Below are 109,426 nucleotides of genomic sequence, written 5' to 3' on the forward strand. Positions count from 1 at the left end.
CCCAATTTGTAGATTCACAACGACCCTGTGAGGGGTTCAAGCTGAGAAAACAGCCACTGCTCCAGAGGCGACCTGCACTGAACTTCATGGCTTAAACTGGGGGTTTAGTTTGCCTTGCATTGAATCAGAGGTGTTGACTGAGGTCAGTGTTGTCCACACTGACTGGCAGCAGCTGTCCAGGGTTTCAAGCGGGGGTCTGGAGATGCAGTCAGGGAATGAACCTAGGACCTTCTGCATGCCAAGCAGGTGCTTGACCTCTAAGCCATGCGCCTCTTCTTGAAAATAAAATAAGTTTGCAGTCCTCATGGTTCTAAATAAATGAAGAACACAGGAACTTGCCTTCTACTGAGTTTCACCTACTTCAGCATTGTCCACACTGGGTGGCAGTCTCTCCCAGCCAACCTAGCGATGCTGCAGACTGAACCTGGCACCTTCTACATGCCAAGCAGGTGCACTAACCCCTCTGTTATGGCCCTTCTGCATTCAAACCCTGGTCATCCAGATCCAAGTTTCACAGTCGTAGGACCCACATTGCACTTGTTCATTATTTTATTCGAAAGCACGTCAAAGTGCAAGTAGATAAATAGGTACCGCTCCGGCGGGAAGGTAAACGGCGTTTCTGTGCTCTGCTCTGGTTTGCCAGAAGCGGCTTAGTCCTGCTGGCCACACAACCCGGAAGCTGTACGCCGGCTCCCTCGGCCAATAAAGCAAGATGAGCGCCACAACCCCAGAGTCGGCCACGACTGGACCTAATGGTCAGGGGTCCCCTTTACCTTTTATAACTTTTTTATCATGCGGCTCTTCGGCCCCCACCCCCAAAAGAGGCACCCAGAACACTTTACAAATCACAGGAGCAACACTCTAAAAAGACACAGCACTAGAGGAAAAGTGATGGGGAGGGAGGAGGAGTTGGAAGCAGTGGTGCCAACTTGAATAAAATATGGGGGGGCAGGTAAGCCCCACCCCACATAACCCATCACAAGACACAGTACAAACACACCATTTGAATGGCAGTGCCCATCAACTGGCACATTTTGGACGTGGCTTGGACTAGATGACCACTGGGGGTCCCTTCCAACTCTCTGATTCTACAACTGTTGGGCTGACGCTGTTGTGCGAAGAGGCTGTTGGGTGGCAGGGGCTGGCCAACCTCTTTCAGGTTTCAAAGCACATCCAGAGAACCAGCTGGGGAGGAAAATATCCCCCACTTCTTGCTGCCCAACCCCAAGAGTGATGCAGGGTGTGGGGAGAGGGAGAAATAAAATAATGGAATGGGGTCAGCGGCCCTATCGCCTTTGTTCAGGCCGTTCAGAGTCTGGCCATTGTTTCCAAACCCCCATGCAGGGGTCTAGAGGCGCTGAGACACCCACACCCACACAAGCCTGCCTTTCTTTAAAGAAAGCTCTCTCCCCTCCTACACAACCGCTAGACAAAGGAGACCTTCATTCGGCCCCCCCTCCCCATCCACAGGGCTTCTGCCTGGGAACAGCTTTCCCCGGGAAAGGACAAAGGGCCTCATTCAGAAATGTTGCATGTGCCGCACAGGACACCGCGGCCTGACAGCGGGGGGAGCTGAAAAAGCTCCCCACCACCTTACACAATGTTCCCCCCCCCCGCTGCAGTGGGGGCCACGGCATTAAGGCAAGCTCTAACCCCTGCACCTCAAACACAGCTTTGAAAGAGCACGAGGAAGGAGGGAGGAAGAGAGAAAGTCCACCACGAGAAGATTTGGTTTGCAACCTCAGCTAGTTTTGCAAAGATTCTCCAGGTGCCTCTTTTCCAGGGACAGTCCTGGATTGACAGAAGCTGCTCCAGTTTCTGATTTGATCCGGGAATCTCCCGCTTTTCCTTAGGACATCCCTATTTTCATCGGAGAAATGTGGGAGGGCCTGGAGTTATGCAACCCCCGAGCCGAGGGGTAACTATACAACCTTTAGAAGACATCTGAAGGCAGCCCTGTAAAGAGAAGTTTTTTAATGTTTAAAATTTTATTATGTTTTCATATATGTTGGAAGCTACCCAGACTGACCACAGCAACTAGTAAAATTATTATTATTATTATGCAATAGGACGTCCATATTTTCATCGGAGAAATGTTGGAGGGTATGGAAGGGCCTGGACATATTATTTCCACAAAGAGCAAGTCTACCTTGTGTGGGACAAGCAAGAGGTTTCAATTTCATGAAAGGCAGTGGAAGGTTCTGGGTTCAAATCCTGAACCACCTCCAATTCTGGTCTCTGTATGGGAGAGCCCCCAAAGGGCTCACCCCAGCAGGGCAAAGGCTTCGCCCTCCCTCCCACTTTGAATAGCAAGTGCAATTTTTGGCAGAAAGGAGCTTCTCAACAGGAAAATGCCCATGCATCTTGGCTGGCTGTACTTCTGCGCAGGAGCTGCCCAAGGCCTCGAGAACATGGTTTGAGTCTTTTGAGCAGCTTACCCTGGGGAAAAAAGGCATCAAGATTTTTGTGAGATCTGATTGAATTGAAGGCCACCTTCCCAACACTACTTATTTCTTTTTCATTTTTCATACTGTTTTATTTATTTTCATGGTACAGCAAATAAATTTTGAGAAAACAACTGTTACAACAGTAAACAACAAGTAACGTCCTTCTAAAACCTTGCTGCATTATGGGCTCCCTAACACTCACAAAATCAAACAAAATCTTGGAACATGCAGAGATGGGAAGATTGATAGCACTGATAAGAGATACAAATTTTGAATATTTCAAAAGAGACTTTTCTGGTCTATATAAAAAGTTGTTTCTCATAAGTGAAAGCCACAGCGGTGTTTGGAGAGCAGGAAAACAGCAGAACATATTAAGAAACATGTTAGGGTGAAATTAGATAAGACAGGACCATAAAATGCCATTGTATGTAAACATCGATGTTGGGCGAGTGGGAAGTCACTAGTTCTGTTGAATTGGAATATAACTGTTGAGTAATAAATGCAACTTTCTATACGGAAAAGGGGTAAAATATTATTATTTAAAAAACCAAACAAAATCTCTAGGCATGTCCCCAATCTTGAAAGGGGTGCCCCATTTTTGCCAGAGCTTCAAGATGACCCCCCCCAAAACACACTTCATTTGGTATCTACTAATAAATAAAAAGTAAAGGAAAACCCAAGAGTCAGGAAATGGTTCTTTTATTCCTAGGTGTGAGGAAACCTTTTCAGGGTGACATGATCCGAATTTCCACCTTGGGGGGGTTGCATGCCAGTGTGCGTAAGGCCCCAGGCAAAAGCAGCAAAGGGCCCCATTGTACAGAGTGAGAGATTTGGGCTACACCAAAAGCCAGAGGTTTTGTTGGTTGTACATCCTCCCAAAGCACGCTTCTCTCTGCCTGGGCAGGAAATAGGGCTCCACTCTGTAATGGGCAGCTGGAAGTACTCAAAAGCAGGGGCTTGGAGTTGAGTCGAGGAGAGGAGCCGCCCTAGGGGGAACCGGCCAGATGAAGTCCTTCTGGTCTGGGGGCCCACAAAACAAACCTCCTGTCAATATCACTGGGCTCCCACGAAGGTGAACTCCAGAGCAGGGAAGTGATTTCAGCTTAGCCCCAGGTTCATCTCCACGTTGACGGTCCTGGGCTGCCCTAGTCCAAAGGCGAATTAAGGTTTTCACAATCAGAAAGAGCCAGGTAGTTAAATCTAGCAGAGGTTTTATTGGGAATGTTTCGAACTACAGTCTGCAGAAATCTCTTTTCTGCATAGCACAGGGCAAAAAATGTTTTGGGGTTTCGATGCTGTCCCAAGGCGGACCCGCGTGGGGAGGACCGGTTTCAGGTTTCAGAAGAAGCGGTGATTCCAGCACACAGAATCCTGCTCTGCAAGACATTGCCATCCGGAGCTTCCTTGCCCCCGGCCAGTTTAGGCGCTTGGTGCATACTGCAAAGCCAGGCGGTCAAAGTCATTCTCCTTCAAGGCAAAGAGACAGACAAAGCAGAAGGAAGAATTACAAGGGGATGAAACCTTGATTGAAACAGACCCAGAATCATAGAAACGTGGACCTGACGAGAGGGTGCCATTTGCGCAGTGATCACGCACGGTGCGCTGGGAGAAGTAAGTTGTTCAAGGCTCCAGAGAACACCCATCCCCCCCCCAAAAAAAGTGCCCATCCACAGAACATTGTGCCTGTTGCGTCTCTGCATGATCTACCCTTCCGGCATTCTCAATCAGTCTCTGCTTGGGGCCAGAATTTTCACCTCCACGTGACTGGAGGTAGCAGAATTGCCTGGCACAAAAGAGGAGGCTGTTGCTCGCCTCTCTGTGTGAACCACACCCAAACCAGAAATCTGCCAGTAGGACGAGAGCACGAGAGCAACTCTCCACTCCTGCAGCTTCCAGCTACGGGGATCCAGGAGCACGGCTGCCTCCCACCGTCGAGGCAGAGCCAGGCCATTGGGGATCGTGGCCATCAATGAATTTGTCTAATTCTCTTTGAAGGCCATCCCGGTTGGTGGCCGTCGCTGCCTCCGCCTTCCACAGTTTATGCCCTGCATGGAATCAAGTCTCCTGAAGCACATCCTTGTGAAAGTGGGGGGGGGGGGGGCTGCCCACCCACTGCTCTCTCTCTCTCTCTCTTTTTTAACTTTATTCCGAAACCAAAAAAGAATTACAAACATGAAATTCAAAATCCATATTCGTTTTGTAACATAAGCCTATTACACAGTTGACTAGATTAAAACATACCTAATTGCTATAGACTTCCCTTTGCTATATATAAATGCAATGCAATTAGAAATATATTAGACATTTTTATAAATTCCCCTATACCCCCCACTCCCCTTCACCCAGGTGTGATCTCAATATTTTTTTAACTTCTTCCATCTTGTTGTGTTGTTGTAGTTTAATAATTATTCAACTGATTCTTTTATTATTTCCTTGCTTACCCCTGCATGTTTTACACATTATGTATTAATATTCCAGTTCCGGAACCATATTTTTTCATGTATTCCTTCACTCCTCCCACTCTTTAATTATTCTCTGATTTGAATGGCCTCTAATGTTCGAAAGCACGTCCGGGTGCAAGTAGATAAATAGGGACCGCTTACCAGCGGGAAGGTAAACGGCGTTTCCGTGTGCGGCTCTGGCTCGCCAGAGCAGCGATGTCACGCTGGCCACGTGACCCGGAAGTGTCTCCGGACAGCGCTGGCCCCTGGCCTCTTAAGTGAGATGGGCGCACAACCCCAGAGTCTGTCAAGACTGGCCCGTATGGGCAGGGGTACCTTTACCTTTAATAGTTGCCGTCAATTTTGCCATTTCCACAAACTCACAGAGTTTGCTTTGCCATTCTGATAATGATGGGATTTTCTCCCCCTTCCAATTCTTTGCGATCAATATTCTGGCTGCTGCTGTTGCGTAAAGGAATACATTTTTCTTATCTCTGGGAATTTTGGAATGAGGTATATGAGGAGCTGAAAAAACTATTTAAGATTTCATTTATCAAAAAGCCAGAGGCTTTTCTGTTAGGCCAAATATCTAATGACATGCCCACCCACTGCTCTCATGGGGGGCAAGTCAACTTCTGGTAGGTCCAAGACAGCATTTCCCCAACTTGGGTCCCCAGCTGTTTCCAGACTACAGTTCCCATCATCCCTGGCCACTAGGTCTGCTAAATAGGGATGGTGGGAGTCGTAGTCCAACAACAGCTGGAGAACCAAGTTGAGGAAACCCTGGGCTGAAAAGCTCTGTCTTTGTTCTTACATCCTTGGATGGCCATCTGTCATGAAGGCTTTAGCTGAGGTTCCTGCACTGCAAGGGGTTGGACTGGATGACCCTTGGGGTCCCTTCCGACTCTGCAGTTCTATGATCCTATGATCCCCAGCCCACCCCGGGCCGGGTGAACAGAAGAGAAGAGACGGTCCTCTTACCTTGGTCTGGTGTTCCTTGATAAAGGGGTGATGTCGGTGGGCATCTTTCAGCTGCGACAGGTAACGGTTGGTGACCTCAAAGGGAGGAAGAAGGAGAGTCAGACAAAAGAAGAGTAAAGCAGTCGCCAGGAGGGGAGAAAATGGCACAGGTGGGGGGCTTTCCATGGGATGGGATTGTGACATTTTGCTCTTTGGGGCTGGCAGAAATTCCTGCTGCTGTTAACAGTTATGGAGCAAATTGTCCCTATGGACCCAAAGGCACAGCTACACATCTCTCCAGAGTTTCACAGCTCAACAAAGCAAGATTTAATCATGCACCTGAGAACAGCTGCAAAGCTAGTCATCGCCAGACAGTCGAGATCTCTCAGCAGAGACCTTTTTTGAAGCTCAGGTCTCACATGCCTGGGGCTTGACGCTCATGGACAAATTAACCACCTTAAAGCATGAACATCGTAGGGGAATGAGGAGCCCCATGGTTGCATTTTATTCAACATGCAGAATCCACGGAGCATGGCTTTCACGCACCAGGAACACCATGGAATGACACTTTCCATAAATGACTTTATTGATGCTCATGAAAATTTAAGAGCTGGACAGAAGCTGCATCCTACTCAGAAGCAAATTCACCCTCTGGAAGGAAAGAGTTTTATTTATTATGTAACTCTGTTTTAAGTTTTTTAATATAAAAATGTGTTCTTTAAAATCTAATGCATGTTTCTGTATGGTAACATTAAAAAATCCGCTGCAGGTCGCTTGGAGAGCTTTGAGTAACAAGCAACTAGAAGTTTTCCATTTTATAAATCACTTTGAGGTTTTTCCACAATCATTTCATGAAATAATAATAAGAATAAATAAGAATAAGAATAAAACAATAATAAGCACCAACATGAAACCAAAGAATACCCTCTGGTCTTTTCCACTAAGTGTAGGAAATCCAGATTAACACAAGCAAATATTTAGGGGAGGGGAATATCCTTAAAAAGGGAGGGAGAAGGAGAGATGGGGGTGGGCACTGATTTTCCTAGATGAAGGGCAGTGGAGAGGGAAGAAGGCAAGGGGTTGGGGACAGAAGCTTCTCACTTTGTATGCTTTTTAATGCAAGGTCTTAAAAAAAAGAAATCCCACTAAGGTCTCAGCTGGGAAGCTTCACTTGGTGCAAATGTCTCCCCCACCCCAGATTGTAGCTGGAAAGAAAAGGAAGCACAGATTTTGGAGCAGGTGGGAAGCACAGAAGGTGCCATGAAGCCAGAAACAGGCAGAGGGAATGCTAGTTTTCAGATATGGAAGGGGAGCATCTGCACCCCTCCTGGTGCGGCTGGACTCCCGACCGCTGCTGGGGATGATGGGAGTTGGAGTCTGGCGGGTTGCAGAGACCCCCCTCCCCCCGCCAGGCCTGAAAAAAGAGGAGGCGGCCCTCACCTCTGGAGGCTTCCCCAAGTGCTGCGAGAGGACGACAAAGTTGATCAGGGTTTCAGGATGGCTGCTGTCCTGTAGAAAAAGAGAAGTCAACGCTAAAGGAGCCGGAGCCGCTTGTCTTCTGCTGCTTCAGAGGGCGGGATCTGAACTGAGAGATTCAAATCACAAGAAAGGAGTTTCCAACTCGGCTTTCTGGGGGTAAGAGCTGCTTGACTCCCTCAGAGGGTGGCAGACTCTGCTTCCTTGGAGGTTTTTAAGCAGAGATTGGCAGGCCACCTGTGGGGGGGGGGGAACCTTTAGCCGAGATTCCTGCATTGCAGAGCTTGGACTGGATGACCCTTGCGGGGGTTTCTTTCCATTCTGCGATTCTAAGAAGGGGGGACACCTCATCACCAGGCCAGCTGATTAATTTGTCTCGCACCTGAGCTGGTGGCACAAAGCCTGCTTGGGCCGCAGAATATGCCAGATGCAATCCACACGGGGCTGAGTCTCCCTGCCTGAATTCAATTGGTAGGGAGTTCCAAATTTTAGGAGCTGCCACCCTGAATGTGGAGCAGGTGTTATGTAGCACCTGTAACAGGAGCAGCTCTGCTGATGGGGTGAGACAACCTCGTAAGTCCCAGTGTTCTAGTCCTCATTGAGCAGAGGACAGGACCAAAACTGGAATGCGTCGGCTCTGCCTCTGGTTGGTCACATCGGCCGTTGGGGCTCCCTGGCTCCCACCCTACCAGTTCCAATGGGGAACAGCCGCTGCTGCACTGACCACCTCCGAGGTGGGGATCTCAGAGGCTCTTGGAGCGCAGGGGGGTCCCTCACCTTGTCCAGAGCCTCCTGGAGAACCCCCTCGGCATCATCCCACTTGCCCTGGCCCATGTAGCAAGCGGCTTGGCCGTTGAGGAGCAAGAGGGTGGGCGACCACTTCTCAGACATCTCCTGGAAGATGTAATAGGCTTCCTGCAACTTCTCGCCGCCCTGCAAAGAAAGAGTCACAAGCGGAGATGCCACCTCAAGCCTTTCTCCAGCCAGAGGGCCTACACATTCCCGCATATGCCCCTTACTCTACTACTCTGTCCAGCAAGGGTTCTGACGACACTTTTCCAGCCAGGCCATTTTTTTCACTATTTCTATTTATTATACTTACAAACTGCCCTTCATCAAAAGATCGCAGGGTAGTTCACAGAATAAAACACAGGTAAATAATTTAACCGAAACAACAAAACAATAACCCTTCATAAATAAAATAAACAAAACCTTCCAAGGATGTTGCAAACCAGGGCCAGCGGAGAGGCCTGGAGGGCTACATGTGGACGATATGATATGATAATCTTTATTTTCATTGTCCCATACAGAACAATGAAATTGAAAAAATCTACACCAGGCATTCAAAAACCAACAAGCCTGCTATCCCAGCCTGGTTAGCCCCCTAAAAACTCTGATATCCCATAATTGAATACAATATACTCCCACAGAGACTTCCTTACACTGTTTAAAACCAAAATTTCATTTGTGTAGAAAGTGTTTCTCAGGTGGCTAGTCCTAGTCTTTATAACCCTGGACCTTCTTCCAGAAGGCAGAAGCTGAAAGAGATCATTTCCGGGGTGCGCACTATCCTGTGCTATCTCTGCAGCTTTCTTATGGCACCTGGAAACTTAGATTTGATCCAAGGTGGGGAGAGTGCACCCAATTATTCTCTCCGCAGTCTTTACAACCCTGGACAGCATTGTTTTTCGCCTAGGCATGATGCTCCCTAGCCATGGTGAAGAACAGGAGAAGGGCCCACCGAGCCCGGCGCCCTGTTCTCACAGCAGCCAACCGGATGCTCCAAATGGGAAACCCGCAAGCCGGACCAGATCACAAGAGCACCGTCCCTCTTTGGGGTTTCCAGCAACTGGTATTCAGGCGCATGACTGCCTCCAGCCATGGGAGCAGAGCAGAGCCACCCTGGCTAGGAGCCATCAGTAGCTTTTTCCTCCATGAATTTCTCCAATTCTCTTTTAAAAGCCATCTAGGTTGGTGGTGATCACCACTTCCTGTGGCAGGGAGTACCACAGGTTAACAATGGTACTTCCTCTTGTCTGTCCTGGATCTTCCAACGTTCAGCTTTGCTGGATGACCACAAGTTCTGGCGTTATGAAAGAGGGAGGAAAACCTTCCACTCTCCACGGTCTTCATGCCGTGTGTAATTTTGTCCCCTTCTGCCATGCCTCTCTTTATCACCTTTTCTCTGAACTAAAAAGTCCAAAACACTGTAAACTTTCTTCCTAAGGGAGTCTCTCCATTCCCTATCTTGAAGCCTTTTTCGGGGGAGGGGGCTGCTAGGCCATGTCCATGTTTTAATAAAAAAATGACAGAATGACTTGGCTTCACCCTTGGCACAGGAATGCACAATATGGTACCCACCAGGGCAAGATTCACCCAAGCCGTCGCCAGCTGGGTCAGAGTCGCATCTTCGTCTTGCTCCTGCATCTTCTTCAGCTCCTTCCTGGAGGGAGAGAGAATGTTACTGGAGATAGAACCTGGGACTTCTGCAGGCAACACAGGTTCTGTAACACTCAGCAGTGTTCTTTCCCATAAAGACATACAAAGATTCTAGTCCTCATGGTCCACAGCAAAAAAAGATAATTTAAACATAGGAAGCTGCCTTATCCTGAACCAGACAATTTAATCCACGTAGCTCAGTACTGCCTACAGCAGGGGTCGGCAAACTAAGGCCCGCGGGCCGGATCAGGCCCAATTGCCTTCAGGATCCGGCCCGCGGACTGTCCGTGGATCAATGTGGGGATTCTGTTCGTTTGGACTGCACCATTTTTCCCCCTGAGCCATTCCATTCCCCACACACACACACACACCGCTGCTGCGCCTCCTCCCTCCCTCCTCCTGGCTTCTCCCTGCCCTGCCTAGAGGAGGAAAGTGGCTGGGCTGAGCTGGCTGAGAGCCATCTTTGCAGCCCCTCTCCGGAGCCAGCCGTTTTGCACCGCTCATCTTCCCTCCGCCCTGGTGCTCCTGTAGGCCAGAGAACGGAGCAGACCAGCTCGCTCTGCCTACCCACAAGAAGCAGCAGCAGCAGTGGTGGCAGCCCCAGGGAAGGTAAACGCAGCAGCTGGGGCTGGGGAAGAGGACTAGTTGCCCCCCTCGGCTCTTCTTCCAGCTCCCCCCTCCGTGCCGCTTCTCTGGCCCATCACAAAGTCTGAGGGAAAGTGGACCTGCCCGCGGCTAAAAATTTTTGCTGACCCTTGGTCTACACTGACCGGCAGAGACTCTCTCCCAGCCCTGCCTGGAGATGCCGGTGGGGGCCTGAAGCTGGGACCTTTGGACCAAGGCTCTGCAGTTGACCTATAGTCCTTCCCCAATGGTTAGGGATGGCCCAGGGCAGATGTCTACCAGCTGCAGCTGGTATGCCGGCTGAGACTCTGCCTGTCTCGCCGGAGTGGTTATCTCCTGCTTGGACTACTGCCATGCGCTCTCCATGGGGCTACCTTTGAAGGTGACTTGGAAACAACAACGAATCCAGAATGCAGCAGCTAGACTGGTGACTGGGACCATATAACCCCGGTCCCAAAGGATCTTCATTGGCTCCCAGTACATTTCTGAGCACAATTCAAAGTGTTGGTGCTGGCATTTAAAGCCCTAAATGGCCTCAGCCCTGTGTACCTGAAGGAGCATCTCCACCCCCATTGTTCAGCCCAGACATGGAGGTCCAGCTCTGAGGGCCTTCTGGCGGTTCCCTCCCTGAGAAAAGTGAGGTTAGATGGAACCAGGCAGGCGTGACTATTGAGAAAGTCTACCAGCTGCAGCTGGTATGCCGGCTGAGACTCTGCCTGTCTCGCCGGAGTGGTTATCTCCTGCTTGGACTACTGCCATGCGCTCTCCATGGGGCTACCTTTGAAGGTGACTTGGAAACAACAACGAATCCAGAATGCAGCAGCTAGACTGGTGACTGGGACCATATAACCCCGGTCCCAAAGGATCTTCATTGGCTCCCAGTACATTTCTGAGGGCAGAGGACTCCAATCATGTGGCTCCAAACTGGACCTCGCTTATGTGTGAGAGAGCCAAGCTTTCTGTGGCTGCTTTTGCACTGTACCACACATGCAGGAGGAGGTGGACGAGGGGATGGACAGACGGACAGACAGAAGCCGGCTGGTGCCAAAAGCAACTCCGGTTCTGGGGAAACTTACCGGGCCAGATCCAGGCGATCCAGTTTCAGAAGGATCTGAATGGTCATTGCCATGCTAGAGGGAACGAGAGAAAGGAGAGTTTTAGGAACTTGCACCTGTGAGTTTGCTGCCTGTGGACCTTTGGTCAGACAAGAGCCAAGTTCTTAACGTCTGAAAGACTCGTGGGCTTAGTGCCCAAAGAATCCTGGGAAATGTTGTTTGATTAGGATGCCAAGAGCTGTTAGGAGACACCCCCAAATCCTCTCCCAGAGCTACAGTTCCCAGGGAAGAAGGATTGGTTGTTAAAACATTCCAATAATTATAACTCTCTTAACTCTCAGCAGCCTTAGAAAACTACAGTTCCTGGTATTATTTGCAGTTTAAAAGATAATGCTTTAAATGTTCAGTGCAAATAGAACCTAACTTAGTTCAATTAATTTCAATGGGCTGTATGTTAGTCCGATTTTGCTATTAGTATCAGTATTAAATTTGTGTACCGCCCTACACCGGCAAGTCTCAGGGTGGTTCTCAATATAAAAACACAAAATACATAGCAAAAATAATCCCCTCTCCCATAACAATAATCCCCCCCCTCCCATGACACATTTTAAAAGGGCGTTGGATGGCAATCAGCCAAAGGCCTGGTTGAAGAAGAAGGTTTTTGCCTGGCACCTAAAGGTGAATAATGAAGGTGCCAGCTGAAGAGGAGCCACTGCAGAAAAAGCCCGTTCTCATGTTACCACCCTCCAGACCTCTTGTGGTTGAGGCACATGAAGAAAGGCCCCAGAAGATAATCTCAGGGTCCAGGTAGGTTCATATGGAAAGAGGTGGTCCTTGAGGAATTGCAGTCCTGAGCAATACCTATTCAAGAGTAGCCCCACTGAAATTAGCAGACCTAACTTAGCCATGTGTACACAGTTCAGCACATCTACTACAAGCAGAGCAAGCATTAGTCAACTCAGTGCAACTCTTTGAATGTGGTTGGCTATCAGTTCCTCAAAATACGGAAGGAGCCACTCTCCAGGAGAAGCCCTGGCCGCAGTTTTGTTTCGACCATTTGTTCTGGCTCTTCAACCAAAAAGGCTCCCACAGAGTGGCTGACATGCATTCAATTGAAACAAGATGCTCTGGGCCCACAGGCTTACAATCTAAAAAGACACACACACAAGGAAAAAGGCACAAGGAAGGATGAGGATGGGGAAATCAAACTCAGGCACCAATTCATCAACAGTTGTTCTCATAAAGGTCAGATAGCACAGTTCGGGGGTACCCCCTGTTTGTGCTATAAGCCAAGAAAAAAAGCCGCCACCACAACAACTCAATTCCACTCACCCCTCTAAGCTGTCCCCCTGGTGCAAGGTCCGCAATGCTGCATCCAGGTTCTGGTCGTGGAAGTAGACTGAGGCCGCCATAAGAAGGAAAGTGTTGTGAGTGACATCAATGCTCTTAGCCATCTTCTTGTCCAGTTCAGCCACAATCGCATCTCTTTTGACACAGGGCCCAGGGTGGGGAGAGAGAGGAATGCCACTAAAGTAAGCATCAGGAAATGGAAGCAGCCCAGACCCCTCCACTCCCAGCTCTCACCTGGGAGTTGCCCCAGGGTGTCTTTGAAGACCACAGTTAATGGCAAAAACCACCATTTGCAAGCACACCTGTGAATGCCTCTCCCCACATGATCCCTGGATCCTGCAGTCCTTTTCACAGGCCCCTTGCTAAACGCCTAGTGTTAGAAATTCCCCAAGCGGCACAAGGCCAGCTGTGACCACGTGGAGTTCTCCATCTGGCTGGCCCCTCCAGCTTTCTTAAGCAAGTAAGCAGAAGAGCTTATTCATTGCATTTATCTCCTACCTTTTTATCCAAGGGGTCCATTGTTCACCAACACCCCTCCTCAGCTAATCCCTACATCAACACAGAGGCTGTGACTGACTCACAAGGTCACCCAGAAAGCTCCATGACTGAGTGGGGATTTGAACCCTGATCTCCCAGGTCCAGGGGCCGGCAAGGTTTACCTCACCTGGGCCGGTTCACTCCCACAGAGATCGCTCCGTGGGCTGGATCACGTCTGCACATGTGCAGACTCAATTTCCAGCGCTGCAGAAGCGAGTCCTGCTCCGTGCTGCACTAGTTTAGTGCAGTGCACAGGGACTCACTGAGCAGGTGCCTTGGTTTGGGGATGGCTCGTGGGCCGTTTAAACGACCCCCGTGGGCCACTTGTCGCCCATGGTCCGCAGGTTGCCGACCCCTGTCCTAGTCTGACACTCTCATCACTACACCCCACCGCCTTCCTAGAATCCTTCTGCTATGGGGCAGCTCTATAAATTAAGTAGGCAAATAAAAATGGGGCAGAATGTCACTTAGAGAAAGATCTGAAATCTTTTCCTTGAAGCTTGAATTTGTTTTATTCTGTACTGTTTTATTTGATATTTTAATGCGCTATAAACCACTTTGAAGGGTTTCCCCCCCAAAATATAAAGAGGTATAGAAATGAAATGATTAATAATAAAAATTTCACTGGGGGGAAAATGACACCTAGACATTTTGTTGTGGCGACCATAACCCAGGTTTAAGGTGCCATTTTGCACTTAACTTATAGACCTGAGTTTCTACCACTGCATGCACCTCATCTGAGGGGACCACACAAGGCAGGGACTTTTCAGTGGTTGCGCCCCTTTTGCAGTAGGCTCTCCCCAGGCTTTTTAAAAAATTGTTTTTATTACTTATCAAATTGCTTATAGAACCACAGAGACAAATAAACCAACAACAATAATCCCATAATATATCCAACAAGAGGCAGGGCCTACAAAAGCTAAGCACATGAATTAACATCAAATCTAAAATCATGGCAACCATAATTCTCTAGATGAAAGAGGGAGAGATATTTGAAACTAAACTACACGAAATAAAATCCCACCACACTGAGTGGAAACGATCAGGATCTTCCTGCCCCTTAGAGACCCATAACTTATATATATTTTTTCTGCAATAACTAAATTCAAAGGATTTTTACGGTATATCAGTGGGAAAGAGCTAGGTTTTTTTAATGATTTCCATTGCTGCGTGATGGAAAGTTCATCAAGTTCATCAAAAAGTTCCTTTTGATGGAAAGTTCATCAAAAGTTCCTTCTATCTACATATGTAACAGGGATAACTGGGGACAGCTTTTACATGCTAAGGGTCAACCTGTCCTCCAGAGTGCGCTGCAATTTTAAAATCTGGATATTATGCTAGAATCCAATCACCATTCCTAGGAATTTGATTTTCCAGGAGAGAGGCTGCTGTGCCTGGGCACCCAGACCCACCTTTGGCTCTCGTTAGAAAGGTATTCTGCAAACATCCGCACAGCTTGGAGTTCCGGAGGTGAGCTGGGCTTGATTTCATCCAACACCACTCCATATTTTCGCTGTACAAAAGGAGAAATGGGAAGTCTCAAAAGTGAATTTGGAAAGATAGAAGGCATGGCTGTTTCTGAGACAGTTGCTTTCAAGGTGTTATAAAAAAACACACATGGAATTTCAAAACTCAACCCACGCATTGGGCAAACCTGGAAGCAGGCAAACTGTCCTTTTTTTCAGAAGCCTCACCTGGGCAATGTAGGCACGATACAGGAAGATATCCCTTTCCATCTCTTTGTCAGGACTGGAGGGCTGAAGAAACAAGAGGGGGGAAGTAGAATCATTTGCAGAGTTGACGGGCAGGAGTGGGAGGAAACATAGAAGAGGAAGCTGTAAAGAAAGTCTAATAGAAATATAAGAAATGTAAAAACCGGTTGGTTCAGGCCAGGGGTGGTTGGGCATCTAGTCCACCATGCTTGGGCCAAGCAGATGTCCCAAAGCTTCAAGCAGGATTTGAGCAGAAATGTCACATTTTGATCACCGTTCCCTTGACAAACAGGCCTTTGGCAGGCTGTTGACATGCCATCCTCTATCTCACTCCTTTTGCCTGTCCTATCTCCCAGGAAGCTTCAAGGATATGTTTGGCGGGACAGTCCCGGATTTACAGAAGTCATCCCGGTTTCTGATTGATCCTGGAATGTCCCACTTTCCCTTAGGATGTCCCTATTGTCATTGGAGGGTCTGGAGTTCTGCAACCCCCGAGTCAAGGAGATACGTAACTGTAAAACCTTTTGAAGACACCTGAAGGGAAGGTTTTTTATGTGTGATGTTTCATTATGTTCCTATATACGTTGGAGGCTGCCCAGAGTGGCTGGGGCAACCCAGGGTATAATGGTTGTTGTTGTTCTGATTATGGACTCAGGCTGATTATGGACCCTTTCCACTGGGGAGGTGCAATCAATCCCCACCGACACCCCCCCCCCACGGCATCTCTGGCTCTTCTCGTATTTATGGTCTGCCCTGCAGAGTACCTTAAGGTTGATGAATAACCATTGTTTAGAGATCCCGGGCCCTAAGGAAGCCAGACTATCCTCCACCAGGGTCTTGTCAGTGATGGCTCCGACCTGGTGGAATGCTCTGCCCCAGGAGACTAGGGCCCTGCAGGATTGAATTTCCTTCTGCCGGGCCTGTAAGACAGAGCTATTCCGCCTGGCTTTCAATTTGAATTCAGCCTGATCTTTTATTCCCCTTCCTTCCCTCCCCCTCTTTTTATGAAGATTCCCCGCTCTGGGATCCCACAGCTAGTTCTCCCCTGGTCTCCTCGCTGGCCCAAATAGGACTAATTTTGCCAGCTAGCCCTGGGGATCATCTAATGTTTATTGGATAGATTTCCCCCCTAAATTGATTTTTGAATTCCGAATTTATTGTTATTCACGTTTTATACTGTATTGTATGCTGTTTTTTTGTTGCATCAATTAAGTGGTTTAAATTTGTTGTTAGCCGCCCTGAGCCTGGTTTTCTGAACCGGGAAGGGCGGGGTATAAATAGAAATTTATTATTATTATTATTATTCTGTGACCTTGACTCGCTGCGCTTCGTTAATGGCCGCCTGCGAGGCGCCGATGTAGAAGTTGTTCCTGACGTCGAAGAGCTCGTCGGCCTCGCCCTGGGTCGCCGCCGCCGCCATCGCTCCGCTTCCCTCGCCTTCGCCTCCGGGACCAGGAGCGGACACGTCTTCGCCTCCGGACTCTCCGCACAGCTCCCTCGCAAGGCACGCCGGGAAGCGCCGATTGGCCGGCCCTCGCCCTTTCGCCGCGCCCACCCGCCCGCCTGACCAATCGGGAAGCCTCGCGGGCGAAATGCTTGCCGGGAAGTGGAGTTTTGGGGCGGGAGAGGCGCTACGTTGCCGGATCTGCTTAGAGATACGAAAAGGGAAGAGGGACCCGCTCACTGCATACGGGCCCCGCCTGCTGGAAAACAAGCAACTAGCTCATATTTTAAGCAAAACAACCGCCTCTTCCTGTCAGAGCTACTGAAACCCATGAACCCCGCATAGGAGCTGTTGTATGCGCGGGGACTAGGGCTTGGTTTATTGGGCCGCAATGCATGCTGGGCGTCGTAGTCCATTGAGGGGAGCGCGGCGTGACGCGAAGCACATGCGCCGGCGCCTGTCGCGGTGCCTTGTGGGATTGCTCCCCTTCCTTTCGCTCCTTCCTCCGGAGCGGCGAGGGGCTCCGGCCATGTCCGGCTTCCGCGCGCTGGGCCTGTCGCCCTGGCTGGTGTCGCAGGCGGAGCAGCTGGGCCTGTCGAGGCCCGCGCCGGTGCAGGAGGCCTGCATCCCGCCCGCCCTCCAAGGTAAGCCTCAGGAAACGGGCACGCAGGCCCCGCCCACTCCTGCCATGCTGAGCTAGGCCCCGCCCACGCCTGGACACCCTTTGGCTATTTAAGCCACGCCCACCGTACCCGCGCTGCTGGAAGCCACGCCTCTTCTGGTCTTCTGGCCACGCCCCTTGGCTTCTCAGCCACGCCCCTTCTTGCAGGCCACGCCCATTAATGGGCAGGCCTGTTGAGCCCCCTCTCCCCATTGCTCCAAAGCAGCTGCCTCAGCCTTTCCTAGGAACGGCTGCCCTGGCTGGGGAAAGAGTGCCTCTGAGCGCATGCAGAGCGCCTCCCCGCTTGCTGCCCTTCCCCTCTGCTTTCCTCCCACAGGCCGTGACTGCATGGGCTGTGCCCAGACTGGCAGCGGCAAGACGGCCGCCTTTGTGTTGCCCATCCTGCAGAAGCTCTCTGAAGATCCGTATGGCATCTTCTGCCTGGTGCTGACGCCCACGAGGTAAGAGCCAGCCGCCTTCTTGCTGAAGAAAAGTCCTTGGTCCTCATCGAGGGCGGCCCCTGCATTGGACCAACGCTCAGATATCATGGTGGTTAATTGAATTACTATTATTATTAAGTCCATATAGGGACCCGGGTGGCGCTGTGATCTAAACCACTGAGCCTAGGGCTTGCTGATCAGAAGGTCGGTGGTTCGAATCCCCATGACGGGGTGAGCTCCCATTGCTCGGTCCCTGCTCCTGCCAACCTAGCAGTTGGAAAGCATGTCAAAGTGCAAGTAGATAAATAGGTACCACTCCGGCAGGAAGGTAAAGGGCGTTTCCGTGCGCTGCTCTGGTTTCGCCAGAAGCGGCTTAGTCATGCTGACCACATGACCCGGAAAAACTCTGCAGACAAATGTCGGCTCCCTCAGCCAGTAAAGCAAGATGAGCGCCACAACCCCAGAGTCATTCACGACTGGACTTAACTGTCAGGGGTCCTTTACCTTTACCTTTAAGTTCAGATAGCGCTTTTTGTCTCAGAGCAGTTCACGACAATATAAAAAACAAGAAATACATCATCTATGGCAGGATAAGGAGAGAGTACATAAAGGATTTGCCAACCATGTCTTTAGAGGAGCGCTACTCGAGGTATGGAATAGAAATAAGAGACTTATAGAAAAGGACACCCCATGGTGGCTGTCACCAATTGATATCATCACAATTAAAAAAACCAACATGGAAGGTCAAAGATGGACCTACGAGGAATTATTGACAAGATCAGATAAAGGGTGGAAGAAATAAAAGACAAATTAACGACTTGGTTGCAATTCTATCAAATTAATGCGTTATGGAATGAGCATAAAAAAACAGGGATGAGTGAGAAAAAGTCCAGATACCAGGTGGAAATAATAGAAGGAAATTCCAAACTCCTATCTAAAATGTATAATCAATTACTAGACTGGGACACCAAGGATGAAGAAGTGAAGGAAGTTATGATCAAATGGGCCATGGACCTTGGATATAACTTAGAATTTGATAGGTGGGCGAAACTCTGGAACAAGGACATGAAATTTACAGCATGTGTTGGACTCCGAGAAAACTTACAGAAAATGAATGTACAGGTGGTATATAACCCCTGTGAAATTAGAAAAAATGTATAAGACCGGGGACAAAATTTGCTGGAAATGCAAATCAAAAGAGGGTGACTTCTTTCACATGTTGTGGGCCTGTGGAGAGGTGAAAAGGTTTTGGGGACTTATTTATGATGAACTAAAAAAAATATTGAAATACACCTTCCCTAAAAAACCTGAAGCTTTTCTCTTAGGAATGGTCGGGGAGGAGATAAGACGAGAAGACCAAACCACGTTCCAATACGCAACGGTTGCGGCCAGGTTACTTTTAGCGCAAAACTGGAAAACCCCCAATATTCCAACTATTAGAGAATGGCAATCCAAGCTATTTGAGTACATAGAGCTAGCAAGGATGACACAGAAGATCAGGCATCAGAAAAATGCTAAATTTATTAATGATTGGAATAAATTCTTTACGTATATAGAAAAAAATATAGGAAATATTAAAATTACAGTAGGTACAATATAAAGCCTGAGAGGTATTGATAGATGGTAAAAAGAAACCGCAGGGAGATAAGGTTAAAATAGAGCTAAAACTGTGATGGAGGGAAGTCCTTAATGTAATGTGATAATTAAACATGTGTATGCGTTTGTGTTTTCTTTTTTGTTTTTGTTGTTGTTTTCTTTGTTTTTTCCTTTTCTCTTGTTTTTGTTGGTTCATGTGTGTATGTTGTCTTGTTCTTAATTTGTGTTGAAAATCAATAAAAATTAAATAAATAAATAAAAAAGAAATACATCATTATTATCATCATCATCATACCCCATTCTTTCTGCCTGAGGAGTGGCACGGTGCGAAACAGCGGCGTTTCTTTTTAATCTCCTTCCATTCCTTCTCCGGCAGGGAACTGGCCCACCAGATCGCCGAGCAGTTCCGGGTCTTGGGGAAGCCGCTGGGCCTAAAGGACTGCATCATCGTTGGTGGGATGGGTACGTAAGTCCTGTTCAGAAAACGGAGAGGTTCTTCCTCCACCCTTCTCCCAAACAAAATTAAGGACATCTTGCTTGAAGAGCCACCGAGCAGCTGAAGATAATTTATTGGCAAATCTGCACACAGCAGGGTGTGAGGGGTGTCACTTTGCGTCCTTGGAGAGGGGCTAAGGTATCCCCTTCTTTTCCCACTTTGCAGATATGGTGGCTCAAGCCCTAGAGCTGTCCCGCAAGCCCCACATTGTCATCGCCACCCCGGGCCGGCTGGCCGACCACCTGCGAAGTTCCAACACCTTCAGCCTTCAAAAGATCAAGTTCTTGGTAAGTCCCAGAGAGTGCACCCTAATTTCCAAGGAAGGCCCCTAGTTCACCAGCCAGGCCTGAACCTGGCCACCTTCAAGCCTCCGCAGGGCTGTGCAATGCCTCTCTCCCCACAGCGGCTTAGAAAGCTTTTGGTTTTTTGCATTTCTGTTTCTGTTTCTCAGCAAGAAAAAGTGCAAATGCAGCAAAAAAAAAGAAACAAAAAAGAAACAAAGGACGTGTCATGTATAATTTAGTTGCAAGTCCTGCATTGCCAGAGGTGGGACCAGCTGGCCCTCAGGCTCCCTTCCAACACTGCAATTCTATGATTATGTGAATAAAAAATATGAACCGTAAGCCTTCACAATCTGGAAGGGCAAAAGGACAAAAATGCAGCACAGCTCCAAAGGGATAGGCAACTATTAGCATAGATTTCCTTTGCAAATAATAAAGATTCATAAAAATGAAAGTATTATCTGCCTCCCAAGTACCATTATTATTGTGAATAACAGTTCTATAGAGTCTTAAGCGAGCCAGACATTCACATATACTGATGGTTTTGCAGGCGCCCATGGGCGATGCCCACTTTATGCAGAACCAAGGAATCGATTTATAAAACCTTTCTGCAGGAAAGCAGCTTAACCATGGCGGAGAGGGTGACTTTACAACTTACAAAGTTGCTCTCTATGCTCTGACAGCCGGGAAGATTAGGGCAAATAAATTAGTTACATTAGCCGTAAATTGTAAAGGGGACGCTGAGATCTAACTTATACAATCTGCATGCAACTCCCCTTTATTTTATCTTGTATATGGATAATGTCATGGCATTCAGCTAGCACAGTAAAAGTTTGATTGATATACTGATGCACTCAGAGCTTCCTCTGCTGGTCTGAACGCTTCATTCAGTATACGGCCTTGGCCCAGTATACCTGAAGGAGCGTCTCTACCCCCTTTGTTCAGCCCAGACACTGAGCTCCAGCTCCGAGGGCCTTCCGGCGGTTCCCTTACTTCAAGAAGTGAAGTCACAGGAAACCAGACAGAGAGCCCTCTCAGTAGTAGCGCCTGCCCTGGGGAATCCCCTCCCATCAGATGTCAAAGAAATAAACAATTATCAGACTTTTAGAAGACAGCTGAAGGTAGCCCTGTATTGGGAAGTTTTTAATGTTTGATGTTGTCTATGTATGTGCTGGGGACGCAGGTGGTGCTGTGGGTTAAAGCCTCAGCGCCTAGGGCTTGCCGATCGAAAGGTCGGCGGTTCGAATCCCTGCGGCGGGGTGCGCTCCCGCTGCTCGGTCCCAGCGCCTGCCAACCTAGCAGTTCGAAAGCACCTCCGGGTGCAAGTAGATAAATAGGGACCGCTTACCAGCGGGAAGGTAAACGGCGTTTCCGTGTGCGGCTCTGGCTCTGGCTCTGGCCAGAGCAGCGATGTCATGCTGGCCACGTGACCCGGAAGTGTCTCCGGACAGCGCTGGCCCCTGGCCTCTTAAGTGAGATGGGCGCACAACCCCAGAGTCTGTCAAGACTGGCCCGTACGGGCAGGGGTACCTTTACCCTTACCCTTACTTTTATGTATGTGCTGGAAGAGTGGCTGGGGAAACCCAGCCAGATGGGTGGGGTATAAATAAATAGTAGTAGTAGTATCTCCCCCTCCGCCTTCCATCAGCCATGAACGTTGGCTGGGGCTGCTGGGAGTCCCTTGCCCTGGGAAGGAGTAGAATGGCCTGCCTGGAGGTCTGACATTCCCATGTGGTTTTATGCTGTATGTAAAGCAGAGAGAGCGGTTAGAACAAAGAGGAAAATTTAAAGGTGGAAAACTATAGAACAGGCATGTACAGTTGCACATGGGTTAGAATAGCAAGGTCCAAGTAAAGAATATCAGCCCTACCCGATTATCAAGTGTCGTTCCAGGTTTGCCAGGCTTGGGACAAAGGTTGCCTTGAAAATAATGGTTCTGCTGTGTGGGTCTTAAAAGACTGCCAGATCATAAAGAAAGTGTCTGGAGGTTCTAGCCCTTGCCCAGATCTCACATTAGGTGTCATTTTCTCCATTATGGCTAAGGGGCAGTGCAAGGGGTGGCAACCTCCCAGTGTCAGATTTGGGGCTGGTTTTCACTGAATTGCATTTACTATTTAGGCTGTCAATATCAGACATAAGACCAATTCTTTTAACAATACATTGGTATAATCAAAAACATTCAGTGGCGTTTATTTTGGAAAACAAACAATATTCTCTTTAGTAATGTTCATCCTTTCTGTCAAAAGCAAATGCCAAAAATCTTGCACCAACTTAAAATTCCACATGCTTTCCAATCCCTGCCTTTCCCTGCGAGGATTTCCCTTTCTGCTCTGTCCTCTTCCATCTCTGGCAGTTCACTGGTGACACACCTGTCCCTGCCCCCTCCATTTTGGCTCAGGTCCTGGATGAAGCTGACCGACTGCTGGAGCAGGGCTGCACCGACTTCACCAAAGACCTGGAAGTCATCTTGGCAGCAGTCCCAGCCAGCAGGCAGACGATGCTCTTCAGTGCCACTCTGACCGACACCTTGAACGAGCTCAAGCAGATCGCCATGAACAAGCCCTTCTTCTGGGAATCCAAATCCGAGTGAGTGACCTCCAGGCTCTGAGTGGTAGACAATGTACATCAAGGTTCCCCAAACTTGGCCCTCCAGCTGTTTTTGGACTACAACTCCCATCATCCCTAGCTAGCAGGACCAAGGGTCAGGGATGATGGGAACTGTAGTCCCAAAACAACTGGAGACCCAAGTTTGGGAAACCCTGGCTTAAGAGATACCTGAATGGATAGATGAGAGGCAGCCAAATGTCCTAAACATGCATTATATTGTCATTGGCGTTGTCATTGTTGTTATATATTGTTTTATTATATGGATGATGATGATGATGATGATGATTCGGAGGCCTCGCAACAACCCTCATGTAGCCGTTCTCAGTCCCAACCTGCCATCTTCTTGCCCTGTTGCAAATGGAGGGGAAGAGACTGTATCTCACACTTTGTATGCTGGGAGGTCCCATGTTTAGTCCCCTCCTTTTGGAGAGTCCGGAAAACCACTACTGGAGACTCCGGGCCACTAAGAGACAGCCTTTTGCTGGGGAGGCACAGAGCCAGGTCTGGTGCAAGGAAGTTCTTAAGCTCTCTGTCACCCCTAACTGGGCCTCCTCTTCCCCATCCTCCCAAGAGTCCGGACAGTGGAGCAGCTGGACCAACGTTACCTGCTGGTGCCTGAGAAGGTGAAGGACGCCTACCTGGTCCACCTGGTCCAGACATTCCAGGATGAGCATGAAGACTGGTCCATCATCATCTTCACCAACACGTGCAAGTGAGTCTGGGGTTGGCCTCCCTCTGTTTCTCTGCCACTCTTCCCTGCTGGCTCAAAAGCTCACCTTCCGTTCTGAATTCCCAAGAGGGGAGAGATCCCCAGGCTCACTGCTGGCTTGGAGGCAACCCTGAACTTCTGCTCCAGGGAGGGGCAGGTGCCAGGTTCAGCCCAGACTCCTCACGCCTGTCCCCAGAGAATTAACTGAGGCTGTCATTGGCTTCTAGCTATGATGGCAGCGCTCTGCCCTCCCCTGTCTGGAGGGAGTAAGCACATCGGGGTAACAGCAGTTGCTGAGCAATCACAAGCAGAGAGAGTTGCTTTGCTCTGATCTTGGGGCAGGTGGTTGACCACAGTGAGGACAGGATTCTGGACTAGATGGTAGGGAACTTCTTATGCCCTCAGGACTTTAATGATAGCAGGCTAGAACCCCATGGAGTTCTGTCTTTGAATTCCCATTGCTGGGGAAGAGCAGGAGAGGGCCCTGGTGCCCTGCTGGTGGGCTTCCCTTAGGGGCTTCCAGTTGGCCCCAAGATGCTGGACTAGATGGAGGACCTCCTTGGGCCTCTTTGGGGGTTCCCCTTGCAGGAGGATGCCTTTGAGGTGGCCGAAGGGCAGTTTGCTTGTGCTCAGAAGCACTCTTCCCTGCCAGCTGGCTTGTGGAAGCTTTTGACCTGTAGAAGAGAAACAGCTTTGCAGATACAAGAATATGCTTGGGCAGGAGAGAAAAAGGGTAAGACAGGATAAGACAGAAACCTTTTTGGCTCTTTCCACTATATTGCATTCCCCTCTAGGCAACTCAGGGTGATATTTGCAAGGTTGGGAAGTCAGTCCTCTGAACAGCCCTGCCAGGTAAAGTACAGCTAGCTAGAGATGATGGGTGTTGTAGTCCAAAAACAGCTGGAGACCCAAGTTTGGTCCTGCATTAGTAATTTGTGGCCACAGAGAAGGGAAGCAACAACCGTAACGGAACACCCTTGGCCCCCTGGATGTGGCAGAGGGTTTCCAAGAGTTCCCCTGAAGTGCCAAGGTTGACCCTCTTCCCCTCCAGAGATCAGGGGCTGAGGAAGGACTTAGATCTCTTGTTCTTGCAGGAACTGCCAAATCCTGAATATGATGCTCAGGAGGTTCAACTTCCCTTCGGTGGCTCTGCACTCCATGATGAAGCAGGTGAGCCAGAGGCTGGCAGAGGCCTTGCAGTAACAGCCGGAGGGGCAACACACAAGAGGGAGGGAGGGAGGGAGGGAGAGCAAGCAGAGCCACATGCTGATGTTTCTTAAAGCAAGACGCAGTTGCCCTGTGGATTCCTTAGTGTGAGAGAATCCGTGGTCCCTCTTGGCCAGGAGCCCCCCCCCGGGGGGGGGGAGTTCTTGCTGGGGTTAGTTCTTCCTCTGCTTTCCCCCAGTGGGTGGACCATACCTTAGTGGGGAGGGCACCTGCTTTGCCTGCAGGTTTCACCCCTGGCACCTCCAGTTTAAAAAGGGTCCGCCAGCAGGCAGGGGTCTCTGCCTCCTCATCCACCTGGACACTTAGCCCAGCCACTTCCTACATTTCCCTGCTCTGACTGCCTTTCCCCCTTCTCTCTCTCCACTCTTTCTAACAGAAGCAGCGCTTTGCAGCCCTGGCCAAGTTCAAATCCAGCGTCTTTAAGATTCTCATCGCTACAGATGTGGCCGCCAGGTGGGTACTGTCTATCATTCTTAACCACCCGCTTCCATCTATATTTAATATCCTAATTATTTTTCGCTTCTACTCGCAGCTCAAGTCCTATTTGTAGGTTTATCTGACTGCTTAACTTCTTCAAATACTCTGCAAAGGGTTCCACTCCTCCCTTAATGATTCCTCCTGATCCCTAATTTTTGTTGTCATTCTCGCCAACTCCACATATTTTATCAGTTTACTTTGACATTCCTCTTTGGTTGGTATTTCTTGGTCTTTCCACCTTTGTGCATAGATTATTCTTGCTGCTGTTGTCACATACAAAGAAAGATTAAGTACCTTCTTGGGAACATCTGAGATCGTTATCCCTCTCTGGTGCTTTTAAATGTATATTTCCCCCCCTTTTTTAATTTTTGGTGGGGACAGTGTTGGGTGGACGGTTCTTCCTGACTTCTAACCCTGCCCCTCTCTTCTTCGTCTCTCTCAATTCAGGGGCCTCGACATCCCCACAGTCCAAGTGGTCATCAACCACAACACGCCGGGGCTCCCCAAAATCTACATCCACCGGGTAGGCCGAACTGCCCGGGCAGGTAAGGACATCTGCTACAACCTGCTGATTAGCCACCATATCAGAGTAGGAACTGGCTCCCACATGGATGGAACATGCGGCACTTCCTTTCGCATTGGGGGTCCCTGGTGGGGAGGAGAATTGTCCTGTGTGCATGAACCCCCTTCTTCTCTCCACCTTTCCCCAGGCCGAAATGGCATCGCCATCACGCTGGTGACGCAGTATGACATCCACCTGGTCCACGCCATCGAGGAGCAGATCAGTGAGTCAAGAAGGGGAGCTTGGGAGTGGCAGCCCATCGCACAGGAACTGCCAAGTTATCGGTTTGGCGGCTCCTCTGGCCACCTGGGAAAGAGGGCGATACAAAGGGCTGGGAAGGGCTGATGTGGCAGAACAACCTCCCTCCAACCTGGCGCCCTCCAGGTGGGAACGGCTCCCATCAGCACCCACCCAGCACAGAGTCGTAATCCGAAAAGTCCGCAGGGCAGCGTGTTGGGGAAGACTGCGGTCAAGCCCTAGTCAGCTTTACTGACATTTATCAGCCTCCCATCCCACTGGCAGACCACTCGTTCTGCAGTTGCTTCCTCTCACCTGGTTCTTCACACCGTTCCTGGTTGCCACCGCTGACCCTGTTTTCATGTACAGTGGTACCTCGGTTTAAGAACAGTCCTGTTTAAGAATGATTTGGTTTACGAACTCCGCAAGACCAGAAGTAGTGTCCTGGTCTGTGAACTTTACCTCAGTCTAAGAAGGGAATCCAAATGGTGGAAGGGCACTGGCGCTGGGAGGCCTCATTAGGGAAAGCGCTCCTCGGTTTAAGAACGGTTTTGATTTAAGAACAGACTTCCAGAATAGATTAAGTTCGTAAACCGAGGTACCACTGTACTTCATTTGTGTTTTAAACTTGTAAGCTCCTTAGAAACCTGCTCTGACCTTAAGCAACATAGACATGTTCAGTAACAATAAAACCGGCCAATAACAGCAGCCAGATAGAAACCAAAAAGCCTGAGGAGGTTCAACAGAGGTGCTAAGAAATGTCTCAAATCCTTGTCCAAGATGCAGCCTCATCACCCTTGCGCCACCAGTTCAATTCCGGAAGCGCTGTATGAGCAGAGGCGGGGGCCCCATTGGCGTCCCCATTGGCACTCATCTAAAAATAATAATTTTATTATTTATACCCCACCCATCTGGGTGGATTTAAACACATATAAACACATAATATAACATCAGACATTAAAAACTTTCCTGAACAGGGCTGCCTTCAGACGTCTTCTAAACGTCAGATACAGTCATACCTCGGGTTACAGACGCTTCAGGTTGTTTTTGGGTTGCGCTGAACCCGGAAGTACTGGAATGGGTTACTTCCTGGTTTCGGCGCTCATGCATGCGCAGAGACACTAAATCGCGTTTTGCGCATGCGCAGAAGTGCTGAATCGCTACCCGCCCGTGTGCAGATGCGGGTTGCGAATGTGCCTCCTGTGTGGATCACGTTCGCAACCCAAACATCCGCTGTAGTTCTTTATTGCCTTGACATCTGGTGGGAGGGCATTCCACAGGGCGGGCGTCAGCACTTCTTGCAGGGAGGCAACTGCCAGAAGGCCCTCGGAGCTGGACCTCAGTGTCCGGGCAGAATGATGGGGGTGGAGACGCTCCTTCAGGTATACAGGACCAAGGCCATTTAGGGCTTTAAAGGTCACCACCAACACTTTGAATAGGGCTCAGAAATGTGCTGGGAACCATGAACATCAAAGCAGCAGAAATAGATCCCTTTCTGAGCTCGAAGCATGGGTACCCCTAACAAAAATTTAAAATTCGGTTTTGTAATTTGGAACTAATGTGATTTGATTGGTTTGTTAATAAAAATTATTTAAAAAACAAACAAACAAAAAACAGAAATGTGCTAGGAACCAGTGTAGATCCTTTAGGAACACCCCATGTCTTTCTGCCTTGCAGAGATGAAGCTTCAGGAGTTCTCTGTGGAGGAACACACCGTACTGAACATCCTTACCCAAGTGAACATTGTGCGACGGGAATGTGAGATTGTGAGTGAGGGCTTTGGGGTGGGCCGGGTTGTAGTGTGGGAATACCAGTGAACTTTGTGGGGAAGCACGGATTTGAACTCTGATCTTCCTACTCCAAGATCGATGTTTTAGCCTCCTCCCATTTCCCTGCCTCCCCAGGTAAAGCAGAATGGAAGCCTGGGGATACATACATGCTTTGAAAACAGCGGTTCCATGAACTCATCCCCAGCGCCCCCTGCCCTTTAAAAAAGCATTATTCAGAATAGCAGTTTGCATGACCTACTAAGCAAGAGAACAACACAATGAAATTCAAAACACTCGCAATTAATTTCATGTTTGTTCAAAATCTGATTAAAACCTTTTTAGCTTAATTAATTCAGCAAAACTGATGAATCACTTGCTCCAGCGATATCAGCTTTTCAAATCCCAGCAGTCCTTTACAGCACCAGCCCCTCAGTAGGTAATCCCTCTCCTCGCCCCCCCCCCGGGATAGTACTGCCCGCTCTGGGAAGCACTGCTTTAAAACAACCTTTATGTTTCTTTTCTTCCTAGAGATTGGAGGCGACCGATTTTGATGAGAAGAAGGAAATAAACAAACGGAAACAGATGATCCTAGAAGGAAAGGTGCGATCATTTTGGGGGAGGGAATGGCCCTGTGTGTCCCTCCCTCCTCTGCAGCAATTCCCCCTCTCGCCACATCTGCTTGCCTTAGGTGATCTTTAAGAGTGCCACATCTGCAGCAACTCTAGTTGCAGCTCCCTTCAAGGCACAAAGGGTCTCTTGGCAGCACAGCTCACAGCCCACACCCCCTGCCCCTGCCTCTCCACTCCCTGCTCTCAGCAGCAAGCAGCCTTGGCTCAGCCAGACTTCAACATCGCAATGTATCACCAGATTGTGATGTTTGGCTCGTGATTCATCGCAATGTTGGAAAGCTGACATCACCCAGCCCCTAGTCCAGAGGTTCCCAAACTAAGGCCTGCAGGCTGGATAAGGCCCAAGGTACCTGTTTATCCAGCTCGCAGCGACACCCACTGCCACAGCCCACTCTTACCGGCGCTGTGCTGCACGGCTGTCCACTTCCAGGTCAGAAGAGCACCAGAAATAGCTTGTGCGCATGCGCAAGCGTTATTTCCAGGGCGCATCAGGGTCGGGGGAGGCCCGTGCACATGCACACAAGCTATTTCCAGTGCTCTGACCCAGAAGCGTGCCGGAAATAGCGTGTGCACATGCGTATGGGCATACACTCCCCCACCCTCCTGCCCACTGCACGATTGTTGCTGGAGTCACCGGCCCGAGGTGCGGTAAGTTTGCTGACCCTAGTCCTTGAGCAAACCCTGCTCTGTGCCCTCCCTCAGCAAGTGGCAGGTGCAGCGCGGCCTCCAGCAAGTGCCCAGCCAGAACAGCCCTGGTCAGATGTCAAAACAAAGCCTGTGGGCAGTGGGAGACTGGTAAAGTCAGGATGCTCTGCGCCCCTCTGGCCAAGAGGGTCTGCTTCTCAGTCTCCTTGCCTTCTCTCCTCCTTGCTCACCAGGACCCAGACCTGGAGGCGCAGCGGAAAGCGGAGCTGGCAAAGATCAGGAAGAAGAATGTCGAGTTTCGGAGCAGAGTCCAGCAGGTCCTGGAAGACAAGAAGCAGGTTGTCCTCCATCGGAAGCTACGGAAGAAGCGGCAGCGGCGGCAGCAACGGAAGCAGCCGGCGGCAGAGAAGTGAGGCTGCCTGCCCCCCACCACCCAGGGTTCTTGTGCCTTCCATCTGTTGTGGGGAAGAAGTGGCGCGGTCCCACCTCTTTGCCCACCAGGGCTGGCCCCAGGCTGAGAAGGGCACCCCAGAGCCAAGACGGGCTCCGTCAAAAGTCATTTCTTGGGGCAGAAGGGGGGGGGGCTGCAGACAGGACAGGAGGATGCTGGGAATCCAGTTTTATTGAAATTTTCCATGATGCAATAAAAAGAACGAACTAATCTACAAAGGCTAATAACAAGAGAGAAATTAGAAGAAAAGAAAGGAGCCCTCTCTCGCTGCTGTATCTTAACTTTTATCCCATACAGAGAAAGGTGAGCCTTCCCAACTCTCACCTGGGAGTATCCCTCTCTCTCCAAGCCTCTCACCCTGGGAGATCGCTGGAAATCGAGTTTCCCAGGAAATCTGAATACGGAACTGTGCACCTTATCTTCATCAGTTTACCGTGGTTACTCTCGTGCCTGTACAGGAGTATCTCTCGTTCCACACAGCTGGGACTTCTGTTCCAGTTGCTTTTGACCCCTCAAGATGGTCTGTTTTCAAACTGGTCCCTTCATTACAGGATCACCTACAAACGAATTCCTTAGTTACAAGACCACCTTCATTGTCTCCGCGATGTTTCTACTCTCTTCTCGTACCAACACTTTGCTGACAGATTCCGAAAACAGTTGCACCACCCAGCTTTTCCTGGGTCCTTTGTGGTTTGGATCCTTAGGACTGCAGCGATGAAAGGTCTCTCAGCTCCAGAAATCCAGCTGGTGGGAAAACAGGGTGTCTCCTATAAATTATAAGCCATGGGGAGGACGAAATATCAGTGTTTCTGTCTAGATCTCATTTGGGGGGCTGCACCTCCCCTTGGGAGTTGGGCTGTTAAGATCTTCAGGAAGAGAAGCTGAAACCTGCCACCACTGTGTTCAATTGCAAACTCTCGACACATTCTCAGGGTTCTCGTCCCATGACGAAAAAGTCTGGAACAGAAGAGACGGGCCAAAATGAAAATCCTGCTGCAGAGTCTTTGCCCTCCATGGCTGGAGGGTGCCAGGTTGGAAAGGCTGCTTCTAACCCTGACAACTAAGACCAGCAACCCCCAAACCTTCTGTCAATAAACACAAATTTTGGCGAGTCTAACCTACCCAAAGTGCCTGTGCTCTTTCTTGGGTAGTGAGCAGGTAGTTACACGTATTTCTTTTCATGAAGGGAAAGGCTGGAGGAAATGAGGGTACAGTTGAAACATGCCTTCAGTTTTAATCGGGGATGGGGAGCCCGGGGGGGGGGGAGAGACATGCAGATCATTTAATAAAAGTGAATTTTTAGAACTATGATTTGGCCTTGGATAGTTTGGCATTCACAACAACAAACCAAAGAGCCAAGGCCCTAGTCCTCATGCCCGCAATGCAGCCCTGTCTCGAAAGTCGGAAGGTGGCAGGGGAAGATGAATTCCAGGGAAATCCTGAAGGCACCTTTCTCCATCCTCCAGGTGGCCATACATCATCGTTGGGCATTGGAGCTGACGGGAGTTGTAGTCAAGCAACACCCAAGGGATGCCAGATGGAGGAAGGCACAGAGATCCAGCTCTGAGGGTCTTCTGGCGGTTCCCTCACTGCAAGTAGTGAGATTGCAGGGAACCAGGCAGAGGGCCTTCTTGGTGGTAGTCCCTGTGGAACACACTCCCACCAGATGTCAAGGAGATAAAGAACTATATGACTTTCAGAAAACATCTGAAGGCAGCCCTGTATAGGGAATTTTTTTTATGCTTGGTTTTTATATATGGTGGAAGCCACTCAGAGTGGCTGGAGAAACTCAGTCAGATGGGCGGGGTACTACGAATAATAATATGGCTGTCTTGCATGAGGAGGAGCACCATCCTGAATCATGCAGAATCTGCCTTCTTGCTTCAAACTGCAGAGTAGGGCTGGGTGAGAGAGCGATTTATCACCCAAAACCGGTTTGAAGTCCATGTTATGACCTGGCAATATATTGTGCATCTTTGTGTGTGCATGTGCACTATGCAAAAATCACAGTGTGGGGAAAACCATGAAGCTGCATCCCTATTTCAGACATTGTGGTAGATCAGTATATTGCGATGTTTAGCCAGTGATATGTCTCGATGTTGAAAACCAGATATTGTCCAGCCCTACTGCAGACCATGTTTTTTACTGCAGACTCTTGCTTTTCCTTAGCTCTGACAGAGGACAAGAATTTCCTTCCCCTCCAAAGGATCTGTGGACTCTCCCTGAGCGCCTTTATTCACGCAGCAGCTTTAGTATTGAGCACAGTTCTGAACTTTTCAGATCGGGATGCTCTGGGTCTCCCTCATCCACACCCTTGCCTAGCAGACTGGCCCACCCACTCCCAGCCCCTCCAGAGTAGCTGCGCAGCACCGACAACGAGGGGGGGACCCCATTTGCTGAAGAAGCAGGCAGATCGGCAGAGGAATTTTGCTCTTCTGGTCTTGCCGTCAGCTGCTCCTCATCTGCCAAAACACCCCTCTGATCTCACATCGCACTTCTGCCTTGGCAGAGATTAAAGAAATGGGTCTTGGCAGACAGCCTTCATTTTCCTTGTCACCTGCTGCTACCTTTCAAGGTGTTGCTTTTTCTGAAGCAGAGACCCGCCGCCCCCCCGGCCCCCCTGTTCCACTCCCAAACCTCTCCTCACCTATTCAAGAAGAGAGCAGAGGCGCAAAGACTTGTGGGGATTCCAGCATCTCGGATCTGACTTGACGGCTCATAGTGCATCATGCTGTTTGATCGTGGTTTTTGAAAAAACTTGCAGCTCCCTGTGTTCCCTGCATATCACACTCAAGTTTGAAGAGAGGGGGGCATATGAATTTCTTTACTCTTCCTAGGGGAGTTGAAACACCGGCACCACCCAGGCCAGAATAACTGCCCCCAGTTATTCCTGAACACTGCAGATTTTGAGATACAGGAAACTTCCTTCTGTCTAATCAGACCACTTGTCTATCTTCCTCAATACTGGCTCCAGCTTTCCAGGGTTTCTTTCAGACACGGTCTCACAGCCTGACCTGGATACACCATTGAGAATTGAACCTGGGCCTCCCTGCAAAGCACTGAGCCACGGCCCTTTCTTGAAATTTAAGGTGTTAGTCCTCATGGTTGTGATAAGGAGCTGGTTTCTATCCAATCAGACTGCTGGCCACCTGACTCAATATTATCTACACTGACTGGCAGTGGATCTCAAGGGTTTTGGGTTTGTTTCCCCAGCCCTAGATGGAGAAACAGGTGTATTGGGGGAGGGGCAGTACCTCTCTTGGGGGACACATCGTGCTCCTTGGGGGGCAGTTTGCCCACCTTTGGTCCCCACCCTGCACTCGGCTCTCACCTGCACCTCCTAGAAGCTGTCAGCAGGTGACAGCAGCCACAATCCTGAGAAATGGCTTCGACTGAACCAGGTGAGTGGAGCCTATGGGTCTCAAACCCTTGGTGAGTTAGGGATGTGCTTTGCATGTGAAGAGAGGCTCTGGTGGCTGAAGTGGATGAGACCAAGGTGGGGTCCAAGGGTCAAGAAGGCAATTTCTGCCTGTGCTGTAGATGGAAGTGAGGGGCAGGTGGGGCCCGTCCACCTGAGAAGGGAGCCCATCTAGGAGAAGGAAAACTCTGATTCTGAAGCTCTGCTGCCTTGCAGGATATCTTTGGGAGAAGAAAAGGCTCAGAAGCAAACGCTCCACAAATCCAGAGTTCCTAAGGCGGCTGGAAGGTGCCTTGTACACCTACTGCAGCCAAGCAGGTTCCAAACGTCTTGCTCTTCTTTGGACCCCCACAATGAGGCCGTGAGACACAGCCCAGGCTTGTACCCCGGAGAGGTCACTTGGGTGCTGCAGCCGTTTGACTTCACCCCTGGCAGCAAACACTGTGGTCTCTTAAGACAGACTGATGCCAGCAACAGCCTGGAGGCTTGAACCCGGGACCTCCTGGGTGCGAAGCAGGTGCTCTGACTACAGTATCCCTTTCCTTAAATCCAGGCTGTGCCTTTGTGCCTCAGCTGCTGCTCACATGTTCTCGCTCTCGCTCTCCATCAGCTGAGGTTCTTGGAGGGGTTCCCTGATTCGGTTGCCATGGACACCGTTCCCAAGGTAGCAACTCCACTCCATCCACGCCTCTTTCAACTCTTCCCCTTCCACTGTCGGGGTGCGCCAGCCACAACTAGAAGAAGAAAAGAAACACACACACACCCATTGCAACAAAGAGATTGCAGCAGCAAACGCTTTTCAAGGACTGACTTCGCGGTGGGCAAACGATCGAGGTGCAACTGCTCTGCCTTTCTTGTAAAGGAAGGTGGCGACCCACTAACCCATCAAACCACCGGCCACTGGAGGCCTTGTTTATTACCTTGTTTGCTTATTTATTGCGTTTTACCCCAACATTTTTCTTCAAGGTGGCTGCCTTGGCTCTCTTCTTCCCCATTTATCCTCACAGCAACCCTTCAAGGGAGGACCAAGAATCACAGGCAGTGAAGGGACTGCAGTAATCTTCAGTAATACAGTGGTACCGCTGGTTAAAAACTTAATTCGTTCCCGAGGTCCATTCTTAACATGAAACCATTCTTAACCTGAGGTACCACTTTAGCTAATGGGGTCTCCCACTGCCGCTGCGCAATTTCTGTTCGCATCTTGAGGTAAAGTTCTTAACCCGAGGTACTACTTCTGGGTTAGCGGAGTCTGTAACCTGAAGTGTTTATAACCAAAGGTAGCACTGTATGGCTCCCTGAGCAAGGCCAAAATTGTTTGTCAGATGCAGGTCACCAATAAAGGAAGTAAATTATTATTATTATTATTATTATTATTATTATTATTATTATTATTTATGTACTGCCCTATACCTGGAGGTCTCAGGGTTCACAGAACAAAATCAAAATAGAAAACCACAAAATATATAATCAAAATAAAAACAACAAGCCAATAACACACACACCCCGGTCACGGTGAAGTTAACTCTTTATTCAAGGAAACGGCATACAACTTAGCAACCCTTCTCAGGTGGTCTTGCCCCTATGGAGCCGTTGCCAGGACTGAAGGTCGCTGCCTTCCACCTTAAGGCTCCTCCTCTCCCAGATGTTTCCCAAGCAGTCTCAAGCTGTATCTGCCACACCCCTAGCCTCTGTTTTGCCTTCCTTGTTATTCTGCATGTTCTTGGAGAGAGCTTGTTGCAGCCAAAGAGGGAGACCCCCTGGTTCTTCTGCGGCCACTTGACTCCCCTCCTCTGCTTCAGCCGGGAGTCTGAACTGCTCCCTGTCACAGACTCCTCCTGCTCACGAAACCCTGTTGCCCCTTCAGGATCCAACCCCTCCTCCCATTCTCCTCCCTCTGACCTCTCCTTGGTGTCCCACCTCCAATCCCCAGGCTCTGAGCCTTCCTCCTTTGGGGGTTCCCCTCCCGGTGCCCCCCACACTCCTCTTTGCCCAGCCAGTCCATGACAGGCTCACCAAATGGACCTTCTCAATCATGGAGCGTCTTGGTTTGGCATCCCCACAGCTCCTCACCCCGTAGGGGGGGGGACTGCCTGCATTACCCGAAATCTGGTGCTGCCTGTTCTCATGGGGAAACTGAGGGGCTGGGCTGGGGGTGGTGTTTGCCAGCAGTCACACCAAGGTGGGCAGCAACCAAAGCGGGGGAGGGGGGTGTCCAGAGCCTCTCCAAGGTCACAGTCCAAACAAGGAGCGTCTGAACAAGGGAGGGCCAGGTGGGAGGCAAAGCCAGAGCAGTCTGCCTGTTCCCCTCCAGTGCAACCTGACCGCCCCTCCCCCCCCAAAGGTTTGGTGTAAGACCAGGGCTTCCACTGGTGAGGAATCCCCTGAGGCCCTGGTGCAGCTGGCAAATCCAAGCCCTTTCGAGATCTTGGCTCCAACTCCTCTTGGCTTCCGCTGCTGATCCTGGGCCAGGCAGTAAATCTCTTCTCTACCCCCCACCTTCTGACCTCATTTTGCCTGCTTAGCATCGGCCTTCGTAGTCTTGCTCTACAAGCCTGCCAGAAATTTGCTGCAGAGGCCTTGCCCACCCCCTCGCTGCCTCCTCGCCTTCCACCAAACCTCAGGGCTTGGTGATGCTCATTTCTCAGCTTAGAAGCATTTTTCAGGTCGAAAAAGCCTCATAGGCAAGCTTGCAAATATCAGTGGGAAAGCTGGTGCTCTCTCTCTAAAAAAAGAAGACACATCACTAAAGGAAAAAGGTACTGGGAGGGAGGAGGAATGGAAAGAGGAAAAAGTGCATGGCACAATTCTTACTGCATGGGTGACAATATTGAGAGGAGGAGTCGGAAGTGGCTGATCTTTTGGGCGAACCCTGCATTGCAGGGGGTTGGACCAGATGATCCTCAGGGTCCCTTCCAACTTCACACTTCTGTGATTCTGTGATCCATGGTGAGAATCCCAGCTATCCCTCTCCTAGGGAATTTGATGGCTGTGTTGGGGGGCCTGCCTGATGCCTGTTCCTTGCCTGTTCACCCACCTTTTCCAAAGCGATCAGTACTTTTTGCCTGCCTCCTATGTGTTGAGTTATGATGTGTTGAGCCCAAAGGGCGAGGGAGCCCCAGAAATGAGCTGAGATGGGCTGAGAGTCTTAGTTCCTAAAGCTGGAAACTTCGTGCCCCCCAAGTCACCTTTATGGCTTCTGTAGGAACAGAGGAAAGGCTTTCTAGAGACGGTGTGAGCAACGTCAGGTGCAGACCTAGAAGGAGAGCAAAAAGGAGCACAGAGACGAGCCAAGCCTTTTAAAAAAGTATCAGATAAATAAAATGCATCTGTTGCTCCTTCCACTTTTGCGGCCTCCGGAAGCGAATGCGGCCCCCAAGTTCCTCCACCCTTGCTCTCTACAGTATCAAATATTTGGGGGTGTTTTTTTCCTGGAAGCCAGGGCTGTTCTCCTAGTGGAATCGGCCAGTGCATGTTCTAAATTGCAGATTTCTTTATTATTTCCAAGGTTCGTCCTGTGCTGTTAATGTGTGGGGCTGACAAGGCAGGAAGAAAGAACAGAAGCCTGCCAGGCGCTGCCAGTCCTCTCCACAGAGGTGTGTGGGCTCCGTCCTCTCAACCTTGGAGGGAGGAGAAAAGGCGACTCTGCTGTTCAAAGCGGGAAGCACCCTTCCCTCCGCGAGGCTTTGCAAAGAGGCAAATGCTCCACTCCAGTGTGACAAACTGGGGGGAAGCCAGACATTTAATCAATTAACTGATTTAAAAACAAAAAAAGTTGAGCCGTTTTCTGCTCCTCATTTTCTGCTCTGGGCACGCATCTGTGGTTTCCACTGAGGAAATTAACCCCACAGATTAAGATTGTGCCCCTTGTTCAGGGTAGGATTCTGGGGGGGGGGGGGGGAGAGGTATGTTGTGATTGAGGCCTGGAACTAGTACACATTAGCATCTAAAGACAGGGTTGTGCAGTGGTTAGAGTCTAGGACGAGGACCTGGGAGAGACCAGGGTTCAAATCCCGCCCCATCCGGCTGTGAAGCTGTCACTAGGTAACCTGGGGCCGGTCACTGTCTCTCTCAGCCTGACCTACACCACAGGGCTGTTGTTGCGGGGGCTGAATGAGGGGGAGGGAGATCCTTTTATCTGACTCGTGCCTCTGGCTTGCGTGGCTGGAAAGCGGAGAGGGGTGGGAGGGGGGAATGAATTAACATTTGCTGCCCCTCCCACTCTTGCATCTGCCCTCCACTGCTCTCTCCCCCCACCCCAAGGCTGCCTTTAGTTTGGAAAAGGGACCCCCATACCCACCCCACCCCTGGACCCACATCTAACCTGCCTGCCCCCCAGTCTCCCTGGGAGGGAGTGGGCTGACCAGCCACTAAGCGGCAGCACTTGTGGGTCTTCTCATCCCGTTGGCCTCCTTTTTGAAAATTCCCTGGGAGGCGACAGGAAAGGGGTGACATGGGTCTGATCCTGCAGGCCTCGGCTCCTCTCTGCTTCAGCGCCAGCCTATTTAGCCAAGATTCCTTGAGAACCAGCAGCTGCTTTGCATTTCGAAACGTGGGTGCGGAGGAATCCAGCATGGAGCCCTGCGGAGGAGGAACCCATTGCTTGCTGCCTCCCAGAGCAGGACTCTGGATAGATGGGCCAGGAATAAGGGGACTTTTTAGGTTCCTCATCATCCTGCTCTCTTCTGCTTTGGTCAGACCACACCTGGAGTCCAGTTCTGGGCGCCACAATTTGAGAAGGATGTTGACAAGCTGGAAGGTGGGCAGAGGAGGGAGGCCAAGATGATCAAGGGCCTGGAAACCAGACCATATGAGGAACGGTTGAAGGAGCTGTGGATGTTTAGCCTGGGAAAGAGGAGACTGAGAGCTGATAGGAGAGCCATCTTCAGACATCTAAAAGGCTGTCACATGGAAGAGGGAGCCAACTTGTTTTCTGCTGCCCCAGAAAGGAGGATCCAAACCAATGGATTCAAATTGCGAGAAAGGAGATTCCGACTCAACATCAGGAAGAACTTTCTGGCAGTCAGAACCAGTGGAATGGACTCCTTCGGGAGATGGGGGACTCTCCTTCCTCACATGGCGGCCAGCTGCCATGGATGCTTTAGCGGAGATTCCTGCTCTACCATTCTCCTCTCCTACTGAGAGCCCACCCTTCCACCCCCCAATTTCAGGAGAGGCATTCCCTCCTGCATGCAAGAGATGGAGGAAGGCCTCTCCTTGGAACAGGGATAGAGAGCATCTGCGTCCTTCCAGATGTTTGCTGTCCTCCACTCCCCCAGCAGCCCGCTGGAGCCAGGGAGGACGGGAGTCGGCCAGGCCACAGGCAACCCCCCTCCCTGGGCTCGGCAGCCCTCCAGAAGCACCACCTCGCCCCACAACCATTCTGCCGGGATCCCCCCTTTGGAAAGCTGCCCCCGAGCACCCACAATGTCGTTGTTCTCTATGGGACAATGACAGTACAGATTATGGTATGGCAGGGAGTCCCACAGGGGAGCGACCCATTGTGAGAAGCAGGAGGCTTTTCCATGCTGTCTCTTTCTCAGCTGAAAGTGGAGCCGGAGGCGAAGGCCTGCGAGGGAAGATCCATCTGGGCTCCTCTCCGCTTTTGCCCTGGGAAGAGGATGACCCCGCCGAGCTGGGACGCGGCTCTCGAGGGAGACGCTCGCCTTCGGGCCGGGCGAGGAAGCCAGCAGCGCGCGAGGAGGGTGAGCCAGGGGCGGCCTCTCCCCGAGGATGTCCCCCTCCTGACTTCCTGGCAGCCGAGGCCTGGGGGGCCCAAATGTCCTCTGTCCGCCCGCTGGAGAAGATGCGGCTGCTGCGAGAGAGGCAGGACAACGGGTCGCTCTCCTTTTGCGCCAGGGCGCTGCTGGTCCTTCCTCTGACGATGGAGCCGCGACTCCAGTCCTCCTGGAACTCTAGAGTTCGAAGGGCTCCCCGTGGTCATCTAGTCCAACCCCCCGCAATGCAGGAATCTCAACTAAAGCATCCCTGACACGCCCATCCAGCCTCTGCTTAAAAATCTCCAAGGAAGGAGAGTCATCGAATCATAGACCCGGCCACGCTGCCCAGGGAGGCCTGGAGAGCTCCCTCGGCTGACGATGCCAAGGTTGCAGGTTCGATCCCCACATGGGGCAGCTGCCTGTTCCTGCATTGCAGGGGGATGGACTAGATGATCCTCAGGGTCCCTTCCAACTCTACGATTCTATGAGAACTCGTTTTCTGCCATCTCCCACCAGCCCCAGCAAAAAAACCCCCATCTGAGCTAGAGCTGTGTTGGCACCCCCGGGGTGGGGGTGGGGGCGCCCCCTTCCTTTCCATTGCCAGCCCTGCTCTCTCAGCCTTCTCTCTGGCTGAGGGGCAACTGGCAGGGAGCCGCCAGGAAGGGACGCCAGCAGAGGGAACAGCTCCCAGATGGAGCGCCAGTTGGCTTGGAGACTCGGATTCTGGCATCGCCCCACCCGGGCAGCTGCTAGATTGAATTAAATGCCCCGAGCGTCCATTTGGGGAAGAGAAGGTGCAGCTCCCCCCCCCCAGGCACCTTATTTAACTTGGGGTGCCTTCTACTGCTGAGACGTCCCCCCAATCCAGCCACCAAGCTTCCTCCCACCTTGTCTTCGCAGGGTTCGGCTGGGTGTGGCGGCGAGGCAATCCACCGGGGGGGGGGGGCTACCAGGTTTTTGCCCCGGGTGACTCCCCCAGAGGGGCTCCCAGCCTGTGTGTGTCTCTGTGTCTTTGAGCAGGGCGAAGTACAGCCCAGTTTCGCCCCTGCCTCCTGCAAGGCGAGGAGAGGAACATACAGAGAGCCTGCTGAATCAGGCCCAGGGCCCATCTAGACAGGAATCCTGTCCTCCGTGGCGAAGCCCGAAAGCAAGATCCGAGCACAAGAGTAATCCAGCGGCTGTTACTCCAAAGCAATTGCAGAGGCATCCTGGCTAGTAGCCATCAGTAGACAGTGAATCTGAAGCCTCCCAAAGGGTGTGGGAGGGAATTCCGTAGTTTCACAAGGTGCTGGATTGGTGCCATGGACTAGTGGGGGGAGCAGAGGAGTGGTGGGAGGAAGCAGCTGGGGACCCCCCAAGGGAAGGAGGCTCAGAGCCCGGAGGGGGGTGGAGATGAGTGGTCAGAGGGAGAAGCCTGGGAAGAGGAGGGGCTGGAAGCTGAAAGGGCGACAGGGTGGAGTGAGCGGGGAGAGTCTGTGCCAGAGAGATGCCCAGATGGGAAGCCCGCAAGCCTGACCCCGGCACAAGAGCAACGCTCTCCCCTCCTGCGGTTTCCAGATACTGGGTCTCCAACCCTAGAGGCTCCCACTCCGAATCAAGGGGTCAGCCCAGCTGGCGTTTGCATAAGCGCTTCACCCCCCCCCCCAACTCTTTGGGTCTGGCATCTCTATGCAGCAAGCAGCCTTTCTGGGGCCAAAGGCACCCGCTTTGGAGACAGCGGGTCTCTCCATCTCTAAACAGGAGTTTCAGATCTGACTGGCACCCATCCCCTTGGGGACACGTCAATCCCTCGGCCTCTGCGGCTGTTGCCTGCCGGCTGCGCCTGTCAAACATTAAGCCACCCGCTTTCTCAGCAAATTCCTCCTCTTCCCTTCTTCCTCCGCTTGCTGCAGCTGGCAGGCTCGTTGCCCGACGGGGATCCCTGAAGCCCTACATCTCACTCTTTGCACACCCCTACTTTGTCAGACATGAAGGAGGGACGGGGGGGCAGCAGCGATGGAGAGCAAAAAATGGAGAATTTTCTGGGGAAGGGCTCCCATGGCGAAGCAGTCCTCTCTTTCTCTCTCTCTCCCTCCCTCTCCCGCACTTATCCTCCGAGTAGGTGAATGAGATCCATAGTCCTCCTCTCCCCCCACTGCACAAAGTTGGAGTGCTGATCCTCAGGGTCCTTTTCAACTCTACAATTCTGCTACACTCACCATAACCTTGCGAGGTAGGCCAGGCTGAGAGAGGCAGTGACTAGCTCCCAAGATCACCCAGTGAGCTTGCTGGCCAAGAGGGGACTTGAACTCAGGTCTTAGTCCCATGCTGCAGCCACCACACCAGCACTTGGGTGGCACAAATGGTGGCAAAATTGGGCATCAAAGCATTTCTTCGCTTTCAAAAGCACAGCTGTGGGGGAGGGAGATGATTCATGGGGCGCAAGGGAAAAGGAAAGGCCAGACCCCCCTTTGTAGTCTTTCTCCCTCCATTTTGCTAAAATGGAGCCACCTGGCCAGGCTACACCCCTGAGCACAAGGGAAGTCCCTGTCCCACTCTCTTCTGCCTTGGTCAGACCACACCTGGAACAGCGTGTCCAGTTCTGGGCAGCACAACTGAAGGATGTTGACAAGCGAGAACACGGGTAGTCAACCTTTTTATACCTACCGCCCACTAATGCATCTTTCTTGGCGGTAAAATTTCCTTACTGCCCACCAGTGCTTGATGGAAGGATTCAGCTTGTGCCGCAGAACCCCCTAAGCCAGAACGTGTGCAGAGGGCAGCAAATGAGATGATCAAGGGTCTGGAAAACTAAGCTTTATGAGGAACAGTTGAAGGAGCTGGGTATGTTTAACCTGGGAAAGAGGAGACTGAGAGGAGATATGAGAGCCATCTTCAAACATCTAAAGGACTGTCACATGGAAGAAGGAGCCAGCTTGTTTTCTTCTGCTCTGGAGAGTAGGACCCGAACCCATAGCTTCAAGTTAGGTAAAAAGGTAAATGTACCCCTGCCCATATGGGCCAGTCGTGACCGACTCTGGGGTTGCGCGCTCATCTCGCTTAAGAGGCCGGGAGCCAGCGCTGTCTGAAGACACTTCTGGGTCACGTGGCCAGCGTGATGAAGCTGCAGCTGGCGAGCCAGCACCAGTGCCGCACACGGAAACGCTGTTTACCTTCCCGCTATAAAGCGGTACCTATTTATCTACTTGCACTTAGGGGTGCTTTCGAACTGCTAGGTGGGCAGGAGCTGGGACCAAACAACGGGAGCGCACCCCGCCGCAGGGATTCGAACCGCCAACCTTATGATCAGCAAGTCCTAGGCACTGAGGTTTTACCCACAGCGCCACCCGCGTCCCCATAGCTTCAAGTTACAAGAAAGGAAATTCTGACTAAACATCAGAAAGAACTTTCTGACAGTGAGAGCTGTTTGACAGTGGAAGACTCCCACAAGAGGTGATGAACTCTTCTTCCTTGGCGGTTTTTAAGCAGAGCTTGGAGGGCCGTCTGTCAGGGATGCTTCAGCTGAGATTCCTGCGTTGCAGGGGGTTGGACTAGATGATCCTCGGGGTCCCTTCCAAGTCTACGATTCCATGACCTCAGAAGTTGGTGGACTCTCCTTCATTGGAGGTTTTCAAACAGAAGTTGGATGGCCCTCCATCCATTGGGGTTTATTTAGCTCCTCCGTTTCCCGGCAACTGGGACTCAGAAGCATGGATGCCTCCAGCTGTGGAGGCCAGCCTGGGAGACTGCCCTCTCCCTCCATGGCAGAGTTGTGGAAAAAGAAAGCACCCAGAAAGATCTTGCCCTATTTCATGATTGAGCTTTGAAACGGATGCCGGCTGGAACCTCGTCAACATGTGCATTGAGCAGCCCAGGAGTGGGTGGCCGCGAGATCAAGAGCAGCCTGGTGGATTTGGCTGACGCTGCCAAGCCCCCTTCACAATTAAGTTCCCAATTAAAGAGGAGGGAAAGAGAGAGGGGAGAGAAACACCCAGGGTCGTAGTTCCACCATTGCTTTGTCTTATTGAACACCTCCAGTAAAACCCGACAATCATCAGGTCACTTACACACAGCCTACAATCCACAGGTTTGCTTGAATACATTCTTTCTGCGACACGGGGACATTCTGAATTCGTCACCAGGCTAAAACTCTTTGTCTACTTAGTCTTAGAGAGACACAACAATAATCTGCTTTGGCTAAATACGGAGGGGTTGTAGCCCCACTCTAAATAATTCCAGCTCAACCCCCACCCACCCGCCCTCCCCTTCAGCATCACCTGGTTTCTAGAGCTTCCACTGGGCATTGCTCAAGTCTGTCCAAGCTTTCGTCTTCATGCAACAAATAATCAGATTTGCAAAACCAATTAGGGCCATGTTTTCATTTTGTTTCGGGGGGGGGGGGAGGTTGAGAACTTCAAGAAAAGTGCAGGTTTGTGGGAAATAGCCCTGTCGCTGTACAGCAGGTATGGCAAGACAAATGGAGGCAGCGTACCTGGATGCTCAGAGAAAACAAGCAAGCCTCAAGGGCCTGTATCTGAGCCTCCCAGAAGTATGGTCTCTTCTTGGGTTCTTCAAAGTCAGGAGGACTAGAACCTTAAATGAGTGGAGTTTTCAAATTCGCCAAATTTCACATGGGGTGTGTGTATCAGTCTGCCTGGTGAAGGCAGCTGCATGGCAAGTTCCCAGGCCATTGTTCCAACTTTTCCTCTCCTTTTTAACCACTAAAATAAAATAGGAGAAGCAAAACTGGCGTTGAGATTTGACTAACCCTGGGCACATTAATTTTGTTATGTCTTGGATGCGCTAGACCAGTATTAGCCCCCTTCCCTCCAAATTCCATGTGTTCAGCCTGACTAGACACACAGTTGACTCTTTGAGCGCAGGTAATGGGGCAGCCCCCTAGCTTAGCAGGTGCAAGGCAAGGGCAAGCTGGCACACACCCAGCTGTGCCCACTGCCTGCGGCTGCCACCTCACTCTGCCCCATGGCAAGAAAGAGAGGGCTTTGGCTCTAGAGCACTGATTTGTTCCTTCCTTCCAGCCGCAGCTCAAATGCGAGGCAAACTGCTCAAACATTCATCTCTTTTGTAGATCCATTTCCCAGTGGATCACACCTGGAACAACCCATCAGCTGACTGGTGCAGAGAGAGCGCCTTCAAAGCCGCTTGCCGTAACTGTGGGTTGGCAGGTACAGCAAGCGCCTCTGAAGTCTGGGTGTGGTTCAAACCTAATGGAGACATGCAAATTGAAAATTGCGATGGAGCGGGCCGGCACTGCCATCGTCAGGTGAGCAGCAGGTGGGCACAGGTTGGGGAACCACATTGTAGCACTGTGGACCATATGAAAGTACCCGACCCTGCAGTCATTCTCTGAGGCTCCTCTCCATGTGCCTCCTCAAGAGGCCCAGACGTTGGGCAACACAAGAAGAGGGCCTTTTCTGCAGTGGCTCCGTTTGTGAGATGCTCTCCGCAAGAAGGTTTTTCCTGGCACCTTCATTATACACCTTTAGGTGCCAGGTGAAAACATTCGTCTTCAACCAGGTCTTTGGCTGATTGACACCCAATGCCCTTTTAAAATGTGTTGGGGAGCGGGGACTACTAGGTTCTTAAAATGCATTTTGTGTTTTTATCTTGTGATTTTATCTCGTGAACCACCCTGAAACCTGCGGGTATATAGGGTGGCATACAAATTTAACCAATAATCAGTGCTCTTCCCCCCCCACGGGGTACTCCTGGGTACGCAGTACCGGCACTTGTTTTCTTAGAAGAAAAGCACTGGTTAAAAATGTGGCACTTAGTGTAAGAACTTCATAGTGAGTACCGGAACCTTTTTTTCTAGAAGAAAAGCACTGCAAATAATAATAATAATAATAATATTTCCGGTTCATGGGCCAGAGGTCCCATCACCTTTGGGCTAGCAAAGCAGACGAGGACCTACGTTCCTGCCAATGGGTCACACCCCCTGCCTGACTTCTTGGAATAAGACTTCTTGAGCAAGCTGCACTTCCTTCTCAAACCAGGAGAGGGTCAGGTTCTTGGTTTCGCGCAATATTTGCAGAACTGGGCAACCTGCCAGATTGGCAGCTAGCGTGGCTTGCTGCCCCTCTCCCACCGGCCCCCTGGAAATAGCCTTTCCCCCTCTGACATTAGCACCCACCCTACTCCCCCCCTGCACACACCCCAGATTCCCCTGCCAGCTTTCCCAAGCTGAATATTCATTCCCACATTCGCATTACCCCACTAAGACAAAGTCACTGCTCGCTTTGAAAAGAAAACCAAATGTACAATGGAAGGAGGGTGTTGTTGGGAGGAGAGTGGGGGGCTGAGAGAAGAAAATAGCCCCATTTACTTCCAGGAAGAGAGTCAAGGTTCCCTCTGGGGGGTTTTTTGAGGGGGAAGTCTCTGATAATCTATAAAAAGCAAGCTTGTTAAAAAGACTCAGCTAGGAGGATTACAAGAAAGGTTTTTGAATCAGCCACTGGTTCTGGTAAGGCTGGCGGGGGGGGGGGAGAAGAGTTCTCTATCAAAAACCTACTGGATCAGGGAAGGGGGGGCACCATACTAACTTGGCTAGAAAAAGGATAACTGGGTCTGTAGAAATGGAAGCATCCGAAAGGGAACTAAGGCCAGGAAAAAGAAGCCTGAAGGTGTCAGCCAGGATAGCTCAGCTGGTTAGAGCCTGGTGCTGAGAACACCAAGGTTGCAGGTTCAATCCCCTTATGGGACAGATGCATATTCCTGCATTGCAGGGGGTTGGACTAGATGATCCTCAGGGTCCCTTCCAACTCTATGATTCTATGATGTCCAGCATCCTCTTGGAGGGGCATTTCTGGAGGACCAAAAATGTGCCACACCAGCTACCCACTTCAGGGCCACGTTGCCTGTCCGCTTCTGCCAGGAGGGGAACCATTGGGGCAGCCTCCCCACCTCCCCACCTCTGGCCAGGCTCAGTTGCTCTCCACCAGCTTGGCCAAGTCCTGCCGCAGCTCGCTCAGCTCGAAGATCTTCATGTCCATGATTTCCGCCACCTTGGCCACTTCGTGGTACATCTTCTCCCGCTCAGAAAGCGTCTCCGACAGAGACTGCTCAGCCAGGCGAAGGCGCCGCTCCAAGTCTGTGTTGCGCCTCTCCAAGTCCTGGCGAGAAAAAGGGGGAGAGGAGAATGACCTCAGGGTCCCTGTGGTCATGAGGGACCCTCCTGCTGGCCACCCCAGGACCATCGCCCCCCGGGGAAGAGCACCTGGGTTGCACACAGACCATCTCTCAGTTAGTTCCCCAGAAATGTTCAATCCATGCGTCTTGTGTGAGTGCCTGGAGGTGGTTGGAGGATGGATGGAGGTTGAATCCTGACAAGACAGAAGCGCTATTTCAGAGTGACTGGGGGCGGGTGGGTGTGGTCCTGAATGGGGTCAGTGTGAAGCACCAGGTCCGCAGCCTGGGGTGATTTTGGACCATGGAAGCGCAGGTCAATTCTGTGTCCAGGGCAGCTGTCTACCAGCTCCATCTGGTACGCAGGCTGAGACCTATCTGCCCGCGGACTGTCTCGCCAGAGTGGTGCATGCTCTGGTTATCTCTCACTTGGACTACTGCAATGCCCTCTACGTGGGGCTACCTTTGAAGGTGACTCAGAAACTACAACTTATCCAGAATGTGGCAGCTAGACATGTGGTCTCGGCAGCTGCTGCTAGCCACCAAACACCAGTCCTGAAAGACCTACATTGGCTCCCAGTACTTTTCCAAGCAAGGGACGCGGGTGGTGCTGTGGTCTAAACCACAGGGCCCAGGGCTTGCCAATCAGAAGGTCGGCGGTTCGAATCCCCGTGACGGGTTGAGCTCCCGTTGCTCAGTCCCTGCTCCTGCCCACCTAGCAGTTCGAAAGCACGTCAAAGCACAAATAGATAAATAGGTACCGCTCCGGCGGGAAGGTAAATGGCATTTCCATGTGCTGCTCTGGTTCGCCAGAAGCAGCTTAAGTCATGCTGGCCACATGACCCGGAAGCTGTCTGCGGACAAACGCCAGCTCCCTCGGCCAGTAAAGCGAGATGAGCGCCGCAACCCCAGAGTCGTCCGCGACTGGACTTCACAATCAGGGGTCCCTTTGCCTTTACTTTTCCAAGCACAATTCAAAGTGTTGGTGCTGACCTTCAAAGCCCTAAATAGACTCGGCCCAGTATACCCGAAGGAGCGTCTCCACTCCCCATCATCCAGCCCAGACACGAAGGCCCAACTCCAAGGGTCTTCTGGGGGTTCCCTCCCTGCGAGAAATGAGGTTACAGGGAATCAGGCAGAGGGCCTTCTTGGTGGTGGTGGCGCCTGCCCTGTGGAACGCCCTCCCATCAGATGTCAAGGAGATAAAGAGCTATACAAGCTTTAGAAGACATCTGAAGGCAGCCATGTTTAGGGGAGTTTTTAATGTTTTGATGTTTCATTATGTTTTTATTTGTCTTGGAAGCCACCCAGAGTGGCTGGGGCAACCCAGTCAGGAAGGTGGGGTACAAATAATAAAACAATTGTTGTTACAAGAATTGGCAGGCAGGCCTAAGTCACTTAGGGGGTGGCAAAGCAATGTTTTTAATCGGGAGCAAATGGGGTTGGGGGAAAGTTGGTGCCTCTGCTCAGGGGGCTTTGGCCGAGTCACCATTGCACCCTAATCCCCCCCTCCTGCCCCCCCATTACCTGCACCTTCTGGCGGGTGTCCTCACACTCTTCATCCGTCTCCCAGCTTCCTCCTTTCTGCCCCTTTAGCTGCCGTAGTTCCTGGGTCGTTTAAAAAAACACAAACAGGAATGGAAGAACGTTCCTTTTGGCCCTTCCTAGTCTGCAATGCTAGGACCCAAATACGGTAATTACCACCCAGTCAGTCTGACATCAATACCAGGGAAGATTCTGGAGCAGATCATTAAGCAAACAGTCTGTGAGCACCTAGAAAGGAATGCTGTGATCACCAATAGTCAGCATGGATTTCTGAAAAATAAGTCACGTCAGACGAACCTGATCTCGTTTTTTGACAGAATTACAAGCCTGGTAGATGAAGGGAACACAGTGGATGTAACCTACCTTGATTTCAGCAAGGCATTTGACAAGGTGCCCCATGATATTCTTGTAAAGAAGCTGGTAAAATGCGGACTTGACTATGCTACCACTCAGTGGATTTGTAACTGGCTGACTGACCGAACCCAAAGGGTGCTCATCAATGGTTCCTCTTCATCCTGGAGAAGAGTGACTAGTGGGGTGCCACAGGGTTCTGTCTTGGGCCCGGTCTTATTCAACATCTTTATCAACGACTTGGATGATGGACTCAAGGGCATCCTGATCAAATTTGCAGATGACACCAAACTGGGAGGGGTGGCTAACACCCCAGAGGACAGGATCACACTTCAAAACGACCTTGACAGATTAGAGAACTGGGCCAAAACAAACAAGATAAATTTTAACAAGGAGAAATGTAAAGTATTGCACTTGGGCAAAAAAAATGAGAGGCACAAATACAAGATGGGTGACACCTGGCTTGAGAGCAGTACATGTGAAAAGGATCTAGGAGTCTTGGTTGACCACAAACTTGACATGAGACAACAGTGTGACGCGGCAGCTAAAAAAGCCAATGCAATTCTGGGCTGCATCAATAGGAGTATAGCATCTAGATCAAGGGAAGTAATAGTGCCACTGTATTCTGCCCTGGTCAGACCTCACCTGGAGTACTGTGTCCAGTTCTGGGCACCACAGTTCAAGAAGGACACTGAGAAACTGGAACGTGTCCAGAGGAGGGCAACCAAAATGGTCAAAGGCCTGGAAACGATGCCTTATGAGGAACGGCTAAGGGAGCTGGGCATGTTTAGCCTGGAGAAGAGGAGGCTAAGGGGTGATATGATAGCCATGTTCAAATATATAAAAGGATGTCACATAGAGGAGGGAGAAAGGTTGTTTTCTGCTGCTCCAGAGAAGCGGACACGGAGCAATGGTTCCAAACTACAAGAAAGAAGATTCCACCTAAACATTAGGAAGAACTTCCTGACAGTAAGAGCTGTTTGACAGTGGAATTTGCTGCCAAGGAGTGTGGTGGAGTCTCCTTCTTTGGAGGTCTTTAAGCAGAGGCTTGACAACCATATGTCAGGAGTGCTCTGATGGTGTTTCCTGCTTGGCAGGGGGTTGGACTCGATGGCCCTTGTGGTCTCTTCCAACTCTAGGATTCTATGATTCTATGAACCAAAAAAGAGAACTATACCTTTAAAGAGCATGGCTCCCCCCACAATCCTGGGAACTGTAGTCTACTGCTAACGAAGCTACACCCCAAGCACCATTAGCAAACTACAGTTCCCAGGATTCTCTGGGCAAGGGGATATGTTTGGAGGCCCTCCCAGTGTCCCTATTTTAGTGGGACAGTCCCAGATTTACAAAAGCTGTCCCAGTTTCTGATTTGATGCTGGAACACCCTGCTTTTCCTTAGAACGTCCCTCTTTTCAGTGGAGAAATATTCGACTGCTATGCAACCCCCAAGCCAAGGAGATAAGTAGGTATACACCTTCAGAAGACATCCAAAGGCAGCCCTGGATAGGGAATATTTTTTTAACGTTTCATGTTTTCTTGTGCTTTTATATATGTTGGAAGCTGCCTAGAGTGGCTGGGGCAACCTAGTCACATGGGCAGGGTGTTGTTGTTGAATAGGACACCCTTCTTTTCATCGGGGAGATGTTGGAGGATATGTGTCCACAGTCTTGGTCAAACAGCCCTCCCACCAACCCCATTATTTGTTTTGCAAAACGTGGTTTGGTTGCAGCTTTCAAAACTACAGCAGACGTTCAGGTTAACATGATCCATGCAGGATGCACATTCGCAACCCGCAGCAGCGCAACGGGTGGGTTGCGATTTGGCGCTTCTGCGCAAAACGCGATTTAGTGCTTCTGCGCATTGCGCAACCGCTGAAACCCAGAAGTAACCTGTTCCGGTACTTCCGGGTTTTGGCGGTCCGTAACCCGAAAAAGCACAACCTGAGGCCTTTGTAACCCGAGGTATGACTGTATTAAAATGAAAAGGGACACATTCTGACCAACTTTCCACCCCCTTGCAGAATGCAATGGCTGAGAGGCTAAACATGCCCAATCGCCAACCTGGTGCCCTCTGGGTGGCTTAGACTACAACTCCCAGCAGCCCCAGGCAGCAATGATCCAACTCAGAGGGCCGACACCAGGAGCACAGAGGCAATTAATGCACCTGCCCCTCTGGATACTGACATTTCTGCATGCAATAACCTATTTCCCCTAATATAACCCCCATTGTGTGTTATTCTGATCTTGCCTTTTTAGGAATACTTGAAGCCAGTGCTTTTTTTTCCTAGAAAAAGAGGTGCAGGAACTCCCCCCCTTTTTTGACTGACAACCCCAATTTCTCCCCGATGCCCACTCATGAGTTTGATGTATTGGCATAATAAGAATATACACATCTGTATATTAATGTATGGTAATGTAACAGTGTTTTTTCTTTGTCATTCACTTTTTTCCTTCTTTTTTCCTCACTCTTTTTTATAAATAAAATTCTTCTAATAAAATATTAATCTAGTCTCAAATCCCGGGGCTCAGCACATGCTCAGAGGAACTCTTGCTCCTTCATTTACGTCCACAGGGCTGAACCACAGCACTGCCTGGGGGACACCTCAGACACACCTAGCAAATTGCAACAAAGCCCCCCCCCCAGCCCACTCCCTGCTTTACAGAAATGCTAATCCTTAGAGCTATGAGTCGTGGGGGGGGGGCATGGAGTAGAGAGCACAGAGCCTCTTCTCACCAGCGCAAGAGTTTCTGCCTTGCGCAGCGTTCTCGGAAAGGCGGATCTGCGTCTAGAGCAGGCGCCTGCCCTGTAATTAAACCTCTGCTTTAAACTGTTAATTTAATTGGCGCCCCAGCAAGAGCAGAGGTGGAGTGTGGGCTCCTGGCAGCTGCTGATGTGGAAAGGAGAGCGATGGAGGAGGGAGGGAGCAGGGCTGGCAGGGCCAGGAGGGATGGGGGAACTCCAGCTAATCTGTCGTGGGGTGTGTGTGAAAGAGAGGGGGGGGTGTTGGTCTGTTAGGGCAATGGGGCAGCCCTGTGCCCAGTCGAGAGCGAGTGTGCAAAAGGGTTGTGAGAGACTCTCCTGATGTCTCAGAATCCAACAATAAGACCATGAGGCACCAGTGGCTCTCATAATGCATGTCACCACCCTGGTGTGGCAGGAAGATTCCAGGACAGCTAAGAAGCATTTAAACATTTCTGTGTAATATAGCATAGCATCAAAATTTGTTTATTTTTATTTGTAGAATGTGGGAAGATATCTTTTCAAAATGAGAGTAAGGTACCAAGATCTGGAATTGGCGTGACAAACTGTTTCAAAAGGACTGGAGCAAATTTATATTTTATATGAAAGAAAATTGTAAACATTTGAAAACGTCTGTAGGTTTGAGTTGAAATGTTTCGTAATGTGAAAATAAGGAGCTGATTTACATATAAGGAGGTGAATGTCAAAAGAAGATATAAGGTAAAAAAGTGGCTATAGAAATGCGAAGAATTTGTAAAAGATGTTTGGAAGTCAGAAAGAGGAAGGGAAGGAGGTCGATGCTTTGTTTGAGCAAGTTATGGATTTATGTAATGAAAATGTAATGAAATATGGAAAACTCAATAAAAATTATGTTAAAAGAGAGAGAGAGAGTAAGGTACCAAAAACAAATATGAAAGATCTGAATACAGCAAGGCTTCTTTGTGTTGATGAAAATTTATGGGAAAAGCCACGGCAGAAAACCACCGTCTGATATCGTAAGCTTTGCCTCTGAGCCACCAGGAGGGCGACAGCGGCCCCTCACCTCGTCCCTGGCTTTCACCAACTGCTCCAGTTCTTCCAGGGCTGGGCTGGACTCCTCCTTGGCCTCCCCTGAGGATTCCTGGCCTCTCTGGGCTTCCAGCTCGGCCACCTGAGGAAGAGGATGAGAGAACGGACAGGTTGAGGGGCAGAAGAGATGAAGGACAGCACCCCAGCTCCCCAAGGCCTGGCGCCAGCAGGGCTGGGGGGCCGGATGCCGCAGAGCCCACCATCGCACCGGAGGGCAGGAGCCTGGCTTAGGGGGTGCGGGGCAGGGCTGGGTGCCCCCCCCCACGGGGCTCCACCTCTCCTCCATACAGTATTCTGCCAGGCCCTCCTGGCACCTTCCCTGACATCCTTTTTTAAAATAATAATTTCTATTCACTGTTCAAAAGTTTAACATATATACTTCAATACATAATAAGTTGGTCTTTTCCAGACTTCCCGGCCCATTTTCTGCGGTGTTTTACTTTCTCCCCACTGCACAATGCCTTCAATGTCTTATACCAATAACTCATCAATGCTGTTCTCTCAAATTCCTTCCGTTGCTCATATTTCTAATCCAGCTCACGAGTTCACCAAACTATACTATTTCCCTAAATAGTCCGAAAAGGATGTCCATTCTTCCAAAAAAACTGTCATTGCCAGAGTCTCTTACTTTGGCTGTCAACTTTACCAATTCCACGTGGTTCATCGCCTTACTTATTCATTCTTCTCTGGTCTGCCTCCTTCCATTTTTGTGCAGAGAGAATCCTAGCTGCTGGCGTTACATACATAAAGAACCTAATCATCTTTTTTTGAACGTCTGTCCCTATAATTCCTAAGAAAAAGGCTTCCGGTGGGGTGGGGGGTGTTTAATCACTTTAAACATCTTTTTTATCTCATTATACATCATTTCCCACAAAGCCCTCACTTCCTCACAAATGGTGGAGAAAAGATCCATCTGCCCGTTTACACTTTCAGCAGTTATGCCTTCCCCAACATCCTTTTTTGTGCTAGGCAAAAACTTCTTTGACGGACTAATAGGGTGATTGTCTGTATATTCCAATTCAACCAAACTAGTGACTTTCCGCTCACCCAACATCAATGTTTATACAGTGGTACCTCGGGTTAAGTACTTAATTCGTTCCAGAGGTCCGTTCTTAACCTGAAACTGTTCTTAACCTGAAGCACCACTTTAGCTAATGGGGCCTCCTGCTGCTGCCGCAACGCAGAAGCACGATTTCTGTTCTCATCCTGAAGCAAAGTTCTTAACCTGAAGCACTATTTCTGGGTTAGTGGAGTCTGTAACCTGAAGCGTATGTAACCCGAGGTACCACTGTAACTCAAATTACATATATTGCATTTTAAGTTTCCGTCTTATCTAATTTCATCCTCTCTAACATGTTCCTTAATACGTTCTGCTGGATTTTTTTATACTTCAAACCCCACAGGGGTCTTTGCATATGGGAAAAAGTTTCCAGTCGTCTTTAAACGGTTCTAAATTTGTATCTTTTATCAGTGCTGTCAATTTTGCCGTCTCTGCATATCCCAATATTTTCATCCGCCATTCTTCCTTTGAGGGGTTTCTCTCCTCCTTCCTTTTCGTGCACAGAGAATCGTTGTCCCTGGAGCTGAGGTTTCCTCTGGGATTTTGCTGTCTAGGAAGGCTTCTGGCCTCTTGGAAAAATCACTTTAATTTGTTTATTGATTTCATTATATATCATATCCCAAAAGGTGGTTGCTGCAGGTGAATGGCACACAATTGAGAAGACCCATAATCGAGAAGATCCAATTATGGGTGCTAAATTCCAGCCTCACTCAGAGCCCCACCATATCCCCAAAGATTACCAGGCAGAGCACAGCCATCATGTCTAGCAGCCATCAATCGCCTTTGATCAATTATAGCCAATTTGTGGGGAGCAACCAAAGCCGTCTTCCGAAAGACAAGGCCTTTTGCCGATCAGGAGAGTGTACGCATTGGAGCAGCAATATTGAGCTAGATGGGGCTGCTGGCCTGGCTCCAAGACAGCTGCCCATGTTCCTGAGACTCAAGCCATGCTTCGATGCGCCCTTTCTCCCAGCGCAAAGGAGGCGACCTTGGGTGTCCTCCCTCCTCCTCCTCCTGCCCTTCCCTGCAAAGCCAGGCCAGCTGATGCAAAAGCGTCCAGCAACAGGGCTGGATCCTCAGGCCTGTGTCGTGGGAAGCTGTGCCGGCAGCTCTAGGCAAAAAACCCCACAACAAGAACCCATCAGAGAGGTAGCCAGGCCCTGCCTCTCTTCCGAAGGCTGCTGCCTGCAGAACGGGGTCGGCTGGAGAGAGAGGGAATGTCAATTATTCATCAAGACGGAGGGTTACATTTTTAGAAGTGCATTCTTCAAGCCTGCAGCTGCTGCTTTGGAAAGGCGGGCGGGGGGGGGGGGGGAGTCTGGCGGGATGAGCCTTGGGAGAGGGTGTTGGGGTGGGTGAGAGAGAGCGAGATCCCAGGGACAAATCTGGAACCTCAGACGTTTGAGAAAAGGAAGATTCTAGCCCTCATGGCTATGGTGACAAGCTGAAGGAGGCAAGGGCGATCTTGCAGGATCAGAAGAAGAGACCCATGAGGTTCTGTTTGGGGGTTCATGTCCTCTTTGGGGGCTTCCCTGTGGGGCAGTTGGCCGGCCACTGTGAGAACAGGATGCTGGGCTTAGCTGGGCCCCTTTGGCCGGATCCAGCCGCCAGACGCTTCCATCATTCCACATACCCCGTAGGTCGCTGTGTTCTGCATGAAGGTTTCTCTTTCAAGGCCCCAAAATGTTAGACGCAGTAACTCAGAGCAGGGCTTTTAGTGTGGCCTGTTGTTATTTTTTTAGCGATGTTTGGGCTTTCCCAAATTTGTTTCTCACAAATTTGTTTCCATTCCATATTACAGTTGTGTTTTTAGCAAAAGGCTTCAGGGTTTCGAAACACGACTCCCAAAACCTCCAGCATGCAAATAAAAACAAATAAACACAATAAGATCCACTGGAAATGTTAACTCCCCCCCCCCCCGCGACCAAATACTGAAGTGAAATTTCAAAAACACACATCAGTCAAAGAGTGGCGTTACAACCGATGTACTGGAATTGATGGGCTGGAGTCATTCAGGCGACTGAGTCTGCTCAGAGTATGACTAACGCAGGAGAGATCACCTTGATATTTCCTGAAAGCGAAGCCGCCTTGTAGAGAATTGCCTTCAGAATCCACCACTTCTCTCCCCACCAGCAAAGAAATTTCAGCTCCAGTGTCTCCATTTAAGTTGATTTATTTAAAACGCTGACAGCTCACCTTTCCCTGTTTGAGGTGCTTGCAGGCAAAACTGGGGTTGTCATATTTCAAAAAGTAAAAACCAGAACACCCCAAAAGTTGCTGAGTTTTTTTTTAAGAAAACACACACAAAAACGCCACACAATTTTTCGATTGACTTGCCTAAGATCCAGGACAAAGCGCAAACTTTTGGAAATTCTCCTCGGATGTCAATTCCACCTTTGAAATCCCAGTAATGTCTGGGGAAATCCAGGCATATGGCAGCCCTAACAAAATTCAGTTTTTTATGGTTAACATTTCGAAAGAGGGAGAAGGAATGTGTGTGTGTGTGTTTGTGTGTGTGTGTGTATCAGAGGCAAAAAGAGGGGTGGGGAACAAACTCCCTTCCTCCCCCCCAGAAATGAGCGGCAAAGCCCATGCTTTCCACAAATAAGGTCCTGAGTTCAGTTCCCATCATCTCCAGGTGGGGCAGGGAAGGCCCCCTGTCTAAGAGCGGGCAGAGATGCTGCCACGAATGCAGAGCGCAGTGAGCTGGGGGGGGTCACTGGGTCTGACAGCACAAGGCTCCTGGTTCAATTAGCCCCTTAACCAGAAGCTTGAGGGCTAGATCCTTGGTTTATTGCAACGAACCGTGCCGAAGTTCTGTGGCAGGACACCTGCTTTGCCTGCAGAAGGTTCAATCCCCCCCCTGGCATCTCCAGGTGGGGCTGGAAGAGGCTCCTGAGTCTGGAACCCTGGAGAACAGCTGCCAGTCAGTGCAGGTAATACTGCGCTGGATGGACAAGTGGCCTGGCTCAGATTCCCCAGTTCCTGTAGGATGAAATACTCAAATCATGCGCTCACTGAATCCACTGTAAAGGGTTTCCCAGAGAACCAGAGAATTGGAAGAAACCCTGAGGATAATCTGGTCCAGTGTTTCCCAAAGTGGGCGATACTGTGGGGTGCTGGAACAATCGGGGGGGGGCGGTAGCAGCCTCAGGTGCAACTGGAGGGGGGGGTGAGTAAAAATTAACAAATTGATAGCTGCGCACCAGGTTCATCTTTCTCATTAGGATTATTTTTAATATCACCCTTCACTATCTTAATTTTCTGTATATAATGCAAATGTTACTATTGCTGATTTTAATAAATAATTTTATAATTTCAAGGTGTCATATTTACAACATCATCTTTCTTCACTATGTCGTAGGGCATAGGCAGAAATACAGGTACATAAAAGAATGTAAATTTGTCGCTGCATCTTTCTGCTTGTTTGCTTAAAGAAGGTAGCTTTCCAGGGGAGCGCTGAGTTTTGTTGCTTTTTTCCTGAAAAGGGGGCAGTAGGCCAAATAAGTAGGGGAACCTCTGATTCTTGTCCAACCCCCTGCAAGGCAGGAATCTGCTGCTGTCCCACACGGGAATCGAACCTGCAGCTCTGGCGTTATCAACACCATGCTCTAACCAACGGAGCTAGGCATGCACTGATAAAGGCCAAAAAGAGAGGTGGGAGGCTGAGAGAAAGAGACAGAGGGCATGGTGTATTTCCTAGTCCCCATCCTCTAACCCCCCCCCCCCCCCGCTGGCAAAAAAGAGTTGTACCAGTCGGGGGGGGGGGAAGTGACCTCTCCTTTGTCTGCAGAGACTGAAGTGGCCCGGGGGGGGGGTGGGCTTGACAAGAGGTGGCTGCTCGCTCGCTCTCTCTCTCTCTCTCTCTCTCTCTCTCTCTCTCTCTCTCCCCAGCCGCTCCCCCCCCCCCAACCTGACGACCTTGGGCGGGAGCTAATATTAGCAAGCAAGGAGCGTCTTTCGCCACGCCATGCAATGAAGCCAGGGACGTGCACAGCGACCTCTGGGAGAGGAAATACACACATGCCTCTCTCCCTCCTGCCACATGGAAATACTTCCCCAGAGATGAGCGGCGGATCTGGTGCCGATTCCCCCAAGCTCTGAGCGTCCGGGGCGTATCCTGATTAAACTATCCTCTGCGGGGACCTATCCCTAAAGAGTCAATGTCTGCTGGGAAATGGGGGCGGATTCGGCCAGAGCTCTATGTGCACAGCGATCGGGTGAGTTGCTCAAAGAGGGAGCTGCCCAAACTAAAGTCTCCTGCTGGCTGCTAAAAATGTCAAAAGCCCTATATGATATATATGGGGGGAGAGAACCCAGGCGGCACCAACAGCACATTCCAGTCCGGCTGCCACAGCACAAGGTGAGGCTAGAGAGCACCCTTTGCACCCCGGTCCTGATCCGGTTGGTCAAAACAACACATATCAGCAACATTAAGATCACAGACCCTGCACCAGTAGAATCATAGAATGGCAGAACTGGAAGGGACCCCGAGGGTCATCTAGTCCTACCCCCTGCAATGCAGGAGTATTTTCCCCAACATGGGGCTCGAACCCACAACCCTGAGATTAAGAGTCCCGTGCTCTGAGAACTGAGTTATCCCACAGAAGTCGACCTCAAACTAGAAGAGGAAATACAAACTGCCCCATCGTGATCTTTCAGCCCCATATTGTCAACAAATGCAACAAGAGAGAGTCTCCTGAAGACCCTCCAAAACTACTTTGTGAAGAGACTGAGTTGCTGATCAGGGCTTGCTCACCTCCCTTCCCTCAGCCTCTGCTGAGAATTGGGTAGTTCTGTCCTGTCCCTCTTCTAGGGGTCATTGTTAGCACCCAATCGCCCTAAATGCAGAGATGCTGCAGAACCACCTGAACTTTTTTTGGGGGGTGAGGGATTAGAGAGGTACTTCTCCCTGTGCAGCCAGCGTCTCCTGGGCCCACAGAGGCTGCATGGTCAAAGTCCAGAGGCTTCCGCCCTGAAGACCATATAGCACTGGTCCTAAAGGATCTTCACCAGCTCCCAGTTATGTTTCTGAGCACAATTCAAAGTGTTGGTGCTGACCTTGAAAGCCCTAAATGGCCTCGGTCCAGTATACCTGAAGAAGTGTCTCCAACCCCATCGTTCAGCCCGGACACGGAGGTCCAGCTCCGAGGGCCTTCTGGTGGTTCCCTCCCTGCGAGAAGTGGGGATGCAGGGAACCAGGCAGAGGGCCTTCTCAGTGGTGGCACCCGCCCTGTGGAACACCCTTCCATCAGATGTCAAGGGGATAAAAAACTATACAACCTTTAGAAGACATCTGAAAGCAGCCGTGTATCGGGAAGCTTTTTAATGTTTGATGTTATATGATATTTTTATATCTGTTGGAAGCCACCCAGAGTGGCTGGGGCAACCCAGCCATTTGGGTGGGGTATAAATAATAAAATTACTACTACTACTACTACTACTACTACTACTACTACTATTCACAGCAAAACCACAGCCTCTCTTACTCCCATAGAATCCCATAGCCTATTGGTGTCATAGAACTGTAGAGTTGGAAGGGAACCCAAGGGTCATCTAGTCCAACCCCTTGCAGGAATCCTGCCCAGAGCCGTCGCTGGGTGGGCTCGAACCACGAACCTTCTGGTTAACAGCCAGGAATGGCTTATGAAATGGATGGACTCTGCTGAAATGGCAAAACTGACTGCCAAATTAAGAGGACATAATGACGAAGCGTCTAAGGAAGAATGGAGACCACAGGTGGATTACCTATCCAATTATCCCCCATATATGAAGTTGCTGCAGGCAGGATTTGAAATATAAGCAGTGGAATAATGAAAGATTAAGCAAAACTCTCGCCTTGAAACTTCCCTTGTACCACCAAGACCATCACCTGGAGCAGAATGTCATGGCGCCCTGAGATCAGGACAGGGGTGAAGTGCGCTGCAAAGATGGTGGCTGCCTCGGTCAGCCCCCCAGCCAGGCTCCCACACCAAAGGCCCCTCCCCAAAGGCCGCCCCCTCACCCGTTGCCGCAGGGTCTCCGTCTCCTCCTGGTAGGCCGCCAGCTGCTTCTTCCACTGCTCCACGTTGGCATTGGCCTCATTCAATGCGGCCACCAGCTTGTTGTTGTTGTCTTGCAGCGTGAAGAACTCTGCCTCCCACTGGACTTCGCAGACAGAGCTGGGAAGGAGACAGAGAGGGTGAGCGGCAGATGCCAACGGCCACAGAGTTGGAAGGGACCCCGAGGGCCATCTAGTCCAACCCCCTGCAAGGCAAGAATATTCTGCCCAAGATGCAGCTCAAACCCACGACCCTGAGAGTCTTGCGCTTTGCCAACTGAGCTATCCCAGCTGCTGGGGAGTAAGTGAGATCTGAACAGGAATAAAATAGCCACAGTTCGGGTGCCCCTTCCCCAACCCACCTCCGTCGCCCTCCTCACCCTTCGGAGAGCATCTTCTTGATACGCTCCCTCTCCGTCGTCATCTCCATGTCGGCGCTCTGGCTGCGGAAGAGCTTGTCATCTCCAGGTCCATTGGAACTGATGATGGGGCTGGGGAGGATCTGTGGGGCAGGAGAGCATGGGGAGGGGGCAGGTGAAGCAGCCCAATTTCAGGTGCCCTTAAGTGCCACCTGTCGCATTCCAGGAAGGTGGGCTCTCATGCACGGACAAACACAGCCTCCGAGGGGTCAAGTCCCCATGCCACACTGGGAAATCCCACACCTTCCAAAAATCCCAGGTGGTTCTCTTGCTATCCAAACCTAGAAGAACCTCCTCCCTTCCTCACCATAAACTTTTTTATGCTGCTCCTCCTCTGGAACTCCATGCCACTGGATGCTCAGAATTCAACTAGAACTGTCGCTTAGCACTTCAGAAGCATTGCTAAGTATTAAAATGGTGGCTCTATTTTTAACAAATGCTCCCTGCTCAATGTGAAGCTTCCCTTCCCTTCTCTCCTCCTCCTCCTCCTTCTCCAGGCCAAGGGACTGTTCACACTCCCTCCTCCGCACGCTCTGCTGATCCATCTGTGCCCAGACCTAGGAACATGGCGTCCTCCACCCCCCAGATCCACCTGCCTGTCCTTTTTTCCCAGGAGGAGCTGCCAAGGAGCAGCTGGGGGGGGTACTGCAATGCTCCTGTGTCTTCACCTGCCCCACACCGGAGAGGTGGGCAGGCTCAAAACAATTTCATGGGCCAAATTAGGACCCTGCTGGGTCCCCCTGGCTGGTCAGATGTTCCCCCTGGCTGGTCTACATCCCAATGAGTCGGTTCAATTCCTGGTGAACTGGCCCATCCCCCGCTGCAGGGTTTTTGGAGGAACAGGACACCTGGCCTGCTTACCTGCTGGGACGTCAAACTGAGGGCCGGGCTGGTCAGCTCCGTCTTATCTTGCGACTTCTCCCTTGCCAGGCGAGCAGCTTCCTTCACCTCCTGAAACTTCTCTGCAAACTAAGCAGGGAAAACAAAACTGAGTGGTTCGGCCACCATCTTGGATATTTGTAAAATGGATCAAAAAAGAGGCCCTGCCCTCTTCTACCTTGCTAGCTGAACAGCACCCTTTAACTCCTTTTTTATTAGATTTCCCCAAAGTTTCCAAAGCTGCTAGTTAGGAGAACAAGAGCCAGAGAGCTGAGCTGGAAGCTGGAGACGCAGAGACCTGCTTGCTCTGTGCTGGACCCAAAGCTGTGACTAAAGCAAGATCTCTTGGGGTGTGAATGCTGTGAGCCCCCCTTACCATGCTCAGGTCGTACTCATGTGCAGGACACCGCAGTCTCTGCCATGCTTCCTTCCGACACTGAGCCCTGGTCGAGCAATTGGAACCTCCTGGAGTTTCTCACTGCTCAGAGATTAGGGTAGTGTGTCGCCTTGCACTGTGTGTTAAGTTTAATACCTTTCCTTTTCCTGCCCCTGAGTTCTTACCTGGGAGAGGTGCTGCTCAGAGGCAAATCCCAGGCCATAGACGGTGTTTGCCCTGCTGTCGGCCCACTGGCCGAATTTCTGTGAGGTCTTCGTGAACGTCATGTTGGGAGTGATGGTGCTGTTGATGATGGCCTTTGGGGAGCAGAGAAAGGCAAGCATTTTAAGGGTCTCCTTCGGCCTTAGGTCAAGAGAAAGTGGCTAGAGCAAAGCTTTCCTCCCTTTCTCAGAACACTAGAATTTGCAGACACCCAAGGAAGCTGAGGGATGGGAGATTCAGGGCAGAGGAAAGAAAACACTTCTTTGTGCAACACAGAGTTGGACAGAGGAACTCCCTGCCACAGTGACGGCCAACAACTTGGCTTCGAAAGAGGATTGCATGGAGGAGAGAGCTATCAAAGGTTACTAGCCATGATGGCTGTGCTCTGTTTCTACAGATTATCTCTCTTTTTTTTTTTAAAAAAAGAAGCTTTTCCAAAGTGCATGCCTATAATGGGGTTTGTTTTCTCCTGCTCTTGCCGCCACTCTCACCTTGGTGCCTCCCACACTGATGATTCGGTAGACGTTGCGTGTGGCATCGTAGAAGTAGGAGACGGTCAGCGCGTGCTTGCTGGTGGGGATCCAGTTCCTCTTGGTGGCTGGGTCGATCTGGAAGATGTGTGCCCTGGTGCTGAAGATCGGCTGCTCCCTGCAAAGGAGGGCGGGAGCAGAAGGGGGTGCTGAGCAGCGGCTGAGATTGGCAGCCAGCAATTGCTCCCCCACCCACCCAACCCACCTCATGTGCTCTCCTGCTTAGTGCCAGGCTATATCTGAGAGACCTTATTCCCTGCACTGAACCTGCCTGGGCTCTGAGGTCTCGGGGCAGAGGGTCCTCTCTTGGTACCACCACCCTCTCTGCAGGACGGTGGCTTCTTGGTTGCTCCCAGACAGCTTGGGAACTCTCCGTTCCTAGAGAAATTAGACCAGCTCCCTTCTTGTAACTCACCTTTGGTCCCTTTCCCCAAAAACGAAGCTAAGTTTCTAGTCCTCATTCTTCTGAATCAAAGGCTATAGGGAGATAGGAATCGGAGGGTCGATCTCCCCAGCTCTAATGATTCAGCTATACCCATTCCCTGGAAACTGAAGCCCCCAGCCCCTCCCCACCAAGCAACGATCGATTCATGGCAGCTCAAAGCTCAAAATCAAAAGAGGGATTTCAAAGTCTTGGCCTTTGTTAGTTTGAATGTTAACACAGAGACACGGGGGAGCGGAGATTAAGGCAAGGCTGTTACCTAATTGTTGACATTGGTTAATTCTGACCGAGGCAGATGGTTAGGTGACAAGTGGGGGTTGGGAGAGGGGTCTGAGAACGGTCATCAACCATCAGGGTAGTCCTTTCTGTCCCTGGGCGAAATTCCCAGTTTGGTTGGGGTCTGGCGGGCGATTCATTTCCTAGCGATGGAAAATGACGGCTGTTAATTGACACACAAAACACAGGAGAGAAAGAGACCAAGGCAGAAAGCAATATTGCTGAGCAAGAGCCAGCCGGCCAGAGGTTTTCTGAGCTGTTAATCTGTAATGATTCTGGGCCACTTAGGAAGAAGCGGGAAGGAGGGAGAGACAGACACAGAGAGAATCAATCTTTGCAATCCCTCTATACTGGGCTCCCATGTCTCAGGGAGATTTAGATTTCCTGACACCTAGAGAGGTGAATGCATCAAGAGTGCCGCGACACAAACAAATGTTGCATCTCTGCTTCCTTTGCTGAATGTATTTTTTAAAAAAATGGTAGGTGGTGATGATGATGATGATTCTTAATTGCATTTGCATGCAGCCCTTCATCTGCAGATCTCAGGGCTGTTCACAACATAAAAATACAATACAGTAGTTGAAAGTCTGATGAGAGGCTTGGTGTGGGCAGCAGACCTGGTCCCTTGCAGCCTACCACAGCAAAGCACATTCGGGAATCAGAGAAGCAGAGAACCACAGATTAAAAACAAACCAACCCTAGATGATACAGTGGTACCTCATGTTACGGTCGGGATCCGTTCCGGAGGCCCGTCCGTAACGTGAAATGCCCACAACTCGAAGCGCTGCGTCTGCACAGGCGCACGGCGTGATTTGGCGCTTCTGTACATGCACGAGCAGCAAAACCTGGTCCGGTACTTCCGCGGGATGTAAGGCGAAAAGACACAACATGAAGCGGATGCAACACAAGGTATGGCTGTACAATGGGACCATCGTTTTCAAGACAACCCTAGTCATAAGCCGGGCAAATCTGGAGCTAGACTTGATAATGCTGGAATCTTTTAGTTGGACTTTGAGATTTTAGTTTACAGAAAAGCCGAGTAGGAGTTAATGAAATTATGCGTGACATGGAGAAAGTGGACAGAGGAAAGTTTTTCTCCCTCCGAACACGAGAACTTGTGGACATCTAAGGGAGATTCGGAACAGGTCAAAGTCCTTCTCCACACAGCACAGAAGAGGATAACACAAATCCATGGAGGAGGAGACAGCTATTGATGGCCACTAGTCAAGATGGCTTTGCTCTGCTTTTGAATACCAGTCGCTGGGAGTCACAGGAGGGGGGAGGGCTTGTGTTCAAATCCTGCTTGCCGGTTTCCCACAGGCAACAATTTGGCCACTGTAAGAAGATGCTGTACTAGCTGGGCTGCTGGCCCGATCTAGCAGAGCTCCTCCTATGCTTTTATTTTAGCCCACTCATTCTCCGTGCCTCTTTCAAAGTTTCGTTTGTCATCTTTTAATTTGCACCTGCCGTTCTAACTGCTCTCTCTGGCTTTAAATATATTATAAAACGGAATGAAGAAATATTTACCAAGGAGGAGACACACACATACACAGCTGGGATGGTTCCCTTCGCTCTTCTTCACAATACCTCACTGAGCAGGAGCAGTCTATCTGAGGAGTGTGGGCTCTGAATTTCAGCAGCTATTCTTAAATCACCCTCATAACCCCCTAGCCCGGCTCTTGATGCAGGGGCCTGGCAAGGAGATGCATCTGTCCGGAGAAATCACACCATTTATTGTCATAACCTGGTCTTTGCTTTGAGACGGCTCCCATGCTTGTGGTCCAAAATTGCACCTTTGGGTCATGAACTTACGCCAGTGGTTCTCAAACTTGTTTCTCTGGGCCACACTTTGAGAATAAAAATGTGCTTGTCCCACACTGATTTTTGTTGTTGTTGACAAGAAGCATCTTGAAAAACAAAAAGAAACCATTCCTAGCAGTGCTTGGTTTATAACACAAACGCTACTACTTTGGAAATTGGGCTACTACACAAACGCTCATCTCGCTTTATTGGCCGAGGGAGCCGGTGTACAGCTTCCGGGTCATGTGACCAGCATGACTAAGCTGCTTCTGGCGAACCAGAGCAGCGCACGGAAACGCCGTTTACCTTCCCGCCAGAGCGGTACCTATTTATCTACTTGCGCTTTGACGTGCTTTCAAACTGCTAGGTTGGCAGGAGCAGGGACCGAGCAATGGGAGCTCACCCCGTCGCGGGGATTCGAACCGCCAAACTTCTGATCGGCAAGTCCTAGGCTCAGTGGTTTAACCCACAGCACCACCCGTGCTTGTAATTATGTACTTTTCATTTTTCAATAAAGAATATATATAAAATATAGGTATACAAACTCAGAGGCATGAGCTTGCTTCTGTTGGGTAATCTCTGGCTAGTGGCTCCCTGGCTGTGGAAAGCTCTCCCCAGAGAGGTTAACCTCTGGCACCTTCATTCTATATTTTTAGGAAACAGGCAAAACCGTTCCTCTTCAACCAGGCCTTTGGGCGATTAATATCCTTCTGTGGGAAGGGGGTTATTATGGTCTTGATGTTTTGGTTCAATTATTTTCTTGTGTTTTATCTTGTATTTTATTCTGTGAACCACACTGAGATCTTTTGATGAAGGGTGGCATTTAGTAGTAGTAGCAGCAACAGTAGTAATAATAATAATAATAATAATAATAATAATAATAATAATAATAATATAGTGAGTCTAATTTGAGACAAACTCATCTCATCAACACAAAGAAGCCTTGCTGTTTTCTGATCTTTCATATTTTTTCTCAGTATCGCTAGATGCTCTCTTATTTTGAAAAGATTCTGACCCACATTCTGCAAATAAATAAAAATGTATTTTGATACTAGACTATACTACCCTGAAATGCTTAGATGTTTCTCTGATCATCCTGGGATCTTCCCGCCACACTTGCCACCCTCCCCTGGCACCACCCCCCCGGAGGCAGGGTTTGGGGGTCCCAAGTGGCAGGGACCGATCTGCCGACTGTGTGACTCCCACACCGACTTCCATGACAGGCGCACATTCCAGCAGGCCATGTCCCCCGCCCCCCACCAGTCTGCAGGCTGCCTTTTTCTCTCTTTCGTTCTTTGGCTTGCTTACAGATGCTTCCAACCAGCCGTTCAGGCTGCAGACAATGGCTCTTGCTCCACTGCCAGAAACGATCTCCCTTTGCTGATTCCTTTATGCCAGGCTGCTCTTTAAAAAAGGAGGGGAAGGCAAAGAGGAGCAGCGTAGCCTGGTCAGTTGGCAACCCATCTGGGAATCAAAACAAGGCCAAAGGAAGGAAGCCAGGGTGGTTGGGGGTTCAAGATCTAATGCACAAAAGGCTTCCTCCATATCCTGCAACATTTCTCTGATGAAAATAGGGACATCCTATTTAGCGGTGGTGGTAGTAGCAGTAGTAGTGTTATATCCTGCCCATCTGACTGGGTTGCCCCAGCCACTCTGAGCAGCTTACAACATACTGTATACAGAAACATAATACAGTCATACCTCGGGTTAAATATGCTTCAGGCTGAGCATTTTCAGGTTGCGTTCCGCAGTGACCCGGAAGCAATGGAATGGGTTACTTCTGGGTTTCGCCGCTCGCACATGTGCAGACGCTCAAAATGACGTCACACGCAGATGCGGTGAATTGCGGCATGCGCAGACGCGGGTTGCGTTCTGCTCAGGATGCAATCGGGATCCGTTCCGGAGCAGAGGTACAGAGATACAGAGGTATCACTGTAATTATTATTATTATTATTATTATTATTATTATTATTATTAATACCCTGCCCATCTGGGCAGCTTCCAGCAAAATATTAAAATACAATAATTCATCAAATATTAAAAGCTTCCCTAAACAGGGCTGCCTTCAGATATCTTCTAAAAGTCTGGTGGTTGTTTTTTCCTTTGACATCTGATGGAAGGGCGTTCCACAGGGCAGGCGCCACCACCGAGAAGGCCCTCTGCTTGGTTCCCTGTAACCTCACTTCTCTCAGGGAGGGAACCGCCAGGAGGCCCTCAGAGCTGGACCTCAGTGTCCAGGCTGAAAGATGGGGATAGAGAAGCACCTTTAGGTATACTGGGCCAAGGACGTTGAGGGCTTTAAAGGCCAGCATCAACACTCTGAATTGCACTCAGAAATGGACTGGGGGCCAACGTAGATCCTTTAGGATCGGTGTTATATGGTCATGGCAGCAGCTCCTAGTCACCAGTCTAGCTGCCACATTCTGGATTAATTGTAGTTTCCGGGTCACCTTCAAAGGTAGCCCAACGTAGGGCACATAATAAGAGAACATAATAAAACATTACACATTAAAAAACTTCCCTGTGCATGGCTGCCTTCAGATGTTTTCTAAAGGTTGTATAGACTCCGTGACACATGCACGCACTGTATGTAGCGATGCCACACAATGCACCCTATGTAACAACGCCATGCATGTGTCGTACGTAGCGGCACAACACATGCGCAGCCAGTGGTTTGCCCCGCCCCGGGTGTCGGTTAGCTTTCATTCACCCCTGATTCAAGGATCAAATCAGAAACCAGGACGGCTTCTGTAAATCCGAGGCTGTCCCTGGAAAATAGGGACACTGGGGGGGGGGCAGCCTGCTTCTTTCCCACAAATGTTCAGACTGGATATGCAAACACTGATGTAGGACAGGCCTGCACCTCCCATGTTGTTAAGCACAGAATCTGTGTGAGATTTCAGACCTGGGAAAAGTTTTTTTCAGGATCATATCCCAAAATCACATGAGAGCACGGAACCCCAATTGGCTGCTGTGCTCTCGTAATTAAAAATGGGACACCCCATTTCCCCCCCCCCCCAATGCAGTTGCAATGTAAAATATAGGAATATAGGTACCGGTAGATGCCTTATACAGTGGTACCTTGGGTTCAAACACTTCGGGTTACAGACTCCGCTAACCCAGAAATAGTACCTCAGATTAAGAGCTTTACCTCAGGATGAGAACAGAAATTGCGCAGTGGCGGCAGCGGGAGGCCCCATTAGTTAAAGTGGGACCTCAGGTTAAGAATGGTTTCAGGTTAAGAACGGACCTCCAGAACGAATTAAGTTCGTAACCAGGGTTACCACTGTACTTAATGCTTTATTATGTTTTTATATATGTTGGAAGCCGCCCAAAGTGGCTGGGGCAACCCAGCCAGATGGGCTGGGTATAATAATAACAGCAGCAGCAACAACATTAACAATAAATGATGATGATGATGATGATGATGATGATGATGATGATTATACCATCTGAATTTGTCAATATTCAATCAACGTATTACCCGGCAAAAGAGCAACAATCTGAAAGTGACCAGGGGCAGACTTTGGACTTTCAAAGTTCGGCAAGCCCCAAATTCCCCATGCCCCCACCTCCCGTTCTGCATGCCTACTATGTCACAGTTGCACCCCCCACCCCCACCCCCACCTCAGTGGCCTCACTCCCTCTGATCTGCCTCCAAAGCTTCATTAACTACAAACTCCAAAATCTGGGATCCTGTTGAATCTGGTGCCAAAGTTTTGCAGTCATTTTGCAGCAAAACCCCCATGTTTTGCAGGACCCCACAAATGTGGGGTTTTCGCTGCAAAACAACTGCAAAGCTTTGGCACCAGTTTTGAGGCGATCCCATATTTTGAGGTTTGTAGTTAAGGATGTCTGCCTCCAAAGTGGCCTTTGACAGAGGACAGAGCAGGACCAGCTAAGCAGGTGGACGTCACGTGAAGCAGCCGCTGGGACTGCACCTTTGCAGTCTCGACATGCTCAGCTCAGGACGTTCTTCGGAGCATGCCAGCAGCCTCTGGTTGCCTGGAGGCCATGGGAGAGCGCTTCACGCACGGCTGCGGAGGGCTTTGAAGAGGCACTTAGAAACCAGCCGGCCACCAGCAGGGCCTGGCGGGGAGAAAGGAGCGTCTCCGCATGTGAGCGGGTGTGCGTGTCCTGGGGCAGAGGGGCATGCACACGCGTGCGTGCATGCGAGAGAGCATTCTCCTCCGCATGCCGGCTCCTCGGGACTCTTGAAGCGTGCAAGATTGGCGCTTGATTGTTCGCAGAGAGAGAGAGAGCGCGCAAGGATGCTGGAAGCATAGCAAAGAGAAATGAATGGATCTCTTTTTAGATATAAAAGGAGCAGGACAAAGCACAGTGAGGAGATGGGAATGGCAGGGGGGGCATGCTGATAAAACCAGCCTCACGGAGAGAGGAGGCATCACAGCGCAAAGGGGGAATTGGTCGGAGCATGCAGGGCCACAGTGGTGAAGCTTTTTGCTGCTGGGGGCCACCTGGCTACAGTGGATGGAGCCAAGGGCCACAGGGTCCCCTTTCTCTGCCTGGCTGCCTACACACCACACATTCAAAGCATGTTTTCATCCCAACCCTAGAATTCCGGGAGCTGTAGCACATGCCTCCATGGCACTGTAACTCCCAGCACCTTTAGAAAACTACAGTTCCCATGATTCCTTTTGGGGGGATAAATGTATGCTGGCAAAAACCCCTTTCTGCTGCCCCTTGCACCTCTCTTCCTGGGACTGCATATGGTTTTGGGGGTGCAGGTTGCTCACCCCCCCAAAAAAAGTAAATCCAGAGTTGATGCTGTTGCCCCCAGGTCTTCTTTGCAGGCTTCCCATGGGCAACTGGCTGGCCACTTTGAGAACAGGACGTTGGGCTAGACGGGCCACTGGCCTGATCCTGCCACGGGGGTCTTCTCACAACCTTGCTCTTGGGGAAGCAGAATCATAGAATTGTAGAGTTGGAAGGGACACTGAGGATCATCTAGCCCACCCCCTGCAATCCTACGGGGATTGAACCTGCAGCCTTCGCATTAACATCAGCAACATGCTCTAACCAGCAGAGACTCCTAATCTCACGGTCGTGGGTTCGAGCCCCACATTGAGAGTCCACTGGGAGTGGGCAGGCCTTTTTGGACCCTGGGGTCACAGCCTGCAATGCAGTGGGTTGGACTAGATGGCCCTCAGGAGCCCATCCAACGCTACAATTCTATGCTTCTATGGCAATGCACCCAGCCTTCCCTTTTCCACGGTAACTTTCAAGCCTGTTTAAAAATAGCCTCCGAACGCTCTCAGGTCAGGCCAGCCGCCTCTCCTTCTCCCCGTTTTCTTCTCTGAGCTCAGAGGCTTCGCAGCAGTAGATGCTGACAATGCCTGACTTTGCTGCTCACTCTCTCTCTCTCTCTCTCTCTCTCTCTCGGGGGGGGGGGGGCTGAGAAATTTCCATCCTGCCACATGGAAATAAATGCCATTTGCAGAGAAAAACCCACTGCACAGCTACTCCACAGGCAAATTTTCCCTTGCCCTGGTTCCCTCAGGTTTTTCAAAGCGACTATTTTAAAAGCAGGAATGGGTAAAAAAAGGAAGAGATGAAAGAGTGGAGGAGGTAGAGAAAGGACTACAGCAACCTCTGCTATTCAGTCATGTGTGTAACTCCATCTCTTCCTGTCCACACTTCCTCCCCCCCCCTTCATTAACTCTGCCTCTCTCCTGGCCGCCCTCCCCCAGACATCAGCAGCTGCCAGGCCAAACCCCTCTCCTCACCCAAGCCCCATCTGCATGCCTTGGTTTCGTATCCTGGCCTTCCTCCGATGAACTGGATAGCTCAGTTGGCAGAGCAAGAGATCCTTAATCTCAGGGTTGGGGGTTTGAGTTCCACCTGGGGCAAAAAGGTTCCTGCCTTGCAGAGGGTTGGACTAGATGACCCTCAGGGTCCCTTCCAACTCTAAAGTTCCATGAATCAAACTCTGGGTGGGGCAAGAGAGTCCACTGGGAGTGGGCAGGCCTTTTTGGACCCTGGGGTCACAGCCTGCAATGGATAAATGCTTTAAATTCTGCTGGCTTCTCTGAAAAGGGATGCAAAGCAATCTCTAGGGGACTAAGAACATCCTTGCAGGATCACCACTGGTCCAGTGGTGGGGAACCTGCAGGCAGGATCCTGTGCACAAGAGCAAGGCTTTTCCCCTCCCCTCCTGCCGTTTCCAGCCACTGATACTCAGAACAGAAGCATTACTTCTGAATAGGCAGGGCAGAGCCATTGTGATAGCTTCACCCAACATGAATTTGCCACCTTCCCCAGCAACTTGCATTCCACGTTGAGCAAAAGATTCCTGCATCGCAGGGGGTTGGACTAGATGACCCTCATGGTCCCTTCCGACTCTACAATTCTATGAGTCTATGAGTGGCAGACTGACGTCTGCATACAGAGGACGCATCCAGCTGCGTGGCTAATAGTCTATCCTCCTCTAAGAATTTACCAAATCCACTTTTAGAGCAATCGGACTGAGCGGCTGCTAGTTCCACAGATTATTCTGGTCTCGTGGGAAATGCTTTTTCATTCTATTTTTTTTCAAGACCCCAGTAACCCCCCCCCCTTGAGGGAAGAAAGGAAGGCTTTTTGCACATCCAGTATGACATGATCTCCTCTTCCCTGCCAAAACACTGAAAGGGGGTCGCTGGGCTCCTGTTGCCAACACCTCCCTCTCTCTCTCTCCTTCCAACTTTTAAGCAGGTGCCCAGCAGCATCCCTGACCACATGAGTTATTAAAATAGTTCTCCTCCTCTCCCCCCCCCCACAATTTCCAAACTACCCCTCCCTGCTGTGTCTAAAGGGGGCGTGAGGGGAGGAAGGAGATTCTGATTGGTCTCTGCTGACCACCTCACCCATCCAATGGGAGGCTTTGCAATGGGGGGGGGGCTGCTAGGAAGAGGGAAAGCGAGAGAAGGTGGAAACCACCAGTGGGCTGAACAGATCTTGTGCATTCATTCCCTTCATCCCTCTCCTGCAACCTCCAATCTGCAAATCTCCCTCAGGGCCATCTTTTCTGCAGCCTCAAAAATCTGCCCCTTCTTCAGGTTTGGTAAATTGTGCCTTTGCCTCATCCCTCCTCCTGCCCTCCTGTGGGCCTCTGCCCCTTCCTCCCCTCTTCTCTGAATTTCATCCCTGCCCTTGGCCTGAGAGGGCCTCTGATTGGGTGCCACGGTAGAAGAGGAGGGGGGCAGAAACATCCCGACATGGGTGAAATTCCAACATGGAGCACAAAATCATAGAATCATAGAATTGCAGAGTTGGAAGGGATCCTGAGGATCATCTAGTCCAACCCCAGCAATGCAGGAATAGGCTGCTGTCCCTTCGGGGATCAAACCTGCAACCTTGGCATTATCAGCACCACACTCTAACCAGCTGAGCTATTGCCCTATCTATATAAAGAAATACTTCCATGGCCTGAGGACCAGGGTTTGGGGAAACCCACTGTCTGGTCACAGTGCTGCCAGCAACGGGTGTTGCCAGAGGAATAATAATAATAATAATAATATGCCGTCCATCCAACTGGGTTGCCTCAGCCACTCTGATGGCACCCAACCAAATATTAAAAACAACAAAACATTAACCATTAAAAACTTCCTGATACAGGGCTGCCTTCATATGTCTTTGGAAAGTTAGACAGTTCTTTATCTCCTTGACATTTGATAGGAGGGCGTTCCCACAGGGCGGGAGCCACTATGGAGAAGGCCCTCTGCCTGGCTCCCTGTGGCTTCACTTAATCGCAGGGAGGGAACCACCAGGAGGCCCTTGGAGATGGGCCCCAGTCTCTGGGTTCCAGCTAAACAATGTTGAAATAATGCCCCTCAATGAGGCCAAACTTAGATTCACAAAATGTACCCCTGCGTACCCCCAGCAAAAAGCACTGCATGGAACTATATAGAGACATCGGCTGACTTCACGGTTTTTCCCACATTGTGATTTTTGCACAGCACACACATACACACATCATGATTCGTAATATATTGTCAGGTCCAAAACTATGAAACAGATATCAGGATATGGGCTTCAAAGTGGTTTTGGACAATATATCCATATATTTCCCAGCCCCCCTCCCTCTACCCTTCCCCAAAGGCTCTCCGTGATCTACTGCATCTATTTGCTGGGTATGGGCCTTTGCGGACCCTGCAAGCCCTGGACCTCTACAGATTCTCCAAGGAGGAGGCCAGCCTTCTTTGCAAACTCCCTGCCTTCACTTCCCGCGGCTGCCTCACATCCAATGAGGCAGCGAAGGAGACGCAGCAGAGAGCTGGCAGCCAGCCCACTGCCGTGCTGAGTCAGCTCAGCTGAACCGGCCAAGGTGAGAGTTTGCTCCTCTCTCTCTTTTTATAGCTCACATGGCTTCATGCACATTGCCCTGAACGTAGAATGAGAAGGGTATCCCCCAAACCCCCCTGCAGGAAATATGGTTGGTCAGAGGTGGTGGCGGCACGCATCCTGTCTCAAACGGAACGGCAGGAGCCCCACACTATGTCCATGGGGCTCGCACCTTGCGGAGGAATCTCACTCAACCCTTAGAGAACCATCAGGGCAGTCTGATGTGAGCGGGTGGAAAACAGGACTGTTTCATTCTGGAGAATAAAAAGGATTATAGGGGAAAGGTTATATGGGAGAACATGTGAGCAGAATTCAGAAGAAGATAAAAGGCTCAGGAACTGGCATTCCCAGGTACAGCTAAGGAGGAGTCTGGAAACCTGAGAGGAGCAGGGAAGGTTTTTCAATAAATCAGTGGACTGAAGTTAGTGAGGACTGTCAGGTGCAGCCCAATGCAGGGTCACAGGTATTAGAATCACAGGATCATAGACTTGGAAAGGACCCAAAGGTCCTCTAGTCCAACCCCCTGCTATGCAGGAATCTCAGCTGAAGCATCCATGACAGGTGGCCCCCAAACCTCTGCTCAAAAACCTCCGTCAGCTCTTACTGTCAGAAAGCTTTTTCCTAATGCTGAGCTGGAATCTGCTTTCTTGTTACTTGAAGCCATTGTTCCCACCCACGGCCTCATGCAGGTTTCCTCAACCTCGGCCCTCCAGATGTTTTTGGCCTACAACTCCCATGATCATTAACTAGCAGGACCAGTCGTCAGGGATGATGGGAATTGTAGACTCAAAATATCTGGAGGGCCGAGGTTGAGGAAGCCTGGCCTAATGATTCAAAAGAACGAGAAGCCTTTCCGATGAGTGCCATTAACTACAGTGCTCAAATGAGTGACTGGAAAGGGTTTGAGTTTTTAAATAAAATAGTCATTAAAAACGCATCATCATCATCATCATCATGAGTTATGGTAGTTCTATTAGCGCCATTTATGAGCTTGATGTCAAACCAGGTTGTAAAACAGCATCTGCTTAGGGGTTGCGGTGAATGCTCACTGATGGCTCTGAACAACATCATGTTCACCGGTGCATGTGGGGAACAAGGACGGGGTGGGGGTGGGGGGGGGTCATGCATGCAGGAAAAAGCACAGTGTTTCCAAAGGTGTGGAGAGCCTGTGACAATTCCACTTGGAGCAGCTAGAAGTGGATGGTGCCAGTGGTGGTCTCAAACTTCAGGGGCATCCTGCACAACACCAAACTTTTACACACAGCCCACCTCTTGCCTTCCATTCTGCATCCTAGTTGTGGTGCCCCTAAGGCTCCACGCCCAGTGCAAGCGAAGCAGCTGCACTCCCTTAATTCAGCCTCTGGCACCAGAAGTCAGCGCACCTGGAAGCAGTCTGCAGTCTGCCGTGAACCTATGGTTGCCCTCTTAAGAACATAAAAAGATTCATGTGGATCAGGCCAAGGGGGCCCATCTACTCCTCATAGCAGCAAAATACCCTACAGAACTTCAGATAGACTGCCTCTGGGCCTGGAAGTTCCATTCCAACCTAAGAGCCCTGCAGGATCAGGCCAAGGGCCCATCTAGATAAGCACGAGAGCCCCCTCCCCTCATGGGTGTAGCCAGGATTTGTGTTGGGGAGGGCAGGACCAAGCTACCTGCAACACTGTTGGTCAGTTTGTAGAAGCCACGCCTATTGCTCAGCAGGCGGCTGCCAGTTGCCAGAATGCGGCACAACTTCATCCAGGTGACCTCGGCAAGCATTTCAATTGCAAATATTCTGATTATTTCTACTTTTAGTAAAGTATTTTTATTCACCTGATTTGGGAGGGGCAGTTGCCCCCGCTGCTCCCTGGCTCCACCCATGCCTCTCTCTCCTCCTATGGTTTCCAGCAACCGGCATTCAGAACATGGAAGCAGAGCACAGCCATTGTGGCCAGTAGCTGCCAATAGACTTCTCTTCCGGGAATTTGCCCAGTCTTTTTAAGCCCTCCAAGTTGGTGTCCATTGCTGCTTCCTGCAGTAGTTCCTTCCATAGTTCTATGCACTTTCACAGGAAGGACCATGAACCCAGTTCTAACATCACTATAAACGTAGTATGCAGCCCCACATTCCTTTGGGAGGGTGGGCGGGATATAAACTGAATGAATCAATGAATGAATGAATAGGATAAGAATAAGAGAGAAAATCCTTTCACTTCCTTAGTCTCTCGCAAAAGGGTGGGTGATCCTTTTTTCTTTCCACTTTTACATCCCCACGTGCCCATGAGGTCCACACAGATCAGCTAGAGCAGAAGCATTATCCCCATTTGTCAAATGATCAGTCTCATAGAATCATAGAACTGCAGTTGGAAGGGACCCCAAGGGTCATCTAGCCCAACCCCCTGCAATGAGGAATCTCAACTAGTTTATGCATAACAGATGGCCATCCAACCTCTGCTTAAAAAGCTCCAAGGAAGGAGAGCCCGCCACCTCCTGAGGGAGACCGTTCCACTCTTGAATAGCTCTTACTTTCAGAAAGTTCTTCCTGGTGTTTAGTTGGAATCTCCTTTCTTGTAACTTGAAGCCATGGGTTCGAGTCTTACCCTCCAGGGCAGGAGAAAACACACTTGTTCCCTCCTCCATGTGGCAGCCCTTGAGATATTTGAAGATGGCTCTCCTATCCCCTCTCAGTCTCCTCTTTTCCAAGCTACACATACCCAGCTCCTTCAACTGTTCCTCATCTGGCTTGGTTTCCAGTCTCCTCTCAGTCTCCAATTTTCATGACCAGGGAGAGAGCGGTCTACATCTGTGCCCTTGTCTACTCCCCCCCCCCCCAGCTTTGGACGTATTTCATTTTTTCTTTTTCCACCATAACAAAACTGATGGGGTTTACAAGGGCCTTGCAGAACTGGGGTGTGGAGTTGATAGAGCTCCACTGAACAACGATGATGAGTGGACAGTTCTGTATAAACCCATCATTAATGCAGTCTTCTTGCTCTGGTGAGCCTTTCTGCTGCTTAGCTTCAATGGTCTCATATTCCTGCAAGGGCCTCTCCAGACTGTAGTTTTTTGTGGGTGTATTATTAATTATTGTTGTTGATTACCCACCCTTCACCCAAAGGTCCCAGGCTGGGTTAAAACACAATACAGTGGTACCTCGGGTTAAGTACTTAATTCGTTCTGGAGGTCCGTTCTTAACCTGAAACTGTTCTTAACCTGAAGCACCACTTTAGCTAATGGGGCCTCACGCTACCGCCGTGCTGCTGCCGTGCAATTTCTGTTCTCATCCTGAAGCAACGTTCTTAACCTATTTCTGGGTTAGCCGAGTCTGTAACCTGAAGCGTATGTAACCCAAGGTACCACTGTACAGGCAGCCCCCAGTATTTGTGCATTCAAGATGTGTGTGGCCCTCCAGCATTTCTCTGATGAAAATAGGGACGTCTTATTCCATAATAATATTATTATGGAATAATTTTACTACTTATATCCCGCCCATCTGACTGGATTTCCCCAGCCACTCTGGGGAGCTTCCAGCATATATAAAACAATATTAAAACATTTAACATTTTTTTAAAACTTCCCTCTACAGGGCTGCCTTCAGGAGACTTCTAAAGGTTGTCTAGTTACTTATCTCCTTGGCTTGGGGGTCACCATACGCTCCCACATTTCCCCCATGAAAACAGGGACGTCCTAAAGAAAAGCGGGACACTCCAGGATCAAATCAGAAACTGGGACACCGAACCCAGAAGTGACCCAGAAACATCATAAGACGTCACTGAAATGTCACTGGAATGGGAGCTTGCCAGCTTTTCCAATGGGTTTCAATTATACGCGAGGTTCAAGGTGCCTGGGAACATAAGCACCACATAAACAGGGGGCTGCCTGTACTTCAGTTTACAAATTTAATCCGTTCCGGAAGTCTGTTCTTAAACCAAAACTGTTCTTAAACCGAGGCACACTTTCCCTAATGAGGCCTCCCACCACCGGTGCCCTTCGACCGTTCAGATTCCGTTCTTAGACCGAGGTAAAGTTCACAAACCCGGACACTGCTTCCAGTTTTGCGGAGTTCGTAAACCAAATAGTTTGTAAACAGGGCTGTTCTTAAACCAAGGTACCACTGTATTTAAAACAACATAAAACCAATTACAACCCTTTAAAACAAGGTTGCTCTTAGATACACACACCGTGAGCGTTGAAAGCCAGGGTAAAGAGGGAAGTATTTAACATTCTCCAAAAGCCAGACAATGAAGGTGCAGGTTGTCCTTCTGCAGGGATGTCCACAGCTTAGGGGCCACCACAGAGAAGGCCTGATCCCTCTGGGCTGCTCCCCACCTCTGAGAGCAGAGTAACCACCATGAGGCCCCCTCTGACCTCAGGACCTGAGAAGGTCTGTAGGGAAGGAGGCAGTTTTTAAGGTTTTTGGGGCCTGAGTCATTTAGGGCTTCTACGATATTATTATTTCCTCACTAAAGGCACCCAAAACGACCATGTCATTGGCACAATAATAGTGCCTTTAGTGGTGGTTACCCTTGACTGTCTACACATTGTTCTGCATTATTACTTGCTCCCCCCAGTGTTGCAGTGATATTGCAACAAAGTCGGGAGAAAAATAAACAAGCAAGCAAACCCCGAACTTTGGGGATATGAAAATTTGCAGGATGTCCAACCCAAAACTCTTGCAGGCGCCAATAGTGTTGAAAACCAGGTCACACGTTACCGTCCCGATGCCATCACGAGCGCAAGTCATCGCGAACGCACGCTAAAGAAGGACCCCTAGACTATACAGCTACCCTGGCGCACTTCCTGAACACTTCGCTGGGTCGCCCTGTGGACGCCCTGCCTGCTCAGAACCCAAATTGATTATGAGAGTGCAACAGCTGGGTGTGCCAGGTTCAAATCCTGCCCTGCTGAGAAGCCAGAGTTGGCTTCACATTTTGCATCCAATCAGAGGCTCACCTATGTTCCCTTGCGCCCTTGGCAAGGAGCCATATTGGTGCCCCCTTTGCCCTTTGCCAGAAGAGCCTGCGCACCTCACCCGGCCGCCCAGAGCAGCAGAGGAACAGCCAGGGGAGCGGGCGGGATCCTAGCCACTCCAAGCCACCATGGAGAGGCGGAGTTATGTGGGGGGCCCTGGGCCCCTGCATCCAAGAAAAGAGAGGCTGGAGGAGCAACAGGCAGTTGCCCCAGTGGGGGTTGCAAGATGGGATTTGTGGAGGTAATGGTGGGGCGGGAGGGGGGCGTGGCGGCCAGCTGACCCCTCATTCTCCACCCCACTTTCTCCAGAACTGGGGGTCGGGTGAAACTAGTCAGTGAGTAGAGTGAGGCACCCCAATGATCCATCCTGCCTTTCAGCAGAGAAGAGCTAGAGAGGATGACCGAAAACAGGACCGCTTTTTCTGTTGTTATCATCATTGCTATTGTTACTGCTATTGCTATTATTTAAAATGAAACTTCTTGCACCCTGTGATGGCCAGAAGCGGGGGGGGGGGGGGGCTGGGGAGGGGAAAGAGGAAGAGAGCCTGTGGCAGGATCACTTTAAAAGGTCACTGGCAGCAGCAGAGGGAGAAAATAAAACCTCCCCTTCTGCAGCAGAGGCTCCCGGACCAGAATCCTTTTGCTCCAAATGAGAACCTTGTGGCAGAGAATTTCAGAAGAAACGCCTCTCCCCGGGACCTCGAAACTTTCGAGCGTTTCAGCGGTTTGGCTTTGTTGCAAATCTGTTCATTCATGGGAAGCAAAATCTTTTTTTAACAAAACCCCGCACAAACATAGTTTTTTGTTTTAGAAAGTGGCAAAAAAACATCACCCCAATTCTTTTTGTGCAAGCCGTGCACAAGTCAAAGGCTGCTTCTCACCCCATCTTCGTCTCTTTTCTTCCAGGTCTCCTCTGATCCTTTCCACGTTGCTTTCCCCACCTCCTTTCTTCGGCTCTTTCTCTCCGGATCCGGATCCTCCTCAAATTTCCGGAATTTCACTTTGGGAATCCACTAGTTGGGAAGCGGGAGGAGGGGGACGGCGGGGGGGGGGAGCAGGGCGGATGCGGGCGGACAAAAGGGAGAGATTTGAAATACTGGATGAGTCTGGAGCCATGCATTGCAAAGGCAGATCACCCAGACCGGAGCGACCCCCCCCCTCTCCCCGCAAACCACAAAGGGGGTCCCCACACCCACGAGGGAGCCCCGCCAGAAGAACTTTGCCTCTCCCGCTGCGCAGATGTGTGTGTGTGTCAGGAAGAGGGTGGAAACAGAGGGAGGTTGTCAGCTGGCTCCCCCCCCCCGGGTGTGTTGCAAATATTTCTCCTTCTCTAAGCCCGACCCCAAACATTTGCAAATAAATCAGAATCAGAGTCGGTCTCCTTACCCGTTTCTATGGCCTTTGGTGGGGTAGCTTGGCAAGGTCTTTGTTCTCCTTTTTTCATTAAAAAAAAAAATTTCTCTTCCTTCCTCCACCAACTCTGCTTCATCTCTCGGTCACATTTCTTCTTTGAGTTATTTCCAAGGGCTGGGGGGGGGGGGGGAGTGTCCTATTTGTCGGCTCCTGAGCGCCACCTGCTGGAAGGCTCTGGCGCGCGTTTGGCTTGCAGACCCTCTGCGGGGGCGCAGGGTCACTTTCAGGGCCCCCGGATCTCTTTGGGGGCGAAGCGGCTGCAAGGACAGGGAAGGAAAGGGGTTTTGTTTTGTTTTAAGCACTGCTGTGTTTTTAATATATATAATGGGGAGGGGCGCAACCTTTTCATCCTGATCCTGAGAGCCGTATCACCTTCCCAGGGAGCCTTCCAGGGGCCACACACTCTATGTTTCTATCATATTGTTATTTTTGTCATTACTATTATTACTATTGGGGTGTTAGGGGAGGTGTGGTCGTTTGACCACCTTTGGTCGTTTGACCACCCTCCACTCAGCTGAGCTCTCACCTGTAGTTCCTGGAAGCTGTCAGCAAGCGACAGCGACCACAATCCCTGGAAGGGGCTCTCAAGACCATAAAGACTTCCCCTGCATGTGAAGACAGGCTCCAGGAGATGGAGCAGATGAGACCAAGAGTTTCTGCACAGGTTGAAGAGGGGAGTGAGAGGCAGATGTGGCTCATCACCCTGGGCAAGGAAACTCTGATCCTCAACCTCTGCTGCCTTGTGGGATGTCTTCAGGAGAAGAAAAGGGCAAGGACTAAACCCTGCACAAATCTGAAGTCCCTAAGATGGCTGGATGGTGTCTTGTCTGCAAGGGGTTTGACCAGAGGACCCTTGGGGTACCTTTGCAATGCTTCAGTTCTATGAGCGTCCCCAACACGAAACTCTCAGGCAGAACTGAAACACAAGAGCACCTCTCTCCCTCCCACGATTTGCATGATCTGTATAGGGAAGTTTTTAATGTTTTATGTTTTATATCTGCTGAGGGATGCGGGTGGCGCTGTGGTCTAAACCACTGAGCCTTGGGCTTGCCGATCAGAAGGTCAGCAGTTCAAATCCCCGCAACGGGGTGAGCTCCCGTTGCTCGGTCCCTGCTCCTGCCAACCTAGGAGTTCAAAAGCATGTCAAAGTGCAAGTAGATAAAGAGGTACCGCTCCGGCGGGAAGGTAAACGGTGTTTCCGTGTGCTGCTCTGGTTCACCATGATCCGGAAGCTGTACGCCGGCTCCCTCGGCCAATAAAGCGAGATGAGCGCCACAACCCCAGAGTCGTCCGCGACTGGACTGGACGGTCAGGGGTCCCTTTACCTTTACCTATATCTGTTGGAAGCCACCCAGAGTGGCTGGGGCAACTCGGTCAGAAGGGTAGAGTATAATGATGATGATGATGATGATGATGATGATGATGGCTGGTAGAAGCCCTTGGGGATGTGTGCAGGGGGAAGTTTCCTAAATTAGAACTAGATGGACTTGCTTTGGTATATTTCCAGCAGGACTCAGAAAACATCCATTCATTTACTTAAGTTTATAGATGGTGGTTGCTTTCTTTTTTTGCTATTTTTTCCTCTCCCTTTTAAAAAGACACCTGTCCTCATTTCAGAGGTTAGGGATCCAACAGCCTTTCAGAGGGACTCCCCTTGAGCTGGCTGCAGCACCAGCACCCAGCACCCCTGCCCTGGGCACAGCCTCCTTCTCCAAGCAGGAGCCGTCTTGGGGCTCTGAGTCAGATCCTCGTGTGGAAACTTGTGAACGGCTGGGTGATTAATGCTCCAAATAAAAAGCACCCCTTCCTTTCCTGTCGAACATTTGGGAGAGGCACTTCTGATCCCAGCAAGACGGGACAAGGCACATAAACAGCGCTCCCAGAGCATGGCCCACAATATGCCCACATCCCGTTCCAGCCCCCGCCAACCCAATTAAGACAATCTGCCTCATGCCCAATAATTAGTTTCTAAAATGAGCCTCAAGGCAGGTTGAGGGTGCCCCTACTTGCCCTACTTTCTAAGGTGTCTTTAGCACCATTTGAATTTTGTCTTATTTGTCCATGGTGGTGGTAAAAGGACAGGAAGGATGGAGCAGAAAAAGAAAACGGGTGATGATGCAGAGCATGGCCTTGTCCGAGCGCTTGCCAAATCACACCTTCCTGAAAATAACTCACTTTATCCACCAGTGTCGAAATGAAGTTCAACAAACCCTTCTTGCATGGGTTCTTGTTCCAGCTTTGCCTCTTCCTATCAGCCTCTGCTGAGAAAGAAGGCAGGTGATTTTGCCCCGCTTCTGAATTCTACCACTTTGAGGGGGTTTTTTCCTAGTCAAGTGGTATGTAACTTTTACAAAATAAAATGGGTGGTGCTGGCTCATTCAGTCGTTCCCAATGTAGACACACAGAGGAAGTACCTATCCTCTGAGGAGGCTGCAAATTGCATCCCTGCATGAACCGCCGCCACCACTCTGGCTTTCTCTTCTTCCAATCAGCCTCCACCGCGGAGGTATGCAGTTCTGACCTGTCTCTGCATCTGGGGTGACTGGATCTGTCACTTCTGATGCAGAGATGGAGCAGAATTGATGCCTGCCAGGAGGAGGTTCCCGGTTGCACCCCTGCATGAATGTCTGCTCTGGGTTTCTTCTATGAAGGATGGACTTCTCTTCTTCCTACACACTCAGGCGCAAGGAGCGGTTTCTGATTTTAATTTGGTGTGTGAGAGAGGAATAAGCACACCTTGGAAACCATTTGAGAAGAAATGAATGTGTGATGGTGCAGAAATTTCCTAAAAGGAGGGTCACGTTTGGATGCCAATGGAGACAGCTCACCAAACAAACTACTTGAACAAACGACTGCACGGCATCCACCCTCCAAAAACAAGTGTGCTCCTGCTTGGGCTTTCTGCCACCATCCCCACACTGAGCAAGGCATTCCACCATTTCCCAACTCTGGGCTGCTGTGCATGCTTTTAAGAAATGTGTTTTGTTTTCTGCTGCAAACCTTGTAGTTCCCTCTCTCTGGCATGCTGACACTTGTCTCCCATTTCTCACTTACCCTGTTCTGGGGGCGATCCTGGCAGCATTCACCAGCTGCGCTCGCTATGAGGATGAGCAACGAGTGCCCTGGGACTCACATGCTCCCCCCCATGCGCCACCAAGTTTCCGACAACTGCGCTGACCAGCAGCAACAAAGAAAGGAATCCTGGCAAAGGAAGGGACAAGCAGTCACAGTTTTGCCCAATGGACACAACGGCAGCCTAACGACATGGGAATCAAGCCACCGAGTTAACATTAAAGAAAGGCAGCTTGGCATAAACTTTACTTTTTTATTTATTTTCCAAACCCTCTGAAAATGGGGGTCCTGGGCACACAATGGGACAGTTTGTGGGGTTTCCGTGGTGTGGACCCTCTGCCAAGGCCGTCATGCTGCAAGGCCTTCTTCATCAGTGAGCTGGACTTTGCTGACCAGGCAGTTTGAAGAACAGCAGGCTGACCTGCCCGCGGCGAGGCTGGTGGTCTGCTTTGCCTTTGCGCTGCATGCCTCTTGGGGTGAGCTTGCCAGCAGGGCTGATTCGCTGGCCGAGCCGGAGATGGGACAGGAGGCCAAGCTTCCCTGAATCAAGACTGTTTGCTCTGGCTCGGGACTCGCTGCCCCAACGGCATCCACTGTTTCTGACCTCCTGCTCCACACACTTTTCCAGGGGAGAGAGAGGTGGCCCTCATAAAGGTTCCAGGAGAGCAAGGAAAGGAAAAGCAGGGCAAAGGCTCCCCCCCAAAGCACCAATGTGAACGAGAGCCCTTGAGCTCTCTGGGGTCGCTGCAGCCTTGCCGGGTCCTCCGTCTGGAGAGATGCCAAGGGCTGCGACTTTGGAGCTGCAGAGACGGCACACTTCCGATTTGATGGCTCGCCCTCGGGAGCCACAGCGAAGCTGCTCTCTTGCTGAAGGTAAAGGAAATAGGTGGACATGGAGATGCGGAATTCTCTTCCGTTGGATGTCTCAACAGACTGGCACTCGTAAAGCCCGGTGTCAGAAGCCGTCATGTTAAACACGACCAGTCCCCTGGCGTGGAAGAGATATTTGGGCTCTTCGTCCTGCAGGCTGCTCCCATTGAAGGTCCAGACAGACATGGCCAGGTTGGACAGAGAGCTGCAGCTGAGATGTGGGCTGCTACCCAGGGGGACAAGGAGTCTCCTGACGTTCTTAGCTGAGAAAGGAAAGAAGCCAGAGGTGGTTACCCTTCTGCTACACTCACCTCCTTCCATCATTTCAATGACCTTGCCAACCTCCTCCTACAGCCCTTGCACTGTTTTGCTTCTTATTATGATTATTTTTAGTAGCAGTAGTACCCCACTCCACCTGACTGGTTGCCCCAGCCACTCTGGGAGGCTTCCAGCATATATAAAACATTAAACATTAAAAACTTCCTTATACAGGGCTGCCTTCAGATATCTTCAAAAGGTTGTATAGTTACTTATCTCCTTGACATCTGATGGGAGGGCATTCCACAGGGCGGGTGCCAACGCCAAGAAGGCCCTCTGCCTGATTCCCTGTAACCTCACTTCTCGAAGTGGGGGAACTGCCAGAAGGCCCTGGGAGCTGGACCTCAGTGTCTGGTATAGAGGGCCAAGGCTGTTTAGGGCTTTGAAGGTCAGCACCAACACTTTGAATTGTCCTTGGAAACATACTGGGAGCCAATGTAGGTCTTTCAGGACTGGTGTTTTATGGTCCCAACAGCCACTCCCAGTCACCAGTCTAGCTGCCACATTCCGAACTAGTTGTAGTTTCCCCACCACCATCTGAGGTGCAGAGGGCAGAAATGTAGGACAGTTTTTTTTTGGTAGCAGTACCCAGAGCTGGCTAACCCCACCCCTTTTGCACATTTAGAATCATGGATTTGTAGAGCTGGAAGGGAAAACAAGGGCCATCTAGTCCCACCTCCTGCAGTGCAGGAATCTTTCACCCAACGTGTGGATCGAACGCACAACCCTGAGATTAATAGTCTCATGTACTACCAACCGAGCTATCCCAGGTCAAAAATGAGTCAGTAAATCACCTGTTAAATAGGTGGATATTTCATGGAATCATAGAGTTGGATCATCTAGTCCAAGACCTTGCAATGTTGGAATATGCAGCCATCCCGCGTGAGGATTGAACCTGCAACCTTGGCGTTGTCAGCACCGCACTCTAACCAACTGAGCTCTCCGGGCTGAGCTGGATATAAATAAATATTATTTAGGGCAACAGTATTTAGAAGCACATTTAATCTATGCTCGCACCTGTTTCATCAGGGTGCTCTTAGACCTGATTTGACGTGGGCTGTGCTGCTGATGTTCTTTTCCTGCCATTTGTGGCTGCTTTGTTAGTTTACAAGTACTTGAGGGTTTTAGGGTGGTAGCTAGCAGCTCTCAGGTCCCGGTTTCTGATGGAAGGGTGGGAGATGGATGTTATAAAGCAATAAATGACGTTCTGGTGATGGCATGCCATGGTGGCCTAGGTGTGTTTGTGATCCTGAGATTGATACAGCCAACGTGAGCGTTGTCCCTTTGACCCCTATAGGAAAGAGTTTTCCATTTGCATAGAAAGAGAAGAGATTCTTGCTGTCCCCCCCCCCCTCGCATCTTTGGAAGCGCTGCTTAACATGTGCTGCACGGAGGGTTGGGGCTCCTGAAATTTTAATGCGCTTTCTGCTCTTTAATATTTGCCGTCTTGTACGAGATGCGCTCAGCGGCAACGGCACCGACAATCTTTGCTGCAAGCCGCCGTTGCTGGTCCCGCTGACATTCACTCCCCAGCACCCGGGAATTCCCTGGGTTCAGCCCGGGGCTAAAAATTAAAGGCGGCAGCTTTCGAGAGAATGGCTACAAAAGGAAAATGCGAACATGCCTTCAGTCCCATTCTCTAGAGCCAGGAGAGGGTTCATGCTAACAAAAGAAGGTGTGTGGGGGGGGGAATCTGTGCCTGTGGGAGCAAAGGCAAGCTTTTTTTAAACCAAACACAATTCTTTCATGCAGTGCCTCTGGGAAATATCAGAAGTCGCCATGCAGCAGATTCAAAGGGAGATGCAGACAATTAACCAAAGAGGCAGCAACTGTGATCCTAGGTTCAAACCAGACTCTGGGGGCACAGTAATGATTTGCCCTTAAGTGATAGCTCAGTTAGTTAGAGTGAGATGCGGATAATGCCAAGGTTGCAGGTTCAATCCCCATAAGGGACAGCTGCATATTCCTGTACTGCAGAGGGTAGGACTAGATGATCCCCAGGGTTCCTCCCAACTCTATGAATCTAGGATTCAAGATCATGCAGTTGCTTGCAAAAGGGACGCGGGTGGCGCTGTGGGTTAAACCACAGAGCCTAGGACTTGCCGATCAGAAGGTCGGTGGTTCGAATCCCCATGACAGGGTGAGCTCCCGTTGCTCGGTCCCTGCTCCTGCCAACCTAAGCAGTTCGAAAACACGTCAAAGTGCAAGTAGATAAGTAGATACTGCTCTGGCGGGAAGGTAAACGGCGTTTCCGTGTGCTGCTCTGGTTCGCCAGAAGCGGCTTAGTCATGCTGGCCACATGACCCGGAAAAACTCTGTGGACAAACGCCAGCTCCCTCGGCCAATAAAGCAAGATGAGCGCTGCAACCCCAGAGTCGTCCGCGACTGGACCTAATGGTCAAGGGTACCTTTACCTTTAGTTGTTTGCAATGTAGACAGAATACCTCCAAGCTGCATGGAGGGCTGAGAGGCCTGAGAGGGTAGGGGGAACTGGATGGCACAGTGTCCACTAGTGGCAAATCAGGAAAATGCATTCATGGCCTCTGATGCCAAAAGTGCATTTTGTGTGCATGTGAGAAGTGCCTGAAGGCTTGCGAGGGCACGTGTGTCTGTCTGGGTGGAGGACAGCATCATTACCGTTACCATGGAGAAAGCAACAGGCTCTTTGGAAAGGAGGTGCAGGGCTCCTGGCCACCCGCCTGCCTGCGACATCACTGTTGCCAGGCAAGTCAAGTTCCAAAGGGCAGTTCCAGATGACCAAATAGGCAGAATAAGCACCGACCTATGGGCCCCACACATATTAGGGGCCCCATGACAATGGATCAAAATAATATTGATTTGATCTTGAAAGAATATTCTAACCAAGCCTTCTTAGTTCACTGTTATCCCACTAGAGGGGGGGGGGCGGAGACTGCCCTGGGGCCTCCACAGGGTTTAATCCAGCACTGCCAAAGGGGTACTATGGCACTGAGATGGCTGGAGTTCTGGACAGGCTGCCGGCTGGAAACAGAGGCTGCAAACGATCCTTTGCAATGGAGCCTGGCAGGCATTCTCAGCTGGGATCGGTAACTGCTGGGTCACATCAAGGTCAGAGGATTCCTGGGCTTACTTGGGGCCCTTTAAGCCACAGCATGCTGCCCAACAGGTTGCCATTTTTCTCTCTTCAATACCCTGAGGAATTCTCTTTCTTTCTTTCTTTCTTTCTTTCTTTCTTTCTTTCTTTCTTTCTTTCTTTCTTTCTTAAGAAAGAATATACACTAGCTGCAGCCTTGTCCTGAAGAGCGACCTTTTCACACTGGCTGCTCACATCTGACTTGTCTCTCAAGCTCTGTGACTGACAGGCACCTCTGGGTTTGTGGCTCCCATGACCTTTGAAATCTCAACTCCTGGCAGCCTCCCCGCTGCCTGGATGGGCGCCTGAACTCCCTTCCCCATTGGGTGTGCAGCCTCCATCTCCCAGCACAGGAATGTTTTAATTGTATATTAGACATCTGCATCGCAGGGGGTTGGACTAGATGGCTCTCGGGGTCCCACCCAGCTCTACAATTCTATGATTTTATGAGTCATGGGGGTGGGGTGGGGGGGGAAGAGACAAGGTGCTCCTCCAGATAACTTGCTTATTGAGCATCCAGAAGTTGCACTGATGTCTGTTCTTCAGGCAGCATTTGCCCTTATTTCTTTGCAGGGGAGGTTATATGTCTTTCCTTCATTTGACAGCTTATCTCACACTTTTCAGCACATCTCCTGATCACAAAAAGTGGGCAACGTCTGAAAGTGGGAGGGTGTAGCAGTTCCTTAGCCTAAGAAGGTTGGATCTGTTGGATCAGCCAGTGGCCTTTCTTGTCCAGCATTGTGTTCTCATGTGGCCAAACTGCTGCCCAACGGGAAACCAGCAAGCAGGATTCGAGCACCAGAGTCCTCTCTCCCCTCCTGCGGTTTACAGCAAAAACCAGGTTCCCGCAAAGGGAAGCCCACAAAGAGGAGGTGACAGCAGTGGCCTTCTCCCACTCTTGTTTGCCGCTCTTCTAAGGTGGACTGGCTCCGTCCATGGAGGATCCATTTAGAAATCATAAGAGCCCTTCAGCAGCTGGGTCAGGCCAGCCCTGTCTAGTCCAGCCTCCTGTCTGCATAGCAACCACGCGGCTGCCCCAAACAGAAGCCCACAAGCAAGAGCAGAGCACCTCGACCCTCCTGTGGTTTCCATCAACTGAGATCTTTTGTTTTCTTTAATAATTCTTTAGCTGGACCAGAGGTGGAGACGCTTCTTCAGGTATACAGGGTTGAGGCCATTTAGGGCTTTAATGATCATCATGCTCGGAAACACATTGGGAGTCAGCGAAGGTCTTTTAGGACTGAAGTTATATGGTCCTGGCGGCCGCTCCCAGTCACCACTCTGGCAGCCACATTCTGGATTAGTTGCAGTTTCCGGGTGACCTTCAAAGGTAACCCTACGTAGAGCACATTGTAGCAGTCCAAGCGGGGGATAACCAGAGCATGCACCACTCTGGCGAGACAGTCCACAGGCAGGTAGGTCTCAGGCATGGGTAGGGAAACTAAGGCCCGGGGGCCGGATCTGGCCCAATCGCCTTCTAAATCCGGCACATGGACTGTCTGGGAATCAGTGTGTTTTTACATGAGTAGAATGTGTCCTTTTATTTAGAACCCATCTCTGGGTTATTTGTGGGGCATAGGAATTCATTCATTCCCCCCCCCAAAAAAAAAATATAGTCCAGCCCCCCACAAGGTCTGAGGGACAGTGGACCAGCCCTCTGCTGAAAAAGTTTGCTGACCTCAGACTCTCAGCTGGCGCACCAGATGGAGCAGTTGCTCTGGACACAGTATACCTTCTGTAACTTGGCATCCTATGGATCATTATGGCGCCAGCTTTAGAAAGGTAAAATTTACATGTGTTTCTCTACCCAGTTTAACCTCTGGTCCTGAACACCACTTGTGAACTGGCTAACTACATCCAGGCAGAGCACTTGCTTACAGACCCTAATATCTCCAGAAAACAATAACAACAATAATAAATATATACATATAAAAAACATTCCCCTACCCACTTCAGGGCACCTGGAGGCATCGCCATTCCTGACACTCTGAATCAGATCCCTGCAGGGAGGAAGAGGCCAATTAACATGAATACTCCATGCAGGCATGAAAAAGCATTTGGCGTTGCGCAACCACTTCTCTCAGAAAGCCTCCTCGCCTGGCTTTGAAATTCACAGAATCATGGCTGAGGGGCTGGGAGCGAACAGGGACTCTCCTGTGAAGAGAGAGCAGAGAACAATGTGCTTCGGTGGCGCACGCTGAAGTGTGGCTGAGAGTGCGTGGGTTTCAAAGCCTCACCTTGAGCGTTTATTCTCCGCACAGGCAGGGCTGCAGCCTGGTAGGTGGGAAGCACACTGTGCCAGCCCAGTTCAGTCTCTGGCAACATAGAATCATAGAATCATAGAATCATCGAGTTGGAAGAGACCACAAGGGCCATCGAGTCCAACCCCCTGCCAAGCAGGAAACACCATCAGAGCACTCCTGACATATGGTTGTCAAGCCTCTGCTTAAAGACCTCCAAAGAAGGAGACTCCACCACACTCCTTGGCAGCAAATTCCACTGTCAAACAGCTCTTACTGTCAGGAAGTTCTTCCTAATGTTTAGGAACAGACAGAGAAGCTTTTCCCAGCCCCATATGGAGATGCCGGTGATGGAACGGGAGTTCTTCTGGACACTGAACTATGGTCCTCCCCCTTAAAATAAACTAAAATCCTAATCCTCATGGTTCTGAGGAAAGGTTCTGATTCACAGGGGTACAGAGGGAAGCTTCTACTGAGTCAGACCACTGTTCCTTCCTTTACAGATAAATTTAAGATTCTAGTCCTCATGGTCTTGAACAAAGAGCTAGGTTTTCCACAGAAAACCACAAAGCTGCCGTGTGTCAAATCATATCGCTGGTTCATCTAGCTCACAATTGTCTCCAGAGTTTCCCAAACTTGGGTCTCCAGCTGTTGGACTACAACTCCCACCATCCCTAACTAGCAGGACAAGTGGTCAGTGGTGATTGGCATTGTAGTGCAAAAACAGCTGGGAGTTTGGGCAATACTAGTCTTGCCTGGAGCTGCAGAGGACCTTCTGCTCCAACCCTTAAAGTTAAAGTAAGATTCCAGTCCTCCTGGCTTTGCCTTAAGAGCTTATTGAAACAGAAGCACAGAAAGGTGCCTTACACCAAGAGATCATTGGTCCATCTGCCCCAGAAGTAGCTCTCCAGGGTGTCAGATGGGGTTTTTCCCCAGCCCTGTGTAGACACGCTGGGGTGGATCCTGGCCCTTCTGCAGGCCACACAGTTGCTCTGCCACTGAGCTAAGGGAGGTGGGAGCAGTAGTAAGCAGAAGAATAATGTGTGTTCATTTCAGTTACAGGCACGGAGGTCGCCTAGAGGGCTCAGAGCGAAATGAGAGGCAGTGATGTTAAGTGAATGGTAAATAATGCACGACGTAGCTTTCAAACCCTCTCAAATGCTGCATAAATGCTAATAGCTATTCTTATTATGTATCCCACAGGGCAGGGGTTGTGCTACTCACCGCAAACCCCCCGACTGGTTGGCCACGGGGATGCAGGCACAAAGAGGCCGTGACCAGGCACAGTAAGGATCCCTGGCTAAGACGCAGTCAAGGCAGAACTTGTACCGGCTGCAGGTCGCCACGGGGAGCTGCACCAGCCGGGAGGCAGACCCAGCATACAAGAGGCCCTGGAAAGGGAGCACCAAGCAGACAAGACTGCGGTGTAGCTCAGCTGGTATGGAGCATGAGAGCCTTAATCTCAGGGCCATGGGTTCCATGTTGGACATGTTGCAGGGGGTTGGGCAAATGACCCTTGTGGTCCCTTCCAACTCTGATTCTAAGACATCTTTCCTGCACTGTACATGAAAGGTAAAGGTAAAGGTACCCCTGCCCGTACGGGCCAGTCTTGACAGACTCTGGGGTTGTGCGCCCATCTCACTTAAGAGACCAGGGGCCAGCGCTGTCCGGAGACACTTCCGGGTCACGTGGCCAGCGTGACAAAGCTGCATCTGGCGAGCCAGAGCCGCACACGGAAACGCCGTTTACCTTCCCGCTGGTAAGCGGTCCCTATTTATCTACTTGCACCCGGAGGTGCTTTCGAACTGCTAGGTTGGCAGGCGCTGGGACCGAGCAGCGGGAGCGCACCCCGCCGCAGGGATTCGAACCGCCGACCTTTCGATCGGCAAGTCCTAGGCGCTGAGGCTTTAACCCACAGCGCCACCTGCATCCCCTGAGCGCCACCTGCGTCCCCTGCGCCACCTGCGTCCCCTGAACATGAAACATGTACATGAAAGAGATGCATGCAAAAGGGCAGGCAGAAGAAGACATGTCAGGCTAGGACCTGGGGTGCCATGGTTCAAATCTCCACTCAGTCAGGAAGCTCACCGGGCGGCAGTGGGCCAGTCCTTGCCTCCCCGCCTGACCTACCTCACATGGCTGTTGTGGGGATTAGAGGAGGAGCAGGAGAAGCAGGTGACCCTTGGAGGGAAATGTGGGGTGCAAATGCAATAACTAAATGAATAAAATGATGTGAAAGGAAAAGGGTAAACGGTGAGGAAGGTGTGGTGTCATGCTGCACAGCCCATGTGGGCATTTAAAGGCCAAGCCGAAAGGCAGCCACTCTTTCAAATTTCAATTTCTCCGGTTTTAGCATTTCAGTTCTCCAGCCAGGCAACACGTACAAAACTGACACATGACAGGTTAAACATAAAAATGCCTAACATACAAAAATCCATTGTGCTGAGGGAAACTGCTCTGCAAAAGGGGAAACTGCAACAAAAAAGGTCGACGTGGGGAGAAATTCAGACCCAAATGTCACCGGATTTTCAAAACTTGAAAATTAATAAACTGCAAATTGCTGCAGAATTGTAGAAAGCTGAACTGAAGTTTCGGAAAGATGAGTAAGTGAGAGAAACCAGAATGGATGGATCAGGACGGGTGTCCTACCTTTTGTGCAGCCAGCTTGAGCGTCTGCACAGGCTCTGGAGATGGAAACAGCTGTAACTCTTCCACAATGAAAATCTCCCCCTGGAGGTTGACAGCTTTATGCAAATAGCCCTTATCTGCACAAAATCAAGCACACTCTTAAACCCCAGTTAAAGTAAATGGGGTGGGGAGAAGAGAAGGGACCACTGTTTTGAAGGAACCAAGGTCTAAATTACTCAAAAGCAGGAAAAATGTGAGGTTAAGACTCCCGCCCTCCTAAAAAGGTACTTTATTCATCTGATAAAGAAGCCAAAAAGGCCTTGGTAAAGTCGCTGCTTGCCCCAGCCACTCTGGGTGGCTTCCAACATATATAAAAAAACCACAATAAAACATTAAACATTAATAATTTCCCTACACAGAGCTGCCTTCAGATGTCTTCTAAAGGTATGTGTAGTTACTTATCTCCTCGGCTCAGGGGTCGCATAACCTCCATATCCTCCCACATTTCTCTGATGAAAATAGGGACATCCCCTGCTTCCTGGTAGCCGCCCCGTCAACCTTGCAGGGGGGGATGCCTACATCAGCCCCCCCTTCACTCCAAGAAAGAAGTTCTTTGCCCCTCTCCTTTGTTTGGAACAGATGGGAGGATGACCGCCCCATCTTGGCATCCAGCAAAAGGAAGGCATGTTTAGAGAGGGAGTGTTTGATGTGAGAGAGACTGAGTCAGCGCAAGAAGGAACTGAGCAGGAAAAGCAAAGAGTCTCTCAAGCATGGCAGATTTGGGAGGTGTTTCCTGAGACCTTCAGCGGACTCCATGGGAGGTAGCAGAGGGCAGACGGGTGCCTGCTTGTGCCATGCTGGCGATTCCCAATCTAGGAAGTTGGCTTACCTGTCCCTAGGAAAAGGATGTCGTACGTTGCATTATCCATGCCACTAGTTTGGTCTACCACAAGATGTGTGTATCGCACGCCTCTTTTGACCAACACCGGCTGGCGGCCAATGGGGTTCACGGTGCCATCCATCAGGGGATGGTCCCTGGCAAACTGGAGGACTCTGTCCGGCAAGTCAAGGGAAGAGCTGTATCCCTCCTGGTGCCTGGCAGAAGTGTTGAGGCACTAGAAAAAGGAAGATGGTTACAGTATTCCTTTTAGTCAGACGTTCACCTGTTCGGTACAAGTGATATCCACTTGAACACTTACCACATGGGGGCATAGATGGTCAACCAGGGAAGGGAGGGGGACAACTTACAGCGCCCGGCCGAGGCGTGGGGACCTCTCCCCTGTGCACCACCCATTTTGCATATGAATTCTCAACGGCAAGGGGGCCTTTGAAGTTTCCTTTCTGGAAGAGGTCTTGAACAGCTTCCATCCTGAAGGCACAAATGGCGGAGATGTCCAATCTCCCCCTGAAACAAGATGGAGAGGAAATCAGTTCTGTGACAGAGCAAGTCTTTCCAGAATGCCTCCCTGCTTCTGGAACAACCAAAGGATTTGTCTGATGAAGAAATATGCCCACAAATAAAATAAAAACTCCCTCCCACTCTTCAGAAGTGGAAGAAGCAAATCATGCAGAGATGCAAGAAGCAGCTATCTCTGAAGGCGGGGGGATTTGGGCTCAGCCTATGAAGCTGCCTTATCCTTGGCTGTCCAACGAGCCAAAGATTGTACAGCTAGCATGGTCCAAGTTCTCAGGCAGAGAAAGATCTTTCCCTTTCCTACCTTTTCCCCCCAAACAGGAGATGCCAGAGATTGAACTTTCTGTATGCAAAGCGGGTGGCTCACCACAGTGAACTACAGTGCCTCCCGAATAAACAAAGAATTGGTTATTTTACCAATTTATTGTTTACAGAAACAGGCACTTCTCTCCCATTTGCTCCAGCAGAGGTTTGGCAACAATAATTCTGCAGGCCGGGGGGAAACAACAACAGCACAGCTCGGCCACACAGTCTGCATGATGCATTCACTGTTTCTCAGGTGCTAATTGCAATCTTGAGATGCCCACTTTTCCTAGTCATCCTTTGGTAACAAAGCTTCTTCGTATGAAAAAAGTCAGAAACAGAAAGGGTGGGGCAGTGGGGAGAAAATTATTCACAAAGGAGACTTCTGCCTTGAGCCAAACCAGGGTACCGAAATGTGGGCCGCCCTTAAGTTGTATCTGTCAATTATTCACAAGACCTCAATAAAAGCTTGTGTTGCTGCCATGTTAGGGGGCCTTTAGTGAGGCTATTTCTGCCATTCCTGTGGGATGGCTGATGTAGTTCTGTTATCATTGCCATGTGCTCTTATCTGGGCTGTTGGGAGTTGAGGGGAAAACATGCAAAGAAGGCTGGTGTAGCTGCACCGCTATGGTGGCTGCGGTTTCTGCTTTATGCACACAACAGCACATGTTCCCCACCCTTTTTTGAACTGGAGGCTGGCTCTTGCTGCCCAACTCCCCAATGGGCTCTGAGTCCCCTAAGTCCATGAGAAAAATGGATGGAGGTAGGATCCAGAGAAAGCAAGGCAGATATTTATTTTTCTGTTGCAACAGAGTACCCGCCCTCCTTGCAAGGATGTGAGAGACCAAGAACAAAGTGTGCAGAAACTTTTAAATACTTTAGACATTGCCCAACCCCTTAGCCAAAGACTTAACTAAAAGCACCATACATACATCACAGAAAGAGGGGTTCCAGCAGAAAAATTTGAGTGTGCAGTCATCTCTCCTGTCTGCCAGGATACCTGATAATGTTTTATTACCTGGGCAGCCTGGCCATTCTTTTGAGATGTTAAATACTTTAGTTATAGAATCATAGAATCATAGAGTTGGAAGAGACCACAAGGGCCATCGAGTCCAACCCCCTGCCAAGCAGGAAACACCATCAGAGCACTCCTGACATATGGTTGTCAAGCCTCTGCTTAAAGGCCTCCAAAGAAGGAGACTCCACCACACTCCTTGGCAGCAAATTCCACTGTCAAACAGCTCTTACTGTCAGGAAGTTCTTCCTAATGTTTAGGTGGAATCTTCTTTCTTGTAGTTTGGATCCATTGCTCCGTGTCCGCTTCTCTGGAGCAGCAGAAAACAACCTTTCTCCCTCCTCTATGTGACATCCTTTTATATATTTGAACATGGCTATCATATCACCCCTTACCCTCCTCTTCTCCAGGCTAAACATGCCCAGCTCCCTTAGCCATTCTTCACTCCGGGTCAGAGGCCCACCCTATTCATACACAAATATGCCCTTAAAACAGATTTTGTAGGATTTGTAAGTGAAAAGAACTACTGGGAAAGGTTTCTCCGATATATTTCCTTCTGTAGAGGAAATATTTTGGGTTATTAAGAATCAAGATGGCATCAGGCCTGCCCCGCAGAACTATTTCAGACATGTGATTTATTTACTGGTGTATGTGTGCTTACCTTGTGCATTTATGAACATTTATTCTATATTTGAGACCTTAGAATTCTTATAACACAGTCCTTCTTCACACAGCACACATTTAAACTATGAATCTCCCTGCCACAGGAGGCAATGATGGTTGCCAACCTTGATGGCTTTAAAAGAAACCCAGGGAGGAGGCGGCTATTGATTGGTTCTGGCCCTGATGGCCAGGCTCTGCCTCCAAATCCCAGGTGCTGGAAACGATGGGGGGGGGGGGTCTTGTGTTCAGGCCCTGCTTGAGGGCTTCCCTTTGGGGCAACTGTTTGGCCACGGCGAGGACAGGAGGCTGGCCTAGCAGCGTTCTTCTTGTGTTCTTACAGCTGTGAGGAAATCTTACCACTGCTGGGTGAAAATCCCATAAAAGATGCTTTCCCGCAAGTTGGTTGTTTTGATCATGAAGACAGAGTGGAGGACATTGAACTGAAAATCTGATTCAGGAGCTGAGCAGACAAGGGTGGCCTTTAGAAACGAGGTCCACTTTTTCTTCAGGGTGCGCCTCCCACCGAGATCACCCTGTGGAAAATAACCCCACAAGATAGCAGCGAGCAACTCTTTCCCCTCCCGTGAATCAGGGCCTCATTCCCTGGGCAGGGCTGGGGGAGGTTCGTACCAATAGTGGGCAGGGTCAGAGCTAAAGTGGATGGGGCCAGTCCTTTTCTTCCTGGTACCCCCTTTTCTCTTTCTCCGACCCCTTCCACACAGAACTGAAGGTGCATGTTCTAGCCTAGGGATGGAGGACCTTTTCCCGCACTGGTAAGACAATCAAGGGGTCCAGGTACGCACTGTGCAAATCTGGGCTACCCGCGAGACCAGAAGTTTGTCGTAGAAGTCAAACTCAACCGCCGCTTCTGTGAAGAAGACATAAACTCTGTCCGAGTCGGAGCCAGCCCCATTCTCCTGCACAAGATCCATGTGAACGAAGGTGGGCTCTGAGGAAGACAATGACACAGGGTTATTGGTCAATGTCAGGGGCAGAGATCCTAACCAGTTGAAGCACCGTACTCTCGCCACTCAGACTTCCAAACTTCATGATTCTTTTAGGAGGGAATCCACCCCCTCTGATACCAAAATGGGGAGGGGGGGAAGAGTTCTGCAGCACCCAACAAAAATGATTTTATAGCATCAATATATCATCCAAAACCAGTTTGAAGTCCATATTGTGATATCAGTTTCATAATTTTTGACCTGGCAATATATATATATATATAGTGTGTGTGTGTGTGTGCGTGCGCGCACATGCGAAAAATCACAATGTGGGAAAAACCATGAAGCCAGCCAATGCCTCTACATAACTCCATTCTTATTTCAGACATTGTGACATATCAGCATATTGGGATGTTTAGCTGCTGATATCATCACAAAGCTGAAAACCAGCTCCATCCCTATTTCAGACATTCTGATGTACATATCAGTATACTGCGATGTTTAGCTGGTGATACACTGCAATGTTGAAAACCAGGTATTACCCAGCCCTAATCAGTAGTGATAGCCACCAACCTAGATGGTTTCAAAAGAGGATGAGTAAGCGAAGTCTATCCATGGCTACCAATCATGATGGCTCTGCCCTTCAACCACTGTCAGAAGCAGGCAAGGGAGACCTCAGGAGGGGAGAGTTGCTCTTGGGTGTCCGTCCTGCTTGTGGGCTTCCTGTTGGGGCACCTGGCGCCCATGGGGATGGGTAGGGTGGAAGGCAGAGAGCCCAACAGTAGACTGGTAAGACTCCCTGGAAAAGACCCTGATGTTGGGAAAGATGGAGGGCGCAAGGAGAAGGGGACAACAAAGGACGAGATGGTGGGACAGTGTTCTCGAAGCTACCAGCATGAGATTGACCAAACTGCGGGAGGCAGTGGAAGACAGGAGGGCCTGGCGTGCTCTGGTCCACGGGGTAATGAAGATTCGGACATGACTAAATGACTGAACAAAAAAAAAAAAAAAAAAGGAAAAAGAAACAAGGCAGGCAGGTGGGGGACAAGTGAGGGCAGAGTGAGGTTGGTGGGGCAGCACCCTTTTCCTAAATGGATCATGTGAACATAAGAAGAGTCTGTTGGATCAGGTCAGGCTCTTCTTGCATTCCCAATATCTTATGGAATGGAACACACTTCATCAAGCACTTGAAAGATTCCTCCTCTAGACGTTCTGACACTCAGTGCAAGACTCCCAGGGCAGTGTACAGAAATGCAATAAAGCGCAATAAAATAACAATAAAACAGCACACAGCAGTCATCAAGAAGAAAAAGGGGAAACATAATCGTCCAATGATTTTCAAGAAGCCCTGAAACTGAATAAAAGCAGGGAGATGAATTCCCTTATTTTAAAATTTTAAGTGTTTTGTGCATCCTTGCTTGGGTCTCTCTCCCCAAGCCCCTTCTGTGTTGAAACTTGCAAACAGCAAAGATCAGCATAGATTAACATCAGGCATCCAGCAGTACAAAGAAACCTAGATTACTCCTTCATAGAAAGGACAGTTTGTTATCACTCAGGCTAAATGAGAACATTCTTGCCCTCATTTAAATAAAGGGGCCGTTTATAGAAATTAATTAAATTGCCTTGCATCTACTTCCTTTTTTGCGACAAGGCAGAGCGAATAAAGCCTTTCTGATGGCAAGGAAAATGGGTGAAAATAGGCCTGTCAACAGATTAAAGGACTTTATTTATGGATTAATTATCTGATTTGGAAGCGCTTAATCACGGGGAGCATGTTTACAAATTGCAAAAACATCGGTGGCGGAGCCCCCTTGGGAGGAACTTGATTGCAAGTTAAAAATTTAATAACAAAATTTAATAAGCTGAAAGATGGCGCTTATTGTTGAGACATGTAAGGTCATCCATATTGTAGCTTGCTTATTTGCAGCAGGGAAGCCTGCAAAGCTAATCGACTGAGAGGCTGTGATAGCATCCATAGGTGGTTCCATGGAAGGCAAAGCCATTTGCAGTATTTATTTATTTATTTATTTATTTATTTATTTATTTAATTTGTATATTTCATCCTTTTTAAAAGTTCACAGGGTGCTTCACAACATAAAATGCAAAATGAGAACACAAAATACACAATAAAACAAAAACAAACTCATAATTCCCCCTCCCACAAACACATTGAAAAGACCATAGAATGTTAAGCAGCCAAAGACCTGGTTATAGAGAAATGTTAAAGATATGTAATGAAGGCACAAAGTGAGTCTCCCTGGGGAGAGCACTCCACAGATGGGGAGCCACTGCCGAAAAGACCCGTTCTCATGTGGCTGCCCTCTGCATCTCTCATGGAGGAGGAACACGAAGAAGGGCCTCAGAGGTTGAACACAGGATCAGGGTCAGTTCATATGGGGAGAGGGGGTCCTTAAGCATTGCAGGGGGTTGGACTAGATGGCCCTCAGGGTCCCAACTCCAGGATTCCATGATTCTACGAAGAGAAGACAGAAAATGAGGCCGAAGGGAAATGAAATTAGGAAGGAACCAGAGTGAAGATAATATGGAGAGCCTTAGCTTTTCTAGAAATGCTCAGGGCATTTACAAGTGCCTGTCCTTGCCCAACTGCTTTGTGAGAGGTGCAGAAGGAAGAAGCTGGCTGGGTGGGTGGGGAGGCGATGGCTGTGGCTTAGGCCACATGCAAAGGAGTCAGCCCAAATTGACTTCCATTTGCTCTAGTGTGCCTTTGTGACCTCATTAGCCATTGCACCAATTGCTGCTGTCACCTCGGCCCTATCGGCAGGGTTAAGAGCGTATGCACCATATGCACAGTAATGGGGCAAAAGCAAATGTCAGCCGACTGTGGAGGACACAGTGACAACACGTTTTTACTCACCCCCAACACAAATCTTTCCTGAACCAAACCTGTGCACCAGTTCCCTGGATCTCTTTCAATCTAAGGACTGGGATACTGTATTTTAAAACATGGACTTGGGCTACTTTTAACATCCCCTCCAGCGCTAGCCTGGTTTGATGGTTTGTTTCGTTTTTTAAAGATCTCCCTTTAACAAAATCTGTTTGGTGTTTTAATGAAAACCTGCTTTTTAAGCTACCATGTAAAGAAAAGCTGTGCACGTAGCGTTTGGCTGCTGCGACGCTTTCTCGCCAGATGACGCCAAGGTAGGGTGTGTGTTTTCCAACAATGGCAGATGTAACTGCATGTGCAAAGGGCCCAGTACATGACAAGAGGCAGAGGCGGGCAGATGCCGTCACGAGATCGAAATAAGCACTGCACCTCCAAGCTCCATTAATTGGCGACATCTGCCAGGCGGAGGGGTTAAAGTGACATTCCTTTTTTTAAAAAAAGAGACTTACCGTTAAGCCATGACGCTTTAAATTCCGTCCTTAAAGGATTCCTCAAACTCCGTAGTATAATTGGCTCCGAACCCAAGAAGTTGTTTGAAGTGGCGGAATAAAGTGCACCGTCTGGGCAGGAGAATAAAGAGACAGGCTTTTCAAAAATCTCTGGCACTAATTACAGAGAACAGGCAAGTATTTTGTGTGTGCATGACAGGCTGATGGCTATATTCAGAAGCAGGGCAAGCGAGTACATGGGTGTAGCCTGGGGGAAGCTGCCCCCCCAATCAAGTAAATAAATAAAAATACTTAACTAAAAGTATAAATAACCAGAATATTTGAAATAATAATTTAATAATAATTTTATTATTTATACCCCGCCCATCTGGCTGGGTTTCCAGCCAAATGTTTTGACAGATTTTTCTGAGTGCTTGGGGTCAAAAGAAGACATTTCATTCCAAATCTGCTAGACAGAGGCAGACAGAGGATGATGACAGGTGGGTGTCCTGGTCCCCGTCTAACATAAATCATAGAATCATAGAATCATAGAATCACAGAGTTGGAAGAGACCACAAGGGCCATTGAGTCCAACCCCCTGCCAAGCAGGAAACACCATCAGAGCACTCCTGACATATGGTTGTCAAGCCTCTGCTTAAAGACCTCCAAAGAAGGAGACTCCACCACACTCCTTGGCAGCAAATTCCACTGTCAAACAGCTCTTACTGTCAGGAAGTTCTTCCTAATGTTTAGGTGGAATCTTCTTTCTTGTAGTTTGGAGCCATTGCTCCGTGTCCGCTTCTCTGGAACAGCAGAAAACAACCTTTCTCCCTCCTCTATGTGACATCCTTTTATATATTTGAACATCCTGGCTACAATCATGACCCAGAATCATTCAAAATCTTAAGCACCCAGGAAGGAAGGATTAAAGGTGGGTGGAGCTGGAAAAATGCTGTTATCATCTCAGAACTGTACCCAGTGTTAGCCCTACTCAGGGCAGATCTGTTGAAATGGATGGACATGACTAACTTTGGGGAAAGTCCACGGGGGGCGGGGGGAGGAGGCTGCCTTTATGCAAGCAGGCAGACTGGGCTGTGTGTAACAAAATAAAAATAAATCGGCTTTCTGATTCCCTTTTCAAGCCAGTCTTTTGTTCAAGGCCTGAAAGGACACACCAGATCCAAAATATCCCCAGACACCTAATTGGAACAATTAGCACTCGGCAGCCATGAGTAAGTGGGAAAGATCTCAGCTCCCTCCGTGGTGGTGGTGTGACAATGAGAAAACTCACCAACCACCAGAGACGTGTATCGTGTCCTCGGCTCAAAGGGGCATCTTCCCCGGCTTTCTACCACCTTGGACAGCAGCTTTAGCTTCCTATTGTCCGTGACCTATTTGCAAACCAAGCAAAACCAAATGAGCCGAGCTTTTCTGTGGTGAGGCCCACATTCCCTCAGGGAGCTACATGGCAGGGATGGAAGGGGCAAGAGGTGAGAAGGGGAGGGGCCAATAGATGCAGGCCTCTCTGTTCAACCATCAGGACTCTCCTAGGTTGCCCCAGCCACTCAGGGCAGCTACCAGCAAAATATAAAAACACAATAAAACATCAAGCACTTCTGCTACTGAAAGCTTTGCTCAAAGAAAAGGGTTTTAGACATATATGCTTTAAAGCAACATAAACAAATAAATAATGCTTTTAAGGGGATCAGAACTCACAGATCATGGAACATAGAGTCATAGAATTGTAGAGTTGGAAGAGACCCCAAGGATCATCTAGTCCAAACCCCTGCAAAGCAGGAACCGAAGACCTCTTGGACCATAAGGGGATTGAACCCATGACCTTGCCATCATTAGCACCATGCGCTAACCAACGGAGCTAACACAGGACGCTGCTTTTTACTGAGGCAAGTGGTCCAACTGGCCTAGTATCGCCCGCACAGACTGGTAGCAGCTATCCAGGGTTTCAGACAGGAAACTCTGCCAGCCCCAGCTGCAGGTGCCACTGGCGACTTGATCCTGGGGACCTTCTACATTCAAGGCAGTTGCTCCCCCTCTGCGCTATGGCCCTCCCCCAACTACACTATATGAGAAAGGGGAGGTGTCAGGGTGCTGTTGACAGCTCCTGGCTGATTGCCCAGGAAAGCAGAAAGGCAGAGAAAGCACAGGCTTTTTAGTTCTTTTTACTATTATTCCAGATGCCAAGGCAAGGCAACCAAGCACCTTTCAGTACCTAATGTTGCTCTGAGTGAAGCTCCACACACGACACACCCCTTCTTTGTACTTCCCTGTTCATCAGACTCCTCCCCTCTCATACAGTTGCTGTTCAGGGCCACCTGCCTCCAATCCCTCTGCTCTGCTATTCTCAGTGAACGCCTGGTTTGTGGGGAGGGAATGGGTTCTGGGAGTCTCCCCAGTGACTGCTCGGGCTCTGCCTGCTCAATGCTACCTAGATTCTCATCTCCCATTATTTCCCAACTTCTTCCCTCTTGTTCTTCCTCTGGGGTGTGCCCTGTGTCGAACCAGTCCTGTAGATCTACACTATCTGCCCCTTCCTCCTCTCTGGAAGGCTCCTGGGGAGGTGGTCTCCCTCACTCCTCTGCATCTGCCCAGTCCCTGACAGTAGGGCACGATACTTATGTTCCACAAAGCGTATTTTGCAAACTTACCACGTAACGACAAGCAGGATAAAATGCATTGGTTCCGCAAACATATAAGCTGGTGGCATTTATCTTATGCAGAATGAGGATGTAATTCTGGCAATCTGCCTTTTAAAAACAACACACACACACACAATGAAACAGTGGGGGGAAGGGGGAAACAGATCAAAAGCACACGTGGCTCTGAAAGCTATTCTGCTACTGGAGTTAAGCAGCCAAGTCTAGACTCAAAAGTCACCTGACTTACAATACTGAAGATAGCAGGGATTTGTTCATTCATTCAAAGACTCAGCAACTCACTGAGAGAGATGCCTTGGACAGCCGCTGCCCGTCAGGGTAGATGGTGGTGGTGGTGGTGGTGATGATGATGATAATAATAATAATAATTATTATTATTATTATTATTATTATTATTATTATTATTATTTATTACTTGTACCCCGGCCATCTGACTGGACAGCTTCCAACAGAATCAAAACACAGCAAAATATCAAACATTAAAAACTTACTGATATCCCTTCAGATATCTTGGGAAAGTCTTATGGTTGTTTATTTCCTTGACATCTGATGGGAGGGTGTCCCATCTTGCTACCCTCTACCCGGCTCCCTGTAACCTCACTTTTTGAAGTGAGGGAACCACCAGAAGGCCCTCGCTCCTTCAGGTCTATGGGCCAAGGCCATTTAGGGCTTTATAGGTCAGCACCAACATTTTGGATTTTGCTAGGAAATGTACCGGGAGCCAGTGTAGTTCCTTTAGGACTGGTGTTATGTGGCCGCTCCCAGTCACCAGTCTGGGTTAGATGGACCAAAGGTTTGACTTAGTGTATGAGGCAGCTTCCTAAAGGCAGCCAGAGGTCCCAAATCTGCCTCCGGAGAGTTACCGTCTCCAGGGAGGGCAATTGGGGTCCGTGGATTGCACCCTGTTCCTGGACAGAGACCCACATTGCCAAAGTGACCCGGAAGCACCACGGCCAAGACCTACTTTACTCTTTCCTCGTCGAAGGCACTCAAGCTTCCTGTTCTCTGGGGCAAACCAGGCCTCCTGGGAACCCAAAAGCAAATGAAACATTAAGATGAGTGAACGGAGACTGCAGACCAATTCCCTTTTCTACTTTATAGTCACCACTGCTTTTAGCTGAACACTTCCTGGGCTGGAAGTGGAAGTACTAGGCTTACTTTTGGGGCAAAGTTGTTGAGCTTTTTTTTCCTTTCAATTTTTCCCAGAGCTGTGAAACTTTTTTTGTTGTTTTTAGGGCATATTCTCCCACCCATAGATGCTCTTCCAGCAGCTTGCCTTGCAAGGGGGCTCACTCGCATGCCCCAAAGGCAGAAGTTTCCCCATCATCCCCAGGTAAAAGGATATCAGGTTAATAGGAAAGACCTTCTCTCAGTCTGGAGAGCCACTGCCAGTCAGAGTAGACAATACTGCACTAAATGGACAAGTCATCTCACCCGGGGCAAGGCAGGTTCCTATTTTCCACCTCCCAGCCCTGACATAAAAAGCTTTTAAGTTAGGCTTTTTAAAAAAAAGTAAAAGAAAACAAGGGACTAGAAATAATCTGACAATTTGGTTTCTTTGCAAAAAGTCTCCTGAAAGACACACAAGTGTGAATATTTTAAATAATGAAATAATAATAAATTAATATTACATACCCTGGTTATTTCTTTAGAGATATCACTCAAGTCCAAAGCAAGGATATGGCCTTTGGCTCCCACATACAAAATGTTGGTTTCTTCACTCAGGAAGAGGGTGGAAAAATGGGATAGTCCTTGTTTCCAAAAAACGTTAAAATTCTCAGCTATAATAATAATAATAATAATGCCTTTATTGTCAATGTACAACCTGTGTACAATGAAATTTAAATGGAATATAAATGGAAGAGAGAAGACATGGCCTAAACATGACTTGAAAACGACTATCTGGGTATCTGCATTCCACTTTCCCAGCAATGCTGAGCTCAAAATAGCTTATAGTAAGAGCATTAAAAATTAGCCAACATTACTGTCACTATAATCATAATGATCTGATGTAGAATTATATAATTATATATCATATAATAATTCTATCTGCTGCAAAACAGAGAGATTTACTTATAGTTTCTCTTGCATTGCTTTCTTTTGGTGGGTCTACTCCGTGTGGAACAAAGATCCAAGCCTTTGCTTTTCTGTTTTGTTCCCTGCCAGTGGTAAATTGGTCTACAGGTGATGGGTTGAATCCAGACTAAGTCAGCTGCCCCAAGTGTCTCATGGAAATGCACGGGACTCAGGTTCTGCTGTGCTTAAATGTTCACTTTGATTTTGGTGGGGCCCAAGTTCAACAAATGCAAGTCTCCGGATTCAACCTAATGTAAATAAGTTAACTTTAGAATACAGAAGGGGCAATACCCTATGTGGCCTCCAGCCTTTTATGGACCCAATCTCATGTGCCCTTACAGCATTCTCACCTCAGGAGGAGGCTGACCTTCCTACACTCCACCTCCAGCAAACATTTAGATTTCAAAAAGTACAAATTTTCCTGTTACATCACACCCACCACCACCTTGGCAACCTGCCAATTCTGACCACTCCTAGGCAAGCAGACAATTCTTAATAGCTCAGTACTTGGTTCCCCATTGTTCCTTAACAGCTAGCCTTAGCTAGCCTGGCCAGCTTGGTTTGCATAAACTAACCCATTAATTCCTTGCCTGGCACAATTCTGAAGCTTGTATTTTCCCTTCATATACAAATATTATCTGAATACTACATTTTATTAGTTTCTAATATGCACTGTTACCCCAGCTATAACAATAATGAAAACGATCCCTTCTAAGAAAATAAGAAGTTGCCCTGTTGTATCAGATCTCTCTAGCCCTGACTTTGTCAGCTGGTGCCCTCCAATTGATGAGAGTTTTAGTCCAAAACCTCTGGAGGGAACCAGGTTGACAAAGGCTGACAGAGTCCGACAAACTGCCTCAGCACCCTTTTCATTAACAATTGTCGTGGGACACCCACAGTGGTACACCACCGTTTTTCTTGGTACACAGTCCAGAAGACCCTGTGTGTTGTTGAGTGACCGGATCGTCCCCCAGAGGGCAAGGAGGTGAAAGAAGGCTGTGATGACGCCCGACATTTCGTTGCAGAGCCCTGCAGTCTCTCCCGCGTTGGCTCAGTAGCCTTGAACAACCTGAGGTGCAAAAGACGGTTTCATACGGCAATGTTTGCAGTCTCTACGGTGGACTTTACAATAAACCCTAGACAATTTCTTTCTTTCTTATAATAATAATAATAATACATTTTTATTTATACCCCACCCTCCCCGACCAGAGACGGGCTCAGGGTGACTAACACCAATAAAATTTCAATAAAACATAAGGGGGTGGGGACAAACAAACAAACAAACAAAAAACCAGTTTATTAAAATATGGGTTAAAATACAATTTAAAATGCTGCCTCATTTTAAAATTAGCCCATAGATCAAAACCCTAAGGGAAGGGAAACATAAGGGTCAGACTGAGTCCAAACCAAAGGCCAGGTGGAACAGCTCTGTCTTGCAGGCCCTGCGGTAACATGTCAAGTCCTGCAGGGCCTTAGTCTCTTGTGACAGAGCGTTCCACCAAGTCGGGGCCAGTACTGAAAAGGCCCTGGCCCTAGTTGAGACCAATCTAACCACCTTGAGACCTGGGACCTCCAAAGTGTTGTCATTAGTGGACCTTAAGGTCCTCTGCAGGGCATACCGGGAGAGGTGGTCCCATAGGTACGAGGGTCCTAGGCTGCATAGGGCTTTAAAGGTCAAAACCAGCACCATAAACCTGACCCTGTACTCCACCGGGAGCCAGTGCAGTCAGTGCAGCCAGTGCATTTGTATGCAAGCTGTGCATGGTTCTGTCCTGCTTCCTGTTTTATCCTCCCAAGAACCCGGTGAGGCAGATTCAGCTGAGAAACAGTGACTGGCTCAAGGGCAGCTAGAGAGCTTCATGGCTGAGTGTGGATCCAAAGCCAGGTCTCCTGGGTCCTAGCCAACCTATTATTACCTTTAGAACAGAGCCCTTACACACACACAAATACCAATCCTCATTTTTGCTTCTTAAATTGTGGCGTCCAGAACTGGACACAGGACTCCAGGTGTGACCTGACCTGCAGAACAGAGCAGGATTATGACTTCCCTTCACCAGGACACAAGACTTCTGGTGATGCAGCCTAGAATTCACTTTTTTCCCTGCTGCATCACACTCTTGATTCATGTTCAGCTTGTGGTCTACTAAGACCCCTAAATCCTTTTTACATCTACTACTGCCAAGCCAGGTGTCCCAGGGCTTATATTTGCGCAGCTGAGGGGATACCATTTTCCAGAGGTGGTATCCAACAAATTCCAATAATAATAGTTGTAGTAGTAGTAGTAGTAATAATAATAATAATAATAATAATAATAATAAATATTACACCCTGCCCACTCTGGGCGGCTTATACTCAGAACAGACCCATAACATGGTTACAAGTGCCACATAAAACTCCTGCCACAGCTGAAGGAAGGCAATAATTTTAGCGTGGTGGCACCTGCACTTTGGAACTCCATGCCTGTTGACCTCAGGCAGACAACTCCACTGCACTCTTTTTGGAACCTGCTTAAAATATTTTTTGGTTTAGGCAAGCCTCTCCAGACATGTAGGAGTTACATGCATCCTTGTTTTTAGCACTAATGTTGATTTCAATCACAATAGCCCTGTAAGATAAGCTGACAAGATAATGTAAAATATGTACCGTAATGTCAGGTAATGTAAGATAATGCTGACAAAGTGTGTTTTAATCTCTTGCTGCTAGTGTTAACTACCTTTGGAAAGGTTTTAATTAGTTGTTTGGAACTGTGCTTTATTGATCATTTCAATATTTTTTGCAAATCACTTAAGAGGTTATTCTTCTTATTCTAAGTTTATAAACTTTGTAAGTTTTGCAATACAAAATAAAGAACTGGGTCTAAGTTGTTGAATTTCATCTGAGGAGGTCTGACATGGGAGACGATCCTTGAATCCTGCTGTTGCCACAATAGGCACTGTGGTCTAAACCACAAAGCCTAGGGCTTGTCGATCAGAAAGTCGGCGGTTCGAATCCCCGCAATGACGGGGTGAGCTCCCGTTGCTCAGTCCCTGCTCCTGCCCACCTAGCAGTTTGAAAGCAGGACAGTGCAAGTAACCCTAGCCTCCCCCCCAAAAAATTCACTTGGAGGTTTTGTTTCTTTGTCCTGTAATGACCCCCATATATATATATATATATATATGTACGTGTGTGAGTGTGTACACACACACACACATCCTCAGGACATCTCCCCCCACCCAATATCCCCATATTAACTCTCCAAGGGCGTCTCCCCACAAAAAACAATGCCCTTCCGAGGACAAAAGACACCCCAACCCCCAAATACTCCTCTCAGGAAACCCCATCCCTGGTCTTCAGTTGCAGCCTCTCCCTGCCCCCCATTATGATGATGATCTCCCCATAATTCTCCTCAGGGCAGCCCCTCCCCCCCAAATTCTTCTCAGGATACCCTTATTTCATGCATTGCTGGGGGGTTGGACTAGAGGGCCTTTGGGGTCCCCCCATTACAGCCCCCTCCCCAATTTCGCCTTTATCAACCCCACCTTCCTATTCACCTGCCACAAGCCCCCATTTTCCAGGCGCCCCACTTTATTTTCAGCCCTCACCTGCCAATATTATTCTCATTCCTATTCTTCCCCCCTCAGGAATCCCGCCCCCTTTTCCCCTTCAGCTTCTCCCCGCTCCCCCTCCTCAAATTACCTGGCGGGGGAGGGGGAAACGGCGGGGGGGAGGCGCTTTTATAGGCCCACGTGACCTGCGCCCCCACCTGGCCCCGCCCCCTCCGAGCTCCGGAAGGCGCGTCGCTCGAGGGCGAACAAAGGCGCTTCGGGGGCGGACGCTCGAGGCTTCCCGACGCGCAGCCTGCAGTTCGGGAGTTCGAAACAATCGGCCCATCAAATGGATTATTAGCAATTGTTATTGGTAATAATTGGGGTCCCTCCACCCTACGCCAAGCTGCAGTTATGTATTTTGTAATAACAATAAGTAAATAGTAGTAGTAGTAGTAATACTAGTCATAAGAAGAAGAAGAATCAGCAGCAGCAGCTTCGGTGCTTCAGTTCCGGACTTTGCAAGAAAGCAATCAATCAATCAATCGGCAGGCTTCAGTTCTGGACTTTGAAACAAACAGATTGCCAATTATTGTGATCTCCTTACACCCTCCTCCTTACTGCAATTCTGTGTTTTGTAATAATAATGATAATGATAATAATAATGATCCATATATCTCCGGGCAGTTTACAGCATTTAAAAAACGGGGGGAAACACAAAATACATAATGAAAACAAGAACAAAAAATAATTATATGAATTAGTTTTCTTACGAGCCTAAACTTCTATTCAGTAGATCCATCCAAATTAAATTTCTACTAAACTTCTATTCAGTAGAACCATCCAAATTAATGGAGCCAAGTTAGACCTATTTCATTTTAGTGAGTCTGCTTTCAGGAGGGCTGACGTCTTGGTGTCTTGCGCCACCTTCAAGTTCAGAGCAGCCTAAGCCAGATCTTTCATTATTTTTTATTGCAGGGTCCCTTCTAACTATATGATTCTATATTTTTCTCCACTCCTTTGTTGCGTTATACAGGTTTAAATAAGGCCTACTCAGAGGAAACCCACAGAAATTAATGGGCCCTTTATTTATACTTCTATTTCTTTATTGCATTTATACACCTCCAAGGAGCTTAAGGTGGTTTATGTGGTTCTCCCCCTCCTTAATCCCAGGTGGCAACTGGTCTCCCAAGTTCACCCAGCGAGCTTCATCCCCAAGTGGGAATCCAAACCCTGGTCTCTCCCAGGTCGTAACCCTTCACTCTAACCACATTGCTTCTTGAATTGCAATGGACATACTTTGAATTTATGGGCTGTATGGGGTAGAATCATAGAGTTGGAAGAGACCACAAGGGCCATCGAGTCCAACCCCCTGCCAAGCAGGAAACACCATCAGAGCACTCCTGACATATGGTTGTCAAGCCTCTGCTTAAAGACCTCCAAAGAAGGAGACTCCACCACACTCCTTGGCAGCAAATTCCACTGTCAAACAGCTCTTACTGTCAGGAAGTTCTTCCTAATGTTTAGGTGGAATCTTCTTTCTTGTAGTTTAGATCCATTGCTCTGTGTCCGCTTCTCTGGAGCAGCAGAAAACAACCTTTCTCCCTCCTCTATGTGACATCCTTTTATATATTTGAACATGGCTATCATGTTAGGGGAGGGGTAGTACCTCTGCTGGGGGATACCTGCTTCTTCTGGGGTTTTGTCCACCTTTGGTCCCCACCCTGCACTCAGCTCCCACCTGTGGCTCCGTGACAGCGGCCACAGTCCCGGAAACAGCTTTGACTTCCCCTGCATGCAAAGACAGGCTCTGGCGGATGGAGAGGACAAGACCAAGAGTGGGTCCAACAGGCAAGGAGGGAGTTTCTGCCCATGCTGTAGAGTTTATCCACCTGGGAAGGAAGCCCTTCTAGGAGAAAGAAAACTCTGCTCCTAAACCTCTGCTGCCTTGCGGGATATCTTCAGAAGAACAGGCTCAGCAGTAAACACAACACAAATCCAGAATGGCGTCCCCAAGATGGTTGGGTAGCACCTTGTACGCCTCCTTCCAGCAACTCCTGGTGCCCAACCTCTTGCTCTGATTTCTTTTGGACCACCTCTGTAGTCCAACCCCCTACAATGCAGGAATCACTGGTAAGTAATCCCTGGCAGATGACCATCCAACCTGTTTAAAAACCTGCAATGAAGGAGAGCCCACCCCCTTCCGAGGGAGTCCACTCCACGGTCAAATAGGTTTTACTGTCAGAAAGTTCTTCCCAATGTTGAGTTGAGTCTCCTTTCTTGCACTTTGAATCCATTGGTTTGGGTCCTCCCTGTGAAGCAGGAGAAAACAAACTCGCTCCACCTTCCTTGAGGCAGCCCTTCAGATATTCTCTTCTCCAGGCTAAACATCCCCAGCTCCTTTAGGAATTCCTCCTAAGGCTTGGTTTCCAGACCCTTGATCATCTTGATCGCCCTCCTCTGCACACATTCCGCTTGCCAATATTCCTTTCAAACTGGGTTGAGTTGTACTGTATCCAACATCAATTCTTGTGTAGTGCCGACCCACTGAAATGCATGGCTAATGTAGGTTTATTAATTTCAATAGGTCCCACTCTGCATAAATCTTAGGTTGGATCTAGCGCTCCCCATAGGATGGTAACCCATGGACCTGTTACATAACCAGATGGTCACTGCTTTCTGTAGAAGAGCTTCTATACCCCACAATGTAAGAGGTTAAATGCAATAAAAAGCAAAACATCTGAACATAAGATCAAAAATATACACATTGGGTATCTTAATTCTTATATCACGTGGAACAAGGCCTTTTCAGTGGTGGTTCCCTAGTTGTGGAATGCCCTTCCCTAGGGAAAGACGTGTCTCCACTATTGTTATTAACTGACATTTGAAAACATTCCTGTTTACACCCAGGCATTTGGTGGCAGAAGAATATCACTCTTAGCAACCCAAAGATCAGTGAATGGAACAATGTTTTTACCCAGAACTGCTTGTAGTTGTTTTAATTGTTTTAAAGATTTTTTTTAAAAAAACTGCTTTAGATTTTCTTGTTCTTAAATGGCTGGCGTCTCTGCTGCCCTGGGCTTCTTCGGAAGAGAGATAAATTGAAGAAATTTCTCCTTTCTCCAAGTTCTGGTTAGCTGCTGGGTAGAAAGATCTTGCTCTCTCCAGCTTCTGTTCCACCTGTGCCTTTATTTCCCAGTTTTTGCTTCTCACGCCTCCCCTTCCACTGGTTCAGCTTTTTATGCAGCTAGG

General features: G+C 49.5%; 4 protein-coding genes across 9 annotated transcripts; 1 reads left to right on the top strand and 3 right to left on the bottom strand.

Annotated features, from left to right (window-relative positions):
* Positions 1 to 3,641: 3,641 nt before the first annotated feature.
* On the bottom strand, positions 3,642 to 16,531 carry COPE (COPI coat complex subunit epsilon). Its single transcript, XM_079960896.1, has 10 exons — positions 16,354 to 16,531; positions 15,024 to 15,086; positions 14,742 to 14,842; positions 12,775 to 12,927; positions 11,464 to 11,517; positions 9,686 to 9,767; positions 8,102 to 8,257; positions 7,289 to 7,357; positions 5,870 to 5,944; positions 3,642 to 3,914 (listed from the first exon to the last, which is right to left on the bottom strand). The coding sequence occupies exons 1-10, from the start codon at positions 16,459 to 16,461 to the stop codon at positions 3,867 to 3,869; spliced, it is 909 nt and encodes a 302-aa protein (XP_079817022.1). The 5' UTR covers positions 16,462 to 16,531; the 3' UTR covers positions 3,642 to 3,866.
* Positions 16,532 to 16,969: 438 nt separating this feature from the next.
* Positions 16,970 to 29,840, top strand: DDX49 (DEAD-box helicase 49). The gene is made up of 13 exons (XM_079960728.1): positions 16,970 to 17,129; positions 17,484 to 17,607; positions 19,559 to 19,644; positions 19,844 to 19,965; positions 22,358 to 22,545; positions 23,138 to 23,278; positions 24,370 to 24,445; positions 24,879 to 24,955; positions 25,427 to 25,524; positions 25,690 to 25,764; positions 27,456 to 27,544; positions 28,076 to 28,147; positions 29,055 to 29,840. Exons 1-13 carry the CDS (start codon positions 17,015 to 17,017, stop codon positions 29,232 to 29,234), a joined length of 1,443 nt encoding a protein of 480 aa, XP_079816854.1. The 5' UTR covers positions 16,970 to 17,014; the 3' UTR covers positions 29,235 to 29,840.
* Positions 29,841 to 42,389: 12,549 nt separating this feature from the next.
* HOMER3 (homer scaffold protein 3) lies at positions 42,390 to 78,118 on the bottom strand. Of its 3 annotated transcripts, none has more exons than XM_079960853.1 (11): positions 77,961 to 78,118; positions 77,456 to 77,587; positions 61,463 to 61,622; positions 60,723 to 60,879; positions 60,195 to 60,326; positions 59,616 to 59,723; positions 58,716 to 58,837; positions 58,300 to 58,456; positions 51,210 to 51,317; positions 47,066 to 47,140; positions 42,390 to 45,519 (listed from the first exon to the last, which is right to left on the bottom strand). In XM_079960853.1, the coding sequence occupies exons 3-11, from the start codon at positions 61,474 to 61,476 to the stop codon at positions 45,331 to 45,333; spliced, it is 1,062 nt and encodes a 353-aa protein (XP_079816979.1). In that variant the 5' UTR covers positions 61,477 to 61,622; positions 77,456 to 77,587; positions 77,961 to 78,118; the 3' UTR covers positions 42,390 to 45,330. The 3 variants fall into 3 exon arrangements, with proteins under 3 accessions (XP_079816979.1, XP_079816978.1, XP_079816980.1); XM_079960852.1 differs by having other exon boundaries at positions 47,060 to 47,140; XM_079960854.1 differs by lacking the exon at positions 61,463 to 61,622 and having other exon boundaries at positions 47,060 to 47,140.
* A 3,180-nt stretch (positions 78,119 to 81,298) lies between these two features.
* Positions 81,299 to 106,410, bottom strand: LOC307206979 (semaphorin-4D-like). Of its 4 annotated transcripts, XM_079960541.1 has the most exons (15): positions 106,326 to 106,410; positions 103,548 to 103,719; positions 102,210 to 102,355; positions 101,539 to 101,598; positions 100,566 to 100,664; positions 99,191 to 99,290; positions 97,921 to 98,031; positions 94,426 to 94,571; positions 93,980 to 94,155; positions 91,476 to 91,632; positions 91,117 to 91,342; positions 90,249 to 90,364; positions 88,824 to 88,990; positions 87,307 to 87,359; positions 81,299 to 82,192 (listed from the first exon to the last, which is right to left on the bottom strand). In XM_079960541.1, exons 2-15 carry the CDS (start codon positions 103,663 to 103,665, stop codon positions 81,408 to 81,410), a joined length of 2,460 nt encoding a protein of 819 aa, XP_079816667.1. In that variant the 5' UTR covers positions 103,666 to 103,719; positions 106,326 to 106,410; the 3' UTR covers positions 81,299 to 81,407. The 4 variants fall into 4 exon arrangements, with proteins under 4 accessions (XP_079816667.1, XP_079816668.1, XP_079816669.1 ...); XM_079960542.1 differs by lacking the exon at positions 101,539 to 101,598; XM_079960543.1 differs by lacking the exon at positions 100,566 to 100,664.
* Positions 106,411 to 109,426: the final 3,016 nt, after the last annotated feature.

Source organism: Podarcis cretensis (assembly GCF_951804945.1).
Source record: "Podarcis cretensis genome assembly, chromosome: 18".
Classification (NCBI taxonomy): domain Eukaryota; kingdom Metazoa; phylum Chordata; class Lepidosauria; order Squamata; family Lacertidae; genus Podarcis; species Podarcis cretensis.

Excerpts from the sequence above, each read along its gene's own strand:
- COPE (XM_079960896.1), bottom strand. The coding sequence starts at position 16,461 with ATGGCGGCGGCGGCGACCCAGGGCGAGGCCGACGAGCTCTTCGACGTC. Across the intron at positions 15,087-16,353 it reads ACGAAGCGCAGCGAGTCAAG|CCCTCCAGTCCTGACAAAGA; the intron begins GTCACAGAATAA and ends TTGTTTCTTCAG. Across the intron at positions 14,843-15,023 it reads ATCGTGCCTACATTGCCCAG|CGAAAATATGGAGTGGTGTT; the intron begins GTGAGGCTTCTG and ends CCTTTTGTACAG.
- DDX49 (XM_079960728.1), top strand. The coding sequence starts at position 17,015 with ATGTCCGGCTTCCGCGCGCTGGGCCTGTCGCCCTGGCTGGTGTCGCAG. Across the intron at positions 17,130-17,483 it reads CATCCCGCCCGCCCTCCAAG|GCCGTGACTGCATGGGCTGT; the intron begins GTAAGCCTCAGG and ends TTCCTCCCACAG. Across the intron at positions 24,956-25,426 it reads GCTACAGATGTGGCCGCCAG|GGGCCTCGACATCCCCACAG; the intron begins GTGGGTACTGTC and ends CTCTCAATTCAG.
- HOMER3 (XM_079960852.1), bottom strand. Across the intron at positions 51,318-58,299 it reads CGGAGACCCTGCGGCAACGG|GTGGCCGAGCTGGAAGCCCA; the intron begins GTGAGGGGGCGG and ends CCTCTTCCTCAG. Across the intron at positions 45,520-47,059 it reads ACACCCGCCAGAAGGTGCAG|GACTTGGAGAGGCGCAACAC; the intron begins GTAATGGGGGGG and ends TTTTCTCGCCAG.
- LOC307206979 (XM_079960541.1), bottom strand. The coding sequence starts at position 103,665 with ATGTCGGGCGTCATCACAGCCTTCTTTCACCTCCTTGCCCTCTGGGGG. Across the intron at positions 94,572-97,920 it reads TAAAGCGTCATGGCTTAACG|AGCCCACCTTCGTTCACATG; the intron begins GTAAGTCTCTTT and ends TGTCTTCCTCAG. Across the intron at positions 87,360-88,823 it reads AACCAGTCGGGGGGTTTGCG|GGATCTGATTCAGAGTGTCA; the intron begins GTGAGTAGCACA and ends TCCTCCCTGCAG.